The sequence below is a fragment of the Ursus arctos genome, unplaced genomic scaffold (genome assembly GCF_023065955.2).
Source record: "Ursus arctos isolate Adak ecotype North America unplaced genomic scaffold, UrsArc2.0 scaffold_6, whole genome shotgun sequence".
In the NCBI taxonomy this organism is placed as follows: Eukaryota; Metazoa; Chordata; class Mammalia; order Carnivora; family Ursidae; genus Ursus; species Ursus arctos.
Window position 1 is genome coordinate 46,892,219 of NW_026623078.1, and position 144,179 is coordinate 47,036,397.

General features: G+C 39.2%; 2 protein-coding genes, 1 non-coding gene and 1 pseudogene across 18 annotated transcripts; 3 read left to right on the forward strand and 1 right to left on the reverse strand.

Annotated features, from left to right (window-relative positions):
• Positions 1–2,053: 2,053 nt before the first annotated feature.
• On the reverse strand, positions 2,054–2,272 carry LOC113252647 (small nuclear ribonucleoprotein G-like; annotated as a pseudogene).
• Positions 2,273–6,791: 4,519 nt separating this feature from the next.
• ESRP1 (epithelial splicing regulatory protein 1) lies at positions 6,792–63,003 on the forward strand. 6 transcript variants are annotated; one of them, XM_057308029.1, is made up of 16 exons: positions 6,882–7,264; positions 7,777–7,905; positions 9,154–9,267; positions 12,483–12,597; positions 24,175–24,273; positions 24,409–24,463; positions 25,692–25,802; positions 25,917–26,049; positions 26,144–26,186; positions 28,480–28,781; positions 32,052–32,270; positions 34,426–34,624; positions 38,086–38,254; positions 50,305–50,455; positions 53,894–54,003; positions 61,492–63,003. In XM_057308029.1, exons 1-15 carry the CDS (start codon positions 7,133–7,135, stop codon positions 53,966–53,968), a joined length of 2,046 nt encoding a protein of 681 aa, XP_057164012.1. In that variant the 5' UTR covers positions 6,882–7,132; the 3' UTR covers positions 53,969–54,003; positions 61,492–63,003. The 6 variants fall into 6 exon arrangements, with proteins under 6 accessions (XP_057164011.1, XP_057164012.1, XP_026351497.1 ...); XM_026495712.4 differs by having other exon boundaries at positions 7,023–7,264; positions 34,426–34,612; XM_057308026.1 differs by lacking the exon at positions 53,894–54,003 and having other exon boundaries at positions 7,023–7,264.
• A 3,667-nt stretch (positions 63,004–66,670) lies between these two features.
• LOC113253082 (U2 spliceosomal RNA) lies at positions 66,671–66,857 on the forward strand. Its single transcript, XR_003315224.1, has one exon. It is a non-coding gene; the product is annotated as a U2 spliceosomal RNA (small nuclear RNA).
• Positions 66,858–74,170: 7,313 nt separating this feature from the next.
• Positions 74,171–132,807, forward strand: DPY19L4 (dpy-19 like 4). 11 transcript variants are annotated; one of them, XM_057307863.1, is made up of 19 exons: positions 74,191–74,342; positions 80,278–80,388; positions 86,234–86,358; positions 89,248–89,338; positions 89,949–90,070; positions 90,176–90,321; positions 95,957–96,080; positions 98,097–98,231; positions 100,740–100,871; positions 100,967–101,065; positions 101,826–101,899; positions 105,301–105,459; positions 106,609–106,728; positions 112,246–112,366; positions 114,177–114,233; positions 117,873–117,955; positions 120,934–121,087; positions 126,620–126,721; positions 128,417–132,807. In XM_057307863.1, exons 1-19 carry the CDS (start codon positions 74,327–74,329, stop codon positions 128,579–128,581), a joined length of 2,136 nt encoding a protein of 711 aa, XP_057163846.1. In that variant the 5' UTR covers positions 74,191–74,326; the 3' UTR covers positions 128,582–132,807. The 11 variants fall into 11 exon arrangements, with proteins under 11 accessions (XP_057163850.1, XP_057163846.1, XP_048068617.2 ...); XM_057307862.1 differs by having other exon boundaries at positions 74,192–74,342; positions 126,620–126,778; XM_057307864.1 differs by having other exon boundaries at positions 74,192–74,342; positions 89,248–89,275; positions 126,620–126,778.
• Positions 132,808–144,179: the final 11,372 nt, after the last annotated feature.

A 144,179-nucleotide genomic window follows, 5' to 3' on the forward strand; every position in this document is an offset into this window, starting at 1 on the left:
CTGTGAGATGCACTTTCACAAAAGAAAATGATTGAGGTAGGCAGTATTAGTAAATGCATGTTAGTTGCAGATGAGGAGGTTACAAGAACAGAAAATAGCTGAAAGTGGGTAGGTGCCTCTGGGAAGCAGGAGTCAGAATTCAGGGGAGAGACAGGTAACTGCAGATTTTTATTATAAACCATGTAGCATGGTTAGACTTATAAGAGGACATGCTTGTACTACTTTAAGTAAATATATATTTTTATTTTTTTAAAGATTTATTTATTTGAGGGCGCCCGGGTGGCTCAGTTGGTTTAGTGTCTGCCTTCTGCTCAGGTCATGATCCTGGGGTCCTGCGATCGAGTCTCACATCGGGCTCCCTGCTTGGCGGGGAGCCTGCCTCTTCCTCTCCCTCTGCTCCTCCCCTCTGCTCATGCTCTCTCTCTCTCTCAAATAAATAAATAAAATCTTTTTTAAAAAAAAAACATTTGTTTATTTGGGGGAGAGAGAGTGCGCACACGAGCCTGAGCCAGGGGAGCGGCAGAGGGAGAGAATCTCAGGCAGACTCTCTGCTGAGAGCAAGCCCAATCCCATGACCTATGAGATCATGACCTAGCTGAAATCATGAGTCGGTAGCCCAACCAACGGAGCCACCGGGTGCCCCAATATATATTAATTTTAAAAACACAAGTGAGTCTTAGTTAAATCAATTTGTTGATAATTTTTGGAAGGTTTCAAGGCAGTGGCTTCAAAATTCTGACATGCGATTTTTTCCAGTGGGAGACTGAATGAGACAAAAAAGGACAATGCGGAGGGGCACCGGGCTGGCTCAGTCGGTGGAGCGTGTGACTCTTGATCTCAGGGTTTTAAGTTCAAGCCCATGTTGGGTGTAGAGATTACAAAACAATAAAATAAAATAAAATCTAAATACCGACTCCCATCAACTCACCTTGACTTAAAAGATAAGGTTTGCTGCCGTGCTTCCCTCTCCATCTGGATTTTGGGAGAGGCAGAGATGTGCTCCTGGGCAAAGGGCATAAGGCCAGGAATAAGGAGGGAGGAATTCCCTGCGCGGAATCATTTCCCTGTGCATCGAGTGAAGTACATCTGTGGTTCCTAAGGAGAAGGGGCACCTTGTCCCGATTCATGGAGCATTCCCCTATATGTAATTTTTCTGTGTATTTCCCTATGACATGACAGCCAGTAAAGTCTTGTTTAAACGTTTCAGCTTGCCTTGATGGTGTCTTTAGTCTAAGCTAACTAAGGTCAGAAGGTTAAGGCCTTTGTGGTTGTCTGAAGAGACCCCCTCCCCACCTGGAGATTGCTCTGGAATAGTAAACTTCCTAGTTCTCAGGTTTGTTTTCTTGAAGGAAGATACTTCTTTACACATTTCTTCTCCCCTGAAAACCTATGACATATACATTGTCATCATCCCCATATTTACAGGTGAAAAACTGAATCCTTGTGAAGCTAAGGGACACATTCAAGGCCATGAGGCAGCAAATGGCAGGGCCGATTAATAAACCCATACTTTTTCCATACAGACCATCCATAATAATTGCTATAATGAAGGTTCAGACCAGTAATTTGTTTAAATATGTGATGCACAAAGTAATCCACAGAAAATTATAATGTATTTAGTTATCTTGACCATCACTTCCCTTTACCTTCAGAGAGGTCGGATTTGTCCAGGGAGTGAATATAAAATGTGATCTCTTTGACAACTAATAATCTAAATCTAAAACAAATAACGAAGAAATATCATTGGCTTGTGGTAGCCTCAGATCACAGGGTTTTACATTGATTTGCTGTTTAAAAAACCGAGATATAATTCACGTTCACCCTTTTCGGGTGTACAATTCAGTGGCTTTTACTATATTCACCACCAACCATCACCACTCTAATTCAAGAACACTCGATTCACTTTTTTTTATTACTGAAGTTGATTCAACAAAAAAGTTCAAAATGAAAACGCACATGACCTGATTTTTATTTTGTAGTAAAACAGGTGCTATGTAGGGGGGACATGTGGAAGCAGTTGATTTCTTCTGGTGAACACACACATTGTTTATACTTATTCCAAAGCTTCTAATACAACATTATTTCCTTGTATTACCACCATTCCAATATTCTTGTTGCCCATGAGTCGCCATCTGCACACATTCACCAACACCAGGTTTATAAAGGGATCGAACCCCCATAGCGTTCCTTGGACACATCTGCCACCATTTAATCTCAATGATAATTTCTTGTCCATAAATTTTTTCAACTCAGGAGGGTGAGCTTTGCTCATAGTGTCTATTCAGATAGTTCAAAGATCCATACTTTGATTTGCTTTTGAAGGCTCTTTTTTTAAAAAAACATTTTTTAAAGATTTTATTTATTATTTATTTGTCAGAGAGAGCACAAGCAGGGGGAACAGCAGGCAGAGGGGGAAGCAGACTCCCCACTGAGCAGGGAGCCCGAAGTGGGGCTCGATCCCAGGACCCTGAGATCATGACCTGAGCCGGAGGCAGATGTGTAACCAACCGAGCCACCCAGGAGTCCCTTGAAGACACTTTTGTTACAGGTACAAGGGAATAGCTAGGTATGTGCAATTGAGCACTCCAAGAAAGATGTCGAGATCTCTAACAAAACTGGAGCCAGCAAATGTAGTGCTACTACTATAGTCTTTAAAAAGGGAACTTCATCACAAGTTATAAGAAAATGACATAGAGCAGTGCCTGGGTGCTCAGTTGGTTAGGCATCTGAATCTTGGTTTCGGCTGAGGTCATGATCTCACCGTGGTGAGATCAAGTCCTACTTTGGGCTCCACACCTGGAGCAAGGTTGGCTTCAGATCCTCTCTCCCTCTCCCTCTGCTTCTCCCCCTACCTGCACTCTCTCTCTAAAACAAACAAATATCTTAAAAAAAAAAAAAAAAAAAAAGAACATCACATAGGGATACCACTGTGTCAATGGTCAGGCCATGGTAGAGACATTTGAATTCTGTCCAGTTCAAGAGCTGTTCTCTAAAAGTGATAAAAAGAAAAGGGTCCAAGGAGTGTAATGAAGATAATCAAACGTAGAAAAGACTCACAGTGAAAGCTTCAAGAGTTTACAGTAATTTAGTCTAGCAAAGTTATTTAAGAACAATCTTAAAGGATTTAAGAGGTTGTCAAACAAAAAATGTGACGACCTTTATTTCCTTCTTCTTTCACCAAGGAAAAGACAAAGAAAATGGATTCATTCTATAGGAAGAAGGATTAGGTTAGCATAGAAAGTCATTGTTAAACATCAAGTGGTGGTGGCAGCAAAATTTCTCTAAAAAAATTTTTAAAAGCTTTTAAAAGTTGTGAAGAATAGTATAAAAAACTCCTTCACTCAGATTCACCAATGTTAACATTTTGCCACACTTGCTTTATCATGTTCTCTCATATATATATATATATATATACACACATTTGGAATTGTTTGAGAGTAAAATTATATACATTATTCCCTTTACCCCTTAATAGGGGGTATTTCCTAACAGAAAGGATATTCTCCTACCAAACCACAGTAATATAAAAATCAGGAAATTAACACTGATACAATACTATTATTTAATCTACAGACCTTACTCAAAATTTTCCTATTATCTCAATAATGTCCATTATTTTTTAAAAAGATTTTATTTTATTTTATTTATTTATTTGAAAGAGAGAGAGAGAGAGCACGAGCGGGTGAGGGGCAGAGGGAGAAACAGACTCCCCACTGAGCAGGGAGCCCGATTAGGGGCTCCATTAGGGGCTCCATCCCGGGGATTTGGGATCATGACCTGAGTCGAAGGCAGACGCTTAACCCACTGAGCCACCCAGGCGCCCCTAAATAATGTCCATTAAAGGGGGAAAAAAAAAAAATTCCCTGTCCGGATCCATGTTGCATTGTTGTCATGTCTCAAGAAGTCCTTTCATATATAACAGTTCTTCAGTTTTTGTCCTTCATAACCTTAATATTTTCATGAATACAGGCAAGATGTTGTGTAGCCTGTCGCACAACTGGGTCTCTGCTGCTAAATCCACAGACACACACACACACAAACGCACACCACAAAAACAGATTGTCATTTGTTTTGGGAGTTTTAAGTGTGGTCTTGAGTGAAGACCATAGGTAGAGTGAACTTACCCTTCAAGGTCCCTGCCAGCCACCTCCTGATTATTCTTAGTATGTTAGAATTATTCTAGATGGTGGGATAGACAATAAAACACTTTTGTATTCAGAACTGCAGTGCTGCATAGATTTTTTTTTCTCGGCATTCCTGCATTTTACAAGTGTTTATTTAACAAAAGTAGGTTTGTCCGTCGAAAAATTAACACCTACTCTTCTTAAACACTTGAGACTTAAATTACCTGTAGACTCCCATTTTCAGAATTTTCTCTTCTCAGTGATGAACTATGCCCTCGCTAGGAAGCAAGAGCTGCAAAAATGGGTGGGTGTTACTCATTAAAACCTTTCAACAAATATTTGTTGAGTGTCAAATTCAAATTTAAATTAAAAACATCAGAGCCCAGGGATCCGACTTCCTTAAACAGGAAGAGGACAGGTCTCTGAAAAGGAGCAGCTCTGAGATTCGATTCTAATATGGATAGCGCCGCGGAATCCCTGACGAGCGAGCCGATAATAAAGTTCTCGGTTTATTCAAACGCGCCGCACAAATGATTAATCCGAATACCAGAGGCCACAGAGGACCGGCGGGGCAGGACTTCCTGAGCGGCTGAGACCACTTTCTCCGCCTCTGTCGGCCGCCCGGCGTTGGCCCTCCTCGAGGTCGTCGCAGCGCTCGGGTCCGCCGGGCGTAGGCCACCACGCTTCGAGCCCCGCGTCCCCGCCAGGCGGCACCTCCCGAGCCCAGGCAGAGCCAAGCACCTGGGAACCGGGCACCGCGAACGCCCCGCGGGGAGGCGGCTCAGGGGAACCGGCTCCTCCGGGCGGCCTCGCCCACTGCAATGCAATCTGGGTGGTTTTTCCAGGTCCCTCCCTGCCTCGTTCCGCGCCCAGTCCCTGCCCCCGCGGCGGGGGAGCGCTGCACGGGGACCGGGGGTGGGGGGGCGAGGCGGCCGCTGCAAGCCAGCGGAGGACGGCTGGGGACCCCTGTCCCACCCTTCATCCTGAAGTCCAGGCCCGGAAAGCGCGCGCCGCTGGACCTCGAGCTGCGGACGAGGATGGTACCGAGCACCCTCGTGGTACCTTGAAGTTCTGCCTGGCCCCGGCAGAGCCCAGCCTCCGCCCGGTCTCCCGGGACGCGAGCTGCTACCTGCGCCACGGGGAGCAGTGCCTACGCCCGCACTGTCCTGCCAGGAAGCGCCGCGGCGCGGCCCTGGGCTCCTCCAACTCCACCCCCTCCCGCCACTCGAATCCTCCGCGGCTCCCCACTTTGCCCGCGCTTCCTGCAGGTGGGGGAAGCAAGAGCTTCAGCCTCCCCAGACACGCACCCTGACAGGTTCTCAGATTTGTACCCGGAGTGGGTTACGGCAGGGAGTGTATACTTGCCTGATTTCACACCATGAATGTAAAGGGTGTCTACCTGGGGCCCAACTAGTAATACTACAGACGGATTTCGGTTTCCCAGAGTAGATAAGTTTGAAATATAAAACTCGAGGACACGTCACCTCTGGCGCTTTTCTCTCACATGTCAAAAGGCCCCACCACATTACCTTCCGATCTGGTGGCTGGGTGGTAATGGAGGGCGCATAAGTCTCTGTGCAGAGCTAGCTTAGCTAGAAGAGGGAGACTGCTCGCAAGGTTGGCCAAATCGACACAGAAGTACAAAGGCAAAGGTATGAGCAGGGCGCATGGGGTCAGAGCGGGGAACTGAGGAAAAAATTTCTTTGGCCTGATTTAGGAAAACGTTAGTGTATACGTTTTGTTTAGAGCCCAGAGCAAACCAAAGGAAGTGGGCCCAGGCATGGAGAAGGTTCTAGTCTCCAACTAGCAGCCAGGACCGAACAAGACATAGCAATTAAGGGAGTAGTTGAGACAAGGAAGTGGGGTCCATTGTGCCTAAATTTCCTCGCGGGGGCCTCCTGCTGCGCAGCGTGCTGCGTCTGCGTCTTCGGGCGAAACCTGGTGGCGGAGTGTGATCCCCGGGCGTCTGGCTCTGTCTCCAGAAGGTGCGCAGCGTCCCGGGGTTAAGAGCAGCGTGTGCCCGGGCTACGGCCCGCAGAGGGGGAGGGCCCACGGGGTTTCGCCTACAGTTTGCACTTAAAGGTGTGTTGGGCTCGGGAGCGGTTTTTCCGGTGTTTGGCAACTGCCCCCGCCACCTCCCGGCTACCGTTGACCGGTACCTCCCTCCGCGGTTCGCCCTCTCGGGGCGCCGCGCCCTGAGCAGCTCCGCACCCAGGGCTTCACCTCTGGCCTCCTTTCGCTTCCCGGCTCCAGGCCTTTTCCCTTGACCCTTTTAAAAGAACCTCCGGCTTCGCTCCCCACAGTCGGCATTTTTCCATGCCCCCCATCCCTCCCCATTACCTTCAAGGAAGGGGTGACTCCCCCCCCCAAGCGACTCCGGCACTCCCCTCCGCGCCTTTCACCCCTCACCCTTTTCCCGTCTGGCCTGGGCTACCCTTTAGGTGGCAACCGCCTCTTCCCCGCCCCTCATGTCTCCCCCTCCTTCTTTCTCGCCCTCTCCTCTCCATTCATCCAGCCATTGTCTCCCGCCCCCTCCTCCCCTTTCCCCAGGCGGCCTCCTCCCCCACCGCTGCCACGTCGTGGTTTGAAGGAGCCAATGGGCCGGCGCCGCCAGGTGTCTCTTACCTGCACCACGTGGGGGAGGGGGAAGGGGCGGGCAGGTAGAGCCACATCCCAAAACAGAAAAGCTTTCAGCCATTGCGCGCTCCACCCGGGGTGCAGCCCTGCTCCTGGCTTTTTGCATAGACGCACGGGCAATTGAATACAAAAAGGGCAGGCCTCCTGCGCCCTCCTTCCCACCCCCCTTCCTGCCCTGGGTGTGGAGCACCGGCCAGGTGTGGGCTTGGGTGGTTGGTTACCGCCTTTTGCACCAGCGGCTGCGAGGAGGAGGGGGGGTGGGCGCTCTTTCTTTTTCTCTTAGAAGAGGGTTTAGCACAGGTTTTCTCGTTCTCACTTCCACCCCACTTCACCGCCTCCCAACCCCCCTCTCCCCCTCCCCACCTATCGTCATGACGGCGTCTCCGGATTACTTGGTGGTGCTTTTTGGGATCACTGCTGGGGCCACCGGGGCCAAGCTGGGCTCGGATGAGAAAGAGCTGATCCTGCTGTTATGGAAAGTCGTGGATCTGGCCAACAAGAAGGTATTTCTCCAGGTTTCTGTCCAAATGATAGGAATGGGGCAAGAAGTTTGTTGTAGAAGTTTGGGGAGTCGGTAAACAAGTGTTCTTGTTTGGCTACTTCTGAGGCTGGACCCGAGGCCTACGGAATCCAGAGTAAAACCAAACGTGTTGGCCGACGGCTTTGGAACCGTTTCACTAATCCGAAATCTGGCTCAGGTGGGGAGGCCGGGCGCAGCCAAGCCAGGTTCTCTGCCCGTCGGGGGACGTCCCGCGGAGCCGGGGTGGGATCCTGGGGCCCGGGTTCCCACTTCCAGGGCCTTTCCGACCTGATCCGGGTGGGGGTGGGGCCGGAGGCTGGGCCGTGCCGACCTCTCTGCCACTGGAGCCGCTCGCGACAGGTGAGCTTTGATTCTGCGGCCAGACCCCACGAGAGGCGCCGGCCGCCCGGGCAGGGGGGCGAGGAAAGAGGGTGAATATGGAGGCTTCCAAATGAGGAAGGGGAAAACTGACCCCAGCTTCTTTCCCCTCTGGAGGTGGGACAGTTGCATGAAGTACTAGTTAGACCGGATCAGTTGGAGCTGACGGAGGATTGTAAAGAAGAAACTAAGATCGACGCGGAAAGTCTGTCCTCCGCGCCGCAGCTGGATCAAGCCCTCCGACAGGTGACAGCCCTGGGCCGCGCCGCCCACCCTTTTCCAAGCCGCGCAGGCATTTCCCCCCGCCCAAGGCAGCCATACCAGGTCCCACGCCCTCGCCGGCGGGTCCACGCGCATCCCGGGTCAGGGTGGCGAGACGCCCGGCCGCGTGGGTGGAAACCCGGTCTGGAAGCCCGGGTGGACTTTTTGGGAGGAGGTCGCTGCTCCTTCAAGCCTCCCAGCCCCTAGGCTCGTGGTCCTAAAGTCGCGAATTTTCGAGTCGTACCTGGGGCCTCGGAATCAGTCGGGTTTTACCAATTGAATGATGAGCAGGAGTTTGAACCCTAGCGCCCGAATCCCCAGGTCCAGACCCCAGCTGCGCCTGTTCTCGGCGGGGTCTGTGGCTCAGCCCTCGGACAGAGGGCGCTGTTGCTGTGGTGTACAGGAGAGGGTGGTCCCCGCGAGGCCTACTAGAGGTGGCCCCGTACTGAGGGTGCCTGCTTGGTTTCAGGCTTCTGGACTCCGAAAGACTCGGTTCTGGTTGCCTTGTTACTTCTTCAGTGGCCTTGGTTCTAGCGCAGGGGAGGGTTTGCAGGCCGGAACCTGTAGGGCTGCTCATAGGGTCACTGTGAAACTGGTGGAATCCCCTTAATGGAATTGAGGTGACCCAAAACCCGGCTACTTCGTGGTTCTGACGGGTACTGGATCAGGGATAGGGCGGGGCGCTACACACCTGTGCACAGGTGCGGGTCAGATCTCTCACGGCCCCTGCCCTAGCACACAAGTTGCGAATTAATAGTGGTAAGCTATCATTTTTGGGTTCTGTTCCAGGAAACGTGTTGCCAGACTTTCCAGAGGTCCTTATACCCATTAACCACATTTGTTTATCACAAACTGGCATCTTTCTTAATCTCGGAACATCCAAACATAAAACAAAGTAACACCAGGGAATGATGTAATCTGAAGGCAACCTGCTGATGAAACGAGACCTGACTTAAAAGTCTTGACTGTGGATTTATTGCAAAAATAGAAGAGGGCATGGAAGGAAGAATGTGTATGCTAAATTCTCCTGTCTGTGAAACGTGGGTTGATTGGAAAGCTTTCCTATCTAAAGGAATCTAGATAGTTTGTGGGAATGAAGCCTTTCTGATGTTGGCCCCAGCACTGGTGTCCCCTTACATGGCAGTGTGGTTTTCCTTGGTTATCAACACGTGGGGCCACTCTGCCAGAGTTTGGAAATCTTGCCTCAGTTGCATCCTTGTGTCTTGTTTTCAGTTTAACCAGTCAGTAAGCAATGAACTGAATATTGGGGTCGGAACCTCCTTCTGTCTCTGTACTGATGGGCAGCTTCATGTCAGGCAAATCCTGCATCCTGAGGCTTCCAAGAAGGTAAGAGTGCTGGCTTCTCAGAATGATTGGACCTTTGGGGGTGACTGGAGGTATGTGTGTGTGTGTTTTAATGGTTTATCCAAGTTTCTCCATTTTAAAAAGATGCATATTGGGAGTTACTGTTTCATGGCAGAATTTCAGTTTGAGAAGATGACAAAGGAATGGTGGTGATGGTTTCACAACAATGTGGAGGTACTTAATGGCACTGAACTGTACGCTTACATGTTAAAATGGTAAATACTGTGTTCTGTGTGTTTTACCACAAAAAATTCATGACCCTTCAGTAGAGCTATTCGAGATGGCAGTGATTTTATAGATACTGTCTGGTGACTTCATAAAAGTTTCTCTTTTTGTTTCTGTTAAGTTTTTGAGATGTTGTGTCTTTTCCAAAGCATATTAGCTGACTTTTTGACTTTTAAATTAACAGCAAGTAGGCAGGAGAAAACATTTACTTTTAAGTTTTAAGGCATTGTAATAGTCCCATCTGTGTGGAAAGTGCTTTATCTTAGGAAGGAGCAAAGTAAAAGGTTGAATTAAACCTTTTTAATTGTAACTAATTTCATTTAAGAGCTGTGTACTGTGTAAAGACAGCCATATAACTAGTGAAACATTAATTATAGCATACTGCACTTTGACTTAAAGTAAATGTTCAAAACTGATTAAATATTGTGTCAAAACAGTAGGTTCAGCCTCCTCTTTTACTTTGCTGGTCTTTCTGATATGGAAAAGAATATGGAGTGAGAAAAATACAACCTTACTGTAGATACGTGATTTCTATCCCTGGGAAGAATACTGAGGAGCTGAGGGAAAATGGAGAGTGTAGAGGGCAGACCCAGTGTAGCCAATCATTGCTAATATAGTTGATCTTATCAACTTAATTAGTTTGAGCTGTAACTTTTTATTGTAGGCAAATACTGAACTTGAAAAGATGAAATATTTTTAAGGAAACTGGATGAGGCAAGTCTTGAAAGAAAGATTTAGACCGACAGTTGATGTCACAAGTGTAGTGGGCAGTCAGTGCAGGTTTTTCTTTTTACCTCCCTAGGGAAGAAATGGAAAGATACAAGTTAAATATACAATGACAGTTTCAAAAGTCTGAGAGAAATTCAAGTTCCCATATCTTAAGAGTTGAGAAAACCACTTCTTTTATAGCAATCTTAGTAATTACTCAGTTAAAAAAGGGGGGAGTGTTTTTCATTAATTAGATGCTGGACCAATTGCTATACCCTTGATCCAGAAATAGATACGAGGGTATTTTTCTTCCCCTCAAACTCCTATGGAGAGGGATAAAACTTAATCCTATCCCTATTGCACTGAAGGAAAACAGCTGTTTTTATTTTAAATGGACTGCTTTAAATTCTGGAAAACCTCCAGAGAATAATTGAGACATTTTCCTGAGTCATTTCTATCAGGGTTTTGATAAACCTAAAACAGTTAGTTTAGTATCCTAAAACGAGAAACTAGTATCGTAAGGTAATTCTATTCATTAAAAAAGAGAAAATCGTAAAGCAAAATAATCTTGCCATTCAGAAAACTATATTAAATTGTTTTTCTCTAGTAAGAACATATTTGAAAATATTCTTCCAGGTGTTTGTAGAAAAGCCTATTTTTACGAGGAGCATTCATACTACACACTTCTTTTTTTTTTTTTTTTTAAGATTTTTTATTTATTTTATTTATTTGACAGAGAGAGACAGCCAGCGAGAGAGGGAACACAAGCAGGGGGAGTAGGAGAGGAAGAAGCAGGCTCCTAGTGGAGGAGCCTGATGTGGGGCTCGAACCCAGAACGCTGGGATCACGCCCTGAGCCGAAGGCAGTTGCTTAACCACTGAGCTACCCAGGCGCCCCCATACTACACACTTCTTATTCTACTTTATAATTTAGTGTAACATCTTTTAAGAATTAAATGTTCAGTATTTTAAGTGGATACAGCCATTTAAACTAACCTTTTATTGTTGAACATGGAAGTTATTCTCATTAACCAACAGCTTTAAACGAGGATTCTTGTAGGTAATCCTGAAGATTCACCATTTTCTTAGTAACTATTTTGAAAACTGACCATGGCACAATGATATCTATTTTATTTTTTTAAAAGATTTTATTTATTTATTTATTATAGTGATCCCTATACCCAATGTGGGGCTGGAACTCAACAACCTTGAGATCAAGAGTCACATGTTTTACTGACTGAGCCAGCCAGGTGCCCCAATATCTATTTTAAATATAGCAGGAGCAGGTCTACATCTAATAGAATCCAGTTAGGAAATCTGGATAGAAAGAGCTATCATTGGTTAAATGTTACAGGATGCAAACATTAAAAAGTCTTTATTCCTTGACTTTCTAATGTGTAAATGGGTAGAAATTCCCAGTGAGTGAAGAGAAACTATTTTGAGATTGTAAGACAAATCTAAATTCAATTTTTAAAAATTCATCTTTGAAAGTTATTCAACATGGGGTTTTCCCCCCCACTAGGGGAAACAAAAACATAATAGTATAATATTTGCCCAGGCAGTTGAACTAGCTTAAGAACCACAAGAGTCGTGCTAGTGGAACAGCAGGTAACTATTTCTCCTTTGCTCTTGAGATTTGTGGTATCTTTTTCTTCTTTCTTTTTCTTTTCTTTTCTTTTTTTTTTTCTTTTGAAGTCTAATTTGAGTTCTTGGGTATAGCCAGAATCTTGGTCAGGAAAACTAATGTGGGACTACAACTTGGCACAAAAATCATCCTTTTTAGGTAATCAGGAATTTACTATCTTACTCTATTTCAGTACAGAAAATATGTATTACATGAAACCAGTATTTAAAAGTACTATGTTTTGTAACTGAATCCTATGTCTAGGTAGACACTGTAAACATAGGCATCTTTATGAGAACTGAAAGGGCTAATATTGCTGCCTGAAAATACAGATGGTCTCAAATGATTATGGCTGAAAAGAGTGTAGTTTTATCAATCAGAAAATACATGATAGCCCAAATGTATTATAGCTTCAATGCATGATGGAACACAAATGTAATCTATTACCTTAAAATAAGGTATTTTTTCCATGACACTTGTATATAGGATGTAATACTGTACTAGAAAATAAAGTCAGTCTTTGATTAAAAAATTTAATTGTGGTGAAATATACTTCCATTCAATTCTTAGGTTTCTGATTAGTAGAGAAGCACTGAACTAAATTCATCTAGTTAACAGTGTCTACTTTTGTCCTTCCTCAGAATGTATTACTGCCTGAATGCTTCTATTCCTTTTTTGACCTACGAAAAGAATTCAAGAAGTGTTGCCCTGGTTCACCTGATATTGATAAACTGGATGTTGCAGCAATGACAGAGTGTATCCTTTTAAGTGATTTACCCAAGAATCATTTGAAAAGGTAGCTCCAGATAAAATGGCAATTCAAGAAAGTTTAAAATATTTTTTAAAAGATTTGTTTGAGAGAGAGAGCATGTGAGCATGAGAGTGGGGAGAGGGGGAGAGGGAGAGACTCTGCAAGCAGACTCCCTACTGAGCAGTGAGCCTACGCAAGGCTTGATCCCATGACCCAGGAGATCGTGAACTGAACCGAAAACAGGAGTTGGAGACATTTATTTAAACATTTATTTAGAAAGCATGAGTGGGGGTGGGGGCAGAGGAAGAGGGCAAGAGAGGATCTCAGGCAGACCCCTCACCAAATGCAGAGCCAGATGGAGGGCTCAGCTTCACTACCCTGAGATCATGACCTAAGCCAAGATCAAGAGTCAGTCTCAACCTCCTGAGCCACCCAGGCACCCCACCCCTAAAATATTTTTAACTTTGTTAGTATATGAATGAAATTGCCCTGTCCAAAATTTGTCTATTGTACTAGGAAGAACTAATAGTACAATTACAGGTATCTTTGAAAGTAGTTAGGATTTACTGAATTTGAATACTGGTTAGGTTAGATGGATTTAGAGTTGGATTTTTATGAATTGAGCACATCTAAAATAGAACTCAAGGTCACATTATGGGAGTGTCTGGATTTTTTGGTTGATAAAGATTGTGAAGACTACCTTCTTTGATACTGATTCTAAGTCCGCTTGTTCTTCATTATCTTGGTTTTAGGACTTTGACATCTTCTGGATGGATAAGAATTTTTTTTTAAGTAGTGGGTATTTGCTCTTTACAAACATTTCTTTTTAAGATTTTATTTCACAGTGTGTGTATGTGTGAGACAGAGCGAGCGCGTGTGCTCAAGCGCACTTGAACAAGCAGTGGGGAGGGATAGAGGGAGAAGCCAACTCCTGTTGAGCAGGGAGCCTGATGTGGGTAGGACTTGATCCCAGGACCCTGAGATCATGACCTGAGCCAAAGGCAGATAACTGACTGAGCCACCCCGGTGCCCCTTCACAAACATTTCATTGGTACCCCTTTTAACCCTTCTTGGGTTTCTCAAATACATATGAGATTGTGGTGATTATAATAAGTCATCTTTTGAGATGATAAAATGATGTTGGGACTTTACCCCTAAGTTCTTTGATTACCAAGGTAGTATATTTGCTGCACTCTGTATTGTAAAAGTAAATTTTATAACCACAAATCTTGTAGTCATGACCGACCCATCATCTTTCATCCAGTAAGTCTTTAAAGTGCTAACTCATAAGTAGTCATATGCTAACATCAGATGTGAAATTGAGTAATAGAAGAGTTGGGCAACTCACCCAAAGCCGCTGAGAACCAACTTGAAGTCAAATTTAGTTACTTTCAGGAACTTGTGGGTTATAGATGTTTATTCTTAAACTTTCTCATTCTTTTCAAGAGCTAAAGCCTGATTCTTGTTTTATTACAAACTTTCATTTCCTGATTGGAAAATGTTTGCACGTTTTTTTCTAACCCCTTGTAAGCAGGTCAAACCCATTGCATCTGCCTTCTTTCTGGAAGTAGTTGGAAAGTTGCTTTAGCATCACTACTAGTGCTTGGAGGGGGTGCAGTAAGCTCATTTTGAGGGAATTCTTGTAAGAATTAAAAATTCTTACTAATTGTTTTGTTGGTTTGAATGTGGTATTAGTCCTTGAGGTCTACCATCACAAATACTATGAGACTCTGTGGCTTAAGCAACAGAAATATTATGTTTTCACAGATCTGGAGCCTGGGAAGTCTAAGGTAGACAAAATAGAGAACCAAAGAAATCTAGAAAAAAAATAGCTGGAGGGAAAATCTAATAAGTTATTTAATTTAAAAAAAGACTGTTTGAGTAGAAAAAGCAGTATATTAAGAACTATCTTTGACTATTCAGTATCCTCTTTTGGCAAAGACAGTCTTCCCCTAGTGGTTATAGGTCATATGCTAGTAAAAATTTCCGTAGCTACAAGCAAGAGGTTCTTATATTTGGGTTTTCAGTTTTCTCAATGTGTTGATAGTTCAGGGAAAACTTATTAGATGTTCATCTGTTTTCTTTTCTCTCCTTTGTTTCTTCTTGAGACCTTCATGTATATACAATTTGGGGTTATTAGTGAACATTTTTATTTTTAGTGTGGTAATCTGGACTTTTTACTTGCTCTGTGCTTTATTATCTACACACCAGTATGTAGTCCTTTTTAAGTACTTATAGTACAGTATATAGTATTTTTTAAAATAAAAATGGAACTATCTGACATTTAAGTGAAGAGAGAGGATGGTTTGCCAATTATTTTTTGTCATTCATTATAATTCTAGCTCTAAAATGATTTGTTGGTGGTTCTTTTTTCAAGCGCCATGAAGATGAAAATCAGAAATACTTGACTATAGTAAACAAATGAATTTTGAATAAAGCTAACTTGGGCTCCATTTCAGGCACACGACACTTGAAATATGAAGGAGCTCATGCCATTTAGTAATGCATTCATCGGAAAAACTAGGGTATTTTCTATTTCTTAAATATCTTAATTATATCCTGCTTTCTTTGGGCTTACATTGGAAGAGTCTTAGATTCATAGTTTTATTCCCAATTAGAAAATAGAATTTTAATCTTAACTGTTGTTAGTAATGTTTTATCTGCATATTTCTTTCCCATTTAATAGGTAAGAAATCTTAAGCTTTCCTGTCAGTGGTTTTTTTACATTGCAGCCGTGATCAATTGTTTTATGACTCTGTTGAGAGGAGACATTATTTCCTTGACTGGGCCACCAAAGTTCCCAGGTCAAAAGCAATCATACCGAATTTGACTATGCACTTGTCCTTATCTATGCAGAGGATTTCCACAATGTCTGGACTGAGGAGTTGTGTTCTTTCAGATCACTAAGTATTTCCCTTTTGAGTATGGAAATGACACTGAATTTGGAAATCTAAAGATGGTCATTACAGGTCCTTGATGGTTTTGCCAAGTAGATGGGGAGTCATTTGCTCCTGAGGGATTACCTGTCCAACCAGGTAAACCAGGGGAGGGAGAGGCGCTTGCCAACACTTGGAAAGGAACAAGTAAGAGAATATGCAGCTTCCCTTTCCTGAGAAAGTTACTTGTCTTCTCCAAGACTCCCTTTTATCTTAGGTATTCCCAAACGAAAGCTTTGTAAACGACCAAGAGCTGTGTAAATGAAAAAGTAGGATTGCTTTGATAAAATAAAGGGTTTAGGAATTTCTTGAATGTAGTGCTGGTCCTTAATTTAGCACTTATTTTCCTCTTCTTTGTGTTGGTTCTGAGACCACTTCTGGTGTTAGTGGTGGACCTCCCTGAGTTCTTCAAGGTGCAGTTTTGTTACCTGCCTTTTAAAGTATGCAGTCTCGGGAGAAGACCTCATTTAGCAGGTGAACTGTGGGTAACATTTTGTAAGCTTTTTATTTAATCAGATGAGGTGGTAAGGGTGTGAAAATAGGAATTGAGGCCTCTGATTTTGGTGGGGGGGGGGAGTATCTTAGATTTTTTTGAGGAAATTAATACTAGTTTTCTCCTGTGAAAACGGTGTTTTGATTATGGGATTGTTTGACTTTTATCCATTTTAAGAGAAAAGCAACCCTATTTTTCCCCCGATGGTGGATGGAATTACTTCCTGCTGGTTTCTTAACCTATGTTTTCCTACCTTTGTTATTTTCTTAGCTTTGTTATTTAATTTATTCTCATTAATCAAGACCTCTTCCATTGTGTATACTTTGCCAAGCCTTTAATAAGAACTTTTTAATAAAATCTGGCCTTGTAAGGAGAGCAGGTAAAAGAAAACTTGTGAGTTAAGTGCTTACCATATATGCCACCAGCAGTCTCCTCACAACTGGTGGAGGAGTGTCATCCCCTTTTTACAGCTGGGGAAACTGAGACTTAGAGGTTTTAGCTAGAAGTGCCAGCATTTGAGCCAGAGTCATTCTGATGTAAAAATCGTGCTCCTTAACTAGGGGGTAATATTCTAGAATTTATAAAGCTCATTTGAGGGTGATGTTGGCTATTTAAATAGATGATGTCCCTTCTAGGTGTATGTTCTGTGTTTCCTGAACACATAGTGAACTGTTCAGCAAGAAAGAGGAGTTAATTTTGTAAAATTTCTATCCAGTTGCATCCATATGTGCTGTTAATTATCAGCAAATACCATTTCACAAGAGCAGTTTTCCACTGTAAGGATGGAAAAAAAAGATCAGTAAACTACCCTTGTCTGCCCATCCAAGGGTTAGTAGGGGTGTGTGTGTTTGTGTCTGTCTATCTGTCTGTCTCACCACTTCTTGATGGGGTGAAGGATTTGTGTGTGTGCATGCACTAACACAGTGACATTGGCCTATTTTTCCCATTTAGTAAAGATGGAGATGGGCGCCTGGGTGGCTCAGTGGGTTGGTTAAGCGTCTGCCTCCTGGGATGGAGTCCTGCATCCGGCTCCTTTCTCCCTCTGCCTTTCTCTCTCTCTGTCATGAATAAATAAATAAAATCTTAAAAAAAAAAAAAAAAAAAAGATGGAGATAAAAGCCTTAACAGGAGAATGGTTAAGAACATGAGCTTTGGAGTCCGATTTGTTGGGGGCAAATTTCGTGTGCCCCTCAGCTTCAGCTTCCCCATCTTAAAATGGGCATGCCTATTGTAAGGAATAGTAAGATACTATATGCAACCACTTAGCCAGTGCCTGGCCTGCCACACACTTTCCCATGTTGACCATGACCCTTTGAACCTCCCTGGGTTGTTGGGGGTCTCAGATGAAGAAAAACAGCTTCCAAGGACTTAAAGAAAGGACTTGCTTACTGATTTAAGACCTTATTTAAACTGTTTTGCACTTAAAAAAATTGTTTTGACTTTGAGTGAGATTGGATATAGACCTTTTAAAACGTCAAGTACATGTTAGTACAGCTAATCTTCAAGGCTAATTTTGCTTCTGCATTTGTAAAATTGTATGTGTGGTTAATTCCGCACTTCCGAGCTTATTCTGATAAACTGAACTGGGCCTTCACAGTTGCATAAGCCTTCATTGCCCTGAGTAAAAAGGGGAGGGGAGTGCTGAATCCTCCTTGGTACCTTTCTGCGTATAAAAGAGATTTTAAATATCTTCAGGTGTACAGTTAAGCTAGGTTAGTAGTTGACCTTGTTAGCTGGAGGGGGGAAGAAATTATCTTTGGCATGACATCGGCATGGAATGAGCCAAATCCACAAATACTCTGGTTTGCGGTCTATAATAAGGACTAGAAATACTGTATATTCTTGGCCAGCACTCAGTTATGTTAATTTTGTGTGGTTTATTTTAATTATAAAATAATTTACTTTTAAAATGTGAGTTTGGGAGTTTCAAGATAATTTTTTGGTTTGTTTTAGAAGGACTTAGAAGATTTGTTTTCATAGTGTCTCCCTTTCCTAATTTGTTTATCTCACCTAACTGTCTTTTTCTAAAGTAAGAATGTTCATTCTTTTGTTGAATTAGCCCCATGTCTATCTTTCCTATCTCATTTCTTTGGTGGTGTAGTCGAGTTGTCAGTTCTGTGTTCTGTTACAATAATATCTCCCGAAGTACTATTTGCTAGGATGGGTCTTATTGTTTTCCCTCTTGGAAAGAGTAAGCCTTCTTGGAATAGAGTTAAAACTGTGGTTTTAGATTTTCCCCCCCCCAGCATTTTATTACTGGTATGAAAAAGTTTTTGTCGCCTTGACTGCTAGTTATATTTTATAGTGGCATTCTTGATTTGCCTCTTTCAGAGCTCACTTTAAAATACAGAAGATTATTTATAGAACCTTTTTTTTTAATTATGCAATTCATTTAAGGGTAATTTATCAATTCTTTCGCTTCTTTCTTTCTCCCCTAATTGTAGGAAATTCAGTTCTTCCTTGGGGTACTAATACAACTTTTCTCTCCCCATATTCTGTTGGCTGTTCCTTTGTTCATTAGCATAGGCATTTCATTGTAATATGTCTGGCCATTAAGCCATTGTGTTTTAAATAAAAGAGCAGAGTAGAAGGAGAGGACACAGACTTGTCTTCTGAGGGGTCTGTGGCAGGGAAAAATGGCTTGGGGTTAGAATTTTTAATTGGGATGCAGTTATAATGTAACTTAAACATTCCACAGTGTATTTGTTTTATATATGTGATTCTCCTAGTATAAGCTAAAAATTTAGTTTGAAAAAGATGTCACTTACAAGCTAATATTTATAACCAAATGTGTCTATTTTTAGGCAGCCAGAAAAGGTAACTTTTGAATGGATGAGCTAATAGTGGCGAGCTTTGTTTTTTATTTTGTTTTTTTTTTTTTTGAGATGGTGAGCTAATATTGATGAACTGTGTAAAATCTTACTCTCTGAATTTCACCTTCAGCTAATACAAATTTGGGTTGAATCCTGAAATCCGTTTCCCTGAAGGTAGCACTAAGGAAAACGTTCCTCCTATTCAAATAAAGGCAAAGTCTGGGCTTCTGTAAGCTTAGTATAAATGTTGCACTTTGCTCAGTTATAGCCTGAAATGTTAGTGTTGTTCCCACCGTGTCTGGCTTTACCCTTTCTCATTTCCTCATGGCATTTCTCATCGTAAAGCTGGCTAAGCCTGTTCATGCTGTTGTGGCTGCCTGCAGGGCAGAATGAGTAAGTTGCATGATGAGCCATAAATCAGGAGGCACAGACTCATCTTCCCTTCCCTCAAGATCAGACGTGCAGCAAGTCATTCAATATATAATTATAAATTGATAGGGGAAAGAATTGGTACTAAAACTTTTTTTTTTCTTTACCCTCCCTTTATTTGTGACTTATGTTAAATTCTGGTAAGGATTATGAATTGAACGAGCCTTCTGAAGAGAGGGTGTGTGTTGTGTGTGTGTGTGTAAATGTGTGTAAGTTTTGGTTTTGGTTTGGGCATGCAGGAGGTTGGGTGACTTTTAAAAGTTGTCAGGAGCTTAGAGCTGCTGATCCTTGGTGTGTGATGTCTTGAAGGGAAACCTGTTGGGACGTGTCATGTGGAACCAAGTTAGCCAAATGTCTAGAACATATTCCTACTTTAAAAGCAGAATTCAGTAAATAATTCTTCATCTACTAATCTACGTCTACCCAGACAGGATACTTTACATTTTCACTTTTGATCTTTTTCACTTGGCTTTTATATATACATTTAGAAATCATCTCATGACGGATTCACAAAACGAATTAAGCAAAGCTTCTTATCTTGGTGCAGGGAATTATGTACACATAGTCAAATCAGAGCTGTATTGTAATTCCGGCTCTCACCTACCAGCCTACCAGCCAGGAGACTGGGTGACTTACAAAACTTCTCTAAATTCTAGTCTCTTCATCCATTTGGTTTTACCATTACCTACCTGGTAGGGCTGTTGCAAAAATTGGAGGAAACAGATGGTGTTTGGCATGAAAATGGTGTTTAATGCCATCATTTAGGTCAATAGATTCTGAGAAATGATAGGTGCTGTGGTAGATGGATAGAGATCAGAGGAAGGTAGGGACCTGTGCTGAGGAAATCCATAGTACAGTTGAGAGAGTAATATTTTATAGGAATAGTAATATCTAATCAACTCTTAAATTGATGGTTGTAGCATCGAGCAGTTAGAGAAGGTATTGGTGCTGGGTAGGAGTTACCTATGGTCTCATTTGGTTAGAGGATTAGGAAGATAAGAAGGCTTCATAGAGGAATTACCTGAGCAAAGGTGAGAAGGCTTGATACCTCTTATTTATAGAGGAGAGAAAACAGTGGTTTGAATGGAATATACTCTCCTACTACTATTCCTCCAGAGCTCATTCCCCTCCAGTATTCTGTTTGGGGACAGAATATTGTGATGTGGTAAACATTCCTGTGACATGCTGGCTTTGGCTATTTTCCGGCAATCTCTATTCCTTTAGGCCAGACATCAGCAAACTTTTAGTAAAAGGCCAGGTAGTCAGTAGTTTAGATTTTTATAGACTACATATAGTCTCTGCTCATATTTGTCTTTTTTCAATCCTTTAAAAATGTAAAATCCATTCTTTTTCTGGGCTGCACAAAAACAGGCTAAGGATCAAGGGTTGACTTTTGTGGTTTTTTGGGTCATTTCTGAAGGTAGGGGGTACGTGTGTCTGTTGATAGTGGTTTTGAGATGGCACTGTACTGGATTCTTAGGTGGTGTTTCTTTGGCCAGTTTTCTTTTTTTTTTTTTTAAAGATTTTATTTATTTATTCGACAGAGATAGAGACAGCCAGCAAGAGAGGGAACACAAGCAGGGGGAGTGGGAGAGGAAGAAGCAGGCTCATAGTGGAGGAGCCTGACGTGGGGCTCGATCCCGTAACGCTGGGATCACGCCCTGAGCCGAAGGCAGACGCTTAACCGCTGTGCCACCCAGGCGCCCCAAGGCCAGTTTTCTTGAAAATCTGTTCAGTAATGGTCTCATATAAGCTTTTTCTGATGGTTCAGTAGGTGGTAAGGGGTGAAGTTGAAACAATTGGGAACTGTTACTCTATACTAGTGGCTTTTGTTTTTTGTTTTTTTAAAGATTTTATTTATTTGACAGAGAACACAAGCAGGGGGAGTGGGAGAGGGAGAAGCAGACTCCCCACTCGAGCAGGGAGCCTGATGCGGGGCTTGATCCCAGGACCCTGGGGATCATGACCTGAGCCAAAGGCAGACGCCTAACGACTGAGCCACATAGGCGCCCCCAGTATACTAGTGGTTCTCAACCTGGGTTGATTTTTGCTCATTCGGAGACATTGGGCTTTGCCCGGAGATACTTTTAGCCAGAACTGGGGGTGGATAGAGGCCAGCATGCTAGTAAAAATCCTGTAGTACACAGGACCCCTCCACACACCCCAACAAAGAATTATCTGGCCTATGTGCCAATAACGCCAAGGTTGAAAAACTGATTTATACAATGGGATTGGTCTCCATTTCTTGAATGCCTTTCTCTTGACTCTTATAGACCCTGGCAAGGCTAAAGGCAGTATTGGAATTGCAGCGTTCCAGACGACTGTTCAGTGGCAGAGTTTGTGTGATACACTATGGCTAATCATTGCTAATCCTTCTTAGTTCTGTAAGGATTCTTAAAAGCCCTCCCACCCCCACCCCTGCCTCCCCAGAAAAGTTAGGGCAGTTGTCTCCCCAAAGTAGTTTCATCATTTGGCTCTTGTTTTTCTGTCCCGTCGTCATATTCCTTGAAAACGGCACTCGATTAATACTTTACTGTGTACCTTTCGTGGATAATCGTTTGTTTTATTTTTTTTATTTTTAAGACTTTTTTTTAAATCTTATTTTATTTATTATTTATTTATTTTATTTATTTGACAGAGAGAGTGAGAGCTACAAGCGCAGGGGAAACGTCAGGCAGAAGGGAAGGTTGAAGCAGACTTCCCGCTGAGCAGGGAGCCCACCGTGGAGCTCGATCCCAGGACCCCAGGATCATGACCTGAGCCAAAGGCGGACGCTTAACCAGCTGGGCCACTCAGGCACCCCTAAGACTTTATTTTTGAGTAATCTCTACACCCACTGTGGGACTCGAACTACAACCCTGAGACCAAGAGTCACGTGTTCTACGGAATGAGCCAGCAGTGCCCCCAATAATCATTTTAATGACCCAATCCATGGTCCTTCCTCTGCAGCTTGAGCATCTCCTGGGATTGTTTTTCTAATCCTTCAGTGGGTAGCACATTTATTTCATCACTAGATGATGTGAAGGGTTGGATGGAGGGGGGGAGAGTGCAGAAATTATCTACCATTTCAGCTTGGTTATTATCCTATGAGTATACAAATAGGCATCTGGTGAATGACCCTCGAAGTATGATTATCACGGGTTATGAAAGTTGGCCACCCCAGGGCTCTAGGAAGAGGGGGAGGACGTCCCTTTTTATAATGCCTGCTTTGTGCCCTGAACTTGTTTTATCTCCTTTAATCTTCACAGAAAAGCCCAGGGAGGTAAAGATTATCACAGCTTTGGCTTTTCAGATAAGCTGAAGTTTAATGGGGTTAAGTAATTTGCCAAGGAACATATGGCTGCATTTCTACATGTGGTATATTTAATGGCAGAGAAATGTAGCTGGATGAGGGACTACGCAAAGTGAATGAAGTGAATTTCCCAGCATAGTGGGAAAACAGTGTCTCTTCAGTGGAGAAAGAAAGGAGAGGGGAGTGGAGGGTGTGTAGGAATGAAGTGGAAAGGGATTTTGAATTGAATGGAAAAGGATATTGCTCTTTGAATTAACTCTTCAGATGATTGGTTATGATGCTTGGTGGAAGGGAGCTCTCTGAACTGTTCTAACATTGTATCCTCTTTGATTGCAGTGAAGTTGTACTTAGAAGTTAATGTCTTCGTTTTTTACCCTAATAAAATACCAGTTAGAAAACTAGAATAAAGGCAAACATTCTAATAACCGCCACCCAGATAGCTGTTTTCATTTTAAACTCGGGGAAAGACACAGTCCTGTAGTGTTACCTGTTACATGCATTGTGCTACATTATGAAATTTATACAAATTTATACATAATACAAAGTGTGACGGTAGTATTGAAACTTAAAAATAGCAAAATTAAACATTTTTATAACGGTTAGCTTCTTGACAAAGATACAGGCTTATTTTAGAGAAATTGTAAATTTGTTTTTTTTTTTTTTTTTTTTTTTTAAAGATTTTATTTATTTATTTGATAGAGATAGAGACAGCCAGCGAGAGAGGGAACACAAGCAGGGGGAGTGGGAGAGGAAGAAGCAGGCTCATAGCTGAAGAGCCTGATGTGGGGCTCGATCCCATAACGCCGGGATCACGCCCTGAGCCGAAGGCAGACGCTCAACCGCTGTGCCACCCAGGCGCCCCGAGAAATTGTAAATTTGTAAAACTTGATGGAAATCTTTTCTGGTCTCACCCTCTATCACAGCTTAAGCCATGCATTTCTTAAAAGCCCTATTTCCTGGCTTACCCAAAGCATGTATCGACTTGATCAAGAGCCACATTGGCCATTGTTAGCTCTGAGCCTTTGAATAGTTTCTACAAATTCACTCTAAAAGGACAAGTGTTCGCTGCCATCTAAGATGGCCAGAGTACATGGCTCTAAAAATCTTCTAATGGGGAGGTTCTCAGTAAAAGTGGCATCATAGAAATAGTGTCATCTGTAATCTGAAGTGTCTTTTTTCAAACAGCCTAAGAAAGCCAATGATACCTCGTAGTCTTGACTGTATGTCTTTAAGTCCACAAGTTCATTGCCTTGCATATGCTGTAAAGATAATAGGATGTAGGGATTTACTAACTTTGGTGTATACCTCATGGTTTGACACTAAATGAAGGTGCTTAGTAGTCATACATTTGCTAATACTCAATACATTTTATTACTGGTAGTGCCTCAGGACAGGATTGTTTGGGCCATTTTACTCTCTATTTACCCAAGAGGGTAATTGGAGACTCCAGGAAGTATGGGTGGAGTCCAAACTGACAGGAAGCGGCTATTCCTTGATTTCAAATAATTCTCAACCTTAGATGCATTTTACTTGGCTTCTTGGCTCTGTGTGAGTTTAATCTTAAGTTAGAAGCACCTCATTTTACTTCCTCAAAATGATTCCTTAACTTAATATCCCAGGCTTAAACTTTGAGAAGACTAGTTCGGTCTCCCGGTATGGAGCCTCACAAGTGGAAGATATGGGGAATATAATTTTAGCAATGATTTCAGAGCCTTATAGTAAGTATTGCTGTTGTAACAGTTGTGGACCTAGAATTTGGTCCTGCCATGTTTTTCTCATATATACTTTGAATGTCCTCCCACAGCTTTATCTCCCTAATAGCTAAATGATGACTTCTATGTTCTCATTTTTAGATCACAGGTTTTCAGATCCAGAGAGAGTAAATTACAAATTTGAAAGTGGCACTTGGTAAGTAGTAGATGGTTATTCCATTTGAGCCTTTTGATTTGTTTTATTCACATTGTGATATTTAACTCCCTTTGTATTTCAGTAACTTCACTAAACCTTTTGGCATTTCATTTTTTTAATATTAGGTTATTTATAAAAGGTATCTTAAAGTGAGCTTGGATGTTGGGGATTAAACTTAACTGAAATATTTGCATCCTTAGTCACTATGACCCGTAGGTATTGTGTCTCTGCTTCTTCTTTTAGTGTCTCGGAACTCTTTATCCTCTCACAGGAAAACTTGCAGAGGAAAAATCATAGGCTTTAAGAGTTCACAAGATTTTTACTGAGATAATTTAAAGTATGTTCTATCAGCTTCTACTTTAAAGTGAAGGAAATAACTGGCAAGAAGTATGAAATGGTGGTATCTCTGTGATCACAGGTAGACCTGTTTGCTTGTAAATCACTGCACTGGATTCCTGAGATTGCCTGGTGCCTGAAGTGAACAAAAACCTCTGACATCACTGCCCATAGAGAGACTTTGGGGTCTATTTAGTTGGGGAGAAAGTGACTCATTTGGAAAGTGTCCTAGGACTTCTGGAAATATGAATATGGGAGGAACAGAACATCAAAAGGTGTCAAAATATATAATAGGTGATTTGCAAGTGACTCATTAAGGTCTGGGAACTCCCATGCATTTCCATAAACACTCCGTGATGGCTCCCGTTTGATAGGGGAGATATTTTAATGGCAGAGTTCCGACTACATGCACACATTCCTGATATGGGTTAATTGCCAGCTTTATGCAGATCTTAAGTTTTGCTGTCAAAATGGATTCAAACCCCACTGGTATACTGGCCAGATCTGAGAATAAACGTAAACCTATCCGATATTCTTGGTTCTAGGCATTTACTGGCCATCAGGGTATTGGGAGAACTTTGCTACCTATAAGTTGATCCTGGGTCCTTTTGAGTAGATGGCCAGCAAGCAGCAACTCAGCTGATGGATGGTTTGCTGAGTGAGCCAGCTGTGTTGGACCTGCATAGGCCGTTGGCTTTCTATAGTGAACTACCCAAAGAATACTTTGAACTGTGCCCAGATCATCTTTGAGGTTATGAAATAAATCAGGCAGTATTACAAGTCTGTCTGAACACCAAATAATACCTTATGTGTAACTAGGGAAATGGTAGCTTGAAATAGGTCGGACTCTCTAGGACTAATTAGGCAACCTGAAGTTTTGCTTGACCCACAGCAGCAAGATGGAACTTATTGATGACAACACCATAGTCCGGGCACGAGGTTTACCATGGCAGTCTTCAGATCAAGATATTGCAAGATTCTTCAAAGGACTCAATATTGCCAAGTTGGTTTTCTTTAATGTCTGTTTTACTTAGTAACCCCAAAGGGATAATTGGTGTCCTATCATTTTTCCTCACTGTACTTTTTTTCCTCCCACTGCTATTTGTCCTTCTCAAAGGGGAGGTGCAGCACTTTGTCTGAATGCCCAGGGTCGAAGGAATGGAGAAGCTCTGGTTAGGTTTGTAAGCGAGGAACACAGGGATCTAGCATTACAGAGGCACAAACATCACATGGGGACCCGGTACATTGAGGTATGTCCTCACAACCTGAGATCCTTGACATCTTGAATGAGTATTAATGTTGGAAGGCTCAGAAACTGTATTTAATTTCCCTTTCTTTTCTTAGGTTTACAAAGCAACAGGTGAAGATTTTCTTAAAATTGCTGGTGGTGAGTGCTTTTTATATAATGCTGCTATAAGAAGAATCTGAAATTTATTTATGTACCAGAGTAGATGAATAGGGCAATAAATAGTTTTTATTTCCTAAAGAAATATAGGAATTGACCTTTTTTTTTTTTTTTTAAGTTTGGAAGAAATGACGCATAATATGAGTGTTTTCAATGTATGCACTTGCCCTAAGGCTTCAGTCAACCAACTATAGTTAAATAGCCGTTAAAAATAGTATCATACAGGGATGCCAATGGCTCAGTCAGTCTCTAGAGTGTACAACTCCTGATCTCTGGGTCGAGAGTTCAAGCCCCAGGTTGGGTGTAGACATTACTTAAAAAAAAGAAAAAAAAGTACCAAATGGGTGCCTGGCTGTCTCAGTCAGTGGAAAATCTGACTCTTGATCCCAGGGTTGTGAGTTTGAGCCTCACATTGGGTGTAGTGATTACTTAAAAATAAAACCTTTAAAAAAAAAAATACCATGCAAAGGTGAAAGATCCTGTAAAGTCATGTACAGAGGGAGAGAGTAGTTCTTGGGAAATTAAATAGTCTGAAAATTGCTTTCAAACAGCCACACCAGAATACCTGGAATTGTTGGATATGTGTTTGTAGGCTTTCTCGGCTTCTGTAACTCATCAATGGCCAGGAACTCAGTGGTTTCTGGGTCTAGTATGTTTGAGTACATAGTGTTTGCAGTAATAAGGTCAGAAAAAAATGGAAACAGATAACTGTCTTTATCTCATTATCGAGTGGTTCATTACTTTAAAACCTATAAATGACAGGTGCATAAAAAATGTTGATTGTGGTTTGACAGGTTATTTTTCTATACATAAAACTACCTTGTAAGTTTCTGTTGCTCTGTTTATACAGCTTTATAACTTTTTCCTTTTAGTATATTATGAATATTTTCCCATGTAACTAAATTTTCTTCAGTGTTAATTAATATACAGTATTATGTACCATACATTTTTTTTTAAAAAACACCCTTTGGACATTTATAGCTCATTTCCAATTTTTCACCCTAAGTATGTTGCAGTGAATGTTTTTGTATCTCTGTAAGTACCACTCATTAGGATAACACTAAAATTAGGTTAGCTAAATCTAAGAATGTAGGTAGACCTTTTAAGAGGCTTTTGAAAATATACTATTGCCAAATATGTACTAGGGTGACTTTCACCTTAAATACAGAGAACACTGGTATCTCGGTAATACATAGCCCTGGTTAAAATCCTTGAAACTGTTGAACTTGTAGCAAAAACATCTTGTTTGCATAATTTGCTGGTATATTTCCGTTCTGACACTTAATTCTTTAGATATACGAAGGCTTCCAAATTCAGAGCTTCAAGTTTAAGTGTTTCCAAAATCCCAAAGTGTTGTTTGATATTAGTTGGGGATAAAATACACTCAGAGTTGCTCAGGTTCTGAGGTTCCATGATAGATGGCAAAGTTAACTCACATATTAATCCTGGGATTTCATGGTGTGTGGGTAGTATGAGAGTTTGCTCTTAAAGGAAAATGTGATGGACATCTGGCTGGCTCAGGTAGAGCATGCAACTCTTGATCAATGGGTTGTAAACTCAATCTCCGTGTTAGTGATACAGCCTACTTAAAAAAATGATAAAATAAAGGAAAATGTTACAAGTTTATGAGCTCAAAGGATGTGCATCAGAGTATTTGCTGCATGGTAATAGTGTACAAAATGCTTTATGACAGGCAGAATGTTGATAAATCCTGAAACTGGCTGTCATGCATGTTCATTAGACTCCCCTTTACTTATGTTTGACCCTTAATAAAAAAGTAATCAGGAAAATAATAATGATCACCAAAGTGCTTTATGTGTACTGACTTAAGTAATTATCATAAATCTATGAGGTAGGTAATTTTACCCCTATTTTACAAATGAGGACACTAAAATATAGGGTCAAACTTGACTAAAGTCATAGCCTCGTAAATGGCAAAGTCAGGATTGGACCCAGGCATTCTAGTTCCTTGACCTGTGTTCTTACCTAGCACGATGACTTACTGCCTCTCCCTCAGAAGAATACGGTGATTGGTCCATGATTTAATTGTCTGGCCACCTTCCCAAGTTAGGTGTTTTATGAGAAAGGTAGGGGGAAAGTTTCAGATATGTGGGGAGAGAATTCTGATTCCTGGGATGTTGTCAGGAATTCAGCAAAGAGTGTAAGTTTTGATAATAAACTCAAGAAATTGCCAAGGATTTTACCATTTTAAGTTTGGTAACGTTGACGTCTTACCCATTTCTCCCCCTGCCTCCTGGTATTTGTGTTCCCCTAGGTACATCCAATGAGGTAGCCCAGTTTCTCTCCAAGGAAAATCAAGTCATTGTCCGCATGCGGGGGCTCCCTTTCACAGCCACAGCGGATGAAGTGGTGGCCTTCTTTGGACAGCATTGCCCCATCACTGGGGGGAAGGAAGGCATCCTGTTTGTTACCTATCCGGATGGTAGGCCAACAGGAGATGCTTTCGTCCTCTTTGCCTGTGAAGAATATGCACAGAATGCATTGAGGAAGCATAAGGACTTGTTGGGTAAAAGGTACATCGAACTCTTCAGGAGCACAGCAGCTGAAGTCCAGCAGGTGGGTTTTCAAGAGTTGTGTGTGTGTGTTTGTTTGTTTGGTGGCTTTGCATGATTTTCTATTTATTTCCAAGAACAATCCTACATTATTGTGTGAAAACTTGAAATATACAGAAAGTATAGGTGCATTTTTAAAAATTTCATTCCGTAATGAAAAGATAGCCACTGTTATTTTTTCTGTGCACACAGAGAAAATGCATGTGTTTTTATGTAATTAGAATATCTGTAGATAGACTTTATATTCTTTTTAAGAACTACGTATCTTGCAAGTTTACCCGTGTCCAAAAAATTTCATTTTTAATGTTACGTACATAATTTATTTAGAAATTCTATTGTAGGGGCGCCTGGGTGGCTCAGTCGTTAAGCGTCTGCTTTCGGCTCAGGGCGTGATCCCGGAATTCTGGGATCGAGCCCCACGTCGGGCTCTTCCGCTGGGAGCCTGCTTCTTCCTCTCCCACTCCCCCTGCTTGTGTTCCCTCTCTCGCTGGCTGTCTCTCTGTCAAATGAATAAATAAAATCTTTAAAAAAAAAAAAAAAGAAAGAAATTCCATTGTACATTCAGGTTGGCTTTTTTTCATGCATAAGAAATTTCTAGATAAACATGCTTAGGAAACTCTCAATTTCTGATTGAGTCTTTACAACTGGATGGGATGAGCTTTTTAGATTTTTAATATCTTACCAAATTTATTTCCCAAAAAGCTTGATCAGTTCCTTACTGCTGGTGATGGTATAAAGTGTCCTTTTGTCCTATTCTCTTTCAGAATTCAGAAATGTTTTTGAGGCACAGATGGGACAATCAGTTGCCCAAAATGATCCAGACATGAAGCCATCTGTAGGGTTTCAAGCCTTTGGCTATTCTTGACTTACCAGCTGAAGGGTCTTTAAGGGTCTTCGTTTTTCTTCTGTATCTTGAGATCATGCAGACTGCTTCACACGTGGCTCTTCCAACTTAATCTGCTTGGGTCCCCTAGTAGAATAGAGCATCTGTAATGATACATTTCATCTTTTTTGCAAGCAATTAGGACACTGACTCTACTGTCATTCCTATGAGTTCATAAAATGATTTTTGTCTCGCTTTCTGCAGAGCCCATTGTGTATTGTGATTTGAAACAATTGCCCAAAGTTGAAAAGAACCTCTCACCTGTTAGGATACTGACATGATTTTTATACCTGGAATAAACATAGGTGACATTTTAAGCTAGTTCTGCATCCTGATGTTCTAGTGCTCTTGAACCCTAAACTGTGAACAGACGTGTAATTTAAACAATCCTGTACCTTGCTGAGAGTGAGCATCATAAATTCTGAATTTCTAAAATACGCGAAACATGCTTGAGGCTTCAAACATTAAACACATCAGTGCCAAACCAGAGGGGGCGCAAATAAGATTTTAGATCTTTAACTGGAAGAACAGTGTTATGGAAATCTTGGCCTAGAACAGACTGCCCCGGGGCCTCGGCTACGGTATGTTCTTGGTTTAGGTACAGAGGGTGCTGCCTCTATGACTTCACCATGATGAGGTTTGGGCGATAGATGAGCTTCCCCTCCAGCCCCTGTCCTACTGACTGAAGAAATGCTGAAGTAATCATGTGCTCTGCACTGCCGTCTTTTCATTCCTAACAGTCATTTCATCCAATAACTGCTCGCTCACCTCCTGTTTGCAGGTATCGGAAGGTGCCTGAGCATTTCCTGTGCTGAGTTTGTCTATAACCATACTTACTTTCTGTTCATGTTCATCCCATCATGTTTGTGCTGTGTCTGGATTATTGTTGTAATTTTTAAAAATTTCTGCTGTCTCTGAAGTTTCTTTGGCTGTGTTGTATTCTTTGTTTTCTGTCACCTCTTACTTAGCAACTGGACAGGGTGGGAGTGAGGAAATTAGGGCAATTTGGGGGGAGGGTTTTGATTCCTTCTTTTCAGTTCAAGGGATGATTAAGGCTACAGTGGTAAGTTAGAAAACTTAGGGACGTCACATACGCTGTGTGCACAAGGACCTGATATTATAAACTAGTAGGCATGTTCTAAACTAAGGCAAAAGTAGACCAGAACCTTATAATTTTTTTTAAGATTTATTTATTTATTTAAGAGAGAGAAAGAGTGAGTATGAACTGAGGGGGGGGGGGCAGAGGGATAGGGAGAAGCAGGCTCCCTGCTGAGCAGGAAGCCCCATGTGGGGCTCTAGCCCAGAACCCTGGACCGTGACCTGAGCCCAAGGCAGACGCTTAACCAACTGAGCCACCCAGGCGCCCCTTTAAATTCTTAAAATTTTTTTAAAGATAGACCAGAATCTTAGAGTTTTGCCTGGAAGTAATCCTTTCTCCTAAATACACCTAACCTCTCATTCATTTTCAAGACAGCCAAATTCTATGACTTTAAAAGATAGTGGCAAGACAGAGCATCTTGACTATCTCAAATTCACATAAAAACTGATTATTTTGTGGTCACTAAATAATTTTTTTTTTCATTTTTATGTTACCAGCCATTCTGTCTTGGGCTTTATACATTGTTATAAATGTGGTATTACATTATAATATAATCCAGAGTCACTATTTGACCTGTGGTTCCTTACTGTGTCATTCTCTTGCTTGGGTTTGGAGGTAGAATGTGATAACAATACTAAGGGGAACACCGTGCTTCGTGAAATGAAATCTAATAGACTGCTACAAAAGTTCACATTTAGCAGTATGTCCAGATTGTTATACAGGCAGCGTACTTTTCAGGATATTGGTCCTGAGACCGTGAAGTACTTGTCCAGTAGACCAGTCCTTAATCGAAGCACATCGTATTGTGTGTGGCCTGTGCCTTAGCATGCATTTGACAAATGTGTGGGTCTCATGCTTTCCCCACTGAGCAGTGTGAATCCCTTTCTCCATAGGTGCTTCTCAAACTTGAATATGCTTAAGAATTACCTGGGGCTCTTGTTAAAATGCAGGTTCAGGGGGCACCTGGGTGGCTCAGTCGTTAAGCATCTGCCTTCGACTCAGGGCGTGATCCTGGCGTTCTGGGATCCAGCCCCACATCAGGCTCCTCCGCTGGGAGCCTGCTTCTTCCTCTCCCACTCCCCCTGCTTGTGTTCCCTCTCTTGCTGGCTGTCTCTCTGTCGAATGAATAAATAAAATCTTCAAAAAAAAAAAAATGCAGGTTCATGTTTCCCAGGTCTGGGGTAGAACTGAGATGCTGCATTTCTAACACGTCCCACACTGCTGCTGTGCTCGTTGTGGACCACGTTAGAGGAGCAAGGCTCTAAATCACTTCTCTTTTGCTTTGAGTACAGGTGCTGAATCGATTTTCATCGGCCCCTCTTATTCCACTTCCAACCCCTCCCATTATTCCAGTACTACCTCAGCAATTCGTGCCCCCTACAAACGTTAGAGACTGTATACGCCTTCGAGGTCTTCCCTATGCGGCCACAATTGAGGACATCCTGGACTTTCTGGGGGAGTTTTCCACAGATATTCGAACTCATGGGGTTCACATGGTATTGAATCACCAGGTAAGGAGTAACTTATTAGAAAACTGATTTGCTTATTCTTAGGATCAAAGGCTCTCTTCCAGTTTTAAAAAAAAAAAGTACAGGTGTTCAATCAGCAGTATCAGAAGTCTTTAAGGAAAGCTTTAACTGTTGATGCAGGAGGTCTTTGAGATGAACTCCAGAAAGAATTTTGTCATTAGCATGGTAATTTAAATTCAGCTCTGATTCCACCGTTGCTTGTATCCACCAAATTACCAGTAGTCTCAGGAAGGATGCGAACACGTTATCCATCTAACACAACATTTTACTGTTACAGCTCCTGAGCTTTGCTGTTGTAGTGATTGTAGTGATTGTAGACTGTATATAAGCCAAAGAGCATATCTGTGTTCCAGAGTACTTTTTATCTGTAGACTGGTTAGAACTCGCTTATTTTATATATATGACATCAAATGATATTTAGTAGAGTGCAGACTTAGTAAGGATTTGTATCTGTTCCACCTGGACCAGTATGTGATCATAACATGAGCTCAAATGTGTTAGTGAATTATTGAGAAGCCTCTATCAAAGGATAACCAAATTCTCATGGTGTACAAGGATAAATTCTACGCATATTAAAAGTAGTTCCTGTCTTGGTGTCTCTTGATTTTTGGTTAAACAAAATTAGTCCTACTAGTTGACAAATGATTTACCAGCATTGTGTGCTATGATAAGCGGGACAGAATTTTTAAAAACCTGTAAACCAAGTGTTCCTAATTAAAATTTTTGAACTCTTAAAAACAAGGTTGCATTAGTTTTTAAAAATGTTTTCTGAGCATTATGGGTTGAATATAGGTTTGTATTGGAAATAACAACATTTTTCTAAATTGCTAGTCTGAGTATGAGGAATCAGAAAACCTCCTGAGCCCCTGGCTTGGTTTTCCACCCCAGCACATGCTCATTCTAACTCTCATGTCAGTATTAAGCTATGCAACTTGTAATCTATGTACCCTCTCAGCATGCTTCACTGGTGGGAGTCCTTTTGAATAAAACTTCCCTACAATTCAGCATTGCCAGGAAATTGGTCGGTTTCTCTTTGAGCACCATATCTGATAACCTAGGGGCTATTATTGTTCTTTGATTAACCAGGGTGGACATATTTGCCTCTTATTGACCCATGTGACTTATCGTGATTGAATTTGGGAGAAATGCTTCTTTAATGATGGACGAGCTTTTAGCTGTCTTGAAGAGGTTAGGTTTCCATCTTGGACTGGGTTTCCCTGGTATCCCTAATTTCCCTGGTATGGTGACTCTTATGGTAACTTGCATGGTTATAATTTGCACTAAGTAGTCCCTTAGAGACTTTTAAGGAAATCCATAAAAAAAGAAAGGAGTCTTAAAAGCCAATCGTGTCTTTTTCTCCCCCATAAAATGTCCATGTTAAAGAAAACCAATGTGTTCTGGTTCTGTGAAACAGAAGTCTACCAGCTTGGCTTTAAACAGGATTTTTAGCAAGCTATTAGTAATAGAGGAAATGTCTATAAACACCTGTCTCACCAAGGTTTAAAGTGGAGGTACTAGGGAAGAGGTGAGAGAAGGACTCCTAAGCAAGTCTGATAATATAGCTTTCACCCGCCCTCACTGCTTTGCAGTTCCCATTTCCTTATCCCCTTCTCTCTTCCCAAGCCCACATCCCAACCTAGGCTTCAGGGAGAAGGGAAAGGGATGTTGCAGGTCAGTAATGGACAACTGAGCCATCACAGAACGCTGGTTTCTTCAGCCTCATATAGGAGCATACATAAAGCTCTTATACTGGTTCTGTCCCTAGTTCTTCTCAATCAGATAAGATTTAATCAGATTTTTCAGAAAGGCAAAACGCAATATACAATCCTATACTTTAAAACCACAGTTATAAGGAGACCCTTTCAAAACCGTGTAAATCTGATACTGACTAGCAGTAATGAGAAAAGATCATTTTCAACTATGAGCTCTCAAAACTTTCTCCAACATTTTGTGGGCCATTCTGGTGATTAGGTGATAAAATGCAAGTTAGATTTCAGTAGGCAACACTTGTCACCCAGATTTTGTGGCTAAAATGTCTGTACTATGGGTGATTGTCACTTTGCATGTTTTGTAAGCAACCATTTCCTTGTTGAAGGAGACAGTCTCCTTTTGTTTTTATTCTCCCCCACGCGCTCAGGGCCGCCCATCAGGAGATGCCTTTATCCAGATGAAGTCTGCGGACAGAGCATTTATGGCTGCACAGAAGTGTCATAAAAAAACCATGAAGGACAGATATGTTGAAGTCTTTCAGTGTTCAGCTGAGGAGATGAACTTTGTGTTAATGGGGGGCACTTTAAATCGAAATGGCTTATCCCCACCGCCATGTAAGTTACCATGTAAGTTTTTCTTGGGTCTTGGCGCTATTCTACGCTATATGCTGGTAGGTGCTTAAGCTGCTTTCATAACTGTCTATGCCCCTGGTTCTTTCTAAGGCAGGTGAGATGGTTACATAAGGCTTTCCCATCTGAAATCGGTAGTATCTGGTAATCATTTAAGACCTTGGTTGTGGACACCCATAATTAGAGATGCTACGAATACCTCCTTTCAAATTATATTCTTGCTTTTCCAGTGATAAGCACTTGATTTCTGAAGCTTAATGTGCTCAAGATAAGCACTGACTCTGGGAGGCAACCTGGCTATGTAGATATTTTAATACGCATTTAAAGGTGAAATAAGTATGGCTGAATCCTTTTTCTTTTCCTTTTTTTTTTTTTTTTTTTTTTTGGTAACACATTAAACTTTTTTTTTTTTTTTTTGGTAAGGGTGATTTGATGCCCATTTTGCATTTTTAATTTTTTGAGCATTAAGTATTTCTTTGGAAAGGACAATCTGGGGAGCACTTATCTTGCTCTCCAGAATATCTAGAATGAGCAAGTTATTAAAAACTATAAATGCGTAAATAAATTAGCCAAAGTTTCCATTGGATCGCAGGATCAGTGCTTAATTTCAAGCCATGCTCTTGCTCATTGGCACCTGGGTGCAAGCCATCTGGAATCCTGTGTGAGAGGAATAAGCCCTTTAGTCTGGAGACCATGTTGTGGTTAGTGACTAAGGAACATTTGCAGATCTGATGTTAAAACTTGAATCTTTTTGTTTCAGTTTTCACTTTTGAATAAGACATACCTTGTTAGGAGCCATGCTGGGTATGTTTAAAGAATGTAGCACTTGGAATATAGTCCAACGATAATGGAGAAAGCTACCTGGATTACATACCTGATCCCAGTAAAATAGAGTATGTTTAGGACATCACTTTCCGTAAAGAGGGATCTATACCAATGAAACTGTTTGATAGACTATTTTTCATAGATCATTCAGTGGGGCTTAATCCTTTTTTTCCCTTGGACTTCCTAAATGCTAATAATTCCATTCATCTGCTGCTTGCTGTTGGTGACTATCTTAAGAGTTGATGACTAATGAATGCCAAGTTCTGGAAATTTATGACTGGGTTTAAGTGGTGTCTTAAAGTAATCTTAGTCCTATGTATTCTGTCCCTAAACCACTGATAATATCAGTAACTTTTATAATTTCCTTGAGTGATAATCTATCAAGCATTGTGAGATAAGGAAATTTCTTCATGCTGTGTAACCCAAATTATTCTGCTATGGTATCCTTTTACTTCTCTCTCTTCCTGGTGGAAAACTGGTCATTACAGAGTTACCTCATAAGACTTTCGTTTTTTTTCCCCCTTTCCTCTCACAAGCCTTAAGATAATAGAAAAAATTTAAAATGCCTTTTTCCACATAAAAATAGATTTTCATGTATTTTAATACTCCCCAAAAATGTTAACCAAAATTGACTACTTGCTGTTTTAGTGGACGAGTTCACTCATTTAAAAAAAAAAAAAAAAGAATTCCAGTTGATACATGCTAATGTTATGCCTATTTGACTGGACTTATTTTTTCCCCCTACCAACTCATTTGAGGTGATTTCCTATTTATAAAGCAACCAAAAACCTTAGAGAAATTGCATGTTTTCTTTTTATCTACTCTCAACAACTAAAGAAGTTAAAATAGTGATTGCTTAATCCCCCCTGAAGAGTTTCTTATTAAATCTGGGAAAGAAACGCCACTACAGTCTCCGTGTTTTTAAAGTTTTAAACTGTGTTTATTGAAATTTTAACTTTTTCAAAAAGTTGAACATTTGAAGGTAAACTCCACTTTTCTAATCTATGAATATACACATGTGATTCTCTTTTAGTAGTGTAAGAATAGGTGTCATTTCATTTGAGGAATATCCAAACCTGGGCAGTCTAATCTATTAACAAAAATGTTAGCCTTTTTATATATTGTCCTCTCACAAATTACTTGATAGTTTTGAAAGCAAGGTAACGGGCATAGGCTTTATAATTTTCTAGATGACTTAGGTGCCTCAATTTGTTCTATTTGCCATTTTGTGGAATCTTTAAGGTCAGGAATCATAATTTTAAAACTTACCTACATTATGTATTGAACATGCAGCACAGTTTTTGGTGAATTACGAAGGAGAGACCTAAAAGCTGAATGTGAGATCGATACGTCGGTCTTTGGTTTATGGCGCCCTGTGCAGCCGACTCTCTTACTCATCTCCATACATGTGTGGAAACTCAAACACAAAAGACAATAGAGATTTTCCTGTGAAAAGGTGTCCCTTGGGCCTCTGCTATTTGCAAAATATATTAGATGGTTCTGGGTGCAAAAATTAAAGTCAAGAATTCCAAATTCAGGCCACCATTCCGTGATCTCTCTTGTTGAATGCAGATGGCCTAGATTGTTGTGTTCACCCCATATGTTACAGCTACAGAGCAGTAACGGGTGTGACTTAAAAGAGTTATGGGGCCTGGACTGAATAACTAGAAGATGATAGAATTTCATCCTTTCTGTTTTCTATTTAACCTGAGTCAGCTTTTTTATCAGTCAACTCTCAGGAAGACTTAAGCCTGTTTTTCTTGAGTTATTTATCAGGCTGGGTAATGGGGGTTGGTGGTGGTGGTGGTAGTGGTGGTGGTGGTCATTTGTTTTTTTAAAACAGGTCCAAAGATGTAGATGAGTTTCAAAGCCCATCATTTGGTGTTCATTTAGGTGGAAGTAATGCAGAGTTAATCTACTCTTAGGTCAGTTCACTCTGCCACCATCTGTGCTTTGGCACAACGCACAGAGCTCATGAAATCATTTTTATCCTAACCATCTTCATCTTCCACCGTACTACGGAGTGGATAACAAGATGAAAGAGAAGCACAGCTCTCAAAAAAGCAACAACAACCCAGCTTTTAGTGTGAAATAATACTAAATGTCCTGTGTTTCTTTCCTCAAAGGGGTAGTTTATGGTGTAACTGGCACTCAGGGGTAGAAAAAAATACATACACGTGTCATGAAATAGTTGAACAGACTTAAAAATCTACTTGATAATTGGTTTTTGCCAATTTCTAGGTCTTTAGGCTTTGAGATGATTTTTAGGTGTTATCTATATAATCAAAAGGAAGTTGCTTGGACTTTTTAATCAAATTTTCTATGGAAGATGAGGATTCAGTGATTGAGTTGAAGATTAGCCAAAAAATTACCCAACATTAAAAAAAAATTTTCAAACTTTTAGAAGATGACACATTTGAGAAATTTCACATTGTCAACAAAAATTTCAGAAAATACTAATTATATACAATTTAAAAAAGTCACTTGGGAAGATAAAGAACTGGTCTCTTTAAAATGTATGTATGTGTGAAACAAAATGTATGTCTGTGTGGAACGGTGACATTATGACTTTAGAGGTAGCACAAGTGTCCGTTGTGAGAAATGTCTCAAAGTCTCTCTCTCTGCTTATTTAGGCCTGTCCCCTCCCTCCTACACATTTCCAGCTCCTACAGCAGTTATTCCTACTGAAGCTGCCATTTATCAGCCCTCTGTGCTTTTGAACCCACGGGCACTGCAGCCCTCCACCGCGTACTACCCAGCGGGCGCTCAGCTCTTCATGAACTACACTGCGTACTATCCCAGGTAAGGCTCGGGTGGAAGGGGAAATGAGGGACAGAAACAAAGGACTCCTTTGATAGGCAGTGCCTGAGTTCACAAAAGAATATTGTCTGCCACTGACGAACAGGATGACAGGCAACAGCTTCTGTCCTATCTCTCTGGCCAAGAAGGCTGTTTCAAGACCAAAATAAGCTCATTTTTTAACCATATATTGACAGCAGGATCTTTTAGGTTACCTATGTATACAACTTTCCTTTTTTCCTTCTCCTGTCTTAGGGCCGTAAGTAAGTAGCACTGCAAGCATTGCAACAGCATGGCAATATTCTGTGAACAGATTACGAAAGAGGAAAATCCATAAGAGCCATTATATTTTTAAGTAGCATCCATTCACATGTCGACCCATAATAAATAAAAGCTGTTTCAAATTTTATAGGACTTCTATTCTTTCCCCCCTCTAAATCAGCACTAACACGTCCGAGATGAGATTATTCAGCACTTTCTTAGAATCAACATATTTTTAATCTGATTCATTCTTTTTAGTTGTGCTCAGTTTCTGGAAGGCAACAGTATGTATAATGGAGAGAAAGCTGTTGGTCTGAAAGCTGGGAGACCTGAGATTTAGTCTCAGCTCTTAGTGTAACTGGGGCAAGTCACTTAACCTTCCTGGTTCTTAGAAAATGACGGGATTACCAAGTTTTTGAAAGTCCATTCTGAGTCTGATGGCTTGTGATTCTCACTAGGATGTATAATGACCTCATTCTCAAAATTTTCTTTTCAAAAAGATCGGTTTGGCCAGTAACCGGTTCATTATTAAAATAAAATTTTATTTTATTAAAATTAAATTAAAACTTTATTAAGATACATTTTCATTAAAATGCAATTTTACTTTGGCACAAGCAATATTGCTCAGAATTTTAAAAATTACACTAGGCCTCATTTTTCCTTCCCCAGGTATTTTGACTACGTGTTTTGAGTACACCCATCAATATGTAAGTGAGGTTTTTTGATAAGTGATCCGGAAGTAACCTATCCATCCCCATAGTTGCTCTATCGCATGGTAGTTTTTTTCTCTCTCCATCTAGTTTTCTAGAAGGGAGCAGAAACTGTAGAATCTCAGCAGTGAAGCATGTGGCCTCTGTTAATTACATTTGTTATTTTTGTTAGGTATTTTTAAAACATTCATAAATGCTATTGCACATATTCTTTATTCTACTGGGGAAGAATAGGGACGAAGCCATAATAATTGCCAGTTGGCCCTATATTGAAGGTTTGAAAAGGGTCAGACGCATGAGTGATTGTTCATGGTTGAGTGCTGTGTCAGGCGTCTGGCCCAGTCCCAGTCTGTCACCTACTCTGGACCCTGTGACAATCACTTGCTAGTCGTGGGCTCTGGTTATAAGAAAGATCTTTGTCTACCTTTCTTACACTATCAGGATGTCAGGAGTGAAATGCATTGTTCCTCTGGGTGCCTGGTGCTGTTTTTCCACTCTAGAATACATTTGCAGAGTATCCAGTTCCATCATTGACTTGTAATCTGGACCCCATGAAAAGAAGGAATCCCTTAGAAATAGCTGGCTAACATGGTAAGATGGGAATTCGAGTCTTGAATGGAAGGCCCAAAGTCAAGAGAAACTGACATTTATGGCTTAATAGCATCTGTCGTTTTGGGCCCCTGACTATAGGTTAATTTTTTTTCTAGGAGTTACAAAGTTTGTAAGGCCCTCATTGTTACATATAAGAATATGGAGGTATTGTGAGTAAAAGTAGACTCCCATTTTATACACCTCTAAGTCTAGAAGCAGTCACTATTATTGGGTGGTAATAAAGACATATGTGTGTACTTCTAAATAATGTGGCATACTTAACATGTACTCCTCACTTGTCCCCCCCCCCTTTTTTTTTTTAAAACTTGCCACTAGGTCGTTGACATCTTCCCTAAGGAATATGTATATATTTACCTCATTCTTGTAACTTCATATGATGTCACAAGGGTAAAAATACATCAGAATTTAACAGTTCCATATTTTTAGATCTCTAATTTAAAAAAATGTTTCTCTGTTAAACAAAGCTCATATTGATCTTTAAATACTTACATTTCTGTAGGACAATTTCGTAGAAATTGAATTTTTTAAAAAAATCTTTTTAGAGCATGCAAGTCGGGGGAGGGACAGGGAAAGGGGGAAGCAGAGTCCCCTCTGACTATGGTGTCCAGTGTGTGGCTCTCGTTTTCACGACCCTGAGATCATGACCTGAGTCAAAGTCAAGAGTTGGATGCTGGGGTGCCTGGGTGGCTTAGCCGTTAAGCGTCTGCCCTCAGCTCAGGTCATGATCTCAGGGTTCTGGGATCGAGCCCCGCATTGAGCTCCCTGCTCCGCTGGGAGCCTGCTTCTCCCTCTCACACTCCCCTTGCTTGTGCTCCCTCTCTTGCTGTCTCTCTCTGTCAAATAAAATCTTTAAAAAAAAAAAGTTGGATGCTTATCCACCTGAGCCACCCAGGTGCCCCAGGAATGAAATTTTTAATTGAAAGTCATGTTTATTAAATTAAAATTAGGGACTCCTGGGTGGCTCAGTCGTTGGGCATCTGCCTTCGGCTCAGGGCGTGATCCCGGGGTCCTGGGATCGAGCCCCGCATCGGGCTCCCTGCTCCGCTGGCAGGGAGCTTGCTTCTTCCTCTCCCACTCCCCCTGCTTGTGTTCCCTCTCTCACTGGCTGTCTCTCTCTCTCTGTCAAATAAATAAATAAAATCTTTTTAAAAATTAATTAATTAATTAAAATTAATACTTTCAAATCCCCTAACATAGTCCATTAATTGACATTTCCCTAATTATAGTGAAACTACCCGCACAAAGTGTTTAAACATGGAAATGTCCTCTTATTTATACTGCAAAATCTAGAATAATTTAAAGAACAAATTCCAAACTATAAAATAATTTACAGTTTTGGCAGAATACCACTAATTTCTAATCCGACATGACTAAAAGGCATTTGAGGATATTGAAAAATTGCTGTGTAAGTTTTCAAGTATATTTTGACCATATTCCCTCATAAGTGGGGAAGGCTTAAGAGAGTGTCTGTGGAGCTAAGAAAGGATATTAATCAGACACTCTTGGAGTTTTTGTTTCTTTTTAAATTAAAGTTTTATAATTCCCTCCTTTTTATGAAATATGTCAGTTCAACTTGAGATTAATTCAATGTGTTCATTACTTTAAGAGGTTAAGATGCTAATGTATTTTGGAGGTTTTTTAGAAAAGATTTTGAGAGAGCACGAGTGGGGGGAGGGCAGAGGGAAAGGGAGACATAGACTCCCTGCTGAGTGTAGAGCCCTACAATACAGGGCTCCATCCCAGGACCCCAAGATTATGAGCTGAGCTGAAGGCTGCCACTTAACTGACTGAGTTACCCAGGCGAAACTGTTTTGCAGTTTACTTTTTTTTTTTTAAGCGTGTCCCTCGAAAAGAAGTGATTGGCTTTAACTTTTTTTTTTTTAAGATTTTATTTTTTTATTTTTTAAAGTAATCTCTATCCCCAACATGGGGTTCAAACCCACAACCCTTAGATCAGAGTCACATGCTCTGCTGACTGAGCCAGCCAGGTGCCCCAGTTTTAACTGTTTTTAACTTTCCATTTAACTAAGCAAACTATTATTTAGTACCTCTGTGAGATATGTTGGGAACATGAGGATTGATAAAACATAGACTCCTTCTAGTGTAGAGTGGCTGACAGAATGCGACTGTGACCCTGTGCTAAGTCAGTGACGTCAGAGGTCTTCTTCAGGTAGAGGGCATTTGTCCTTATTTTACCTCTAATTTGATCTATTTAAAAATTTGAAGATAAACTCTCCAGTGGCTATGGCTCTGAGACACAGCATCTTTCATCATGAGGATTTGGGTTACTTGAAGAACATTTAAGGAGAAAACATCAACCATTTTTATTTAAGAAGGTTTTAGCAGTCTAAATGTGTGGCTGTGACAATAACATCTTGAAGAGTAAGTGTAAAAAGGATATGTGGTTTATTTTCTGCTTGTGGACATTTCCCTCCCTTTTGGAAGACAGCTTCAGTTACTCAGTATCCTAGAGCTTAGCCAAGGATACAAAGGAATTTGAAGGGCCAATGCGTTTTTGCCCATCCTGCTTATCACTCAAAACTCCATTACATCACACCGTTTCTCTCCAAAAGGAGAGTCCTACCTTTTATTCTCACCTTTCATTTTTCTTAAGAAAGCATATTCTCCTTTGCATCAAAGCTCTAGCGCAGGTGAGAAACATGCTGATTCTTCAATTCTATGCCATCTCATTTAAGGAAAGCCAGATTAACATAAATGTCTTTATATGCATCACCTTACCTTTTGTAGGACACTAAATAAGTAACATCACCTGAACCAAGAAAGAGGGCAAGGGATATTTTATTTTTGAGCGTGCTTCATTTGGGTGCCCCATATGAAAGATTTGTTCTTTCTTGGGATAACTGTTTATTATTCAGTCATCTTATTTCTCCCTAAACAATGAATATGTTTATTAAGTAATACTGAGGCACTCTGCACTGTTCAGTTTGTTGTGTAGCATTACTGTATTCTGTTCCGAAATTCTTTGCATTTGAACCAAAAAAATACCAACCCTCTGAAAGATGCCTATGTTTTGTAGTATTTTCAATGCCTACCTTTCGAGATAAGTGTAATTTCATTCAGATGCAATTGTAACAAATAGTGGGGAGAGATCTACACATTTTACCAAGTTTCTCCCAATAGTAACATTTGGCAGCCAGTTTACTTTCTGATTTATTTGGTGAATGTTTTCTAATAGGACTAGGGAAAAGGATAAAATCTGTCTTTAGTATGGGGTTATATTTTTCTTGGTTATGAAAATAATTTTTTTAAAGATTTTATTTATTTATTTGACAGAGAGAGACAGCCAGCGGGAGAGGGAACACAAGCAGGGGGAGTGGGAGAGGAAGAAGCAGGCTCATAGCGGAGGAGCCTGATGTGGGGCTCAATCCCATAACACCGGGATCACGCCCTGAGCCGAAGGCAGACGCTTAACCACTGTGCCACCCAGGCGCCCCTGAAAATAATTTTTTAAAAAAATTTAAATATTTAGTACTACCCATGCAAACTGGAATTCAGCATACAATGAAGTGATACCAGAATATTGTAATAATACAGTATCAACCAGTGTTGTAATAATGGAGAAGTGCCAGATAATTTTTGTTGGTGGGAATGATTATAACTAAGGTTTTTCAGTTTGGATGATAGTTCTAAATCACATAAACAAGAACTGCTGTGGGCAGTTGACTCTGTCAGTGAGAATTCAGTATAGCTTCCATGGAAGAAGTATTCCCCTGCTAGTCTGAAGACTTTATTCATGTAATGAGCAGTCCAGGGATTTAAAATGCAAATATGCTTAACATTCTTTTTAGCATGGCAGAAAATTATAGTGCAGTGAACATCAAGGAAAAATAACGACTCAAAACACCTGATACAATTTTGTTTTTCTAAGAATTTTTTCTTAAAATATTTGCATCATGTTATTTTCAGGTGTAACTTTAAGAAACTCTAAGAATTTTCAAAGTCAAGAGGTTATCTTCTCCCTACTTGTGACGATAGCAATATTTTGCCAGTCTTGTTTCATCTATTTCAGTTTACCCCACTATACTCTTATCCCCAGAATTTTTAAAAAATATTTTTTCTTTAAGTAGGCTGCACACTCTACCCGCTGAGCCAGCCAAGCACCGCTCCCCGCCCAGAACATTTTAAAGTACAAAACCTAGAGGTCATTTCGTTCACCTGCTACTGTTTGTGTGTCAAGTGTATCTTTAAGCACCTTATTCTCAAAGCACTAATGACTTCAGAGCAGGCGAACTTAGTAAAACACATGTGTCAGTGTTAACAAAATAACCCTCTTTTACCTTTATTGCCTTAAACATTTCCTTGGTATGTATCTTTAAGAGATGACACGAAAGGAGGCCTAAAGGAAGAATTGACATTTGTCTATGAATTTTATTCAACACTTTAGATTAATGACTTCTGATTTTGATTTCCTCGTGAGGTCTTTTACTTATTTATATTAAAGATTTTTATTTTTAACTAATCTCTACACCGACCATGGGGCTCAAACTCACAACCCCGAGATCGAGTCACATGCCTCACCAACTGAGCCAGCCGGGTGCCCCAAGTTAATAGGTCTTTCAAACTACCTTTTTAATAAATAAAATCTTAAAAAAGCAAGGTGGGGGGGGATGCCCAGGTGGTTCAGTCGGTTAAGCGTCTGCCTTCAGCTCAGGTTATGATCCCAGGGTCCGGGGATCGAGTCCCACATCGGGCTCCCTGCTCAGCAAAAAGGCTGCTTCTCCCTTAACCTGCAGCTCCCCATGCTTACGCTCTCTCTGTGTCTGACAAAGAAATAAGTAAAATCTTTTAATAAATAAACTACCTTTTTGTTTTTCCCAGCAAAAGCAAAATGCCTTTAATAGGAAGCATTTTCCATTTAAGTTCAAAATAACTAATGAACTAGAAAGATAGCCAGTAATAACCCAGCTGGAACAAGCTTGCTTCTAGAGAGGAATTCTCATTTGCGGGGGGAAGAGTGTAGTGGAGTTACACTACTAAATTTGTACCTCCCAATAAGTTGTACTCTGTTCCCATTCAACAACTAGACAAAAGTGCATTTAAAAAACAGTAACCCAAAAATACCTTAAAAAATAATAACTTTTGGGGGCACCTGGCTGGCTCAGTCGGTGGAGCATGTGACTCTTGATCTTGGGTTGTAGGTTCGAGCCTCACGTTGGGTGCAGTGATTACTTAAAAATAAAATCTTAATAATAACTTTTGTGAATATGCCTCTTTGGAAATTGTCTTCTGTTTCTTTGCTGAAGAGCACAAGATACCCACAATCAGAGTGCACTTTCCTGCTTTATCTATATTTTTTATTTAAAAAAAAATTTTTTTTTAAGTAAAATCAGTGGCCCATGTGGGGCTCCAACTTATGACCCTAAGATCAAGAGTCACATGCTTTACTGACAGAGCCAGCCAGGCACCCCTCAAATATTACTTTTAAAAAATGTTTTTCTGGGGTGCCTTGGTGGCTCAGTCGTTAGGTGTCTGCCTTCGGCTCAGAGCGTGATCCCGGCGTTCTGGGATTGAGCCCCACATCGGGCTCCTCCGCTGGGAGCCTGCTTCTTCCTCTCCCACTCCATCCGCCTATGTTCCCTCTCTCGCTGGCTGTCTCTCTCTCTGTCAAATAAATAAAATCTTTTAAAAAAAAATGTTTTTTCTTCTAGGGACACCTGGGTGGCTCAGTCAGTTAAGCATCTGTCTTTAGGTCATTATCCTAGCTCCTGGGATGCAGCCCCCGGGTTGGGCTCCCTGGGGAACACGGAGTCTGCGTCTCCTTCTCCCTCTGGCCCCCCCGCCCCCACTGGTGCTTTCTCGTGCCCGTGCTCTCTCTCAAATAAAATCTTAAAAAAAAAAGTTTTTCCTCTAAACATCTAAGAGTCTCAGTTTTACTGTTATTTTGTACTTTGAATTGAGCAAGAAGATGACCTTCAGAATAATTTCTAGGGGCACCTGGGTGGCTCAGTTGGTAACGCATTGACTTTGATCAGGCTCCGTCCCAGGACCCTGGGACCCTGACCCGAGCCCAAGGCAGACACGTAACCGACTGAGCCACCCTGGTGCCCCTGGATTAGTTTTCTTACTTTTCAGTTGTCAGATTTCTTTATATATTTTAGATGAGAGACCTTAGGAGATGATCCCATTCTGTGAGTTATCTTCATTTTCTTGATGGTGTTCTTCAAAGCACGAAAGTTTCAAATTTTGATGATAGTTTCAAAGTTTCTTCATTTTCTTGATGGTGTTCTTCAAAGCACGAAAGTTTCAAATTTTGATGAAGTTTCAAATTTTGATAGTTTGTGTCTCATTTTCTCACTTAGAGTTCTGTTGTAATATAAAACCTAAGGTTGTGGAGATTTACTAGATATTCTTGTAAGAGTTTTGTAATTTTAGCTCATATATTTAGGTATCTTATTCAACTGGATTAATTTTTTTATATAGTGTGAGATAGAAGTCTAAATTCGTTCTTTCGCCTGTTGGTATTACATTATTCCAGCGCTAGTTTTTGGGAAGCCAGCAAGCATGCCTTGTTTTATTGTTCTTTGCTTTACTGCACTTTGTAGATACTGGGTTTTTGTTTGTTTTTGTTTTACAAATTGCAGACTTATGGCCAATCCTGCACCATCTTTTTCACAGCATTTGCTCACTTCATTTCTCTATCACATTTTTGGCAATTTTTGAAATATTTCATAGTTTTTTATTATTTTGTTCCGTGATCAGTAATTTTAACTAGCTCAAAGTTCAAGTGGTACTAAGCATTTTTTAGCAGTAAAGTATTCTTCAGGTATATACGCTGTTTTTCAGCCTAAAGCTGTTGCACACTTAAGAGATTATAGTATAGTCTAGACAAAACGTGTATGTGCGCTGGGAAACCAGAATCCTCACTTGACGGGCTGTATTGTGATACTCACTCTATTGCAGTGGTCTGTAAAAAGACCCGCAATATCTCCAAGGTTTGCTTTTGTATTCTTTCCTCATCGAATTGTCTTAGAACTCTTGCCAAAACTCAAATGAACCATAAATGTAAGGGTTTATTTCTGGCTACTCAATTCTATTCCATTGATCATTGCCTACCCTTATGGAAGTACCACATCATCTTGATTACTGTAGTTTTATAGTAAGTTCTGAATTTAGCAAATGTAGCTCCTGCTTTGTTCTTTCTCAAGAGAGTGTGGCTCTTCTGAGTCCTTTGCATTTCCTTGAATGTTTTAGGTTTAGGTTTTTTTTGTTTTTTTTTTTAGATTTTATTTATTTATTTGACAGAGATAGAGACAGCCAGTGAGAGAGGGAACACAGGCAGATGGAGTGGGAGAGGAAGAAGCAGGCTCCCAGCGGAGGAGCCTGATGTGGGGCTCGATCCCATAACGCCAGGATCACGCCCTGAGCCGAAGGCCGCTGTGCCACCCAGGCGCCCCTAGGTTCAGTTTTTTTGATTCCTGTAAAAAAACAGTTGGAATTTTGATACCTATTGAATTGAATCTTTAGGTGAATTTAGACAGTATTGTCATTTTAACAATATTAAGTCTTCTATTTATGAACATGGCCTGTCTTTTCTTATATTTAGATTATCTTTTATTTTTAAGCAATGTCTTTTAGTTTTCAGTGTGCAAGTCTAGCTGTTTTTATGTTAATATTTTTCCTAAATGTTTTTTTTTTGATGCTATTGTGAATGAAATTGCTTTCTTAATTAATGTCATTTGTGTTTTCACTGTAGTGTATGGAAATGAAATTGATTTACTTTATGTATTGATCTTGTATCTTACACCTTACTCAACTGGTTTTTTGATTTTAGTTTTTTTTTTAAGTAAATTCTTTATTTTCTATAAATAGGGGTTTTCCTTGTCTACATCTTGTCATTTTTATTTTATAAATTATTTTTGTTGATTCTAATTTCAATAATCTGAAAGACTTCATTTAGGTTGTTAGAAAATTCTTGGGGCGCCTGGGTGGCTCAGTCATTAAGCGTCTGCCTTCGGCTCAGTGCGTGATCCCAGTGTTCTAGGATCGAGCCCCACATCAGTCTCCTCCACTGGAAGCCTGCTTCTTCCTCTCCCACTCCCCCTGCTTGTGTTCCCTCTCTCGCTGGCTGTCTCTCTCTCAAATAAATAAATAAAATCTTTAAAAAAAATTCTTATTCTCCTATCCTGTCAAGTAGATAGACAATTGTTTTAATTTTCCGTAAGATGCCTTGTGGATAGCAGGAATCCTAGTGCAAAAAAACAAGGATATGATTCCAAGTTTAGGCTTCATGAGAATAGGTGCTACCTTATAAATGCTGAGCATAATTGTCACTTAAAACCTTACATTTCCAGTTGGATAACTTTTATTTTTCTATTTTGTCTTATTTATATTTTGAATGCACTAGACACCTAGATTTAATTTATAGGAGATCTTTAGCCAAGGGACTAGAATGTGCCAGGACAGAGTCATGGAAGTAAGTTGTATGCTGTGGAAACAATCTGAGTATCATAGAGTGGAAAACTTAATAACTCAATTAAATACACAGAGAAGGCTTGTGGTTCTTGAGAAATAGACTTAGTATCTATCAGACATTTGACATAAGCAAAATATGGTCTTTGAATGAGTGAATGGTGGTTGAAAAATGTGGGTGGTTCTTCTGGTTTGGTGCAAAGCTAACTGGTTGTGTGACCTTTGGGAAGTTATTTAACTCCTAGTTTCTGTTTCTACCTCTGTAAAAATGAGGTGGTGTGTCCGAGTGATGGCTAAATTTCTACTCAGGTGTAAAGTTCAGCATTCCATCTGTCTCTGCTCTCCTAGTTGCACATAGATTGACTATTTCTTATTTCAATAATCTGAAAGACTTCAGCATTTAGGTTGTTAGAAAATTCTCGGGGCGCCTGGGTGGCGCCCTCATACAGAGTTGTAAATATCTCACAAGTGACTCTAATATGCAAACAAGTTGAAGATCACTGCTTCGCAGACTTAAAAGGTTAAGGGCAGCTTGATGTCAAGTAATATTTTCAGGTTCTGATCTTTAAAAAATGATGAAATAGAACGATGGTTATGGAAATAATAGGAATGAGGTAACATAAATTACTTCATTTATGGATTTATGGAATAATTTGGTATATCATTGAATCTGAAGAACAATCTGTGACACTAAGAAGGTGCTGTTATCCCCATTTTGCAAATGATGAAATTGAAGTTCAGAGAAATTAAGTGACTTGCTCAAAGTTACTGTGCTTAAAAAAAAAAAATCAAGAAAAAGGTATCTGCAACTATATGCACATCTGCCACCATTCCTTTTTTTTTTTTTTTTAAGATTTATTTATTTATTTATTCGACAGAGACAGCCAGTGAGAGAGGGAACACAAGCAGGGGGAGTGGGAGAGGAAGAAGCAGGCTCATAGCGGAGGAGCCTGATGTGGGGCTCGATCCCATAACGCTGGGATCACACCCTGAGCCGAAGGCAGACGCTCAACCGCTGTGCCACCCAGGCGCCCCTCTGCCACCATTCCTATTAACCCATCAGTTAGGATTACGTAGGATAAACAATCTCAAAGATTTTTAGCCCCTTCCGTTATGTGTTTCCTGGTCTTTGAAATTGGATAATTACCTAGATTTATAAGATTTAATAATGTATAGCTGTGGGTCTTTATTGTTCTTTAAGCTAATACGGTCCTTAAAAAAAATTTCCCCTATATATTTTCAATTATGGGTATTTGGCCACTAATTGTGATGGAAAAGAGATTGGGTGGGGGACAGAGTGAAACTAATTTCATAACATGGTAATCACTGGAGTTGCCACATGAAGAATGATGATGTATTCACTTGGCTTGTTCTTCTTGGAGGTAATTGCTGCAGATACACAAGAGGACATAAGCATCACAATTTTCCCCTTGTGTTAATGGTAGTGGATTTAATTTGCTACGTGTCCCTTCCAATTTACCCACATCACTACCTTTTTTCCCCAGTCAGGTTGGAAGAACTAACTCATGAGTGCTATAGTACTTTGTGTTTTGTGCTGTACAATTGCTTGTATATATGGGTAGAATAGTCTATTCCTTGGAGCAATAACTTTGGATACTTTTGGTCACTGTGGCTATGGTTCCTAGAAGTCCTTTGAATTCATGCCTTTTCCTCCCTTACTATTCTGGTAACTAGACAGTTAATCATTAATGAGCTGGGCTTTGGAAGTGGTGCTTTGTGGTTGAGTGACTGTGAAGGTTTAATTCTCTCCTTCCTGTCCCTTTAAGGATCTCAGAACTGGATCTCTGGGGAAGCCTTGCACTTAACTCTATATTAACTGTTCTACTTTTCAACTTTTGACGTTTGTGGAGATGTGGGACACATCAGCTATGGTGTTCTTACCCGTCTTGGGAGAGAGAACTGAGAATTCTAAGAAAGATCATCTTGAGAAAGTCTGTTTCCTTAAGTAACTAATGTTTTTAGAGTAAATATTGGACATTGTCTATTCCTATTGGTTCACTGTGCTTTCTCTCCCTTTAGCCCCCCAGGTTCGCCCAATAGTCTTGGCTACTTCCCTACAGCTGCTAATCTTAGCGGTGTCCCTCCACAGCCTGGCACGGTGGTCAGAATGCAGGGCCTGGCCTACAATACTGGAGTTAAGGAAATTCTTAACTTCTTCCAAGGTTACCAGGTCAGTAGCTTGAAGAAGAAAAATACACAGTGCCCTTATTACTTAAGTTGATTTGCCTGAAGAATGCAGCCAGGAAAGACACAGATTCTCTGAACCTCGTGTGTACATGTGCTGATAGATTGGCTTACAGAGGCAAAGTCAGAGGGACTAGTCGTGTGAGTGCTAACTTCAGACTCACCCCTTTGACAAGATGAGGGCTTTTCCGTGCTGTTTGATTGTCTCAACGTAATCTGTTGGTGCTCTTTTTGAAAATTGGGCTACTTTGGGAAAGCTCTTTAGAGCACATAGCAGTGTGGGTCTTTTCATCTGGAATAGGGTTGGCTAAGAAGGAGTTTCCTGCGTATTTAAAAAGTGATTAGAGGCCTCTGCCTAACCTGGGGGGGGGGGGAACAAAAACAAAGGAGTCTCAATGAATTTTTAGATGCTAACTTCTTAAAATGAACTGTAAGATAGCCTCTTATGAAATGATATGCTGTAATTCTTGAAAAACGAATATTCAGTCCTACCAGATTTTTCTACCCTGCTGATGTCCATCAGTTGTTTTCTGACTCAAGCTAAAAAATGAGATGTTTCTTGATAAGAGCTCTTTAACAGGAAGCAAAATCTCCTCAATGCCATCACATCTGAGCAGACAACCTTTTGTTTCACAAATGACATGATTTCCTAGAACCCGAATTCCTTTCCTGCGATGTCTAGAAATCCATATCCTGAAGCTTTTTTATTGCATCAGTAGCAAAAATTATCTTTCTTTCTTGGAGCTGAGCTTTGCTTGAGTCTCTAGAGTTGAAAAGTGTTTATAGACCTAATTGTCAAATCCTAAAATAGGCCTTGAACATTTATAGTACAGCGTCGTACGGGTTGTGCCTGCAGAGGCTGTTCGCTATTAGAGTGGGTTTATAAGCTTGGCATCCATGAATCATGGAGGATTGCGGAGCTCAGCTAAAATGATCTCAGCGAAGTTGCCACAAACCCACCAAGTTACTGTCATGGTCTTACGGGTTTTAAACATAGGGTATTTTCTGGCAAATGAAGAAAATCTAATGAAGGTTGGATGAAAGTTACATTTTGTTACTGCCTGGCTTAACACACTCTTACTAGAGGTAAGATGTTTTTCAGAAATCAGTGGGTCTTTCCCCTGTTATCTATGGGAGAAACATTCTAAGACACCCCCCCCCCCCCCCGAGTAGATGCCTGAGATTGCAGATAGTATCAAGCCCTGTATGTGCTATTTTTTTCCTTATCCCTGCATACCTGTGTTAATTTATAAGTTAGGCACAGTGAGAGATGAACAACAATAATAAAATAGAACTGTAGTGAAAGAGATGTGAATGTGGTCATTCTCTCCCAAAATATCTTAACTGTGCTGTCCTCACCCTTGCTGTGATGAGATGGTATGAGAAGACAAAATGCCTCTTTGGTGAGAGAAAGTGAGATGATTGACTTAGGCATTGTGATGTCATGTTAGGACCCTCTGCTTCCTACAGAGGGTTACTGAAACTGCTGATAAGGGGGACTATTGGAGATCCTTTGCGTCTTCCCTAAACCATTATGCTGCCTGGTGGGAGCTCTTGCAGGGCTAAACAAAGTTACTTCCTAAACCTCATATGAGATTCATGAGATTATGAAAGGAATAGAGAATTTTACTGAAGGCTAATGAAGAGATTGCTTCATGTAACCAAGATAAAGGTTTGAGTTTGTATTTTCTTCCAGTGTTTTCCAATTCCAGGAAGTTAGACAAAGTTTCAGGTTTTAGGAGTCAGCTGAATTAATTTTCTTTTTTGTTTTGACTAATCAACTTTTCACCTTCACACTGAATAGAATTAAGTGGTCATATACATAAATTGGTTGTGACATTAAGCAAAATTTCTCTTATTATGAAGAGTTCTATGGCTGGCTTTTGTGGGTATTTATTCTACTGGAAATAAAAGCAGCTATTTCTAGATTGACGTGCTTTGGAGTTGAGATCAAATAAATCTGCATCAGTTTATCTTCTAGTAGTTTCTTGGGAATTTTTGAAGGTTAGAGTTATCTGGTATAATCAGAAGAAGATTATGCAAAATTATTTCATCTCAAGGCATTTGGCCTTCATTGTTGAAGTGCTTGGAGTTTATGAACTGAAACAATGAATTAGGATTTTGTAGGAACCTGGGGCGCTTGGCTAGCTTAGTTGGTAGATCATGCAACTCTTGATCTCAGAGCGGTGAGTTCAAGCCCCATGGTGGGCCTAAAGCTTACACTTAAAAAAAAAAAAAAGAAAAGAAAAGAAAAATAATTACATAGGAACCTTAGGAACCTCACTTACCCAGTCAATTATATCAAATTATTCCAATGTCTTCAGTAATTTGAGCTCCAAGGCAGTTACAGTGCATGCATCTGAAATCTTTTGTGTCACTTCTACGTAAAGGCTCAAAATTCCTTGTACTTCAGTTTAATTTTTCTATACTTCATACTTGAGGAAGGGTGTGAAGCCAGAAGGGGCAGGGATTGACAAAAAGGGAAGAATTCTGATGGCCAAAACCAAAATGCAGGAAATGGATTCTGCTGTCAAATCTGTAATTTTGTAGGGGTGCCTGGCTGGCTCAGTTGGAAGAGCATATGATTCTTAATCTTGGGGTCGTGAGTTTGAGCCCCACCTTGGGTGTAGAGATTACAAAAATATATATAAGAAAAATTCTGTAATTTTATAAAGTTAAAGTGCCTTGATAACTGAGATTTATAGAATGAGAGTTGACTATATGAAGACAAGCTACCATGAAAAGATTTGGTCAGGAGAGTGTCATTCCAGTGGTATCGATATTGTAGTTGATGGCCCTCTTAATTCTGGACTCTCCAGTGTCCTTCCATAATTCTTTTACCTTTATTTGCTCTTTGCTTTACCCTTTCTTTACTGTTAATGGCTTTGCATTTTCAGTAGTGCTCTTTTTCGTTTTTTCTCAAAATACTGACTTTAATCAGTACCTCTTTGGGCCTCTCATGGCTGGTATTTTTACTTGCTGTCCTCCTGAGAGAATTAGGCTGATAATCCAAGTAACATCTAGTATTTAAAGTTCACAGAGTTGTTTGCAGAGGCTGGGCTTATTGTACAATACCTTGTAAATAGTTGCTACTCAACTCTTTTGTGTCTAGTCGCACCTGCGATATCGTGGAAACTGAAAGATCTGAAAGATTTGGTGTCTATCATGTTACAGTATTCTTTTCCCTGTATTCAATCGAACTCCTTTCCTAAAAGGAAGTTTTGTGGTATTCAGACACGTTCAGCAGGGCGTGGCGACGTGGGATTCGTGGTCATGTATGTGGCTTATACCAGAGTTTTAACTTGTTTCCTACAGTCTAAATAGAGTATAATACTGTTGGTAGATCTGTTCAGTTGAAATACTAATCATCTATAGCGGCAGTTTGTCCATCTTTTGATCCTGTTTGTTCTAACTTGCATTTTAGTATGCAGCCGATGATGGACTTGTACACACAAATGACCAGGCCAGGACTCTACCCAAAGAATGGGTTTGTATTTAAGGGCCCCAGCAGTTAGACCATCCTCAGAAAAGAAGGTAAGGCACTATGATGTGAAAGCCAAATCATAAAGGGCCAAACAAATAGAGATCACGAATCTGAAAGTGTTTTTTATGAGTCGGGTGAGAAGTTTCCCCTTCTCTTCAGTGTGATGTAGGAGGGTCAGAAATCTTGGGAGAAACGGGAGACTGGAATTCAGTGTGTCATCCCAGGAGACAGTATCTAAGCAACATTTATGGATAATAGTTGTATGTTATTTTGGGCTAAGGGAAAACTTTTCCATTTGGAAATCCATTTGCTATATTTCATGTGGAATGCAAGTTGGGTATGCTTCTGTTCTTGTTTTTGTTTTAACTGTAGTAAAAGTCACAGAACAAAATCCATCATGTTTAAGTCTGCAATTCATGGGCATTTAGTGTATTCACAACATGTGCAACCACCATCTCTATCTACTTCCAAAACCTCTTAATCACCCCAAAAGGAAACTCCATGCCCAGGAAGCAGTAGCTCTCCTATTTTCCTTCCCCCCTGACCCTGGCAACCAATATGCTTCCTGTCTGCATGGATTTGCCTCTACTGGACATTTCATATAAATGGACTCCCACAATATGTGACTCTTGTGTCTGTCTGCTTTTCACTTCCCATGTTTTTGCGGTTCATCCTTGTTGTGGCATGTATCAGTGCTTCATTCCCTTTTATGGCTGACTAATACTCCATTGTATGGCTATACCACATTTTTCATTTCTCTACTGATAGACATTTGGGTTGTTTCCACCTTCTTGCTGTTGTAAATAATGCTGATACAAATATTTGGGTAACTGTTTTCAATTCTCTTGGGTATGTGTCTAGGAGTGGAATCACTGAGTCTTATAGTAATTCTGTTGAGTTGGGTGTACTTTTTTCCCCATTTCTTTTTTTTTTTTTAAATGGTGGTAACATACATAACGTAAAACATTTTTAAGTGTACAGTTCAGTGGCATTAAGTACGTTCACATTATTATATAACCATCACCACCATCTAGCTTCATCTCCTCGGACTGGATCTCCCCATTTCCCTCTTCCCTCAGCCCCTGGCAACTACCTTTCTACTTCCTGTTTCCATCTATTTGACTGTTCTTGGTACCTCATAAAATAGCACAGTATTTGTCTTTCCATGATTAGCTTATTTCTGTTAACATAATGTTTTAAGGTTCATTGTCTAAATCTAGAGGGAAGGAACCCCGATAGTTTTTGAAAAGAGTTTTTTAATTGATAACCTTTTCTTAAAGGATATCGACTTTCTGTGTGAGACTGCTTGAGAGAATGTATTGTGGGGACATGGTCAGGAATTGGTATGGCTTAATTTCTTTATTTTTTATTATTAAGTTTGCTGAAATTGGTTTCCTGGCATACCATCTTCAACTTCTGTTACTATTTTTATGGCTGTAGATATGGGCCTTAACCCTATGGATTCTAAATTGGAAAACATGGTTCCCAGTAGTATACTCTTGTCCTTGAAAAATGACAGTTGGGGCCTTAGACTCACCTTCTGAAGTTTTAGAAACCCCAGTTTTGGAATGGAAGTGATTCTCTGCCATTTTCTGTGATATTTCAAGATCTCTTAGTACCAGAGAGCATTATACCCAGATACTTTGCAGTGGGAAGTGGGGTATTTTCTAGTTTAGTTCACAGTGATGGGAGCACCTTCTAATACTCTCTTTGGTCCATTCTGTGTCATTTGAAGTGTTCTTTATTCAACCTCTAAATGCTGCTTATGAATTTGATAAGCATAGTATCTATATAGTAAAATGAATATACTGAATTAGAAATGAACTCTTTGTTGTTATTTAGAAAAACCCTAAATAACCATTACTCACCTTTGATTCTATCCTATGCTTTTGGGGTCATGGCAGAATAGCTAATCAGGTGTTCTGTTAAAACCCAGATTTTTATATTTTATTTTTATATCAGATTAATCTTTTATTTTGAGAGTTTTAAAAGAATTCACTTGGAGTACTGTGTGAAACACTTGGCATAAGTTAAAAGTTATCTCATTTAATCTCAGCAACTCTGCGAGGTAAGGATCACAAAAGTACTGTGTGCTCATCTTAAAGAATTTGGAATATACAGACAGGTACAAGGAAGTCTGTAATAATTACACCCTCCAGAAATAATCACAACGAATATTTCCTTTCAGCTTCTTTTTTGTATGCCCTCATGTAATTTGGACCTAGTTTCTTTTCCCCTTAACCTTATGGTATGACTATATATCTGTTTTCAATCACCTATATTAATAATCAGATTTATTATCACCACTCATCTCTTACACAATAGAGCGCCTTGGGCTCTTCAAGTATTTTATACCTCCAGTGCCACTTGAGCCTCATCATGGTGCTGTGGGGCATCGGGGCGGGTGGCTCCCACCCTATGGCTCCATCTGACACATGAGGAGATGAAACCCAGGAAGCTGGGTAACTTTCAGAGTCATACAGCTTATGACCAAGCTGACCAACAGATCCATCACTTCTAGTTTCAGTCTTGGTACTCTTTTCCAATGAGCAAATAAGAGCATGACAGAGTAAGTACTTGTAGTGGGCTGAATGGCAGTTCCAAATATATGTCCGTGTCCCAATCCCTGGAACCCGTGACTATTACCGTATCTGGCCAGAAATGTAAATTAAGGCTCCTGAGATTATCTGGGTGGGCCCTTAATGCAATTATAAAAAAAGGCAGAAGGAGAACAGGCAGATACAGGAGAAAAGGGGGCAGTACAACCACAGAGGCATAGACTGGAAAGATGCAGACATAAGCCAAGGAGCACCTGCCGCCATCAGAAGCTGGAAGAGGCAAAGAATGTTCCCAAGAGCCTCTGGAGGGTATGCAGCCTGGCTGATTACCTTGATTTCTGACTTCTGGCTGCCAGAATTGTGAGAGAATAAGTTTCTGTTGTTTTAAGCCACCAACTTGTAGTAATTTTTTTAAAAAGATTTTATTATTTGTTTGTCAGAGCACAAGCAGGGGGAGCAGCAGGCAGAGGGAGCATTAGGCCCCATGCTGAGCAGGGAGCCTGATGCGGAACTCGATCCCAGGGACCCTGGGATCATGACTGAGCCGAAGGCAGACGTTTAACTGACTGAACCACCCAGGCGTCCTGTAGTAATTTTTTTTTTTTTTAGATTTATTTATTTATTTGAGAGAGAGGAAGAGAGAGAGAAAAAGTGCTGTTGCAGGGAAGCGGGAGAGGGGGAGAGCATCTCAAGCCGACTCCCTGCTGAGCATGGAGCCTGATTTGAGGCTCAATCTCATGACCTGAGATCATGACCTGAGCCGAGGTCAAGAGGGAGAGGCTCAACTGACTGAGCCACCCAGGCGCCCCTAAATCGTAATTTGTTAAAGCAGCCACAGGAAACTAGTAATAGTACTCTAAAATTTATTGAAAGAATGATGTCATTGCTCATTAGCGTGTCAGGTAAAGGTAGCTAAAGCCCATAATAAGGTCTGTAAAGAAGTTACACTGTTCTGCCTTCTCATGTGGCCTTGTCTGCTAACCCAGCGGATCTTTGTTGACTAACCCAAGAACTACTGTAGGTTGCCTCGTTTGTCATAAAAGACCTTCAAGGACAGCTCACAAGATGCTGAAGTTGCCCTCTAGGGAAAATGCCTCCTCAGAAGGTCAGCGTTCTTGTTTGTACCCCTGACACCCTCGCTGTAATCTCCAAGTCTAAGACTCCTAGCGTGTCAAAGGGGCAGGGCCAGCTCATAAATTTAAATTTGTCAACAAACGCTTGGATATAACCATATTTTGTGTACATAGGAGATGACAGTTCCTTAGAAGTGATGTTTCCCTGCTCTATCAAATGCACGTAACATCACTTCTTCGTATGTGACTTGACTTTTCTGGGGAGTAAGAATCAGGTGGATTAATGAATATAAACAAGTTTTACAAACTACCAAGTTCTATATATAGACAAATAACTGTTTTGTTGCTATGATCACAAGAATCATTACAGGAGCAATGTTTTTGACTATTGTCTGTGTTCCAGGCATTATTCAGATTTCACCAATTTTTTCATGAATGTCCTTTCTCTTCTGTTCCCCTTTGTAGTTAGTTGCTCTGTCTACTTAGTGTCCTCTAGTTCATGTTAGCATCTCAGTCTTTCCTTGTTTTTCATGACCTTGACAATTTTGAGATACTCTGCTTTTGAGGTATTTGCTGAGCACTCCTTCAGTTTGAATTTGTTTAATGCTTTTCTTGTGATTACACCAGAGTAATGGGGTAAGAATAATAGGATATAGAATAATATTTATATAATAAATACATAATTTATATAAGAATAATTAGGAAAGAATAATACCATAGAGATGAAGTGCCCATCCCATTACGTGATGTCTGGGATACCATACCCCCATGATATTACTGGCAGTGTCATCTTGATAATTTGCTGAATGTCTTAGTCCAGTTGGGCTTCCATAATAAAATTCCATGGATTGGGTGACTTACAAACAACAACCTTTAATTTCTCAAAGTTCTGGAGGCTGGGAAGTCCAAGATGAAGTGCTGACAGTTTCCTTTGCTTTATTGTGAAAATTTTTGTCTATACGAGGTATTTCTGGAGCCTCTTACGATGTGTTAAGCCTGGCATTTCCACAATAGTTAGGTTTTATGGAAAGACAAAACAAGACCCAACAAACAAAAACTGTGTAGCTCTTATCTTTTAATATCTGGCCTCTTAAGTGTATGGATTACTTTGTGGATTAAAAATGATCTGTCTTTTGTAATATATAGTTATTTTTTTGGATCAATATAGTGACTAATATTTTAGTTTCTGGCCAAAATGTTCAGTGTATCTTTTGGATAAATAAGCTTTCAAAGTTAAAGGTTTTTCTCTTTCTCTTCCAACTAGTATTGATAATATCGGACAACAGCAGCTAAATAAATGCTGATTATTGATTTAAATGACAGAAAGAGTATTAACAAATTTAATTAAGGAATCTGAGTTACGGGTTTTAGTTTATCTTTTATGTAAGGAAGAAGAAACTGTTCCTTTGTCCTAACAAAGAAATCTCACAAATGACTTATTTTTAGAGAGCCATGGGGGGAGGGGCAAAAGGCGAGGGAGAGAGAATCTCAGGCAGACTCCCATGCTGAGATCATGACCTGAGCAGAAATCAAGTGTAGGACCCTTAACCAGCTAAGCCACCTATGCCCCAAAATCCAGATATCTTAAAAGATTTCTTTGTACATGGTACATGACAGTATGCAAAATAAGACCTTTTTTAACACAGATCTTACTGGAAAGGAAAGACAGATTTGTGAATATTTGTAGTTGTAACTCAGTATTGTCTTTGCATCATAGTTTCCTTTTTACTTTTACTATCTACTTTTCTACGGCTAAAGGAGACGAGGAAACATTAGCTGTTTTTTATTTGTTTGCTATGTTTTGGAGGTTGTTTTTGTTTGTGGGGAGAGTTGGAGGTTTTTTGGGATTTGTCTTTTGCTAGCAGCTTGGAGTCTGCAAGTTCATGGCTAAACAGTAAAATTCCATTTGGATCCTACTGGGATTAAAAAGAGGCTCGAGGGGCGCCTGGGGGGCTCAGGGCGTGATCTCGACGCTCTGGGATCGAGCCCCACATCAGGCTCCTCTGCTGGAAGCCTGCTTCTTCCTCTCCCACTCCCCCTGCTTGTGTTCCCTCTCTCTCGCTGGCTGTCTCTATCTCTGTCAAATAAATAAATAAAATCTTTTTTAAAAAATAAAAATAAAAAGAGGCTTGAGAAGGTTAAACTTTTAATTTCTTGTAGATTTTTCTACATTTTCACAGAATATGAAGGTATAATTTTCAGTATCTAAATTGTTTTCTTACTAGAATAACAATAATATGAGCTGGGAATAGGGAAGTTTTTATTTATTGACTGTTAATAGACCCAGGGTTGACTGATTTGCCTGAATCCAAGGCCTCATTCTTGGGCCAACTCTCTCTGTGAGGTACTCCCAGCAACTCTTGGCTTACACCCGCCCATTTTAAGTCCAGAAGCAAGCCAGGAATTGAGCTTCCCTGGCCTGACTTAAGTCCATTTCAGAAAGCACTGTGGCCAAGGCCATCCAGGTCTCTGGCCATGTCTGTGTCACTTGTTGGGCTCATTATATGAAGCTCCCTCATTATGGGCTTAATATTGGGTGATGGGACAGGCAGTTATTTAAGGAAAATTCAGGTGCTATTTCCAAAAGTAGATACAGTAGAGCTCGGACAATTGTATTGCTGGGTCACTGATAGAGATTTTATTTGTATTTAATATCCGAGGAGACGTTTTCAATGTATAGTTTTTTTATGCTAAGTGCTAAAAATGGTGACTTTGTAAACCACATTTTAAGAATTAATTCTAACACATTTCTCTGTTTTTTAAATACCTGATTCCAAATTTGTATCTGTTTTAGAATCTGTTACTAAAGGAAATCTAACCTTGGCCACAATTTCAAACTGGCCATATGAACAGGTCTGAACTCTAAAGAGCTATTTACATTGTTGTCTGCAGTCCTGTTTCTCATCTATGTGTGAAAGTATGCCCAGTTAAAATTTTCACTTCTAAAGTTTTTGTGTGGGGGTGCCTGGGTGGCTCTTACATTAAGTGTCTGCCTTTCCATCAGATCATGATCCCCCGGGGTCCTGAGATCGAGCCCCGCTTCGGGCTCCCTGCTCTGCTAGGAGCCTTCTTCTCCTTCTCCCACTCCCCCTGCTTGTGTTCCCTTTCTCACTGGCTGTTTCTCTCTCTCTCTCTCTCTCTCTCTCTCTCTCTCTCTGTCAAATAAATAAATAAAATCTTTTTAAAAATAATAAAGTTTTTGTGTGGTGTATAAGTGAAATAGCATAGTGGAACCAATCTGTGTTCAAATTCTGGACCTGCTGATAACTGGTTTAATTGCTCCATGCCTCCCTTTCCCCAGCTGTATAATGGGGATAACATGGTAGTCTTATAGGATGGATATGCGGATAAATGAATCAATCCACATAAAGGTGGTTAATCAGCTACTCACTGACATGTAGAGTTCATGTTTCCTATAATGTCATGCCTTGTTGCTTCTTAATTCAGATATTTTTGTTTCACATTATTTGAAATTTCTTATACTAGAATTTAATTTTTAAAAATTGTCTTAATGGTTTTAATAATGGTATCAAGCCTCTAATCAGAAGAATGCTGTGGTGACTTGGAAATCAGACTGAGTCTGTGTGCATACAGATGTTTAAAATGGTCTCCCAACAAAGGAGCTGGGTGAAGAGGTGAAAACATATGCATTACTGTGCATGGTAATACACAGGGTAAGGAGTTGTGGAAATACCAGTTACCACATAAATTTCACCTGCCAGCACTGTACTCCCTGAAAACTTGCTGTGTAAATGCCAACTATGCCTGTGTAAAATAAAAAGTTTGGACTACCTTAAGCCTTTTTTTTTTTTTAAGACCTTGTGTCACTCAAAATAATTTTTTTATAGTTGCCAGTAATTGAAAAATTTGGAGACTATAATAGTTCCTTGTTTGTTTGTTTTTTCAGTGTTTGAAAGATGTATGGTGATCCCAAAACCGTCAGATATGACAACTTCTAGCAACTTCAGGGGAAGTTTATCTACACTCAGGCTGCAGTATTCTCAGCAAACATGATTGGACAGTGGGCCTTTGCCCTATCTTTTGGTAGAATAAAATATTTGAGCCAGTGAAGCCAAATCCCTGTAGCAAGCAGCATGCCTGGCTCCTTGCTGATTGCAAATAGGCATTTAAAATGTGAATTTGAAATCGGTTGACTCCATTACTTCCAGCTAACGTGACATCATAGGTGTTTCCTAAGTTTTAAGTCTTGGACAAAAAAATATTAGCGTCTACCATCTGCATCAGGAACTGTCATGGAAGCTTCATTTGTGTGTTTCCATTTTTCGTTCTCCATCTCCCTGTCTTCTGCAGGGAGTGCCATCTTACTAAGTGATTCAAGAATAAGGTCTTGGAATCCTTAAGTCACAAATTTAAGAAAAGAAATAAAATTCCTATTTTCCCACTCTCTTGGCCCTCATGATGTCTTGCAGTTAAACCAGTGAAGCTGCCTTCTAAAACACCGTGGGATAAGTCAGAGGACCTCGCACACCCACCACCAAACACTCCTAGCTTCAAAGTTGCATCTTTTTTTTTCTCAGCAGCTACCAGGTGTAAATAAGAACGAACGAGGGGCCAAAACGCGAAACCAAAAGTGAAGCAGCTATGTGTAGTTAGTAATTTCGAGTTTAAACTGTAACTGAACATTGTGGCTTCATATGTATTATTTTATATTGTACTTTTCCCATTACTGATGGTTTGGACTTTAATAAGAGAAATTCCATAGTTTTTAATATCGTAAAATGAGAATATTTGGACAGTGTATTCTGGAAAGCAATATACTAATTGAGGTGAATGCTTGTATATATTAAGATAGAGCCTTAAACCTTTCTCTCTAATGCCTTAACTGTCAAATAATGAGAACTTTTAAAAGCGTAGGATTGTAGTCGGTGTGCTGGACTGAGCGGTAAGCACTGAAGCCGTTGGGGCAGGTACTGATGCTGTCAGTGTTGAGCACTATGTGTTTAGCTGGGTTTGTGCTACAGAAGTGCAATATTAGACACTAGCTAGTACTGCTGCCCCGTGCAACTCCAAAGAGGAAAACAGGATTTGATTAAGTGCACATGTGTCTTTAAGTTACTCCTATTGTCCTTGGTTTAGATGCAATGCCCTGCCAATTTATGTGGCTGCTATTTTTATTTCCTTCGCATTACTTTGATTAACACCTTGAAGGGAAGGCCCAACATTCCCTCTTCACCTGACCAGCAATGGCCCTCTAACTGTAGGAGGAAAACAAAACAAAACCATTTGGCATGAGAATTGATGACAACTGGCACTTAAGATCAGAAAAAGAATTGTTCATACTTGATGCCTTAAGATGCTGTCTGCCCAAAGCTCTGAAAGACTTTAAAATAGAAAGTAATACCACAATACTACTGACTTTTCGTAGAATTGTTACATTTGATAATAAAACCCACCTGTTTAATCTCAAAGTGTGTGTGCTTTTTTTTTTTTTTTTTTTCTGTAAGAGAGTCATGGTGGAAGGGTGTGGCTAGGCCATCTTTTCCGAGGTGGTAAGGTTTTTCCCTGTTTGCCATAAGGATTTCTAAAAGCCTCCAAGGATAAATGCGCTCCAGTTACAGTTCAAACAACCACCCCTTTTTTAAAAGATGTATTTATTTAGCAGGGGGCAGCAGGCAGAGGGAAAGGGAGAAGCAGACTCCCCGCTGAGCAGGGAGCCCGACAGGATCCATCCCAGGACCATGACCTGAGCTGAAGGCAGACGCTTAACCCACTGAGCCACCCAGGCGCCCCCAAACAACCATCCTTTAAAGCATAAATCACTGAAACTTTGATTTTGAAATGTTTAACTGTTACTGGCAGTCAGATCATTTCGTCCTTGCATTTTATTACTGGTGCTCTACTTGACAATTTAAAAACCTATGTAAGCCACAGAAAACTAAGAAGATGTAGCACTTTGTTTCTGAATTCCACAGTCCTTCTTCCAGTTACTCTTCTTTGCCCATATGGAGTTGCGCAATATTCTCAAATCCAAATTCTATCTGTCCTGCAGGACTACAGTCAAGTCTTCCCTGAGTTCTGCTATTTCAGAGCTGTTCTGTATTGTCAGGATCTCTTGACGTACACAATCTTGTTACAGAGCTCAAGTGTATCAACTGAATTTAGATTATAACCTCACGGGCAGGAAGCATACCTGTATTTCCCTCTGTCTAGCATGTTTCCATTCACTCAGCCCTTGTTAAGCATTCATGGGTTATGAAGTTTAGTTCACCTGGGAAAGTTTTTCAGTCCCAGTCCTTCTCAGTGTCCTTTACAAAAATGGAGTCATCACTTTCAGGTTTGTACTTCACCATGGGGTGTCTCTGCAAGGACGTGGCAGAGTTCTCTAGGCAAGCTGAGATGCTGACCCACGTTCTTTGTCTCTGGCAGGCTTTTAACTTTGTTCAGTCTGTTCCCTGCCTTAACCAAAAAGTTGCCTGTGCTAAACTCGCTTTTCTATTTACCTCCCTGAAATAGTACACATGTAGCTGATCTTCCCGTGGCAGAAAAAAAAAAAAAGAGGATGTGGAGTATGGGAAGGAAGAAAAAAATGAGAACAAAGAGGACCAGAATATGTAAAAGAACTTAAAGGTCCATCTCTTAGGTTTATAGCTGATTGCACAATTTCTCTTCCTCTCCCCACTTTCCCCAGCTCTTGGGGACATACAAAAATAGAATGATGAACACTTTGTACCCCTTACCCAGCTTCAACAATGATGAACTCCAGGCCCATCTTGCTTTATATCCCTTTTCATTTTCCCCATTGTATTTTTTTTTAAAGGATTTTATTTATTTATTTGACAGCGAGAGAGGGAACACAAGCAGGGGGAGTGGGAGAGGAAGAAGGAGGGTCCCTGCAGAGCAGGGAGCCTGATGCAGGGCTCGATCCCAGTACCCTGGGATCACACCCTGAGCCAAAGGCAGACTCTTAACGACTGAGCCACCCAGGCATCCTTCCCCGTTGTATTTTGAAGCAAATCCTCTGGGTCAAGTTTAAAATGAATCCTCCAGGGTACTTGGCTGGCTCAGTCAGAACAGCGTGGGACTCTTGATCTTGAGGTTGTGAGTTCGAGCCTCATGTTGGGTGTAGACATTAATAAATAAATAAATCTCCGAGTTTAAAATTAAGCCACTGTAAGAGGTGATGTTCTTGAGAAGAATAGAAGAATAGAACTGGTGGGGGCACCTGGGTGGCACAGTTGGTTAAGTGTCTGACTTAGGCTCAGGTCGAGATCTTAGGGTCCTGGGATCGATTCTCGTGTAGAGCCCAGTCTGGAGCCCCGTGTCAGGCTCTGTGCTCAGCAGGGAGTCTGCTTCCCCCTCTCCTGCCCCTGGGCAAACTCATGCACGCGCTCTCTCTCTCAAATAGATAAAATAAAATCTTATTTAAAAAAAAAAAAACTGAACTGATGGAAATATTCTGCTTATGGCTGTTTTTGGCTCAAGGTTGAATCTGATCTGTTCATGCTAGAGTCTATGTGCTGATGCAAGGAAATGCAGACTAGACCGGAGATGATCCAAACGTTGAAAATCCTGGACTTCTGGGTGGCACAGCGGTTGAGCGTCTGCCTTCAGCTCAGGGCGTGATCCCGGCGTTACGGGATCGAGCCCCACATCAGGCTCCTCCTCTATGAGCCTGCTTCTTCCTCTCCCACTCCCCCTGCTTGTGTTCCCTCTCTCGCTGGCTGTCTCGCTCTCTCTCTCTCTGTCAAATAAGATCTTTAAAAAAAATAAATAAAAGAACTTAAACGTTGAAAATCAGGGACGCATGGGTGGCTCGGTTAAGTGTCTGCTTCAGCTCAGGTCGTGAACCCTGAACCCTGGAATCAAATCCCACATGGGGCTCTCTGCTTGGGGGAGAGCCTGCTTCTCCCTTTGCCTGCTGCTCCCCCTGCTTGTGCGCTCTCATTCTTGCTCTCTCTGACAAATAAATAAACTTGGAAGACCAGAAGGCCACCAGGATGAAATTCGGGAGTAAGAGCACTAAGTGGATGCCTACTTTTTCTACATTTTTACTGCTTCCTTTGTGTTGAGTGAGATAGTAAAAGCTAAGATCCCAAGATCTGGGCCTAGTGAAAAAAGGTTCAGAAGCAAATTACTTGACTTGCCCCTAGCTTAGACCCAAATTTTGTCATTTCACTGTAGTTCAACACAATTCCATTATGTGGAATGTGAAGGGATATTTGGATCAAAAACCAAGCTGGAACTCATTACTTGAGAAGAATATACTGTAAACTACAACCAAACAACCACTGAGAAATTGTATGTCCAACAATAATGAGCATTGTATTGGTTAAATGAATCTTCACAACAGCCTTATGGTAGGTGCTACTACGATGATAGACTAGGAAATGGAAGCATAGGTCAAGTACAACTTCACACCTGCACAGAAAGTAAAGGAAGGGACCTGGAAAATAAGATTTGGAGACTGGCTGATGTGGTTAATTCTCTCATAACTGCTCCTTTATCCGCTTCGGCTCTTTCTCTGAGCACAGCACAAATACCTTTCATTTTTTACAGTGTCACAAAATTGGGCTTCATGGTGTTCCTTTGGTCTGCCTTTTTACTTTATTGCCAGCATGCCACTAATTCAGTACCTGAATTATTCAGTAGCTGAGCATTGTTGCTGTTCTAAAAGTGAATGTAGATAAATGGGTAACAAAGCTTCTGGTTACACTTGAATTTGAGCCAGTGTTTTATAACCGAAACCTGTATGATAGTAGAATTAAACACCAAAAACTTACGTTAAAAAAAATTAATGTAAGGGCTCCTGGCTGGCTCAGTCAGTGGAGTGTGCAACACTTGATCTCAGGGTCATGAGTTCAAGCCTCACATTGGGTGCAGAGATTACTTAAATAAATAAACTTTAAAAAAATCAGTGTGGGGGCGCCTGGGTGGCTCAGTCAGTTAAGTGTCCAACTTTTGATTTTGGCTCAAGTTATGATCTCATGAGTCATGAGATTGAGCCCCGAGATGGGCTCTGCATTCAGTGTGGAGTGTACTTGAAAAATTCTCTCCCTCTCCCTCTGCCCCTTCCCCCACCTCAAACAAATAAAAATAAAAATAAATTTTTTAAAAAGTCAATGTGAATCGCTTCTCAGCCTTTTGGCTAAGATCAAGCGTAGTTATATGTTCCTATCAATTTAATACCTGACGTCTTCTATCCAAGGACAACATGTTAAATGGATTTTTGGAGCAGGGAGATCGAATAGGAGTTTGCACCCACTCCGTGCATCAACCTGGTATCGCAGTACTTCCAGGAACAGTTCATCCCCTCCAGAGCAACAGTAGGAAAAAAAAAAATCAATGTGGGGGCACCTGGGTGGCTCAGTTGGTTGAGCGTCTGCCTTCAGCTCAGGTCATGGTCCCGGGGTCCTGGGATCGAGCCCCGCGTCAGACTCCCCGCTCAGTGGGGAGCCTGCTTCTCCTTCTCCCTCTGCCTGCTGCTCTGCTGGCTTGAGCTCGCTCTCTGTCAAGTTAATAAGTAAAATCTTAAAAAAAAAAATCAATGTGAAATTCTCCGCTTGCTCTGCTGCTAGCCTCCCTGGTGACTCATCCTTCCCTCCCCGATGGTATTTCTCATGGTTCCTTCCTCAGCTACCTCTTCCTTCTAGTCATTCTCTGGACAAACTCATTTTCTTCCACACTCCTCTGGGGAGCTACAGACTTCTGTACCCAACACTATATGGACATTTCCATTTGGGCATCTCCCCTTGCAATTCAAATTCAACATGCTTAAAATAGAACTCATGTCTCTACGAGCTCTATGATCTGCTACTCCTTGTATTCTTTTTACTTCAGGAAGCAGTACTGCGTATCACTGGGTGCCAAAGTTAAGAAAGTCATTCTTTAACTTCCTCTTTCGCATGTTTTTGCCTCAATACTGGTTGCCTTGTATCAAATTCTGCTTTCCTCTATTGCCAAGATGCTTTTTAAAAAAAAACTCTTTTAAATTACCACAGATCTAATTACATGTTCCTTAAAGATTTTATTTAGTTGTTTTAGAGTGACAGTGTGAGTGCGAGCAGCAGGGAGTAGGGGGAGGAATTGAGGGAGAGACAGAGGATTTCAAGCAGACTCCACACTGAGCGTGGAGCCTGACTCGGGGCTCGGTGGCGTGACCCTGAGATCATGACCTGAACCGAATCAAGAGTCACACACCTAACCAACTGAGCCACCCAGGAGCCCCCGATGACATGTTCTTTAAAAAAAAAAAAAGGCAGTTACTGAGGTATGACTGAGATAGAAAAAGCTGCACGTGTTTAACATACAACTTGATGAGTTTGGAGTTAAGTATACACAAGTGACACCATCATCACAAGTGATGCCACAAACATCCATCCCCTCTAAAAGTTACCACCTGGCCTCTCTGTTTTTCCTATGTGTGTGATAATAACACACATAATGATTACATGTTTGATTGAAGGCTCCCATTTGCTGTAGGAACAACCCCACACACGTATGGCTGCGTGGTATTCAGGGGCTGGCTCCTTGTTGAGCTTTCTTCAAGGCACGCCTCTCATGAGCTACATTTTGTTGTACTTTTTCTAATTCTTTGACATTTTTTTTGAAACAACTGTTTTCCCCTCTTAGTCCTCTCTTCATTGGCTAATTGCTACTCAGAAGTAGTTTTCTGAGGAAGGTCTTTCCTGATTCACTGAGATCTCCCTACAATCAGCTCCCCAATATTGTAACTTTCATCAGAGCAGTGTGTATCTTCTTCCCCACTGTATCCTTCGTAACTGTGCTTGGGATATATATGTACAATAATGTTGAATAAACAAGTTTAGGGGCGCCTGGGTGGCACAGCAGTTAAGCGTCTGCCTTCGGCTCAGGGCATGATCCCGGCGTTATGGGATCGAGCCCCACATCAGGCTCCTCTGCTATGAGCCTGCTTCTTCCTCTCCCACTCCTCCTGCTTGTGTTCCCTCTCTCGCTGGCTGTCTCTGTCGAATAAATAAATAAAATCTTAAAAAAAAAAAAAACAAGTTTATGTTTATTCCTGAAGGCGAAAACTAAGTGATTCTAAAAAAAAAAAAAAAGTAATTATATACAGCTTTAAGAATTTTTATAAATTTAAATGTTGCTAAACAGCAAAAATTGTTTTTCTTTAGCACCATTAAAAATGTTAAAATGAGGGGCACCTGGGTGCCTCAGTCGGTTAAGCGTCTGCCTTCCACTCGGGTCATGATCTCAGGGTTCTGGGATCCAGGCCCACATTGGGTTCCCTGCTTGGTGGGGAGTCAGCTTCTCCTTCTGCCCCTCCCCGCCCACCGTCCCCCCCCCACACCCTCACTGGTGCTCTCTCTCAAATAAATAAATAAAAATATTTTAAAAATGTTAAGATGCATTAATCCGGTTATTAATGGTATGTTTTTATATTGAAGTACACATCCAAAGAGACAGTTTGTGTAAAACTTACCAGCACAGGATGACTTTGGCTGCTTCTGCCATCTACTGGACACGTAATGCTACTGGCTCTTCAGGGTCCTGCTTTCAGCCGGAGGGTTTATCTAAGATTCCAAGAGGATTTTTAAAATGTATCTATATTTAAGTCATGTCATAATTGATAGGATTTTTTTTACTGTATTTAAATGCCAATTCCCCTATTATACATAAATTGTTATGTTGCAAAGTCATAATTTTGGTGGAAAATAATCTCCCCCCCAAAATCGTTATGCTTTTTTGGTTTTAAGATACCTATAATTTGGAAGTGTGATTAGTTCTTAACACGGCAGGTCCAGATATTCCTGATAAATCATCTGCGCTGGCTGTTTGAGAAGTAATTCAGTGGTAGCTCCAAGGCTGCACTTGGCCAAGCCAGGTCTGGCCTGGCCCTTTAAAAGCATGGCAAAAGAGCAGAAACAACTTCGTGTGTTAGGGATTTAGAAATGGCAGATTTTGTTTCTGAATTAGTGCAATTGAGGTACTCAGAGTCCACCTGCTATCTAACTGCCTTCCCTCTGTCATAAGAAAGAATTTAATCTTTTAATTACATGTTCCCAGAAGGCCTGAAAGCAATCAATGCTAGGTGGCTTTGAATGGGGCAGTCTCAGTCCATATAAATAGAGCTGCCAGAGTTAGCAAAAACAAACAAAACACCAAGCCGAGCTGAACTAAAAAACCAAGTACTCAATTAAATGGGAATTTCAGACAAACAACAGATAATTTTTTGTATTAAATACAGCCCGGGGCGCCTGGGTGGCACAGCGGTTAAGCATCTGCCTTCGGCTCAGGGTGTGATCCCGGCGTTGTGGGATTGAGCCCCACATCGGGCTCCTCTGCTATGAGCCTGCTTCTTCCTCTCCCACTCCCCCTGCTTGTGTTCCCTCTCTCGCTGGCTGTCTCTATCTCTGTTGAATAAATAAATAAAATCTTTAATAAATAAATAAATAAATAAATAAATAAATAAATAAATAAATATGGCCCAATAGTACATGGGACATAGTTATACTAAAGTGCCCTGTGTTTTATCTGGCAACGCCAATATAATTCAAATCAACTCAATTTCATAAATATTTAGAGGGCTTATTATCCGAAAGAAAAGAGGAAAGAATCTTGGTACAAAGTCAGCAACCTGTGTCTACTAAAATAGAAGCTTTGTTGGGAAAATCTCAGTAATAGACCACAAAGTTCCAATAATGTTATGCTTTTTTTTTTTTAAGATTTTATTTATGTATTTGACAAAGTGAGCGAGAGGGAGAGCCGGAGTGGGAAGAGGTAGAGGGAGAAGAAGAAGAAGACTCCCTGCTGAGCAGGAAGCCCCATGCCGGGCTCCACCCTAGGACCCCCAGATCATGACCTAAGCCGAAGGCAGCCATTCAACTGACTGAGCCACCCAGATATCCGTTTTGCTTTTATTAATGAGTATTGCTTCATAGGACCAATTTGGTCAAAAATCTCTTCCTAGAGGAGTTTTAACTCTAGAAAAAAATTAACTTTAGAAAATCTCCTAAGATGTCTAATATGTCCAATTAAAAAAATATTTAAATTTGAGAGACAGGGAGAAAGAGCACAAGCGGGGTGGGGGGGAGAAGCAGGCTCCCCACTGAGCAGGGAGCCCCAACATGGGGCTTGATCATGGGGCTCAATCCTAGGGCTCGATCCCAGGACACTGGGATCACAATCTGAGCCAAAGGCAGATGCTTAACTGACTGAGCCACCCAGGCGTCCCTAAATAGAACACACGTTGTTTAATGTATCCCACTTGGGAGGAATATACATTTCACAGTTTGACTCTGTTGGTCTGTATGATCGTCACCCTCCCAGTCAGTGGAAAAAGACAGCAAATCCTTATGAGTGACAATAGGGAAAATGTATTCAGGTGGCACCGAAGCACAGCTTCAAACAATGAGGAACAAGTGAGACCTGATTGAGGAGCAACTGCAGGAGCAACTGACAGTATAAACCTTGATCCCTCTTTTAAAGAAAAGGTACAGGGAAGAAAATCCCACATTAATCCAAAATCACAATCAGAATTAGTGAACAAAATAGCTTCAAATCAAGGGATAGTTCTCATGGATGGTGCAGAATACACAACTTACGTTGGTCTTCTAGGTCCCACCTACAGCTAATACTTGCTATTATCATCAATTTTTAAGTCAATTCCCAAAATATTTGTCTATAATGTGTTTTCAAAGACTTGAAAGTATGAGGATCGAACATGACCAAAATACAAGCCAGAATATAATGGCAGTAAGGGTGTTACATGTTTTCAAAAATAAATTGATCGCATTTAGTTCAGATTTCACAAAGGAGATGGTGTTTGAGAATAATATAAACATGTTGTTAAGCAATGGATAGCTAAAGCTTTATTACATAATAAAGACAAAACAAAATTCCACATCTTTAATAGAAGAAAAGCTGAACTGATGCAAAGATTTACTAATTCTGTTCTGTTACTAATATGATGAAGCATTTGGTAGAAGAAAATTTTTTAAAGATTTTATTTATTTATGAGAGAGAGAGCAGGAGGGAGAGGGACAGAGAATCTGAAGCACACTTTGCACTGAGCACAGAGCCCCATGTGGGGCTCGCTCCCACAACCGTGAGATCATGACCTGAGCCAAAACCAAGAGTTGGACACTTAACCTACTGAGCCACCCAGGTGCCCCTAGAAGGATGTTTTTGAAATAGACTTTGCCTGTATTTTTTGTTTGTTTGTTTGTTTGTTTGTTTCAAGTAGGTAAATCCTCAGGGGCTTTTATTTTATATTCTTCTCATATCTTGGCAGCACCCTACAATTGGCATATAAAAAGCACATGATTAATTTCAAGATAGAAACCTCAGGAATCATCTTCAACTCATCATGTATCACATCCAATTGGTCATCAGGTGCGGTAGATTTTATCTCCAGCATCCTCTGAGTCCATTCTCTTTGAACATGTTTATTTCCATGACCTTATTCCAAGTCTTTATTCCTTACCAGTTTACTACAGTACCTCCTAAACCCCATTTCCATGACTTAACTTTTTTTTTTTTAATTTTTTGAAGATTTTATTTATTTATTTGACACAGAGATAGAGCCAGAGAGCACAAGCAGGGGGAATGGCAGGGGGAGAAGGAGAAGCAGGCTCCCCACTGAGCAGGGAGCCCGATGCGGGGCTCGATCCCAGGATCCTGAGATCATGACCTGAGCCAAAGGCAGACACTCAACCAACTGAGCCACCCAGGCGCCCCATGACTTAACTTCTTAACACTTTATATCACTCCCTAAAAATATCCATTGCATACAGAAGGGATCCTCAAACTTTCAGAGGTGGCAGAAAATTATACTGTTTCTTTGAGAGCATATTATAAATAAAAGACCATTTGAGAAAATGAGAGGTCTTTAGGTCAAGGTGAGGCAAAAGGCAATGAAATGACCCTTTGGATTTTGGTTTGGAAACTAGCAGTCCATGACTGTAGTGGTAAAATAATCAAGTTATCATCAGAAGTGATCTTGGGGGCACACATCCGCTGCTCCTGCCCACTGCCACCTGGAAGCAGCTGGGATTAGAGAATTAGGGGTTGACCTAGTGAAAACTCAGGTATAATGCCTGCTGCAAGCACTTAGGGTTCTATCTTTTGGGATTATGTATATATTTTGGAGAAAAAAAAAGGCCTATTTCTCTCAGAGCAAAATGAGAGATTGGGGGGAAATAGACTATTCCACTCTCATTAGGTGGAAGTTTCAGGGCTCAAGGGAAGAGCAATGTTTCTGCTACAGAACATCTGCTACACAATCATAATTCCACTGATTTCTATCTCAAGATTGAATAATGATCTTTCTCCTTTCATAATTCCATTCCAGCTTAAGAGGCTATTTTCCCTCTCTACCCACTACTGTTTAGGGCAGGCACATTTGCAATTAAGCCTATAGGTCACTTTGAGGTGATTACGAAGGAACTATAGGAGGAACAGGCCTCACCTGTAGACTCTTGACTTGGAAAACAGTGGCCCTCAGGAGGGGGAGCTCTTGCAGTAAAGGTCATCTGATATGGAGGATACACTGATATCTGCTGCCCATTACCCTGGGTCCTGCCATATCTTGCGGTGTTCAAGGTGTATACATTCTGTTCTCGCTCTGCGTTGATCCGGGTCTTTTCTGGTCTACTGGCAACCTCCACCGTGTTTCTAATTCCTGGTCCAGTGTTGTTTAAGGGCAAGCCATATTTACAGGCTGCCAAAGGCATAAAAAGAGTTCCTGGACCTGTTTTTGCACAGCACTGAAAAGCGATACTTCTCTCCAAATATCCTAACTTGACAAAAGTGCTATTAGGAGAATCTTGCTGCCTGCTAAGGACGGGACATCCATAATTACCCCATGACTTCAGTGAGTTCTTATGCTTTTTTCTCGCACTCTAAAATGAGCATTTTGTCAGTTCCTGAATCTACTTCTGAATATTGTTGGGGAAAAGTTCCTGGTATTTGTTGGAGAATGCCCGATGTACTACAAGTTAGGGTATAAACAGTGCAACAAGTTAAAACTATGTTCCCCGGCTATGGAATACTTAATGCATCCCGCTCCCCGCATTGACCATAGATAGTACTACTGTTTCTTCAAATAATATCGTGAAATGCAAATGTATGTGTTTAACCGGTTTGGGGAATGACAAACACTAAGCTCCAAGGAGAAGCTTCTTTCTTGTAATCTTGTAATCTAAAGTGGCCTACTAAACCAAAGCGCCAACCCCGAACATTTTGGGTTCCCTGAAATCACCAAGCACGCAGGCACCGAGAGGAGTTCGGAGCCGTGGGCTCCAGCTCTAGCTTGCACCAGCTTAGTGACCGACACCTAGCTGGACCTCAGCTTCCTCTCTGTCAAATGGGGCGCGGCTGGGGTATCCATCTGGAAGATGAGACTGATGCTATTGTCTAAGTCGAAAGACAAAAGCCACGGAGGGCCCGCTGAGCTCCCAGCTTTCGGAAGGGCCGAGCGCAGGGAGAGGCTGCCGGGAGCCCCGGGGCGCAGGCCACGAACGCCCGCCGTGGGCGGTGCCACCGCGTGGTCGGGCCGTCTTCCTGCCCGCGCAGGCCTGGGCGCGCCAGCAAAACGCTCCGGCCGCCCGCCGCTCCCGGCTCCCTGGTTCCTGGGCCGCCGGGCCGGACGCGGTTGGCGGCGACACCGGAGGGGGGCGGGTCAGGAAGTGGGGGCGCGGCGGCCAGGAGCGGTCTTGGGGCTGCCGAGGGGTTCGGCGACGCGGAGGGCGGGAGACTCCGGGCCGCGCGGGACGCGGAGGGGCGCCTGGGCCTCCGCGGAGACGATGGCAGAGGAAGAAGGTGAGGGCCCCGAGGTCCAGCGCGCCAACTGTCGCCCGTGATCTCGGGAAAGAGGGGCGGGGGCGCGAGGGGCCCAGAGGCCTGGGCTGCGGGCGGTCAGTGGCCGCGGCTGCGCGCGGGGTGGCTGCGTGGGGGCCGGGAAGGAGCGGGGCGGCGGCGGCGCGGGGACATTTAGGAGCGGAGTGAATGGCCCGAAGTTTTGTCCGCCTCAGTGGGAAGCAAAGGTGGAGCTTAAAGTTGGGAATGGGGTAGGGAGAGAAAAAGCTGTGTATGTGTGTGTTGCGGGGCGGGGGGTGTTTGAAGGGGAGGGCTACTAGCAGACAGTTAATGGGGTGGGGGGGCATAGTTTGGATTAGAAGATGGAGGCTTAGGCACTGAGTGCATATTATTTGAAAGTGATAGTGTTTAACCAAATGCCCCTCATTCTGAGTGCCGTCTTCCGATGTCTGAGGATACTGACAGGTACAAAGTCACGGGCAGTGGGGAGAGAAGCCTCACGCCGAGGGTATAGAAAGAGGCAGGGGTTTGGGGTAAACAGGGTAAGGTGAATTGGGAGGGAAAACTGAAGAAGGCCAGTTCATTTATAGGTTAGGAGGAGATGGCAAAGGGCTGAGGGATGTAAGTCGTTTGGGAGGATTAGGAAGCCAGGAGTGCTTTGAGCGTGAAAGTGGGTGGGCTAGGGAAAGCTTCCCATGCCCCCACAGGGCCAATGCTAAGAAAATTAATCTCTTCAGTAATATTTATTCATAGGAAATGATAGGTATGAGAGAAAAATGGGGAGTTGGAGGAACTTATCAGCTAGTGATAGATATTACAGGAAACATTCTTGGCATAGTAACTTCATGATACCCGTGCTAGTTTCAGGAACAGATACATATGATGATGTCGCTTGACAGAACAGTTAGATTTTGCATTCTGGTGGGAAACATAACTTTTTACCTTCTTGAGTGCAGTTGTGAATGTGATCTCATTTAGATTTAAACCGTACTGAACCAAGAATGCAAGGAGGGAATTTCAAGAATTCAGCGGAAAGCAATTTTTAAAAAAATTGTTTTCTGCTCTTAGGCTTGCTGCCTTGTCCCTGTGCTCACACTGGCTTCATATTTGCCACCTCTTTTTGAGTTTTCATCCTGTTAAAGCGGATCTAAATTTAAGACACTCTACCTAAAAACAATGTCAAAACCAAAACTATTTGTAGTTGGTAAGGAAGAATTAATTGCATTTGTTACCTTGGTTTTATCTTTGGTTGCAGTAGTTTAAAACATTTCTTGATATTTTTTCCTCTTCTGAAGAGTTGCAAATCTGTGGAATAGGTTGATAAGCTAGATTGTATGTTTCCATGAACACTTTCATGCTTAAGCTAAAGCATGAAAAAAAATTAACACTGCAATATTTATACAATTGCAGTATTATACATCATGCAAAATGAGAAATTGTTTTAGGAGATTATAGTTACACTTAATTAAATCAATGTGATGTGGAACTAATTAAAAAGACGATACCATTTTGTAAAATTTATTTATGGGATATAAAATGAAAAGTGATTTTTGGTTGTAGAATTACTGATAATCCAAAAGCAAATACATCTTATATGGAACAATTAATGTATTGAAGTTTTGTTAAAATAAAGTTTCATTCAGCAATTTTTTAAATTCCATAACCATTTGGGTGCCTACTCTGTTAGGTGCTGGGTTATAATAGTCAACAATGAATGAGTAATGAAAGTCTTATTTATTATAATAATGCTAGTAGTGATAATATTAATAGCAAACGTGCCTGTGTGCTAGGCATTATTCTGAGTGCTTTACATTTATTTGGCACTCTATAAGTTTTTTTCAAAATACATATTATCTTAAAATTAGACTAAATGGTCTATTTTACTTATATCTAGATGTTCCCTGTATCCCTTTTTTTGCTTATCATTCACATTCACTTGGGTCCTCTTCATTGTCACACTGTTACTGCAGGTAAATAATTTTTTGAGAATCTCATCTTACAAAAAATGTCTTCCTTGTTGCAGTAGGGGGTCAGGTTGTTTATACTTACCCTTCCTGAAAGAAATGTTAGAGCAAAGAAAGAAGTGACAACTTTGAGTACAGCAGTATTAACACTTCATTTGGAAATTGCTGTGTGTTGTCTGGATGGACATTTGCAGGCCTGTTTGTAGCTCTGCTAACTATCTCATGTGAAGATCACTGGACCAGAGCCTGAAATAGCAGGTTATTTTTGTGGCTGTGTTATCATTTAGTTTGGCTTTTTCTTTACAATGCTAAAGATACAAGAAAGAAAAGGAAACTTAGATTCTATCGTAGAGCTGTGTCCTATCAGTTAGTTAATCTACATCACTCATGGCTTTGGCCTTTGCTGCTTTTCTACCTCGAGATTCCTGGTTTTGTCTTTCAATTATGAGGTTATGCGATCAGTATAAAGGAAATGAGGTGAAATTTGGATCTAGTCACTGTTGCTTCTTGGTGACAGGTAAAAAATTTAAAAAAAATAATATTTTTTTTTAACTCAGTGTGGGGCTTGAACTCATGACCTTGAGATCAAGACCTGAGCTGAGATCAAGAGTCAGAAACTGAACTGACTGAGCCACCCAGGAGCCTCCCCCACTCCCCCCCCCAAATTTTTTGTGAGGGACAAGATTGAAGAGACTGGCTAAAATGAGTACTGTATTTCCTAGGTTGTACTCTTTTCTCCCACAATTTAATGCCACTGAAACCAACATGTCTTAAAATCAGTTCATACATTTAATATGGTAGTGTTTCCCCCCCCCTCCCCCCACCAGAAAAACTGCTTAGGGGCACCTGGTTGGCTCAGTTGCTTAAGCGTGCGACTCGAGATCTCAGCTCCAGTCTTGATTTCTTGGTAATGAGTTCAGGTCCCGAGTTTGGCTCCATGCTGGGCATGGAGCCTACTTAAAAAACAAACAAACATACAGGGGCACCTGGATGGCTTAGTTGGTTAAGCATCCGCCTTCTGCTCAGGTCATGATCTCAGCATCCTGGGATCAAGCTCTGAGTTGTGCCCTGCTCGGCAGGGAGTCTGTTTCTCCCTCTCCCTCTGCCCCTCCTTCCTGCTTGTTCTCTCTCTCTCTCAAATAAATAAATAAAATCTTCAAAAACAAACAAACCAAAAACCCCAAGATACCTGCTCAGTGTCTTAAAATGTATAGCATCTTAGAACCAAGAAGATATAGTGTTATATAGATCCTTTATGGATAATTTATTTTTATGGCTCTTGATTGTTGCTAATATAGACCGTTGAAAGATGACTTTATGAATTATTTGGGAATCGGTGCAAAATTTTTGTATAAGCTCTACTTCTATAAATAAAATCCATTTATATGTACTAAGAGAACACTTTAATGTCTCTGTAAAGTGATTGATTCATTTTATGAGGAAATTTTTTAAAAAGGAAAATGATAGCTTTTTGTTAAGAACATTTTTTGTATGATATCCCCTTCCCAGTCTATCTTTATCTTAAATGTGTGCTTTTAGCCTCTGTCTAATAAAAAAGACCTACCTAACCCATTTGTAAACTACCTTAATAGATTTGTTAGCTTCCTTTCTGAAATTATCCAGTTAAATTAAAAAAAAAAATCAATACTGTCAATGTGTTTGGTCTTGCAAGTGTAATGACTAAGTAAACTTCTTGGGTTATATCACCCAGTTACCCCATCCCCCTACCTACCTCCCCTCCAGCAATCCTCAGTTTGTTTCCTGTAGGTAAGAGTCCCTTATGGTTTGTCTCCCTCTCTGATTTCATCTTATTTTTTCATTCCCTTCCCCTAAGTCCATCTGTTTTGTTTCTTAAATTCCACATATGAGTGAAATCATATGATATTTGTCTTCCTCTGACTGACTTATATTGATGCTAAATTAATTAATTAATTTAATTTAATTTTTAAAAAACCCTCAAAATCTGAGGTATGGCTTTTCTAATAATAATGTCATTTTCTAATCTGTTCACTGGCTTCAGTACTTAAGAAAATTACAAAATAATCGATAGTATAGAAATGGTTAAAAATTAGACAGAATCCACTAAATATACAGTTGTGTTTTTTTAATCATAATGCCAGTATTTAAAGATACTTTAGCAAACTTGAATTTGCTTTGTTGTTGTTGTTTTTTAAGATTTTATTTGAGAGAGAGAGAGCAAGAAAAGACAGCACAAACAGGGGAGGGGCTGAGGGAGAGGCACACTCCCAGCTGAGCAGGGAGCCGGCTGATGTGGGACTCAATCCAGGACCCTGAGGTCATGACCCAAGCAGAAGGCAGACACTTAACAGACTGAGCCACCCAGGTGCCCCTTGAATTTTCTTTGAAGCTATTTAAAGAATATGTAATTTTTTAGGGGGGGCCTGGTTGGCTCAGTTGGAAGAGCACGTGATTCTTGATCTTAACAGTCTTGAGTTTGAGCCCCACATTGGGTATAGACATTACTAAAAAAATTTAAATTAAAAAAATATATGTGTTTTTTCATTTTCCACAGTAAAGCTAGAATCCTTCATCTGATCAGCAGCAGCAGATTCATTCTCCTTTTTTGACTGCTCTTTTTAGGCTTACATTTCATAGCCTAAGGTCATCCCTAAGAAAAAGAGAAAACTCTCCTTTGCTCCAATAAGGAGGAAATAAATTAAGATTTTATTTATTTATTTGACAGAGAGAGAGACAGCCAGTGAGAGAGGGAGCACAAGCAGGGGGAGTGGGAGAGGAAGGGCTCAATCCCAGGACCCTGGGATCACACCCTGGGCCGAAGGCAGACGCTTAAGGACTGAGACACCCAGGCGCCCCTGGAGGAAATAAATTCTTGAACCACCTAATAAGCTTGGCAGGACAGTTTGTACCTACACGGCAGTCATATTCTACCTTATACGATAATTAATTCTGGGGGCACCCGGGTGGCTTAATTGGTTAAGCATCAGTTGATCTCAGGGTCATGAGTTCAAGTGCTGCATTGGGCTCCATACTGGGTGTGGAGCCTACTTAAAAAAAGAAAATAAAAAGAGGGGGTGCCTAGGTGGCTCAGTTGGTTACCTTTGGCTCAGGTCATGATCCTGGGGTCCTGGGATCAAGCCCCACATCAGGATCCCTGCTCAGTGGGGAGCCTGCTTCTCCCTCTGCTGCTCCCCCTGCTTGTGCTCACTCTCTCTCTCTCTCTCTCAGATAAATAAATAAATAAAATCTTTAAAAATGAGAGAGAGATAATTAACTCTAGGAAGGAAAAGTAGGTTGAATATAGTAAATTTTTGTTTCATTTGGAATTTAGTTTATTGGTTTGGAGGTACTTTCTGCTTTACATTTTTTATCAGGTATAGAAGGGTAGTCTTAATATTGGGAAATTTTCTGACAGTTTTCCACATATAAGGATATGCCTATGTCAAATACCTAAATCTATAAGACTGTACAATGATAATACCACAGCACTGTGAGATTAATAATTAATAATACCACAGAACTTGCAGGATCATTTTAAAAAATGAAGTATAGTTTTATGATCCATGTATTTTATTATATTCAGATTTTTAAAAAATTTTTAATCCTTGAATGATGAGTGTGATACTCTCAGGTAACTAGAGTAATATGCTAATGTATTAAATAACACCTTGTTCCCCAGTCATTCTGGAAAGGGGTTTACTTATTTTGGGATATTTTGAAAATAAAATTATCTCAGGAGAAGAGCTTGTTGATTTATCAGTAGGACCCTGAAAGCACAGGTGGAAGGCAGAACCTAAATTTTTTTTTTTGGTATGAAAAACGGTCTTTCTCTCTAAATGAATAATTTATTTATTTAATTGTGAAAAAAGTTATCTTTGATACTAAAAGAGGTCTCCATGTGACTTTTGCCTTAGTATAATAAAAGTGGATTCGTTTGGGTTATAGATTAGAACAACTTGATACACATGTCGCAATAATGTCTTAAATATTTTAAGGACCAACAGTAGAACTGCGCCAAAGAAAAAAGCTGAAGACTTCAGAAAATAAGGAATCTGTCAAAGAAGAGAAAATCAGTGACACTCCAGTTCCTGAAAGAGCTCCAAAACGTAAGTTAGATAAATTTGAAGTTTTTGTGCTACTACTAAAATGGCTTTTTGTATGCTAGGTATACCTTGTATTAATATTTTAAATGTGTCTACCTATTTTGAGATTAATTACATGGTGTTATCGTCAACTTTGGTTTTGCTGTAGAACAAACCCTGAATCACTCTGGCTTACAAAAAACGCTTATTTCTGACTAATGTTCCATGTTGTGGCTTCAGGTTGGCTGGTGTAGCTTCATGTGTCATGAAGGAACAGCCCCTACTTGCGACATTTATTTTTAAGACAGAGGAAAAGAGCAGGAGAACAGGCAGAGTCATGCAGTGTCTCTTAAATTTTCTGCTGAACTGGCACTCTGTCACTTGTACTCACATTCTCTTGACCCAAGGAAGTCATATAATCATTCCAAACTGTGAGATGGAGAAGTATACCTTGACTGCAGGGAAGAGATGGAGAAGTATACCTTGACTACAGGGAAGCGTTGCAAGTCACATGGTAATGGGCAGAGATGAATAATGTTTTTACAGGGAAGGACAGAATAAGTGGGAATAATAATATAACAGTCCACCACATTCTTTCCTTTTGGTCATAAATATTTACTTTTCTCCTTCAAACAAAATACACAACCTCTCTGACCCCAAGGAAGATACCCATCTTACCCAGTCCTTGCAGCAGTCTTGAGGCCCAAGGTCTTCTTATCTACATCAGGGCCAGATATGATTAATTCTAGTCCAGATATCTATGAATTAAATAAAAAGGTAATTTGTGTGCTCTGTGTCAGGGGTCCCCAAGACCACCCCCATGTTTGGTAATTAGCTAGGACTCACAGGTCTTAGAATATTTACAGCTATGATTTATTACAGTGAACAGTACAAAACAAAATCAGCAAAAGGAAAAGGCCTAGGACTAAAGTCTGTAAGAAACTAGGCACAGGCTTCACTGATTCTTTTCCTAATGGAGTCACACAGGATATGCTTAATTCCTTCAGCATCAAATTGTGACATTTGTGAAGTTTTATCTACCAGGGAAGCTCATTAATGACTGCACAGATGTGTTTGTTGTTGTTGTTTTAAGATTTTATTTATTCATTCGGGACACAGAGAGAGACAGAGAGCATGAGCAGGGGGAGAGGAGGAGGAAGAGGCAGAAGCAGACTCCCAGCTGAGCCAGGAGCCTGTTGCAGGGCTTGATCCCAGGACCCGGAGACCATGACCCAAGCTGAAGGCAGATGCTTAACCATTTGAGCTACCCAGGTGCCCCCCCCTTTTTTTTCCCTTAAGATTTTAGATGCTTAACCAACTGAGCCACCCAGGCGCCCTTCCTTAAGATTTTATTTATTTGAGAGAGAGTGGGAAAGAGTGCGCACGCATGAGCGAGCCGGGGTGAGGGGGAGGGCAGAGGGAGAGGAAGAAGCAGACTCTGCGCTGAGCGGAGTGCCTGACATCATCAGGACCCTGAGATCATGACCCGAGTTAAAGGCAGATATATAACCATCTGAGCCACGCAGGCACCCCTGCACGGAGTTTTTATTGGTGGCTGGTCATGTACCCTCTACCTACCACATACCAAAACTAGATTTCCAGAAGAAAAGCAGCGAGCATAAACCACATTGTTTGTACAAACAGGTCAGGCACAGTAAACTAACTGATGAGAGAATGGTGGGAACCCTTCTGAAATTCAAGTTCCCTGATTGCAGCAAAGAGCCTACCTTGCAAAGCAGGCCTTTCTCCACAAAGCAGTTGCAGGGCTGTTATGTTAATTTCTCCACACATGCCCTCTCTCCCAGTATACATTGTTGGATAGGGACTGGATAAGCACAATAAATGCTTCCGTTCAGAAAGAGGAAGAAAGAGAAAGAGTGAGAGACACACCAGCCACTGGTTCATAGCAATTTTGAAATCCTACCAGGTAAATATGAGGGCTTCTTACTCCACGGTAGGGATGTTTCTTTTTTCTTTTTTCTTTTTTTTTTTTAAGGTTTTATTTATTTATTTGACAGAGAGAGAGGCAGTGAGAGAGGGAACACAAGCAGGGGGAATGGGGGAGGGAGAAGCAGGTTTCCCGCTGAGCAGGGAGCCCCATGCGGGGCTCAATCCCAGAACACTAGAATCATGACCTGAGCAGAAGGGAGACACTGAGCAACTGAGCCATCCAGGCACCCCCAGGGTAGGGATGTTTCTTGATTAAGCCCCAGCTGTTTTCCTTGGGAGTAGCTTCCCAGCTTAGTGTTCTCTGTGGCCCTTGGCTCCACCCTCTGGAGGTCATTTCTTTCCTATTATCCTACTGAAGTATATATGAAGATGGCTTTGGAGAACATGCCACCTTCAGGGGCTCAACAGCCTTCTCATTGCTTCCTGCCGATAGAGAGTTGAAGGCCCATTTATTTAAAAAAATTTTTTAAAGATTTTATTTATTTGTCAGAGAGAGAGAGCACAAGCAGGGGGAGCAGCAGGCAGAGGGAGAAGCAGACTCCCTGTTGAGCAGGGAGCAGGATGTGGGGCTCCATCCCAGGACTCTGGGATCATGACCTAAGCCTAAGGGAGACGCTGAACCAACCGAGCCACCCAGGCGCCCTATTATTAGTTATTGTTAATCTCTCACTTTGTCTAATCTATAAATTAAACTATATCACACGTATGTACGTATCGGAAAAAGCATAGTATACCTAGGGTTCAGTACTATCCACAGTTTCAGGCATCCACTAAGGATCCTGGAACGTATCCCCTGCATACAAGGCAGGGGAGGACTTCTGTGTAGTTGTTAGAACACGGAGCTGACTAGTATCAAGTAGGTAAAAAGCTGACAAAATTGTTCTTTGCAAAACTAAGTGATTTAATTTTTAAAAATTAAGGTACAGGCATACCTCCTTTTATTGTGCTTCACTGTATTTTGCTTTGCAGATATCTCTTTTTTTTTTTTTTAAATGAGCTGAAGCTTAGTGGCAACCCTATGTCAAGCAAGTCTAACGGCAGCACCATTTTTTTAACCTCATTTGCTTATTTCCTGTCTCTGTGTCACATTTTGGTAATTCTCGAAGTAGTTCAGACTTTATCATTACATCTGTTGTGGTGATCTGTGATCAATGATTATGACTCACTGACATCTAGGTGATGGTTAGCATATTTTAGTAATAAACTCTTTGTTAATTAATATATGTATGTTGGGTTTTTTAGACATAATCCTACAGTGTAGTGTAAACTTAACTTTATATAACCAGGAAACCAAAAAATTCACTTAATTCACTTATGGCAATATCTGCCTTATTGCAGTGGTCTGGAACTGAACCTGTAATATCTCTGAAATGTACCTGTATAATTAGCTTACAATAAAATGCACAGGATCTTAGGCATTTAATTAAATGAGTTTTGACACAGGAGTGCAGCTGAAACAAGTTACAGAACATTTCCATTATCCCAGAAGGTTTCTTTGTATCCCCTTCCAGTAGATTTTCCCTGTCCCCTTCAAGACAACCCCTGCTTCTTTTTCTTTTTTCTCAAGATTTTGTTTATTCATTTGACTGACCCAGAAAGAGTGCACAAGAAAGGGGAGTGGCGGGCACAGAGAGAGGGAGAGAAGCAGGCTCCCCGCTGAGCAAGGAGTCCGATAAGGGGCTCCATCCCAGGACCCTGGGATCGTGACCTAAGCTGAAGGCAGATGCTTAACGGACGGAGCCACGCAGGCGTCCTGTTCTCCTGCCCTTATCCTCTGTCATGAGAATAGGTACTAATCCCAGTCTGGAACTCTAAAGAAGATACAAGAAGAGCCACAGCTAATCTGAAGTCTGGAATTGGGTGGAGAGTCACTGCAGACCCAAAACCCACAAGTAGCACAAGTGAAAAATAAACCTATATTTTGTAAGCCACTAATAGTTTGGGATAACTTTTTTTTATCACAGAGAAGCTTACTAATAGAGTGGTCATTTAAAACATTTTGGAAAATACAAGAAAGATAATTAAACAATCTAGAGCTAACTACTATAAAATAGTATTTTCCCCCGAATACAAAAATATATTTTTAGGGTAGAAATTGTGGAAAATAGAGAAAAGAATGATAAAAATAAATGTATAAATAGTTCCAGTAAATAGAACTACTCTAAAAGTTTTGGCGGGTATTGCTTATATTTTATTCAGTGCACTTATACTTTACTTTTTTTTTTTCACTTTTTGTGAAATCGAATCCTACATTTCTTTTCCTAACATGTCCTTAGCTTCTTCCTTTGCTTTAAATATTACTTAACCATGCCCTGTATTATTGATATCTATGTAGTGCTCTTTTTTAATCTTTGACTCTTCACAAAAAACTTTGAAAACACCATATTTAGTATTAAGGTAAGGCATTTATATGTAGGATTTGGTTTACATACTTTTTATCATAGCCCCTAATAATTATAATTAGGATTAACTTGCCATTATCTAGGACTTCATTAAAAAAAAAAACTGGAAAAGATACATGTTCAGAAACTTTGAAGCACTTTTGCCAAACTGCCACCATTGATAAGTTTTTTTACCGTTTTTTTTATAATTCATATTGTGTCAACATTGCTTTAATTAATTATTATACATCTTTGCATGTATGCTTCTGTATTTCAACAATAATAGCTAGTATTTACTGAGCTCTTAACTATGTGCCAGGCCAGATGCTTTACACATGCTAATGAAAACAGTAATTTTAAAACAATTGTATCCTACCGATACTAATATTTGATTTATTGGGTAGTGTTTTTCAAGCATTTTGAATGTAATTCTTAGTAATTACATTATTGACTTAGTAATATCTTAGTAATTATTGACTTAGTAATATCCAACTACTTAGTCTATTTAATGTCTCTGGTGTTCCATGAAAACTAATATTTATTAAATAATATTTTAAAATGGCTAAGATTTTAGTTTAGCTAAGCTCATAAACCAGCAAGTTGAGTTTTACAGACCTGTCAGTCATTCAGTAATGGAACAAAGGGCTTTGGGCCCTTAGGCCTGTGCTTATTATACCTAATAGCTAGAATAGAGCAGGACTAAATTATCCTGTGTGTGGAAAATTCACATGTGTTTTATGTTATTTCATCAAGAAGTAGTTACATATATATAACAGTTGCATATGATGTTTTAGATAATCATCAAAAATCACTGAAGTATATATACTTTAAATGGCTGTAATCTATAGTATGTAAATTATTCCTCAATAAAGAGAAAAATTCCTTGATAAGGAAAAGCTATCGATAGTAATTCTGAATGAACCTGTATTTTTTCTTTAGATATTTGGTAGTACATTCCTTTTATTCTTTCTTTTGATTGATAGACTTCAGTTTTTGAAATCTTTTTTGACTTACAGGAGAATTGGGCAGATAGTGCAGATTTCCCATCTTACACCCTCCCCCGCCCACATACACAGTTTTCCCGATTACTAACATTTTATATTAGTATGGTATTTTTGTTATGGTTAATGAATCAATATTAATACACTATTTTTAAATAAGATCCATACTTTATTCAGATTTGCTTAGTTATTATAACCTAATGTCCTTTTTCTGTTCCAGGATCCCACATGACATTTAGTTGGCATGTCTTTAGACTCCTCTTGGGTGTGGCAGTTTTTTAGGTTTTCCTTGTTTTCGGTGACCTTGACAGTTTGGAGGAATACTGGTCAGGTATATTTAGGATGTCCTTCTATTGGAATTTGCTGCTGTTTTTCTCATTGGGTTATAGGTTTTGGGGAGGAAGAACACAGAGTTAGAATGCCATTTTCCTCACATCATATCAAGGGTACATACTACCTTCTGATTACTTTTTAAAATTAGAAGTGCATTAATATAAATATCATCTACATCTGATTACTTTTAATATGCTTTTTCAGATGTATTATTTCAGCGCTTTGCAAAGATTTTCATTGGCTGTCTTGCAGCAGTTACTAGTGGTATGATGTATGCTCTCTATTTATCAGCATACCATGAACGGAAATTCTGGTTTTCCAACAGGCAGGTAAGAAGAAAGAATTTTGAGCTTATGGAAGTTGTTTTAGTGTTTAATTTTAATCTAAGTAATGTGTTTTTCAGGGAGCCAAAATATATGTGTGATAAGTCTGACAAGTGCTTTCTTATTTACAGGCATTAGAAACAAAATGGTGTAGGAGCTATTTTGAGAACACAGTCATAGCATCAACCTTGAAAAATTTAATACAGTGTATTTCCGGGCCATGGAATAGAAACTATGAGGGTGTTTTCCTTCATGCAACTAATTTATCAGGGCCTTTTGATGACAGTGAAATGTTACGGAGTTTAGTCACACTTTTAGTAGTTTTGGTAGTTTACATTGTTTACATATCAGAAACAATCTGTAGAAGTTTCAGTGATAAAATATTTTAATTTTTAGATTACATGATTAGAATGTTTTGGGGGTGTGGAAATGATTAACATGCTTGACAGTATTTATTAAGATGTCTCTTCATATTAGTATGTTTAATGTCTGGTTTTAAGTCATGTGTATTCCACAAACCCTTTAGTCACTGTAGTTACTTACATAATTCATAGTTTAGCCTTTGAGTAAATTTGTTCTCAGACTTCCCTTCGCAATCAGATACGTCTTGAATGTATTGATAAGGTTCATAGTGTTGCCACTTAACTCTAAATTAGAGTGTTTTCTTTTTTAGTCCACAAACTTTTGTTGTTGTTCTTATTTTTAAGTAGTCAAGCCGACTGAATGTTTTTAAGCCATTGATTGACCTAATCTCACCAAAACATTTAGCTGAATAATTACCTGTGTTGACTTGACAAAAGCTATTACCATAGCATATCCTATGTCCTTGAAGATGTTATGCATATTAACTATTAGTAGTTCTCAATACTGGATGTACAATAGAATCATCTGATGAGCTTTTAAAAAGCTCATAGATTCTTAGGTGGAGTAGCGGGGAGTGTCTAGGATCCATGTTTCAAAATATATCCAAGCAATTCTGTTGTGTAGCAGAATTGAGAACAACCAAAGGTTTGAAAATATAGAAGGCATGCATCAAAAAACTCTGTGTTTTTAAAAACACTGTATGAGTCAGGAACATTGACTTTACCTGGGAGCTTTTTCAGAATTGCAGATTCTCAGGCCCCACTTTAGAATCAGAATCTGGTTTAATCAGAGATCTTTTAATGAGATCTCTAGGAGTTTCATATGAACATTAAATTTGAGAAGCATTGATCAAAAGTTTACATCTTTGAAATCTTAGAAATCTGTTTCCATTCATAAAGAATCATTTTAAGGAAATTTATCAGATTTTTGTTGTTAAGGAAATTTATTTCAGTTAATAAGCCCTGAATGAGGAAAAAAATTCACTGGTCAGATAGATCTAGGAAAAATTTCCTCTTGGAGATTCACAGTTGCATAAGGTGTACTGAAACTCTGAAAAGTCTTACAATAAAGAAACCCATTAATTTTCTTTAATGCTGCCTTTGCACAACTTACTTAACTATAGAACTCTTTAGGCAACACCCATTTATATCTTAGAAAATTCTGTTGATCAAACTTAGGAAAAACTGCTCTGTTATCTTTTGTTTTGTATTAGTTGATAAATATTATGCATGAAAATAAAGGAGTTTCATTTTCAGAGACTGTAGACTTAAAAAAGCTTGATTTGTCATGAAACACATAAGGTTTTTCAATGTTTTTGAATTACCTATATTCTTGGTTCTGTATAGCCCAATTTTTAATAATTTTTTAAAAGATTTATTTATTTTTAGAGAGCACGAGAAAGAGCATGAATGTGGGGGAGGGGCTGAGAGAGAGACTCTCAAACAGACTCCCCGCTGAGCATGGAGCCTGATGTGGGGCTCGGCGGATCTCACGACCCTGAAATCATGACCCGAGCTGAAATCAAGAGTTGGATGCTTAACTGACTAAGCCACATAAGCACCCTGTGTAGCCCAATTTTAGGAACTTAAGATTTACTTATATTTCTGGAAGTTCTTTTGAAAAGCACTGATTAGGTATCTGTTACTCTGGTAAAGAGTTAAGGGCTTACAGTTGTAGCTATATAAGGAAGTGGAAAAGCAATAGAAAATACTGATGTCTTCTTCAACTTTTCTTTTTATTATGGACTTTAACACCTCAACCATCATTTTTTATTACCTGCCTTACTATTTTTGTGTCCTTAGGGCATTTTTTCTGGTTTTCCTTCTAGATTTTCCTTACATATAATAGATAAATGACTTACGAGCTACAGTCCATTTTAAACCTTAGGTCTTTCTTTCTTTTTTCCTTTTTTTTTTTTTTAAGATTTATTTATTTATTTGGGAGAGAGAGCATGCAAGCAGGGGGAGGGGCAGAGAGAGAGGAAGAGAATCTCAAGCAGAATCCACTGAGCACAGAGCCTGCTGCAGGGCTCAGTCTCAGGATCCTGAGATCATGACCCAAGCCAAAATCAAGAGTTGGGGGGCGCCTGGGTGGCAGAGTCGTTAAGCGTCTGCCTTCGGCTCGGGCGTGATCCCGGTGTTATGGCATCGAACCCCACATCGGGCTCCTCTGCTGGGAGCCTGCTTCTTCCTCTCCCACTCCCCCTGCTTGTGTTCCCTCTCTCGTTGGCTGTCTCTATCTCTGTCAAATAAATAAATAAAATCTTTAAAAAAAAAAAATCAAGAGTCGGATACTTAACTGACTGAGCCACCCAGGTGCCCCAAATCTTAGGTGTTTCAGTAAAATAATTGCCAGATTATTGAAAAGTTTAACCTCCTTAATGTGCCACTAGTGATTATAGGAAAATTCAAACATGTCTTTGGATAAAAGGATAAATTAATAGCATTAATTTAGAAGATGAGGAAAGAGAAAGAAGATTGCAGTTGAAATTTAGGATACTGGTATTTAAAGAATCATTTCATTTTCTTTTAGGAGCTCGAACGAGAAATCACATTTCAAGGTGACAGTGCCATTTATTACTCTTATTATAAAGATATGTTAAAAGCGCCCTCATTTGAAAGAGGTATGATAACCACATTTGTTTTTGTTTTTGTTTTTAATTAAACTCTACCCCCAACATGGGGCTCAAACTCAGGACCCTGACATCAAGAGTTGCACGTTCTGACTGAGCCAGCTAGGTGCCCCCCACATTTGTTTTTTTGTTTTGTTTTTTTTAAGATTTTATTTATTTGTGAGAGAATGAGAGAGGGAGGGAGAGAGCACGTGAAGGGGGAGGGTCCGAGGAAGAAGCAGACCTCCCCAATGAGCAGGGAGCCCTTGATGCAGGACTCCATCCTGGGACTCTAGGATCATGACCTGAGCCAGAGGCAGTTGCTTAACCAACTGAGCCACCCACGTAACCCTACACATTTGTATTTTTAATAACAACATTTTTCTGAAATGAAACATTGTTCTGCTATGTGGGAGCCCTTGAATGTGGAGATTTGTCTTAGAATAGAAGTATTATTTTTTCTTATACTTAATAAAAACATTGGAAAAATGCGGCACAGTCAGTGTGTTATATTTTGAGATTTTTCTTAGTAATAATTTAAAATATTTAATGACCTCTGAATGACATGTTTAATTATTGTAAAAGCAGAATAAATAATCTGGAGAAAAATTTTTGTCTTTAGGTGTTTATGAATTGACACACAATAACAAAACTGTATCTCTGAAGACTATAAATGCAGTGCAGCAAATGTCTCTATATCCAGAACTTATCGCCAGTGTTTTATATCAAGCAACTGGTAGCAATGTATGTTTTCTTTTGACTTTAATATTTATTTTCTTACATATTTGCAAATAATTAAAATTATTTAATGTTCTATTATCTCCTCTTTCTTTTTTTTTTTCCAATTAGGAGATTATTGAGCCAGTATATTTCTATATTGGCATTGTTTTTGGATTGCAAGGAATATATGTTACTGCTTTATTTGTTACAAGTTGGCTTATGAGTGGAACATGGCTAGCAGGAATGCTTACTGTTGCATGGTTCATTATTAACAGGTAAGAAATGTTTTTTAAATTAAGTTTTACAGTTTTTTTTTTTTAATGGCTGTGGTATTTGGTTCTAAAAATGCCACCCTCCAAATATTCCACACCCTAATCCCCACCTGCGAATATGATTGTTATGTTAAATGGCACAGTTGACCTTAAGGTAGGAAGATTACCTGGTGGACCTGATCCAAACAACCATATGAACCCTGAAAGGTGGAGATCTTTCTCCACCTGGTACAGAAGTGGAGGTCAGAGATATTTGAAGCGTGAGATTGACTGCTGCACTGTTGCTGATGTGAAGTGAGGAGGAAATGAATTTTGACGACAACCAGTGAGCCTGTGAGAGGACCGCAAGCCCTGGGTGAGAGCAGCAGCCCAGGCTGATGTTTTGAATTTAACTTAGGGAGACCCTGAGCAGAATATTCGGACATACTGGGGTATGTTTGTGAGCTAATAAATTCATGTTGTTTTAAGCTTACACATTTGTGGTCATTTGTCATGCAACAATTGAAGAGTGATACACCTACCTTATATCTCTCTTTTTTCAGACATAGTAACATTGGCATACATGATGTGCCTTTTCTATCCTCTTTTACTTAAAACTGATGACACGATTTCATGAAAAGAAGAAAGAGGCATCAAATCTATCACTATTAAGTTAATCACCACAGATAAGGTTTCTGTATTAATCTATCACAGAGTGCTTTGAATTAATAAACCCATCCCTTTTAGTAATTAAAGTAGCCTCAGTTCATTACTTGTGAGTAAAAAGAGAGTAAGCAATGGGTCTTCTTTGAAATGGAGGGCTGGTTTGAGACAAAGATTTTCTTGGCATTGGTCAGTGTCAAAAGTTTAGTTTTGAGGGGGCACCTTGGTGGCTCAGTCGTTAAGCGTCTGCCTTCGGCTCAGGGCATGATCCTGGAGTCCTGGGATCTAGCCCCACATCAGGCTGCTCTGCTGGGAGCCTGCTGCTTCCTCTCCCACTCTCTTTGCTTGTGTTCCCTCTCTCGCTGGCTATCTCTCTCTGTCAAATAAATAAAATCTTCAAAAAAAAAAAAGAAAAAGTTTAGTTTTGAGGGGCGCCTGGGTGGCTCAGTCTTTAAGCGTCTGCCTTCAGCTCAGGGCGTGATCCCAGGGTCCTGGGATCGAGCCCCACACTGGGCTCCCTGCTCTGCTGGGAGCCTGCTTCTTCCTCTCCCACTCCCCCTGCTTGTGTTCCCTCTCTCGCTGGCTGTCTCTCTCTCTGTCAAATAAATAAAATCTTAAAAAAAAAAAAAAGTTTAGTTTTGAAGGATGGATATTCTTTCTTTCCATAACTCTTTTCTCCCCTAACACTTAATCATGACTAAATTTTAAAAAATGAAGCATTTCTTCTGTTATAACATTTTCTTTAGGCAATTGCCAAATAAAAAATATGCTACTTTCAAATTATTGAGACTCAACATTCAGGGCTATATCTCTTACTGGGCTTTGTTTATATTTAGAGTCACATGCTACCAGTAATTTGATATAAAGGATTTTTAAAAAAATCTTCCTTGGGGCGCCTGGGTGGCACAGCAGTTGAGCGTCTGCCTTTGGCTCAGGGCGTGATCCCGGCGTTATGGGATCGAGCCCCACATCAGGCTCTTCCGCTATGAGCCTGCTTCTTCCTCTCCCACTCCCCCTGCTTGTGTTCCCTCTCTCGCTGGCTGTCTCTATCTCTGTCGAATAAATAAATAAAATCTTTAAAAAAAAAAAAAATCTTCCTTAAGGGCACCTGGGTGGCTCAGACACTTATGTGTCCAACTCTTGATTTCAGCTCAGGTCATGTTTTCAGGGTCATGAGATCGAGCCCTGCTTTAGCTTCCGTGCTTGGTGTGGAGCCTGCTTAAGATTCTCTCTCTTGGGGCACCTGGGTGACTCAGTTAAGCATCTACCTTCGGCTCAGGTTGTGATCCCAGGGGCCTTAGATCGAGCCCCGAGTCGGGCTCTCTGCTCAGCAGGGAGTCTGCTTGTCCCTCTCCCTCTGCCGCTCTGCCTATTTGTGCTCTCTCTCTCTCTCTGTCAAATAAATAAAATCTTTGAAAAAAAATTCTCTCTCTCCCTCTGCCCCTCCCCATCGCAGTTGCACACTCTTGTGTGCTCTCTCTCTCTAAAAAAAAAAAAAGCTTTCTTAGAAGTTTTCAAATACAGTTCAGCTTTATGGATGAAACATATTTATTCTTTTTTTTTCATGATTTTATTTATTTATTTGAGAGAGAGACAGCCAGCGAGAGAGGGAACACAGCAGGGGAGTGGGAGAGGAAGAAGCAGGCTCCCAGCGGAGGAGCCTGGTGTGGGGCTTGATCCCAGAACGCTGGGATCGCGCCCTGAGCCGAAGGCAGACTCTTAACAACTGTGCCACCCAGGTGCCCCTATTCTTTTTCTTTTAAAATAATTTATTTTTATTATTTTTTAAATGTTTTAAAAGATTTTATCCATTTGAGAGAGAGAGCACGAGTGGGGGTGGGGGTGGGCAGCAGGCAGAGGAAGACTACCTGCTGAGCAGGGAGCTTGATGCGGGGCTTAATCCCAGGACTCCGAGATCATGACCTGAGCCAAAGGCAGATGCCCAATCAACTGAGCCACCCAGGCACTTGCTGCCCCCAATTTTTTTAAGTAAGCTCTATGCCCAATGTGAGGCTTGAACTCAAGACTGAGATCAAGAGTCCAGTGCTCTATTGACTGAGCCAGCCAGGTGTCCCTCCTTAATTCTCTTTAAATCCTCCATAATTCCTTTTTTATGTAGAGGAGACCCGAGTTAGTTATCCTACAGAATGTCCCACCTTACGGATTTCTCTTGTTGCTTCCTTGTGGTGTCATCTAGCTTTTCCCTCTATTCTTTATGTTTCTATAACCTGGAAGTTACATCAAAGCCTTGATGAATTCAAGATAACAATTCTAGTTAGAATATATCATAGATGATTTGTTTTTCATGTTCCATGATATTAAAAGTTACATGATATTTATGTGATCTACCCCTAGTGAGTCTGAGATTGACTGCTGGTTTGGGGGATGACAGTCAGATTTCTTCATTGAATAGTATGACTAGAAAACAATTGGTGTGGTTTTTAGGATACCAAAGAAATGTGCTTTCCAACAGTATTAACCACTTAAGGGTTGTAACTCCAGTTGCTAATCTTTGCTGAAATTAGTGATTACATTAGGGTTTATTAAATTATATTTTTATTTTTTTAAAGATTTGTTTATTTATTTTAGAGAGAGAGTGCATATGAGTGGGCAGAAGCTGAGAGAGAGGGGAAGCAGACTCCCTGCTGAGCAGGGAGCCTGACTTAGGGCTTGATTCCAGGACCCCAAGATCATGACCTGAGCCAAAACCAAGAGTTGGACGCTTAACTAACGGAGCCAACCAGGCGCCCCCTAAATTACATTTTTCTATTTTCATTAGCTACATTCTTCATTCTCGAAAGGTAGAATTTTTCTTTATTTTCTTTATTTTTTTTAAGTAGGCTCCATCCCCAGCACAAGGCGTGAGCTCACAACCCTCAGATCAAGAGTTGGATGCTCTACCAACAGAGCCATCTAGGCGTCCTAGAGTATTCATCCCTAGACTATTTCTTTATTAACCAGGGTTCTTTGGTTTAAATTCAGTTACTATTAGAAAGTCAGAACAAATGCTTAATCTCACTTCACCCATTTCTAAGAAATTGTTTAATCGCTGTCTCAGATAGTGATACACTATTTATTTGACAGAGAGACAGCGAGAGAGAGGGAACACAAGCAGGGGGAGTGGGAGAGGGAGAAGCAGGTTTCTGCTGCGCGGGGAGCCTGATGCAGGGCTTGATCCCAGGACCCTGGGATCATGACCTGAGCTGAAAGCAGACGCTTAATGACTGAGCCACCCAGGTGCCCTGCGTTTTTTTGTTTTTGTTTTTTTTCTTTTTAGATTTTATTTGTAAGTAATCTCTACACCCAACTTGGGGCTAAAACTCATGACCCTGAGATCAAGAGTCACAGGCTCTACCAAGGGAGCCCCTAGGCGCCCCACCCATGCTTTGTTTGCATAGAAAAGCCCAGGAAATTGGTTCGATTATGGTAAATCAATGCAATGATGTGTCATGACCATTAAGTATTCTTGAAGTATATTTATTGATACATATGTTATGGAAAGATGCTCATAATGTATTGTTAGGTGTAAAGTAGTTCATTAAGAATTTTAAAAGAGCCAAGATCTAATATCATTCACTAGGTTGTAGACATATGGTAAGTTCTTTACAGCTTTTATTTCATTCGATCTTCATGTATGGTCCTGCTTTTTGTATATATGTATTCAATCACATACACATTCATAGAAGACAAGTTTTCTTATAATACGTTTTGACAGTTTTATTGGGGTGTATCTTACATAAAATGTATATGTATATATTTAAAGTGTACAGTTTGATCAATTCAGGCATTTAGACACACTCATGAAACCATCAGCAAAGTCAATGTAATAAACATATCTATCACCCCCAAAAGTTTCTTTGTTCCACTCCCTAATGCTTCCTTCTTTCCTTTTCTTACCCCATCTCTACTAACTGTCCCATTGTCCCCAGGAAACCAATGATCTATTTTCTGTCATTATAAATTAGTTTGCATTTTCTAGAGTTTTATATAATGGAGTCACACAGCATATACTTTTTTGATCTTTTTTTTTCACTCAGCATAATTATTTTGAGATTCATGTCTGTTGGGCATAACAATAGTTCATTTCTTTTCATTGCTAAGTAGTAGCCTATACCATAATTGAATTGAACTAAATTACATGCAAATATTCCTTTCCATTATTTAAGAGAGTTATACAGCAATTTTCATAAAATTTTTAAAGCAGTAGTACCTTTGTTTCTGTGTGGAAAAGAGCCATTGAGTGTATGAATTCCAATGATTGTTGGAAAGGTAGTCTTGAGGTGTGAGGATATGTACAGGAGACAACCTGCTGTCAGTGCAAATTGAGGAGAAACTTAGGAAGAGCCTGGAAAGACATTCTGTATTTGTGATTGTGGGGATTTTTAAAGGTTTCTGGATATATCACATGAAGGACTGCTGTAATGGTAATTCCAGGTAACGTGCTGATTGAAAAGATTATTATACTAGATATCAGAAGATATGCATTGTAATCCCAGTTGTGCCACCTATTAGCGGTATGACCTTGATTAAGTCATATCACCTCTCTGAGCTTCTTATCCTTTATCTAAAGGATAAGGACTTTGGGTCTGTCAGGCCTGCTAATCATGTAATGCAGATTGTACTCTAGAGAAGGGTAGCCATCGCATTAAAGGAAGAGAGAGTGGGAGCTGAAACCCAGTGTCCTCTGCAGCAAGCTGTGTGCCTTAGCATGAGGCCTGTCTGCTCAGAGCAGGGCTGCCTTTTTCAAATATTCGTAGAGGCCCATCTATTCACCAAACAGTACGCCGCGGCACTGAGTCTTCCTGGAGGGGAGGGGAGGGCGGCTGGATGAGATGCTTAATTTGCACAGAGATGCTATATAGGCACTGGTGGCTCTATGCCTGCTTCACAGGATTGGTACAGAGAACGATGAGATTGTGTGAAAGTGCTTTGAAAAGTATAGTGTTACACAAATATAATGTCTTGCTTTTTGCTGTTCATCTGTGGTTTACTTTAGGGTAGATACAACAAGAATTGAATACTCCATTCCTTTAAGAGAAAACTGGGCACTACCATATTTCGCATGCCAAATTGCTGCACTTACAGGCTATTTAAAAAGCAACTTAAATACTTATGGAGAGGTAAGATACACAGTATTTGTCAAAATTAATTTTGATGTATTGCAAATATGGTATAAAATTTTAAAGTTAATCATATTAACAGTTAAGCTATAATCCAGTGAAGCCTAATTACTACATAGTAAAGAATATATTTAAGTAGTCCTGTTATATAACACTGTCTAGTCTGATAGACAGTAAATTACTTTAAGGAAAAAGGAGATGTTTATTTGTTTCAGTGCAGTTACTTGACAAGTATATGAAGAATATATTATCTTGAAAATTTATTTGTCTCAGTTTATCATTTTCTGTAATATTGATGGCTTTTAGTCATTGCAAGTTAAGGAAATATTAATGAAGATACAAAGAGTGACTACAAACGGCAGCAATGTTAACTTTTATGGTAGCACTGCATATTTTCTGTTTTCTGTTTTTCTGGCAACAACTGCTTGGTCTATCACTATGATTTTGTCATTTTGAAAGTTTATACAAATGGAATTATATAGTATGTTCTCTTTCAAGACTGGCTTTTTTCATTTAGCCTAGAGCCCTCGACATCCATTTAAGTTGTTGTGTTCTATCAATAGTTTGCTTGTTTTCATTGTTGAGTAGTATTACAGCAATATGTATATTTCAGTCACATACTGGATTTGACATATTTCTATCTTATTTCACCGCATGTTCTTTAGAGTAGTCTGAGAATAAACCCTTAGAATTAGCAATTTGTTTCATTATACTGTGGTTTTTTCCTAGTATCCTTGAAGTAATATCCACATGTCTAGTACATTAATTAGGCTGGATCTAGATCTGAGCCTTCATTGATTTCTGGAACTGGTTTCTCCGGGGATGATGGTTTTAGGCCTTGTTATTACAGTGCTGGTTGTTCCACATTAGAAGTTTCCAGAACACTTTCTCTTATAGCTGTGGTGATATGAAGAGCAGAAGCTTATGTGTTCTGTCAGTGCTAAGCTCTTCTGGGCCTGGCAGCTGGTATTTATTCTTTGACCAACTGGTAGAATTGAAAAAATTCTTACATCTCTTACATTTTGTTCTCTGGTCTTAATCTTATTCAGAGTGCTGGAAAATCCTTGTATCTGCTGATGGCCTGAGGTATTTCTGACTCTGAAATTTATCATTGAGTGTAGTCAGCTGAGTCTGAAAGATTGAATTTTAGAGAGCAGGGTTGTTATCTCAGGTTTGACTAGACCTTTATTGCCCTTCTCCTTTGCTATTCTTATCAGAACAAAGTCATTTGACATCATGGCTGGTAGAGAAATTGGGAATAAAAATGTAGATCCCTGGAGGAAGTAGAGGTTGTTAGAAATACGCTAAGGAACAGTGGATTTATCAGACTTGGTTTCTCACTAAGGGATCACTTGAGAGATGACATTTGGAAGGATAGAAATGATTTTAGCTTAGTATTTTTCAGGCAAGGGCAAGAAGTCCTTGTGTTTAGTACCTTAGCAAAGGAAAAGAGAGTTTTATATGGTTGACAGTACAAGCACTGAGGGAAGGTAAGGGCACACTTTTGCTGAGAAGCAGTAAAAAAAGCAATGGGCTTTTTTCCCCATGGACTGTGTAATAGGCTGAGATGTAAAAAGATTATTTAAATGGAAACTCTTGGGGAAATATGAAGCATCACAGAAGTAAAAATATTTTCTAGGGTGAATGGAGTTACTTTCACAGTAACAAAAGCCCATCAGCCAAGTCTAGCAAAAGCCACCATTTTCTTATATTTATTACTTTACCTCTTTTGAGATGACAGTGTACTGAATTTTTTCCCTTTGTCATCCTGAAATTCTCAATATGATGTTGAACTTTGAAGGACAAGTGGTTAATTTCTGTCTATGTGCTTTATTTAAGATCTTACTGTTTATGTAAGGGTTTAGTAATAATTATGTAACTTAAAAACAAAGTTTCTAGAATTATATAGCTTAAAGTAAAACCAGTAATAGCGCTGCAACTTTGAGGTAACAACCTCATAGATTTTTATAGTAATAAAGCTACTGATACTTAGTTTCTTTCTTTTGTTTTCCCTAGAGGTTTTGCTACTTGTTGATGAGTGCTTCAACTTACACATTTATGATGATGTGGGAGTACAGCCACTATCTCTTATTTCTTCAAGCAATATCTCTGTTCTTGCTAGATAGTTTTTCACTGCAGCAAAGTGACAAGGTATTTTGAATTTTGAAATCGTGATTTTAAATCCAGAGAATAAATGTTTTTATAGTGTTGTATCTTAAGATCATTTAGCTTTTAAGCTTTATTTTGAAATGTTTTAATAGGCTCTGACTTATAATTCTACTCAAAAGTTTGCTAAACTCATTCTCCACACCCTTTTAGAAGCACTTTGAAATTCCCTTAAAGGTCTGCTTAACCAGTCAACCATGTGCTTCTCCATTTCTAGCCATTGCGCCTTCCCTTTCTATTTCTTTAAAAAAGAAAAAAGTGAAATATAGAACATGCACAAAAGAGTATATGTATGCTGTGTATATTTACTGTATTGAATAAAATATGAGTATTTGATCATCCAGGCCAAGAAATTGAACATTGGAATACCCAGAAGTCCCTCTGTTAATGTTCCCAGTCATATCCTGCTCCCTCCCCAACAAAGTCTCACTGTCTTGAATTTTGTTAATCCTTTCCCCTGTTTCTTTATGGTTTTTACCACCTAACTAGATAGTCCTTAAATATGCTGTAAACATATTGCTTTTATCTGATTTGCTTTTGAGATTCATCCATGATGATATACAGAGCTAGATTTCATTCATTTTTATTTATTTATACATTTTATTGTTAATGGACATTTCATTTTTTCCAGTTTATTGTCCATATGACCAGTGCTGCTGTAAACACTCTTACCTGGCACATAAGTGCAAGATTTCTCTAGAGTATATACCTCATAGTGGAATTACAAGTCAAAGGATATGTGCATATTCAACCTAACTAAAAGCTAAGCCTTTGTCCAGAATGGTTGTAGTAGTTTATGTAAGTGCCAGCAGTGATTAAAGGTTCCCATCAGCATTTGGTCCCGTTATTTATCTTTTTTTTTCATCCCTCTCTCATCGTTCTTTTATTTATAAATGTTTATTAAGTACTTAGTATGTTGTCCAAGCCAGAAATTTGGGGATCTTCTTGCTCTTTCTTTTAATCCTGTATATTTAGATGACCCAGAATCCTGATGAATGCAAACATTTAGGTTAATCGAATAGAGAGAATATAACGTAAAGAGTCATTATTCAAATATAATGTCATTATCTTGTTAATTGAAAGGGTAGTAAAAACGAGAAAGTATCCTAGAGGTAGCAGTTTGCAGGAAGCAGCTACCACCACTAGAGCTGAGGGAGCAAAGGGGAAAATTTGTAATTATTAAAACTTCAAAACTTAGAGGAGGGACCCCTGTGGAACTGAAACTCAGACTTCTAATAAGGGGCCACTGCCCAGCTTTGCTGGTGTCTCTGAACTGGAGGGCAGGGCCCCATGGAAATGGAACCCAGACCTCTGTGAATGGGGCTCTGGCTAACTGGCCTTGGGGTCTCTGGGGCAAGAGAAGGTGCTAAAGCTGGTTCTTCAAGTGTTGGACAAACTGCACCTGCATTGAGCTGCTTCAGCTAGAAGGAATTGCTCTGTCGTAGTGAAGTACTGCCGATCTGATACACACGGGAACTACAAAGCAGACAGGAAGCCACTAGCTCCTCCTTTCTCCTCCAACCTTGTAATCTCTCTCTAGCATTTCATATTGGCAGAGTTTAATAGGGAGCCAACTGGAAAAGCAGAAACATAGATTGTAGAGTCTCCAGCCCCAGCATTACAAGGCAGGGGGTGGAGGGATAGGTTGGGAGCTAAGAGACAGTCACTCAGTAACTGGCACACATCTGCAGAACCAGCATCCAAAATCAGGAAGTAGAAAATTGTCAGCACCTGGAAGATCCCATTGTGCCCATCCCCAGTCATTGTTTCAGACTTCCAACAGTAAGGTATTTCTTTTCTAAATGGCTCTGGCCTCTTAGGGATATTTTTCATTCTGTTTTTCTTTTCTTTCTTTCTTTTTTATCTTACCTTTAACACTCTGCCTTTGTTTTTCCCCTCTAACTAATGCCTGTATTTTGTTTCCCTTTCCAAAAGAAATTAATCTTTTGATAGATTAAATTACTATATTGAATTTTAGAAAAGAAATCTTCTAAGACGTGACTTTCCTGGGAGATCTTCTATTAGGACATTGAATTTAACTTTATGTTCACTGTTAAATGGACCAAATCTAAAAATACGTGTCTCTGGTGCTACATTTCATGGCAGTATGTTTTCACTAGGTAGGTTTTCGGAACTGCTGCTAAAGATTGTGATTTTTTATTTATGCAGTTTGATGTTGTATAGGTGGATTTTAATCACAGGGCAAGCAAAGTAAAATTAAATCAGGGCAAAAGTAGATTCATTCAGGCTGTTTTAGATGTCCATGGTTTTAAAGCTTTTTACTTTGTTTATGAGAGTTATTTCTAAGAAAGTAATAAATTCATTATATACCATAACATTAAAAATACAGACTGAACATTTATAGGCTACTACCCAAAATTATAGTTGAGCATTTATTTTATAATTGGAGTCAAATCTGTTCTAAAAAAATCTAATGAAAAGATGTACAATAAAATTCATTTTTTTCTCATTTATCTTATTTTGTCCCAACAGGTTCATGAAGTTTATAAAATCTATATATTTTCTCTCTTTCTGGGATATTTACTGCAGTTTGAGAATTCAGCTTTATTGGTGTCTCCTTTATTAAGTTTAGTAGTAGCCTTAATGCTTGCTAAGTGCCTTCAGGTAAAGAGAATTGACTTTTTATCATTCTTGTGGTGAATTTTTTAATTGTTAATTTTTCATACCTCACTTCTTTGTTCATGATTTTTCCCCCACAGTTGAATGTGAAGAAAGGAACTTTTATAGCTAAAATAATGAAAGTGATTAATTTTTACTTGGTGTGTACTCTGACAGTGACACTGAATATTATAATGAAGGTAAATAACTCTGCGTGTGAGATTCATGTAGTAGAGCAAGTTGAATAATGAAATATACTGGGTTAAATTTTAATGAGAATAATGAGATAGCATAATAATAGAGTTTGTACAGTAAAATTTTGAGTTGAACAATGATCATACTTACAGGAAAAATAGGATTCGAATTCTTTTCTAGATAAACTTAAAAGATACACTTTATTTTCCATTTAATTTAAAATGTCATCATTACCTAATTAACTTTAAGTAATTTAGTAAATTGAGATGAGTAAAAGTTTTGAAAGGAGTAGGGAAGTTACGGGTGGCTGGGTGGCTCAGTTGGCTAATCAACTGTCTTCAGCAGGTCATGATCCCAGGGTCGTGGAATCGAGCCCTGAATCAGGCTTCTTGCTCAGGAGGAGCCTGCTTCTCCCTCTCCCTCTGCTTGCCATTCCCCCTGCTTGTTCTGTCTCTCCCTCTCTCTGTCAAATGAATAAATAAAATCTTAAAAAGAAAAAAGAAATGTGGGTAAGTTACTTAAGTCATTCAGGATAGTGGAAATCTTACTACCCGATTGTAGTTTTATGATTAACTATAAAGTAATGTGATTGACTTAAGTCAGTAGATCTCCTTCCTTTGTAATTACACAATGTATTATGTAATTCATTTTTAATTTGTAGTTTTCATTTTATAGTCTTGATGTGTTTTCTATTTCTAGACAAAAACATATTGCTGTGAACATAGCTAATAGTTCTTTGTTGTAACTAGTGCTTTTTTCTCCTAGATGTTTGTCCCACACAAAGAAAATGGGCACATGCTGAAATTCCTTGAAGTAAAATTTGGACTAAATATGACTAAGTAAGTTTTAGATTATATATAAATTTACCTAACTCTATACCACGTAGACGATAAAGAGCAAAAATAATCCAAGGAGTAGTAGACACCTAATTACATACCATTTAGAAAATAAATAATTTAGAATATTATACTATCTAGAAAAAATATAACATTAATATTTTTTCTCATTTAAAAAAATTTGCTTAGGGGTGCCTGGGTGGCTCAGTAGGTTGAGCATCTGCCTTCGGCTCACGTGATGATCTCAGGGTCCTGGGATTGAGCCCCGCATTGGGCTCCCTGCTCAGCAGGGAGTCTGTTTCTCACTCTTCTTCTATACACTCTCACTCTCTGTCAAATAAATAAATAAAATCTTTAAAAATAAATAAATAAATAAAATCTCATTTAGGTGTTTTATAAATTAGGTGTACTTAAGCCTTAATAGCATCACAGTATTTTGAGACTGTTTTCTCCCTTGATGTGGAACAATGGTGTAATCTAAAGTCAGAATAAATTAAAGATTTAAAATGGATAAAAAAAACCAATATAATTTTTTTTAAAGATTTTATTTATTTATTTGAGAGAGAGTGAAAGCGAGAGAGATCACAGAGGGAGAGGGAGAAGCAGACTGGCTGCTGAGTGGAGAGCTCGATGTGGGGCTTATCCCAGGACCCTGAGATCATGACCTGAGCTGAAGGCAGATGCCTAGCTGTCTGAGCCACCCAGGTACCCCAAACCAATGTAATTTTAACCACTACATCAGCAAAATGCTTGCATTAAAAAGGGGTGGGCAGTAAGATATCTGTCTCATAGCGAAGAATCTCATTTTGGGATCATAATAGTGGATTAGATCAGAAGCTGACTTTTTAATCAACTGAGCCACCGAGGCACCCCTAGAAGCTGACTTTTTAAATTCAAGAGTAATGTTGTGCCTTTTGTTTGTTAGGTAAATGCATTTTTTAAATCTAAAGTGAAATAAATGACTTATGTATAATAATGTCCATTTGCATGACAGAAAATATAAATTTAAATACACATTTTTCTAGTTCATATAATATACCTTAGAACCTTATTATCATTTGCTGTGATTATGTGAGATTTTAGATGCTGTGCATGGAATTTCATGTTGTGATATATCACAATTAACTAAGTGTTTAAACACTGGAGAAATCTTCTGACGTGTAAGTCATATGTGGATATCTACTAAGGTAAAAGGATCCTTTAAGGGGCCATGTACTGGGGCACCTGGGTGGCTCAGTCGGTTAAGTGGCTGCCTTTGGCTCAGGTCATGATCTCAGGGTCCTGGAATTGAGTCCCGCATCAGGCTCCCTGCTTAGCAGGGAGCATGCTTCTCCCTCTCCCTCTGCTGCTCCCCCTGCTTGTGCTCTCTCTCTCTCTCTCTCTGTCTGTCAAATAAGTAAATAAAATCTTAAAAAAAAAAAAAAAAAAAGAGGCCGTGTGCTCCATAAGGCCAGGGACCATGTCTTTTTCAGGTGTATATATTGGCCTGACATTTTGCAGGCAATTAGGAAAAATTGATTATAGACCTCCATAATTAACTGGCCTTTCCCCTGACTTTCTCTTTAACCTTGGAAGACTTTAGAATGCATGTAGGATTAAGAGCTGCTTTTGTCTAGTGTTTCTTTTTTTTCTTTTTTAAAGATTTTATTTATTCCTTCGACAGAGAGAGAGACAGGCAGCGAGAGAGGGAACACAAGAAGGGGGAGTGGGAGAGGAAGAAGCAGGCTCCCAGCGGAAGAGCCTGATGTGGGGCTCGATCCCAGAATACCAGGATCACACCCTGAGCTAAAGGCAGATGCTTAACGACTGAGCCACCCAGGCGCCCCTTGTCTAGTGTTTCTTAGTTGATGTTTTATAGTGCCCCTTTGCTCAGCCTGTCAGGTACTAGATTTGCCTCACAGGGTAATACACTAAGTGTTTTAAGAATAAGACATGATATCTGTCCTTTAGAATATTGACATTTCATTTACTAGTTTTTATACAGTTAATGACATGAGTGGTATAAACAGTAAATGCCTTATGCTCAAATGTGCCAACTGGATATTAGGATTTGTAGTTCACCAGAATTTCAGGAAACATTTCTATTGAGACGGACTTTCAAGAACCACTAAGGAAATGTTAATAAGAATTTATTGGATGTGCGGAATACTAGGCCAGGTATTCTGGGAGATACAAAAATGACTATAATCTTAAACTAGCAAGTTGCATTAAGCACTATAATAGAGGAATAAGTAAAGTGCCATGGGGATACGGGGAAGGAGAGATTGAGACTGCTCTTCTGCAGATCACTCCGTCTTTTGTCTCCCTTCCCAGGCTAGGGATTAAGGATAGAATGGATGTTGGAGATGGATCAGGTGTGAGAATGCAGATAAAATCACATATAACTAGGAGTCTTGTTGATCATATTTAGCTTAGGGTCAAAAAAAGTGTATCCTGATTCTTATAGCTCAAAATGTTTGTGTTTCAAATTTTATGATTTCTGTCTTAATGATTAGATTACTCTTAAAATGGGTCCTAGTTGAATTACTTTCATCCATATAAAACAGGACTGTCCAGTAATAAAATAAGTCACATGTGTAATTTTCTAGTAGCCACATTTTAAAATTTTTTTAAAAGATTTTATTTATTTATTTGATAGAGAGAGAGAGAGAGAGACAGCCAGCAAGAGAGGGAACACAAGCAGGGGGAGTGGGAGAGGAAGAAGCAGGCTCATAATGGAGGAGCCTGATGCAGGGCTCGATCCCAGGACTCTGGGATCATGCCCTGAGCCAAAGGCAGACGTTTAACGCTGAGCCACCCAGGTGCCCCATGTAGCCACATTTTAAAAAGTAAAAAGAAACAAAGGGATTTAATTTTAATAATATATTTTATTTAATCCAATATATTAAAATATTATTTTAATGTATAAACAGTGTTAAAATTATTAACGAGCTATTCTGTATTCTTTAGTCCTTTTCATTCTTTTTTATGTTTGAAATCCAGGGTGTATTTTTTATTTAAAGTATATCCATTTGCACTGACCACATTTCAAGTGCTAATAGCGACTTTGTACCTAGTAGCTACTGTATTGGACACTACAGATATGGAGGTTGGACAGCTGAATTTTTTGTTGTCTTCCAGCTAAAAATAGAAAGTGAAACTTCCTTAACCATTTTGGGTTCTAGAGATGGTCATGTTACTTGATAATAAAAAGTAACAGTTTTACATTTATTGGGGCAATTTGTCGAGGAGCATTACTGATACTATTATCTTTATTTATAAAGGGTAGGACCTTGCTCTTACAAATGAGTAGATTTAGAAATGTGTATTTTTTGGTCTTAGTTTTTACTGAGATAAAAAATACTTTCATGTACAGTAGGTTATACCATCTGTGATTGTAATATCATGCTTTTTGTTTTCTGTAGGAATTTTACAATGAATTGGCTCCTATGTCAAGAATCCCTGCAGGCACCATCTCAAGATTTTTTTTTGCGATTGACACAGTCTTCTTTATTACCTTTCTATATTTTAGTGTTAATTATTTGTTTTCTTTCTATGATGCAAGTTATTTTTAGGAGAATTAAGTAAGTACCTATGAGAATCAATCACATTGCTAACTAATACATTATGGAAATAGACTATCTATTTTTAATATCCTTCCAATATTTGTGTATTTGTTTTGGAATTTCTAGATCCATTCGCTTGTTATCAACATGTAAAATATCGTAAGTTAACCGGATAAAATTAAAATTTGTATACGTCTAAATATATAATGCCCAAATTTAAGGTAGGATTAATATTCAGTTAAATTGTCACAGACTTGTTTACTAATTTAGTCATATTTTTACTTAATGTAAGAATAATTTTTTTCTATATAACTTAAATGAAGCTACTAGTATAACTGATTTTAAATTATGAAGACTTCCAAAATATTTTTGTCCTGTTTTAAAGTAGGTTGTGTGTAGTATTTTAATTTTGAGAACTTAGCTATTCAAATTACGATTTAACTATATTGATTTAGTAACCACTAGCTGAGGGATAATTGATCTTGGAAAAGGAATCTAAAAATCTTTTTTGTTGTTGTTGTTAAAGATTTATATATTTATTTGAGAGAGAGAGCGCACGAATGAGCAAGGGCAGGGGCAGAGGGACAGAGAGAGTCCTAAAGCAGACTCCCCGCTGAGCATGAAGCCCCAGGCAGAGCTTGATCCCAAGACCCTGAGATCATGATCTGAGTTGAAATCAAGAATTGGCTGCTTGGGGCACCTGGGTGGCTCAGTTGTTAAGCATCTGCCTTTGGCTCAGGTCATGATCCCGGGGTCCTGGGATTAAGCCCTGCATCAGGCTCCCTGCTCAGTGGGGAGGCTGCTTCTCCTTCTGCCACTCCCCCTGCTTGTGTTCCCTCTTTTGCTGTCTCTCTCCCTATCAAATAAATAAATAAAATCTTTAAAAAAAAAAAAGTTGACTGCTTAATTTAATTGACAGAGCCACCCAGGCGCCTTTTTTGTCTTGCTTCGTCAACTTTCATATTTAGTCTTCACAGAGTCCATTGTCTTCAGGTTCTAAAAACCATTTCAAAGACTTGGAGATGTGTAAATTAGATATTTAACTAACAGAATATACTTTCAGACTTCAAGGGCCACCTATATTTTTTTTATGAAGAAACTTAAGATCTTTGATTTTTCAAATACATATTTTCAAAATAGTAAGAAAAACATATTTCCTTTGTGTAGTGGCAAGTCCTTGAAAGAAACTATTACTCTTGAAGATGGACGAATTGGAGGAAGGCCGGAAATAATTTATCATGTGATTCACACTATTTTATTGGGCTCTCTTGCAATGGTTATAGAAGGGTAAGTGTACTTTATTGGATCTATTTGTTTTTACAAAGAATTATCCTTTCTAATGCTAATAAGTGGATACTTTCAAGAATATATTTATGAAACTATAAAAACTCAAAATCTACAAACTTTCTTAACCTAACTGGAGTTTACCGAGGTTGTTACAGTACAATGAACTGACGTTTACTTATTCACTCATTTGTTTGAAAACTACTGAATATCTTCCAAGGGCCAGGCATTGTACTATGCACTGGAGGTACTGTGGTGAATAAAAGTGGACACACTCTCTATCCTATGTGACTTATGGCCTAGTGGAGATAACAGATATTAATCACACAAAAATAAAATTACAACTTTGATAAGTGAAATAGAGATAAATGATGCTGTGAGGCTAAGCGTTCAATAAATGATACCCTTTTCCTTGCAATTTGGATTCAGATAAAAAATAAGACATAGGACTAAAAATGATTTTGGTTTTTTTTGTTTGTTTGTTTTTAAAGATTTATTTTATTTATTTGACAGAGAGAGAGATAGCCAGCGAGAGAGGGAACACAAGCAGGGGGAGTAGGAGAGGAAGAAGCAGGCTCCCAGCAGAAGAGCCTGACCTGGGGTTCGATCCCAGAACTCCGGGATCACTCTTTGAGCCGAAGGCAGACGCTTAACGACTGAGCCACCGAGGTGCCCCTAAAAAATGATTTTGACCACCTAGTTTCAGTTTGAGGAGGGGCTTCCCCCACACCAACAACAAGCCATTGTTCAGGCACCAGCTGAGTGTCCTACAATTTGACTTAATTCTGGCACTATCCCCCTGGAGATAGCATCAGATTCCACAGTTCAAGGGTTCAGTACTACAAGATTCCACACCCCCCTTCAGGTGCCAGTTGCAAACCCAGGTTATTACCTGTTCTTCTGACCAGCTGGCTATAAATCAGAAGTTCTCAAGACCCTCTCCTTGGGTTCAATTAATTTGCTAGAGCGGCTCATAGAACTTAAATATTTTCCTTACTAGATCACCAGTTTATTATAAAAAGATAGAACTCAGGAACAGCCAGACTGAAGATATGCATAGGGCAAGGTTTGTAGGAAAGGGTAGGGAGCTCCCTTCACCTGTCGAGGCATGCCATTCTCTCCCAGTCACCATGTGGTCACCAACCCAGAAGTTCTCCAAACCCTGTCCTTTTGGGTTTTTATGGAGGCCTCATTAAATAGGGATGATTGATTAAATCATTGACCATTGGTGATTGAATTTAACCTTCAGGCCCTCTTCCCTCCCCAGAGGTTTGGGGCGGGACTGAGAGTTCCAACCCCCTGATGACATCATTGGCTCCACTGGCAACCAGCCCCATCCTTGGATACCTTACAAAAGTTACCATTAACACAAAGCCACCTTTCCAATTTCATTACTTAGAAAATTCCAAGAGTTTGGGGAGCTGTGAGCCAGGAGCCTTACAAAGACCAAATATACATGAGAAATATATTTGATCATCTCCATGATTCTGATTCTGATAAAGGTTGCACTGGAGAGCACTTCATGTGTGACCAAAGGACTCTACTATTTTCCACCCCAAATTGAGCTTAGTCCTCAAACTTCAGGCCATCCCTTTTGAATGGGCAGAGCCTTGGTAAGTTTATGCACCTATCTATACCCACCTTGCAAAAGGAAGATACAAAATGTGGAAGCCTAGAAATGTTTGAGCTGGATATGCTCAATTCTTTCTCTTGCACACAAATCAGATAAATCACTGCTACAAGGAGGAGCCATTAAGGTTCTGAGGTGGAGGGATAGGAGGGGAAGTAGGGAGAGATGAAGAGTATTGATCCTAGTATAAGATTTCTCAAGTTAAATTTCCGTTAATTTTGAATATAGATACTGAATCAGTCATTATAGCAGCACCGATGGTGTTTTCCCCAACAGAAGGCTTAGCTATTTTCTTATTAATTTTTTATTTTGAAATACTATTCATACACATCACAACTTCAAAGTTACAGTTCTTATTAGACCTGCATTTAATGTATTAAGAAGTACAAATAATGCTGTATAGGAATTTATTTTTTTTTTATATCAGTGTTTCAATATAATTGGTTTCCTTTGTAGGCCTCTGTATTTTATGCATTTACAAACATTTTCTTATAAGACATCTATAGACTTTATCAGACTGCCAAAACCATGACTAGTGGGAATCTCTTTATTGAAACATGAAGCAAGAATGGTGGTTCACTCTAATAGTTAGCATTCCATAATGCCTAATAAGTGGGATGAAGAAATGTATTAAGCCATGAATATTCTAAGTGATTCACATTTTGATTCTCATTGCGTTGCCTTGTAGTACTAGAATTTTGGTGCATGGTTTGCCTTTTTTTTTTTCATTTGTACTCTCTCAGTTTTATTTCTCTCTGCAGAAAAACTTTCTGTTACTGCCACCATTCTTCATTGTTAGATTTACTATTTTAAATTCAAAATCCTTTTTCTGAACATGTAATCTATATTATTCTATTATTCATCCTTCTTTAATTTACTCACTAGGCTTATAATACTGTAAATCACCTATTCATGCAAATAAGATGCAAAGTCATCCAGAGGGTGCCAGGCACTCTACTAGGTAGAGAGTAGGGAGTAAAGAAATATAAAATCTACTCTTTCTTTTCAAAGAGTTCCTATCCTAGGTAAGTAAACCAAGTAAAGTACTATGAGAAAGGTATACAAAGGGTTCTTTGGTCACTCAGAGGAGAGGTACTAACTCAGTTGTAGAGAGTGGGTAGAGGAAGTCAGTTTAAGGAAGATTTCCTAAATGGGGCAACAGCCTTTGGAGATAAGTAGAGATTGGCCAGGCTGTCCATTTTCTCATGTGCCTCTGTGTGTGTGTGTGTGTGTGTCTAAGTAATAATCTGGACAGAATAAATATTCTTCGGGAACTAATAGTATGAGATGAATGTGAGGTCAGCATGAGAAGTATGTCTGGGGGCGCCTGGGTGGCTCAGTCAGTCAAATGTGTGCTTTTGGCTCATGTCATGATCTCAGGGTCCTGGGATCGAGCCCCACATCGGGCTCTCTGCTCAGTGGGGAGTCTGCTTCTCCCTCTCCCTCTGCCCCTCCCCCACCCGCATTCATGCTGTCTCTCTCTCAAATAAATAAAGTCTTTTTTTTTTTTTAAGATTTTATTTATTTATTTGACAGAGAGAGAGCCAGCCAGTGAGAGAGGGAACACAAGCAGGGGATGTGGGAGAGGAAGAAGCAGACTCTAGTAGAGAAGCCTGATGGGGCTCTATCCCAGAACGCCTGGATCACGCCCTAAGCCGAAGGCAGACGCTTAACGACTGTGCCACCCGGCGCCCCTCAAATAAATAAAGTCTTAAAAAAATATATGTCTGGAAGAATAAGCAGGGACCAGATGAGGTGTTTATGTAGAAATTTGATATCAGATTTGCTTTTTAATGATATCTCTCTGGCAGCAATGATTGAGAAAGGTTTGAGAAAAACAAGATTAAAGGAAGATAAGCCAGTTAAGAATTGTAATAGAATCTAGAAGTGAGTAGCAATGGAGATGGAGGAAAGGGCCAAAACTAAAATATTTGGGAATTGGAAACTGAATAAGTAGCAGTAGGGACTGTGGTGGAGGGACTCTAGGAAGAGTTGCAACTCAGAAGTCAGAAGAGGAGTTTTTAAAGGGTACCTGATCAGGGAGTAGAAGGCAGAGAGTTAAGTGTGGACTTCAGGGAGTCCACCTATAAAGGGAATCAGAGTCTAAGGCAGCACTAGGCAGGGGCGGGCTTGTGTCAGGAGGGAGAGACTGAGGTGCATTATGGGATGGAAACACAGGTTGTTCTGCAGACTCTGGCTAGAACACTAATCATATTGAGGGAAGTCATAGGAGAAAAACTGAAAAGATGAATCAAGACCATATTTTTTGAGGGCCCTGAAAACCATTTAGATGAATTTGCATTTATTTCAGTAGATTCTGGGGAACCATTAAAGATTTTTTGGACAGAAGGTGTCTTGTGATTGTGTTTAAAGAAGATTCATTTGGCCTTTGGTTGGAGGAGAGTCTAAAGGTAGAGATGTTAGGGTGCCTGGTCGGCTCAGTCAGAAGAATATGTAAATCTTGACCTCAGGGTCACAAGTTCGAGCCCCACGTTGGGTGTAGAGAATACTAAAAAAAAAACCAACAAACTAACTTAAAAGATAGAGATGATAATTAGCAGCTATTGCAATAAAATGATATGAATACAGAGAAATCAGTGGACTGGACATAATGGTCTAATCTCTAGAACAGGAAGTTGATGTTCCAAGAAATGTTATATGTATATAATTCAGTGTAAATGGTGTCTCTTGGAGTTATAAAGCAGACTCTAGTTTTGATTCTGGCTGACTTGAAGAATAGCAGGCATGAAGAAGTTAGGAGGAGATACTAGTTGACCAGAGAAAACTAATGCAGTTCCTTTGTCTTAGCAACATGTATTCTATATACATCCACTACTTCTCTCAAAGTCCAAGTTAGTATTCATTTTTTTAGAGATTTATTGATTTAATTTATTTTTATTTTTTAAAGATGTATTTGAGAGAGAGAGTGTGTGAGCATGAGTGGGAGGGACAGAAGGAGAGAGAATCTCAAGTAGACACCCCACTGAGTGGAGCCTGATACAGGGCTTAGCCTCACCACCCTGAGACCACAGCCCAAGCCGAAACCAAGAGTTGGACGCTTAACCAGATGCTTAAGGAACTGTGCCACCCAGGCACCCCTAAAGATGTATTTTTAAGTAATCTCTACACCCAGTGTGGGGCTCAAACTTAAAAGAGATCAAGAGCCTCACATCCCACTGACTGAGCCAGCCAGGTACCCCTACATTTTTTTTTAAATCACCAAAAAACTAGGGTAACAGTATATAGTTCCTGAAATTTGGCATTTTGCTTTTCTGTTTTATATAATTATTTAATACCTACTGAAGGACAGCCAGGTTTCTAATTCTTTTGCTATTAAAACAACATACTGCAGTTAAAACCTTTGTATTTATATCTTTATACACTTATGCTAGTATGTCTGTAGGCTAGCTTACTAGAAATGGGAGTGTCTTGGGGTATTTAAAATTTTTATAGGTTCTGCCAAATCACCTTCTGAAAAAGTATAGTAGTTTATATTCTCTCCAAGAGTACAATTTTACTACACCCTCATCTATATCAGTGTTCTTATTTCATTCTCATTTTAGTAACCTGTGTGTCTTCTTGATTATTTAAGAAATGAATAACAATTTGTTGCTGAAAATTAGAGGCTAAGATTTTCATTTGCCCTTAACATTGTGGTATTTTCATGGGTAGTAGGCAAGAACTCAGAAAAGAGAAATCAGGGGCACGTGGCTGGCTCAGTTGGTGGAGTGTGTGGCTCTTGATCTTGGGGGAGTGTGAGTTTGAGCCCCTAGTTGGGTGTAGAGATTGCTTAAAAAAATTAAAATCTCTAAAAAAAAAAAAAAAAGAGAAATGAGATAGTAATGATGTTCATAGAATATTTCATATGTGACTCCTCTTGTCTTTTCTAGTTTGAAATACCTCTGGACTCCGTATGTATGCATGTTAGCAGCATTTGGTGTATGTTCTCCTGAACTTTGGATGACACTTTTCAAGTGGCTTCGATTACGAACCGTACACCCGGTATTACTGGTGAGTCATTGTTATTTTGGGTTGAGTACTTGTTTGTCTTAATTATATAAATGGAAACCACATTGAATACAATTGAAATAGCATAAATAAATCATATTATGACTTGCAGGTAAAGAAGAGATCCTGTGAAAAACTTTTTTTTTATATAATTTCTGATTATAAAGGTAATGCATTTAAATGCAGACAGGTAAAATAAGGTAAAAATACAAGTGAATCAATAATGTTAGACGCTATCAAGAATTACTTTTTATAGTATCATTCTTGGTGTGACTTAGAACTATTGTATGTTTTCAGTGTGAATAGAACGTTTTCACTGTGCCTGTTATGTGCAATGTGCTTACAATACAAATTAATTTCATCAGGTAGATTATAGTCTCCCATTCATAAAAACGAATAATAAATACTGATGGGGTGCTATTGGAACACAGAGAAGGGGTACTTAATTCAATTTTGTTAGGGATTCAAAGACTTTTCGATCTGAGATTTGAAAGATGATGACTTATTACTCAAATGAAAGGGAAAGAAAGGGCATTCATGGTAGAAGGAATAAACACAGAGAGTCAAAGAACATGTTGTAATCAAAGGGAGTAAAAGCAGAGGCAGAGAAAAAGCATGATCTATTTCGTTTCCTTGGCACATAAAATGTGAGGTGGGGGTGGTCAAGAAATGAGTCTGGAGAAGTCCAGAAGAGTGAGGTTGTGGAGGTCTTTGAGTATGATGCTCTGATACTTGTGGTCTTATCTTATAGGCAGTAGAAAGGCATTGAAGTGTTTATGCAAGGGCATGAGAGAGTCAGACTTGCATTTTCTCTCAGTTCATGCTTATAGTTCTTTGAAGGATAGGCATAAGGGTTTCAAACTCGGGCCAAGAAGGAGGCTGTTATGCAGGTACTGGCCATGGTGGATGGAAGTGATAAAAGCTTCAATATATTGAATGTTCATCACATGTCAGGTACTGTTTATAAAATATTTCTTGTGCTACTCAGTGCTTACAAGGACCCTAATGGCTAAGTTTTATTATCTGTATTTTGTAGTTGGAGAAACTAAGGCTTAAACTGGTTAAATAACTTGCCTGAGATCACATCGCTTACAAATGTGGAAACCATGATTTACGCCCAGGTTTTTCTGACTCCAGAGCCCATTTATTTAATACTGTGCTATACTGGAGTGAAAAAAATAGTAAGAAAAGAAGGTTAATAAGACTTGGTGCTTCATTAAATATGGAGAATAAAGAAGAAGGAGAAATCATAGATATTTCCTAGGTCTCTAGTTTGTGTGACTATGGATTGTGGGGTCATCAGCAGACATGGGACAGTAAGAAGAACAGGTTTGACAGGGAGGCGATGAATAATTATCTTTAGTAGTAGTCATGTTGTGTTTTGCCAGTCTTTTTCCAGAGGAATTTATATGTTCTTATTTTAGCATACTTGTGTATTGATAGATACTGGCTATTTTTCCTGTGTTAATTCATTGTCTTTTTGTTGTTAGCTTTTAGGTGGCACAGTTCAGTGTCCTTTGTAAACTCTTAAATTCCTGGCAGAATTGTCAAATATTGATTTGTTATTTGAAATATACTACAAATGTTACCTTTTTATATAGTAAAATATATATGTCTCACTTTATCTCCAGCTTAATATGTCTTAAATTCATTAGTGTTCACTATTCTCACTATTTGAACTAGGTTCCACACTGACTTTCTGACAAATTTTTATAACTGTAAGAATCTGTGATCGGTCATAGAGTCAACATCTAAGACCTCAAGTACATTTTAAATGTATTTATCCATAATCATTTTTCTTTCAATGTTTTAGGCTCTTATTCTGAGTATGGCTGTTCCCACTATAATAGGTCTCAGCTTATGGAAAGAGGTAAGAAAATCAGATTTTTATATTATTAAAATGTACTTTATCTTCAAGGTAGTGATAAATTTACATCTGTGTAGCATATTTTTATTGAGACACTATTCTAACAACATAAAGTGTGATATCTTTAGTTTGCTTAAGTTTTTATCAGTAGGAACATAAAAGAAGAACTAAAACATTTTTAGAATGCCATGTGATGCACATAGTCTAATGCTATTAAAATTCAGTTTATAATTGTCAAAGGAAATTACTGAATAAATAGGTGATACTAAAAAGTATTTTGGCATGAAAAACCCACAGCTAACATCATACTCAATGGTGGAAAAACTGAGAGGTTTTCCTCTAAGATCAGAAACAAGACAAGGATGTCCACTCTCTCCACTTTTATTCAACATAGTCCTGGAAGTTGGAAGCCCTAGCCATAGCAGTCAGACCAGAGAAAGGAATAAAAAGCATCCAAATTGGTAAGGAAGAAGTAAAATTTTCACTGTTTGTAGATGACATGATACAATATATAGAAAACCCCAAAAACTCCACCAAAAAACTACTAGAACCAGGGCACCTGGGTGACTCAGTCAGTTAAGCGTCTGCCTTCCACTCAGGTCATAATCCCAGGGTCCTGGGATTGAGCCCCGTGTATGGCTCCATGCTCAGCAGGGAGTCTGCTTTCCTTCCCCCCACCCCTTCACCTCCCACTGCATGCTCGTTGTCTCTCTCTCTCTCTAATAAATAAATAAAATCTTAAACAAAAAACTACTAGAACTGATAAATGAATTCAGTAAGATCACAGAATACCAAATTCCTATACAGAAATCCATTGCATTTCTAAACAATAATGAATGAAGGATCAGAAAGAGAAATTAAGAAAACCATCCCATGTACAATTACATCAAAAATAATAATATACCTAGGAATAAACCCAATCAAAGAGGTGAAAGACCTGTACTCTGAAAACTATAAAACAGTGATGAAAGAAATTAAAGATGACGCAAAGAAATGGAAAGACATTCCATGCTCATGGATTGGAAGAACAAATATTGTTAAAATTTTATACTACCCAAAACAATCTACACCTTTAATGCAATCTCTATCAAAATACCAACAGCGTTTTTCCAAAATACCAACAGAATTAGAACCAACGATCCTAAAGTTTGTATGGAACTGCAAAAGACCCTAAATAGCCAAAACAATCTTGAAAAACAAAACTGGACCTCTTACAATTCCAGACTTCAAGTTGTATTACAAAGCTGTAGTAATCAAAACAGTATGGCACTGGCACAAAAATAGACAGATCAATGGAACAGAATAGAAAGTCCAAAAATAAATCCACAATTATAAGTTATATGGTCAATCTTCAACAGAGGAGGTAAGAATATGCAATGGGAAAAAGTCTCTTCGACAAATGATGTTGGGAAAACTGGACAGCTGAAAGAATGAATGTGGAGCACTTTCTTACACTATACACAAAATAAACACAAAATGGATTAAGGGCCTAAATGTGAGACCTGAAATCATAAAAATCCTAGAAGAGAACACAGGCAGTAATTTCTCTGACATCGGCTATAGCAACATCTTTCTAGATAGGTCTCCTGAGACAAGGGAAACAAAAGCAAAAATAAACTATTGGGACTACATCAAAATAAAAAGCTCTGAACAGCAAAAGAAAGTCAACAAAACAAAAAGCCTACTGAATGGGAGAAGATGTTTGCAAATGATATATCTGATAAGGGGTTAGTATCCAAAATATATAAAGAACTGGGGTCAGTCAGTTAAGCCTCTGACTCTTGATTTCAGCTCAGGTCATGATTTTGGGGTCCTGGGATTGAGTCTGTTTTGGGCTCCAAGCTCAGCAGGGAGTCGGCTTGAGATTCTCTCTCTCCCTCTGCCCCTCCTCTGCTGTGCTCTCTCACTCACTCACTCTCTAAAAAAATAAATCTTTAAAAACTAAAAATAGGCAGAGGACATAATTCTCCAAAGAAGGCGTACAGATGGCCAACAGACACATGAAAAGATGCTCAACATCACTCATCATCAGGGAAATGCAAATCAAAACCATAATGACATATCATCTCACACCTGTCAGAAGAGCTAAACTCAAAAGCACAAGAAACAACATGTGTTGGCAAGGATGTGGAGAAATAGAATCCCTTGTGCACTGTTGGTAGAAATGCAAACTGATGGGGCGCCCAGGTGGCTCAGTTAGTTGAGCATCTGCCTTCGGCTCAGGTCATGATCCCAGGGTCCTGGGATTGAGTCCTGCATTGGGCTCCCTGCTCGGTGGGGAGCCTGCTTCTCCCTCTCCCTCTGCCTGCTGTTCCCCCTGCTTGTGCTCTTTGTCTCTCTCTGTCAAATAAATAAATAAAATCTTAAAAAAAAAAAAAAGAAAGAAATGCAAACTGGTGCAGACACTGTGGAAGACAGTATGGAGGTCTCTCAAAAAATTAAAAATGGAACTACCTTATGATCCAGCAATACCTACTGGGTATTTACCCAAAGAATACAAAAACACTAATTAAAAGGGATACATGCACTCCTATGTTTATTAAAGCATTGTTTACAATAGCCAAATTATGGAAACAGCCCAAGTGTCCATCAGTAGATGAATGGATAAAATACATCCGTATTTCTGTATATACATACACACACAGTGGAATATTATTTAGCCATAAAAAAGAATGGAATCATGCCATTTTCCACAACATGGGTGGATCTAGAGAGTGTAATGCTAAGTGAAATAAGTTTGTCAGAGAAAGACAAATACCATATGATTTCATTCGTATGTGGAATTTAGAAAAAAACAAAGGAAAAAGAAAAGAGAGAGAACCCCCCCCCCCAAAAAAAAACCAACCAAACCAAAAAAACCCAGACTCTTAACTATAGAGAACAAAAAATAGTTACCCGAGAGGAGGTGGGTGGAGGAATGGTTGAAATAGGTGTAGGGGATTAAGAACACACTTATCTCGATGAGCACTGAGTAATATATGGAGTTGTTGAATCACTATATTGTACACCTGAAATGAATACAACACAGTATGTTAACTACACTGGAATTTTTTTTAAAAAGTATTTTGGCAACTCCAAAATGTAAATATTTAAAAAATATTATAAATCCTTTAGTTTATTGTAATGTAACATGAAGCTAATTGCCAATAAACCTGTGAATTGTTTGGAAATTAATTAATTCTGTGTGCATGAAAGATACAACTGATGATTGGTAATGATAAAACTATTTATTGAGTCTAAGCAGTAAATTAAACATAAAATAGATTATTTTTAAGAATTTATTTGAGAGAGAGCAAATGAGCATGAGTGGGGGGCAGGGCAGAGGAGAGGGAGGGAGAGAAGCAGAGTCCTCACTAAGCAGGGAGCCCAATGTGGGGCTTGATCCCAGGACCCTGAGATCATGACCTGAGCCAAGGCAGATACTTAACTGAGCCACCCAGGTGCCCCTAAAATAGATTATTTGTACTGAGGAGGATGAGCAGCACTGAAAGAAAGTAAAAAGATCCATGACATTTTTCCCATGAGAGCAATGTTTCAATATTGTTTGTCTTATGTTAGTCTCTTAGTCTTTTGAAATACTCTGTAACAGTTTTAAACTTTGTGGATACTTACACATTTTGGAAATTTTGTTTTGCATTTTAGTTTTTTCCAAGATTAATGACAGAATTAATGGAACTACAGGAATTTTATGACCCAGATACAGTGGAACTTATGACCTGGATAAAGTAAGAATTGAACTGCTTTTAAGACTGTTGTTAAACTGTTAATTAATTGTTGCATGCTATCTAATTGATTCAGGGGAAATAATAAATTAATGCTTTTCCAAATTCTCATAAAACTCAGAATTTTACGTCCGTGCTTTTAGGGATATTTAGTTTTTGATTGATGTACAATGCGAATTTTCTAATTGAACTCTCCATTGAAAATATAGCATTGAGGGGCACCTGGCTGACTCAGAAGAGCATGCAAATCTTGATCTCTAGGTCGTGAGTACAAGCCCCATGTTGGGCATAGAGATTACTTAAATAAATAAAAAACTTTAAAAAGGAAGAAAATATAGCATTGAGAAGTTTGAAATTTGAGACTCTTGCTATCAAACACCTAGAAATGTGAAATATAAATGAACAAATACTCCTTTAAATAGTCAAGATGACTTTTCCCCTGGGTTGGAGGTGGATGAATGATAGATTGCTAGTCTTGGTAACCAAGTTTACCAGAATTTAAAATTTTAATTTTAATACCCATGCATATTTTAATGCCCACACAGGACAAAAGATGTGGTCTTGGGCCAATGGATACAAGGAATTATAATTGAGACTCCTTTTTCCCTGTCCCAATACATGCCTATAACTAAGGGACCCTCAGAGGGCTACAGTATCAGTGAAAGGATAGACTAACAAATTACCCATAGGAGTGCTAAAAGAAGATGGTAAGAAAACATGTCTTCCTTGGCTTCAGCTTTTGGTCAAAAAACGTCTCTCCTCTGAATTTGTGGCAGTGGGTCTGAATTCACATGGGTTTGCAGTTTGAAATTACACTTGTTTAATCCAGGAAACCCCCAGTCAAGAAATTATCATAAAAAGTGGTCCTGGGGTGGTTTGGAGTAACTGATGCGTTCTCAACCCAGGCTACACAGGTTTTACTCTAAAATTACAAAACACATGAGGGAACAGTCCAACACAGTAAGAATCAGCTGTCGTTTGAGATAAACAGCAGAATCAGACCTCTAGCACTTTTTTTTTTTTTTTTAAGATTTTATTTATTTATTTACTTGATAGAGAGCAAGAGAGGGAACACAAGCAGGGGAAGTGGGAGGGGAAGAAGCAGGCTCCCAGCAGAGCAGGGAGCCCGATGCGGGGCTCGATCCCAGGACCCTGGGATCACGCCCTGAGCCAAAGGCAGCTGCTTAACGATTGAGCCACCCAGGCGCCCCTCTAGCAGTTTTTTTTAGTTTATTTGTTTACTTGAGTAATCTCTACACCCACTGAGACCCTGAGATCAACAGTTGCGTGCTCTTCTGACTGCACCAGCAAGATGCCCTAGACCTCTAGCAATTTCTGGTAATAAAATTTGTTTATGTCAGTTTTTGATGCATAATGGACTACCACAAAGTTTAGTGGCTACAGATGATAAACATTTGTTATTGTGTACTACTTTGACAGTCAGGTGAGTCCGGGCAGTGGGGAGGATTCTTCTGGTCTGGACCAGCTGATCTGGGACTGGGTAGTCTGCATGGCCTCTCACATGTCTAAAGGTATCAGCTGAGGGGATGGAATTGACTTGGCCATGGGCCTCTCATCATACAGCCAGGTAGCCTGGGCTCATTCACGAGGTAGTGGTTGTAGAGTTCCCAAGAGCAGCAAGAGAGCACAGATGTCAATGTCAAGCATTTTTAAAGTCTCTGCTCACTTGATGTTGTTCTTTTGGGCAAAGGAGGTCACATGACCAAGACCAACTTTTGCTCCAAGAGCATAGGTATAGGAGAAGAATCATTGTAGCTGGTTTGCAGCTAGTCTACCCTGTGGATAGACACTATGAAATAACTACATTGAAAATTATTTAAGACATAGAAGAAGAAACTAAAACATGAAAAAGGAATGAAACACTATCAAAAATAGGAAAATATGGGGGGGAGACAAAAACGTTTCTAGAATGAGGAATAGGTTTATAAAAACGAGAATTGGTCTTATTATAAGGTCTTGTTACTGTAAATACACCCTTAGTATATCTAAAAATTGTTTTCTTTTGATCATCCTTAACTATTGCCCATTAATATTTTTTGTGAATTGTATTTACCATTGTGGAACACTTACTATATAGCTTTGCGTTATTATTAACAAAAGAGGAAATTCAGTCTGGGTGTGTGACTTATCACAATATTTTCAAAATCAGCACAGGGGCCTGATCATTCATCATTGTGCATCAGGCAATCGGACATATATATTACTGTGGTGTAATTATCCTGTTTCATGTTTGTTTCCCCATTACTGGATGTACCCTGAGGACAGTGGCTGTGTGCCACCTTTTATTTCTGGAGCTGGGCATTGCCCCTAGCTTGTTGTAGGTGAATGTTGAATCCAAGAAGTGATTAAATAAGTAAAGACATTGGAGCAATCCTTCAGGATCTGCTTTTAGGTTTCCTAGTTTTATAAGTGGCATCTGTCTGGGACTTTGGATCATGGTTCATAGTGGAGAAGAAATACATGTGTTATCTGAAGACAGGTACATGGTAGAGGTAGGGAAGAAGCAGGAGGATGGATGGAATGGGAAGAAGTTGGGTTGTGGTGGTTAATATTTGCAGAAGGATACATTTGAGAATTCACATTACCACCATTGAATTGACCACACTATATAAGGTAGTAAATTCCTGTCATTACACATACCCTGCATCATTTTTTAATAGTATTATTACCACCTGGCCTATATGTTTATTGTCCCCCCTCCAGTCTCTCTCAAAAGCAGGGACCTTGTCTCCACCCCTGCTTTCAAAAAATTTCTGTATTTTCAGCATTTAGAATAGTTCCTGGCACATAGTAAGTGCTCAGTTTTTTTGAATGAATTTGTAAATGAGGTGAAAGCTGACACTGAAACCCAAGTACACAATACTTTGTTGAGTTGCCTGCTATTTCAGAGTTAGTATAAATCAGTGATCTAAATAATATACGTACCTTCTCAGTGTGTAAATCTGTGTGCCTCTTTACAGAAGGCAAGCTCCAGTCGCAGCTGTGTTTGCGGGGAGTCCACAGTTAATGGGCGCGATTAAATTATGCACTGGATGGATGGTGACCAGCTTGCCTCTTTACAATGATGATGATCTTCTCAAGAGAAATGAAAACGTAAGGCATTTTAGATTACAGGTTTGGATCTTTTTAACACTGCTCTTTATTTTAGGGTAGCTCTATAATGTTGTATATGTTCCTCGTTAGCTAGGAAATCCAAACAGTTTTAGAAAGAGTTAATTAACTTTAGTTTTTAAAAAGCTGTGTAGTATGTTTAAGCGAGAGGAGAGCCAAAATTAAAATACTGAATTCTTTCTTTTTTGAATAGTATTGATGTTTTTAGGAGAAACGTTTAATTTTCCACAAAGTTTCAAGGGAACTGATGTGTCCTATTTGGAAAATGTCATTGTTCTCAATCAGATTATTGAAGGAAGGAAGGCTGTCAGTTACTATCTTGATACATTTTGTATTTCCAAGCTCAAATTCTATCTCACTGTGGTTTATTTTTCAGTATGGCTGTTACTAATAACTTAGTATAACATTAGAATGATCTAATTACTTACTGTTTAGAGAATATATTATTGTGAACGTTTAGTCTGGATATAAATGGTAACTTCATATCTGAAAGCAGTGACTAACTGAACCTGAATTCCAAATACTCTGTTTTTCAGTTGGAGAGAATTTCATATGGTTTTTAATCATGCTCTAAGCTAAGGAGTAGTAAAGCAATATAAAATTTAGACTCTAAGAATGCAGACTCTGGAATTAGAATACCTGGACTCAGATGCTACTTCTGCCATGTACTAGCTCTGTGACTTTGAACAAGTTTCTTTCTTTCTTTTTTTTTTTTAAGATTTAAAAAAACTTTTTTATTTAAATTCCAGTTAATTAACATACGGTGTAACATTAGTTTCAGGTGTACAGTATAGTGATCCGACACTTCTAATCTGTACACCAACATGGGGCTCTGATTTACAGCCCAAGATGAAGAGTCACATGCTGTACTGACTGAGCCAGCCAGGCCCCTCTTATTTTATTTATTTAGTTTTTGCATTTCCACAATGGCTTTTTTTTTAAATGGAGGTATAATTGACATGTAACATTATTTTAGCTTTATGTGTACAATGTAATGATTTGGTATTTATATATACTACAGAATGGTTACCACAATAAGTCTAGTTAACATCCATCACCATACGTAGCTATAAAATTTTTTTTCTTGTAATGAGAACTTTTAAGATATACTCTTGGCAACTTTTAAATGTGCAGTGCAGTGTTATTAACTGTAGTCGCTATGTTCTACATTTATTTTGTAACTGGACATTTGTACCCTTTGACTCCCTTTACCCATTTTACCCACCTCCCACCCCTTACCTCTGCAGCCACCAATCTGTTCTCTGTATCTGTAGGCTTGGGGTTTTTTGGTTTTGTTTTTTAGATTCCACATATAAATGAGATCATACAGTATTTGTCTTTCTCTGTCTGAATTATTTCACTTAGCATAATATCCTCAAGGTCCATCCACACTGTTGTAAATGGCAAGATTTTATTCTTTTTTGTGGCTGCATAATTTCCTATTTATAAATACACACACACATATATACCACATTTTCTTTATCTGTTCACTCATTCATGATCTCAGAGTCCTGGGATCAAGCCCTGCATTGGGCTCTGTGCTCAGTGGGGGATCTCCTTGAGGATTCTCTCTCTCCCTCTACTTCTGCCCCTCCCTATGCTCTCTCTTTCTCTCTCAAATAAATAAATCTTAAAAAAAAAAAAAAAAAGAGCTTACCACTGTTTGCTTGTTATGGTTTCAGGTCTTACATTCAAGTCTTTAATCCATTTGAGTTAATAATTTTTGTGTATTGTGTATGATAGTGTATCAGTTTCATTCTTTTTGCATGTGGCTTTGCAGTTTTCCCTGCATTGTTTATTGAAGAGATTGTCCTTTTCCAATTGTATTTTTTTGACTCCTTTGTTGTAAATTAATTGGCCATATATCTGTGGGTTTTATTTCTGGGCTATTTTGTTCCATTGATCTGTGTGTCTGTGTATCCCAATACCATACTGTTTGGGTTACTGTAGCTTTGTAATATGGTTTGCAATTAGAGAGCATAATTCCCCCAGCTTTGTTCTTTCTCAAGATTGCTCTGATTATTCAGGGTCTTCTGTGCATAGGATTGTTAGCTCTATTTCTGTGAAAAATGCCATTGGAATTTTGATAGGGATTGCATTGAATCTGTAGATTGCTTTAGGTAGTATGGACATTTTAACAATATTAATTCTTCTAATCCATGAGAATAGAATATCTTTCCTTTTATCTGTGTCGTCTACGATTTCTTTAATTTTGCGAAGTTTCTGAATCTGAATCTCAGAAGTTCTTACCTCCTAGTTGTGAGAATTAGAGATAATGCACAATGCTTGAAACATAGTAAACCTTAAATATAAGTTATTATTATGTTCTTAATTACTAATTAAATTGTATGTGTGCGTACACACACACACACACACACACACACACATACATAGAAACATGGAAAGTACAAAGAGGAGCTCACAAGCAGAAACAATCAGGTCTGCATACAAAAATCCCAAATCTTCATAAAGGGCATTCCATTGATCTGGGCTTTGAAGGACTAGTAGAAACTTGTTTGGAAAAAGAATGCATATGATTCCAGGCTGAAAAAGTAACATGAGCTATGAAATTTGTATAGCCATGAAACTAGAAAATAAAATGACACCAAATTCTAAAGGACATGGACTGTCATGCTGAGGAATTTAGACTAACCCTTGGAGGCATTTGGGAGTTATCAAAGACCTTTAATAAGCCTGGGAATGGAATGCTTAGATCTGTTTTAGAGAGTTAATTATGGTCAGAGCAGAAAACAGATTGAAGCAGGGAGAGGTCAGAGATGAAGAGATGCCTGCCTGGCAGTGATTTACCTGAGAGACAACAGCTGCCTTTGACTACTATTTGCTGTACTTTGAAAGGGTAGAGTCGCCAAGACAGAATGTATATAGCATATCCCTGAACTTTATGTTTTGTGGATTTCTTTGTTGTCTTATGATTAGTCTTTTCCTAATATAGAATTTCAGAATCATTTATAATTAGGTTAAACTTTTAATTAGGTTCTAATTAAATTTAAACATTTTAGAGTTTTATGTTTTATGTGACTGGACTATGAGAATAGGAACCATGTTTTTTTTTTCAAAACGTTATCTTTTTCTGTGGTGTCTAGTACATAGCAAGTGCTGAATAAATTTGTTGTTACACTAAAATTCAGATTGAACTCTATAAATGAGACCATATAATTTGAATTAGATACTATCTATAATTCATGATATGTGACTAATCTTTGTATAATCTCCTAGGCCAGTGATTCTCAAACCTGGGACTATTATGCAATGTCTGGAGACATTTTGATTGTCACAACTATAGGAGAAATTCCCCAGGCGGTTAGTGGGTAGGGACCAGGAATACTGCTGGACATCCCAACAATATACTGAACAGTCTTTCTCTGTCCCAGCAAAGAATTATGTAGCCCAAAATGTCAGTAGTGCTAAGATTAAGAAACCCTATCTATTAGTAATGTTATTGCCATTGCAAAGAGGTGGTTTTTTTAATGCCCCGTGAGTATGTTAAAGTTTCTCAAAATTTAAAAATAAATAAAAATATATGTGAAAAACAATAAATAGATATAGGCTGGACAAAACTATTTCCATTGAAATGTATTTAAAAATAAAATGAACTAACATAATATAATAAAAAATCATTATTAATAAAAAATAAATAAATAAATAAAATGAGGGAGACACTTCCTCTTGGTTTATTAGCATTCTGTGTAGCACAGAATATTCAGGTGAGTATCTCTCTCATATTAGTGAACATTGGACCTCAAGGTGCTGGATAGATAGCAACCATAACATGCAGTGGGAGGCTGCTGAGTATCAAAGAGGTGGGGATGTTGTCCAATCTAGATTTCAAATCTCAGTATTCTTAGGACATATGGTATGTGGTACTTTGGGCTTAACATTTGTGATTTTATTATTTTCTGAAGGGTAGCAAGAGCTTGTCCAATGTTAGCATTTCAGAAAAACTGAAAAACCTTATTATTTAATAAGATCCAGAACTTACTATCTAATAAGGTCAGCAGAATTGTAATGAAAAACACCATGGAATCAAGACATGAGTTTTATTTTATTTTATTTTATTTTATTTTATTTTATTTTATTTTATTTTATTTTATCTTATCTTATCTATTTAAAGATTTTATTTATTTATTTGACAGAGAAAAAGAGAGAGCACAAGCAGGGGGAGCAGCAGAGGGAGAGGGAGAAGCAGGCTCTCTGCTGAGCAGGGAGCATGTTGCAGGGCTCAATCCCAGGACCCTGGTATCTTGACCTAAGCCGAAGGCAGATGCTTAAACGACTGAGCCACCCACACACCCCAAGACATGAGTTTTAAGTATTCTTGCTCATTCAGTATTTTGTGACAGTGGTCAAATTATGTTTAACCTTGCTGATTTTCTCTCATATATAAATGAATATAAAATACTCTGTACATGTTAATAAAAATTGTAGGAACTATTATAACTCAATAATAAAAAGAAAAGCCAATTAGGGAGTGAGCAAACCCATTTGCAGCAATGCGGATGAATCTCGAAGGCATTATGCTTAGTGAAAGAAGTCAGATAAAGACAAATAACTGTATGATATCCCTTATATATGGAATCTGAAAAAGCCAAACTCATAGAAACAGCCAAAAACATAGAAACATAGAAATAGTAGAGTCATGGTTACCAGGGGCTGGAGGGTAGGGGAATGGGGAGATATTGGTCTAAGTGTACAAACTTCCAGTTATCAGATAAATAAGTTCTGGGGATCTAATGTACAATATGGTGATGATAGTTAACAATACTGTATTACGTACCTGAAAGTTGCTAAGAGAGTAAATCTTAAATGTTCTCAGGGGCGCCTGGGTGGCACAGCGGTTAAGCATCTGCCTTCGGCTCAGGGCGTGATCCCGGCGTTATGGGATCGAGCCCCACATCAGGCTCTTCTGCTGTGAGCCTGCTTCTTCCTCTCCCACTCCCCCTGCTTGTGTTCCCTCTCTCGCTGGCTGTCTCTATCTCTGTCGAATAAATAAATAAAATCTTTAAAAAAAAAAAAAATCTCATCAAAAAAAAAAAAAAAGAAATGATAATTATGTGACACAATGGAGGTACCAGCTAATATTATGGTGGTAATCATTTTGCAACATTTAGGTGTGTCAAATCAATACATTGTACACCTTAAACTTGCAAAATGTTGTTTGTCAATTATACCTTAATATATCTGGGGGGAAGATGGCCAGAGGACTTGAATGGATGTTTCTCCAAAGAAGATATACAGTGGACAATGAATGAATTATGAATGTAAGCTTCTTCCATCCAAGTACTAACCAGGCCTGACCCTGCTTAGCTTCCGAGATCAGACGAGATCGGGCGCGTTCAGGGTGGTATGGCCGTAGACTGGATATAAGCTTCTTGAGGGCAGGAATCCAGTCTTAGTGAATATCTTTATTTTCCATAGATAGTGCTTAATACTAAATCATAGTAAATGCTCAGTGTATAGTTTCAAATAACAAGTTTTAAATGTTTTTAAATTACTGTTTTAATTATATTCTTTCAGATCTATCAAATCTATTCAAAGCGATCTGCTGAGGATATTTATAAAATACTGACATCCTACAAAGCTAATTACCTAATTGTAGAGGATGCTATCTGCAATGAGGTGGGAACCATGAGAGGCTGTAGGGTTAAAGATTTATTAGACATTGCAAATGGCCACGTAAGTAACCAGTTGAGAAGTTAAATCTTTTTGAGAAAAATGAGTTTTTAAAACTTTTACTCATCAAACTTTATTTCTAGAACTTAACTAAGAATATAATTAAAAGTTATAACCAGTGGGGGAGTGCATTAAAAGTAGTTTGAGGTATTTTTTCAATGTACAAAAGAAAATTTGGGCATTTTTGCAGAAAAAAAATAATTTTACCAATACCTGGGTTCCTTTTTCATTGCCTGTACTTGTTCGTGTTCCACATTTATGTACAAAAGATGGCATAATTTGATTTGAATGATGATTTTATTGTACCTTATTATAATAATTTAAAGAGCAACTGGTTACAATGTTACATTATTATGTTGAGAATTTTCTGATAATTTGATTCATAGCTAGAAAAATTGCTTACTAAATTATCACAGTCCCTGACAACCACAAAAATTAGTGTATTCAGAGCTACTCTGGTTTTTAGGATGTGGCTGTATTTTAATTTTTCATTGATTTTGGCTGTTTTACCAAGCTTTTTTACTTCTCAGCCTACAATGTGTACATTATATATCTGACAACTAAAAGAAAGGGAAGTTTGTGTATCTGGTAATTAGTGTTGTCTGGAATGGGTGCCTTTACTCCTGGGAGAGTTGGAGTTGGAGGACCTTAGAAGAATTTCAGTTCAGCCATTCTGAGTTGACACGCATGTTCTGTTCAGGTTGCAGCCAAGATTTTTTCTGTCTCTTCCTAAATAATAAGCTCTTTCTCTTATTGTCACAGACCAGCTTGCAGGTGAGAAATTAGTTTTTATGATTTCCACCTTTGTCTTTCTTCATGACCCCTTAATCCTGTAATATAAACATATTCTGTGTTCTGCTGTGTGTATTTTGAATTTTCTCTCTTGGTACTTGATATCTGTGATCTTTGGCTTAATTGGTGACAGAATGGAATTTTATTAACATCAGGTATTCTGTAATTACTGCTGTGTTTCTACCTGCTCTCTGGAGCCTTTTAATTCTGATCTTGGCTATCTTTCTGCTCCATTTTAAAGATCAAATTATTTCTTCTTTCATGTAATAACCAGGTGTGGACTTAAAGCTACTCCATCCTTTTACTCTAAAAGTTGGTTCTCTGACATCTTTCCTAAGTTTTAGAAGAATGTTTAATGTTTTAGTATAGAAAACCCTTCAAGCTAGTTAAGCTATCTTAGTGAACATCATTAAGGTGAGAATGTAAATGTTTGCACCGGATAAGTCTCAAAGACTTGCTTACTAGATAATTGTGAGTCATTTCTACATAAGGAGAAGACTTGGAATATATATTAAGAATACGTCCATTTCTCATTCTTAGTAAGCTCCATAATAAGTCAGAGGAATGATACTGAACTAGGGAGACAGTCTTCTGTATTTGAGGATTTGAAAATCTTTTTTGAATATCAGAAACACTTTATACTGGTCTCAATCTCAAGGGGAAGCTGAAGAGTTTAATGGAGATGGTGACTCTCTTATAAGGAAGGCTCTAGATTTGCTAAACAATGTGAGATAGTCCATGTGTAGCAGTGATGTATTTTTTATATAAATACAGTCATTTGTACATTGATTGTATTTCTCCTATAAACTTAATAGCCTTTTTAATACTGTGTTTCATATCTTTTGATAGGTGGTTTGTGAAGAAGGTGACAAGTTAACCTACTCAAAATACGGGCGGTTTTGTCATGAGGTCAAAATTAACTATTCTCCATATGTGAATTATTTCACTAGAGTATACTGGAACAGATCGTACTTTGTATATAAAATCAACACTGTGATATCCTTTCAGTCTTGAAAGACAGCAGGGCGTTCATTTCAAAGACTTATGTCACTTGAAGTAAAATGTGATTTTCTTCTTACCTACATGGTGTCTTCTAGAAATCGGAGTATGGACATTTGAAATGTTGCTGCTGCTTTTCCCTCTTGCTGTTAACTGGATTCAGAGATCTGCAGGGAATAGAACATCAAGCATTACTGTCCTTTGGTAAAATGTCAAATCTGCCGCTCTGTAATATTCTGGTCAGGTGTTTTCCTATCATTACATGGTCTTTAAAGACTGTCTTCTCATTATCTTCTCAACTGTTATAAAATTGTCCTCATAAATCTTCATTCTGTCATAACATAGGTCTTGAATTTGAATATGTTCAACGTCAAAGTATATTTCTCAAACATAATATTTAATAAATATGTCATTTAATGTCATATAATTATAGCCTAGAAAGAAGGAACTCTTCTTACCCTCAAGGCAGTTTCTGAAAGTATTTCTTGGTTTATAATAGAATTGAAATATTACAATAAAAACTAATTTAAATGTTAGCTGAAAATATGTGACATTTAAATTAAAATTTGTAAATTGTATAAAGGAATGTGATTTTGAAGGATATACATAAAGATATATCCAGATTTTCCATGATACTGCTCTCATCATCTGCTGCTTATATAACTGTGCACTTTCTTAGTAAAATATGGTTTATGATATTGCATTTTATTATTTTACAACTATTAAGTGGTTAACTTTTTTCACTTACACCCATAAATGTAATACCAATTTAATCATGATAAAACAGTAACCCTTGTTACCTAAATATTTTTAAAAACAGATATTTAAAAGAATGTTCAGGTTTTTAAAAGATATGGAATGGGGTATACAGTCTATTCACATATTTTCTACTGAAGTAGTAAGTGAAAAATTAAATCTTTATCAGAATAAGAATATTCTGATATTAATGACTAAAATGACATAACACTAAGATGAACAATTTCTGGGGATGGGGCAGATGCTATTAAAAATACTTCTGCATAGAGGTATGTTTATTATAAAACACAAATGCTATGATTTATGAAACTATGGTACAGTTTTCAACATTAAGAACAAAATGACAATTATAATAAAATTCACAACATAGTTTCACAACCAAATGCTACGTTCCTTTAGGTTAAGTGTTTTCATATTTTTAATCATTTTGTAAAAGAAATTCTTAAATGATTAGTCGGGCTGTATAAAGAGATTTGGGATGGATGTATCATTTTAATAAGACAGGATGCATGTTTAGTTTTACCTTATACATATGTTTAGTGAACAGATTTTTTGAATTTTTACTTGTTAGAGTGCTGTAAAAATTTCAACTTCAGTGCTCTAAATTACTACACTAGAAGGGAGCATCTTTTCATTATCTTTATCTTCTACTATATATATATACATATATACCATATATGTATATATATATATGGTTTGCTTGTTTGTTTGTAAGTATAAAAGCACTTGCATTCTTAGACTAGCTCTAAGAAATTTTGCTTTTTTGGAGCTTCAGAATAATTGATGGCAATGTCATATATCTGGTATACTAGTTTTATTGGTTCTCATTTCATGCTTTTTATATAATTTTTAATAATTATATTAACATAGTTGAAGGCAGGGCATTTCAGGTTCTGTATACATCTTAATAGTGAGTCACTAGTATTTAGCTGCAAGCCTTATGAAAATATTACTGTGGAGGCACCTGGGTGGCTCAGTCAGTTAAGTGTCTGCCTTCAGCTCAGGTCGTGATCCCAGGGTCCTGGGATCGAGCCCTGCGTTGGGCTCCCTGCTCAACAGGGAGTCTGCTTTTCCCTCTCCCTCTGCTGCTCCCCCTGCTTGTGCTCTCTCTCTCTCTTTCTCAAATAAATACATAAAATTGTTAAAAAAAAAAAAATTACTGTGGTTACCTAAGTATACAGCGAATAGTCTCCTGGTAGTCCTTGTGATAAGAGCATGTAAAACAATGCAATTTCAAAGTCAGCTTGCATATTTTGAAAGGAAGGTAGAATAACCTATGTAGCATGAGATATTTAATTGAATTTTTATTGATTTATATTATGATCATATATGCTGAATTAGTTTTGATGTGTGTTTTTTGTTTTTGGCTTTCAACATATACATATTAGTAAATTGCTTTTGCTTCTGTCAACTTATTAAATAGATTTGGAGAAACTTAATTTTTTAAATGAGAAATTTTTCAGTCAGCATCAGTTGAAAAGGAAAATATAAATAGCTTTATTATAGAAGTAATAATATTGGATATGAGAGATTGGCTTACTTGCTTCTGTTTTAACTGTAGTTAAAACAGTAGCAGTAGAAAACTTTGAGGAGCATTTAATTAATTTTCTTGCTTATTTGTAGAATAACAAATTATTAAAAATTCTTTAAGTAATTACATTTGGGTAACTTACAGTTGTTGGATTTGACAATGAAAATCTATGGAAGGAGCAAAGTTTATGGTTTTAGGATGGAAGGAATTTCTCAAAGAAATACAAAACATACTTTGCCCTTGATGTTGCAGAACCATTGAAATAAGTGCCTTAACTTCTGTTTACTTTTTATTTTTCAAAAAATATTATGGACTTTTTTCTTTTCTGTAATAAGATTTTGGTATCTTTTTCCTCATCATTAAGCACAGAGAAAAACTCCTCACTATGCTATTTTCAGTATTAACTTTAATTCATTAATAAGCAAATCTTTGGTAATGGTACCAGGGGGATTTCTAGCCTGCTAAATTAATTTATTTAGCTTCCCAAATGCCAAACAGTCCAACAAATAAAACTTAATTGATAAGGTATATGATATTGACTCTGTGCTGGTTTATATTTTTTTCCAACTTTGGCACCTGTAACTTGGTGCTTTTTGTTAGACTAGTAGGGTTTTACAGCCTACGGAGTATGCATTGTACTTCATAACTAACTTTTTTCTTCATTACTTTTTGTGTACATAGACCACACGTTTTTTCAGGGCATTAACCCAAACCGCCAGTAGCCTCACTGTTGTGGCACTCTTCCATGTACTCCAGATCGATTCAAGGAGAAGCAGAAATGGAGGTCAAAGTGTGTTACAGGTTGGGGCTGGAAAATATGCTTTAAAAAAGTAGGTTATTAATTTCTCGAAGGACACAGTGAATAGCCATCTTACTAAACTGTTTTGTTTTTGAAAAATCGCTTGTTTTTTGGCCCTTTCTATTTTTGAACTGTTAAAACATTTTATTGCCTTTAGTAGATAGATAAAAGTAGTGCCTCTCTTTATAAAATTGTTGGGGTTTCTAAAAGGTGTATGTAAGTCAATTTTTTTGGTAAATTTATTTTAAATGCATGAATATTTAAAGATCACGTGTTATGAATTATTCTGTGTATTTAAGAATCTTTTGTAAAGCAAATAACTACTTCCTAATTTACATCCCAATATATTCTGTCTTCATTTGTCCACTTTTTAAAATATATAGTCTCTATTGTTGCTATTTGCTAATAGTTTTAGATCCATTCAATATGTATTAAAATTATAATTTTGAAGAGTTGCAAGTAAAATTGAACAATTTCTTATTAAAATAATAGCTCATTAACTTTTTGAATGTTTAGAGTTAATAAAATTAGATGTGAGAATTGCAAAGAATATATTTGACTCAACTATTTTCCATCCACTAAGGTTTCTAAACATTATACTTACTTGTTTTCTGTAATAAAAAGGGTCATTTAAGCACCAGATTTGCCAAATTTACATAAAGTCATCTTTGAATCGTTTGCTTATATCCCTTAGAATTTGCAGCATTTTACCTGACTTCTACGTGCAGTTCTATGAGAGATATACTGAACATCTGGCCACAATATTTAGTGGATTAATGGTATCAGATAGAAACATGGCATTCCAAACTTCTAGTTTGAAATATCTCATGAACAACTTTTTTATATTTTGAGTGAATAGCTTTGTACAGCTATTTAGCAAAAATGAATATAGATGCTTTTATGTACATTGACTTCTGAATCATATCTGTAACAGTGTATAACAGATTAAATGTGTTCCTCCTGAACTAAAGTTATGTCTTTGCAAAAGAATAAAAGTTAATTTCAATAAATACAAATCCTTTAAAAGAGTTGGGTTATACACTAGTTTACTTCAGATTTTGTAACATTAAGTGTACTTTTATTAAGAATGAAATTATTTCATGCTTAATTACACTCCTTGTTTTGTTTCTATAATAAAACTTTTTAGAATTTTAAGTTGTCTTGTATTTATATATATGTATCTTTTTTGTTGTAGCTTTAATGAGACATAATTTAAAAACCAATCAATTCACCCATTTAAAGTACAATTTGACGGTTTTTAGTATACTGAGTTGTGCGTTTATCACCATGATTAATTTTGGAACATTTTTATCACCCCAGAAAGAAACCCCATACTTTTTGGCTGTCGTCCCTAACCACTCTATCCTTAGGCAACTCTTACTAATATATTTTTCTGTGTCTGTATTTGCCTGTTTGGACATTTCACATAGATGGAATCATGATATATGGTCTTTTGTGACTGGCTTCTTTCATTTAGCATAACGTTTTCAAAGTTCATTCATGTTGTTGTATGTATCTTTTTTATTGCCAAGTAATATTCCATTGTATGGACGTACCACATTTTGCTTATCCGTTCATCATTTGGTGGATGTTTAGGTAGCTTAAAGGTTTTTCTTTGTTCTTTGAATTGCATAATCTCTATCTATCTTCAAGTTTGCTAATTCTGTCAGTTCAAATCTACTTTTGAACCTTTCTGAATTTCCATTTGTGTGTGTGTATGCTTTCGCGCACGTGCCTGTACCATTTTTATCTCTCTTGATGTTCTCTGTTTATAGTGACTGGATATTGGTCTCCCTCCCGTCCCCTGGAGCCTATTACTAGAGTTGGCTGTTTATTTCCTTAGTTTTGGCTGGACTGTTTTAGTGGTGTCTGTTTCCTCCACATTATGGCACCTCTGATGTGGGTCCTCAGACATCCCTGCCTTGAGCCTGTACGTAATCACCCTGGGGTGACAGTGGCTTTAGCAGGGCTCCTTACTGTCTCTTTCCTTGATCTTATTCAGCCGTGAAACTCCACTAGCGTCCACTGATTGTTGTTTTCAACAATCCCCTGGGGCATAAATTGCTGCACAACCTGATCCAATTAAATCCTGTCTACTTCGAAGGGATAGTTTGGGGGGGGGGGGCAATGATTGTGGTTTGTTCTAATGCCAAGAGGGCTCTTCTTTGCTGTCTCCCTGCTTGCCTCTGGTAAACTATGTGGGCTATGATTTAGCTTGTATCTTTTACGAAGCTACCAGCTTCTTCTTAATTGCTTTCCACCACAATTTTTGTTGTGCCCTTAAGTTTGAACTTCCCTATACTCTGTTTCAGATAAAGGCAGTTCTTTTGGAGATAGCTGTGCAGCTCTCTGTTTTACATCCTGGTTTTCTCTGTAGGCAAAAATTACCGAGCCCCAGCTCTGGAGCTGGGAGTGGAGGCAGAGTTACGTGTCTACATGGCGCTCCTACAGTAGGAGCAGGCTTCGGCGTGGAGATGATGCCCTCCCTGGTCTTGCCGGGGCTCTCCCGATGCGGAACCTTCACCCTACAAATTAGCTGGGATAAGAATGACCAGCGTACCATGCCTGAGATAGTGTCTCCTCTTAAGAGCGTGGCTGGTTGTGATGAGAGAAAAACTCTTTAAAGGCCTAGTACACAAGGGAAACCTTCTTAGATTTCTTTCTAAGTCAACATGACTGTACATAAACTTTGGTCTGTGGCCCAGCACATATGTATTGTACATCTGCTTTGTGAGTGAGTAGCGTAAAGGAAAACCATCTTGTCCTTGACATACCTATGGTCAGTGTTACCAGTCCCTGCATTCCTTTATAGTAAAACTTGTGATTCCTGCTTGTATGGTAATCTGTCATCTTTTGAGCTTTTATAAGATGTGAAAAAGTGTATAACCCTGTGAAAACTGTTCATTTTCAAGAACACTTTTTTTTTTTTTTTTTTTAAGAATTTAAGTAATTTCTGCACCCAGCGTGGGGCTCCGATCCACAACCCGGGTGATCAAGAGTTGCACACGCCACTGACTGAGCCAGCCAGGGGCCCCCAGAACACTTTTTTCTCTGTGAGGAGTGTTTCCTGGGCAGCTGTCCTGACTTGGGCTCTGATAAAACTCTCTTTTTTCCTTTTAGAGATTCTAAAAGGTTTGTTCAGATTGTGTTGACAGGTGAAAGAAGGTAACTCCTCACCTCTTGGCCTCACTTGCTTGGAATTTAGCCTTTGCAACACATGGCTGGGAGAAGTGGGAAATTCTGGTGGCTGCCTCTCCCAGGAAGATCCTGTAGCCCTCAATGGGGCACGGAGTGGGAGAGGTAGCCCTGTATTCCTGGCTGTACTGGAGTGGATTTGCCATCATGCTGAGCTGGGGGGGAGGGGTGGATAGCGGTTCAAATGCCACGTGGGTTCAAATGCTATAGACTGGCTGTTCTTACTCAGCTTTAGTAGATTTTTTTGAATAAATATTTCTTCACTTGCCATATGCCCTTAGGTGAATTTCCAGAGATTTTTAAGTGGTTGTTTTTAAAAAAAATAATTGTCACCATTTAGGCTTGTTTCATGAGAGCTCTTCACACTGCCGTTCCAGATGTGAGACTGTGTCCATGAACTTTAAGGCTATTGATGACTGGGAAAAAATTTAGCTGATCATTTACAATACTTATTAATTGGGTTTCTTTTTGGTAGTATCATTGGTAAGGAAATAGAATTAATTAACAGTTACTACTTACCTGAAAAATTATGACTAGGGCTGTTGAAATGAAGGACTGGCTATTTGTCAATCTGATAAACTACATGTCAAAACAATGAACAAGGCTCAAGTAACCACTGCAAATATTCAGTTATAATCCTATTTAGTGGTTTTTATAACCACAGTGACAAAATACAGTGAAATTAGGAAAATGTTTACCCCATAGGGTAATTGGTGAGAAATAAAAATTTGATACCAAGTAAAACATTTTCAATTCCTGCCAGGAAGGAGGTGTTTGTAAATTTCAGCTTTTATGAGGTGAATATCAAGTCTGGCCCAGTGCCTGGTACATAGCAATGTTAGCACTTTCACAGCGCTTATTCAGTATTGTCTTTTTCCTTTTCTTTTTTTTTAAATTTAATTTATTTGACAGAGAGTGACGCAGCAAGAGAGGGAACACAAGCAGGGGGAGTGGGAGAGGGAGAAGCAGGCTTTCTCCTGAGCAGGGAGACCAATGCCGGGGCTCGATCCCAGGACCCTGGAATCATGACCTGAGCCGAAGGCAGATGCTTAATGACTGAGCCACCCAGGTGCCCTCAGTATTATCTTTTAAAATCATTGAATCGGGGTACCTGGGTAGCTCAGTTGATTAAGCATCTGTCTTTGGGTCAGTCATGATCTGCGGTCCTGGGATCGAGCACCACATCGGGCTCCCTGCTCAGGGGGGTGTCTGCCTCTCCCTCTGCCCCTCCCCCTGCTTGTCCTCTCTCTCTCTCTCTCAAATAAATAAAATCTTTTTAAAAATAAAATCATTGAATATTACATTAGAAATTAATTCTTCAAAAGTTAACCCCAAAGGTTGGCTTATTAAATTAAATGAAATCTAAGTATACTGGACAAAGTAACTAGCAATAATAAGTCCATCAAAGACTTTCTCCATTTTTGTTACAGTATTTTTGATCTCTAGTATTTCTTGTTTTTTTCTTAAGGTTTCCATCTCTCTGCTTACATTGCTCATCTGTTCTTGCATGCTGTCCATCCATTAGAGCCCTTAGCATATTAATCATAGTTGTTTTAAATTCTTTTATATTATAGATAATTCCAAGATCCCTGCTATGTCTGATTCTGATGCTTGCTATGTCTCATCAAATAGTGTTGTTTGCCTTTTGGTATGTCTTGTAATTTTTTCTTGATAGGCAGGCATAGTCTGGGAAAAAGGAATTGCTATAAATAAGCTTTTAGTAATGTAGTGGTAACGTGTGGGGGAAGGGGAAGCATGCTACAGTCCTATGATCAGGTCCTGGACTCTTAGTGAGCCCGTGCCACTAGACTGTGAACTTCACAAGTGCTCCTCATTCTTCTCCCTGTGGGTGGCACAGGATGGCTAGCATGGGCTAGGGTTGGTTATTTACCTTCTCCCAAGTCAGTTAGGCTCTGAGAAAGCCCTAGCTGTTAAGCTCTGGTTTAATAGTTTCTCTTTAGGGCAGAATTCTTCGTATAATTTTGGATAGCAGTGCTTCATCCATCTTTTGCAAATATTTTCTCCCAGTCTGTGGCTTGTCTTCTCATTTTCTTGACATTGCCTTTCACAGAACAAAAGTTTTTAATTTCAGTGAAATTCAGCCTATCAGCTATGACTTTCATGGATCGTGCCTTTGGTATTTTATCTAAAAAGTCATCACCACATCCAAGGTCATCTAGATATTCTCCTGTGTTATCTCCTACGTGTTTTATAATTTTGTGTTTTACACTCAGGCCTATGGTCCATTTCAAGTTAATTTTTGTGACGTATGTAAGGTCTGTGTCTAGGTTTGGTGTTTTTGTTTGTTGCATGTGGATGTCCAGCACCATTTGTTGAAACAGCTATCTTTGCTCTATTGAATTGTCTTGGCTCTGTTGTCAAAGATCGGTTGCCTGTATCTACGTGGGTCTCTATTGTGTCCCATTGATCTATTTGTCTATTCTTTCACCAATGCCACCCTGTCTTAATTACTATAACGTTATAGCTTTAAGGGGCTTTAGGAAGACAGAAAAAGCCAGGAAAAACAAGAATCACACCATGAAACTATTTAGAACAAATCTTACTGCCTCTGCTTGGACCTGAGGTCACATGCAGAGTTCTAGATGGGAACTGGAGAATGTAGACTTTAGCTTTCCTACAGAAAAGAAGCCAATAGTGGGTCTTTGGGGTGAGTGATGATAGCCGGTTTATTATATGTGCCACAAGGATGACCCAATTTTTAATAATTATGCATACAGTTGAATAGAAGAAGACGGGAAGGATATGCAGGCTTTCCTTGCTTTGACATACACTGATGTCAGCAACCATGGTTTAGTTAACACCAGTCCTCCAGCAACACAATTCAAATTTTAGTTACCGTGGTACAGTAACTGTAATCACATAAAGTACAACCTTCACTGCCAGTTCTTCGGTCCACAAGGTACTATATGAATAACAGATACATGTCATGATCACTTCTTTCAAAATCTGTGATTGGTAACTGCACATCTGTTTTCCAGTTCACAGACAGCAAAGCCCATGATGATGTCGCCTTCGTGTCTCCCTTTTGAGTGATAAACCCAAGTGACATCTTACAAAAACGGGTAATTGAAAGAGGGAATTAGCCAAAGAAAGATAAAAGTACAGCAAAGAGAAAGCGATAATGTTTGAATGAAATTTGAACCAAGTGTAAATAAAGTTATAGAATAAATACCTGCCTTTGGATATATCAGCCCTGCCACTATTCAGAGATTCCAGACATGCCACCAAAGGGGCTTTGTGAATATACTGATATGAGAAAAAATGAATACGTCCCAGAGGAAGTCACACTAACAACAAAACTTAAGACTAAAGGAATTCTCAGAGATCTTTCATGACATTGAAAACACTAAAGATAAAATTATGAAAGCTGATCCGAGCTTAGAAAGGATTATGAGAATTTGCCAAGACAGAGAACATGTGCTTGCTCCGTATCACGAGTTATATGAGAAGAAGGCAAGTACTGCTGAAACTACTTTTGGTAAGTTTTTTATGGAGAAATAAAATACTTTAATACCCAAAGTTTTTAGTGTTTAAATTATAATGTGCTAAATATTACTTCTACCATTCTCTTACTTCCGTGTTTACTTAACTGGTACACCACCAGTTAGAGAGTTTTTTAATGTTTTGACATTAAATTTTTCAAAGTTTTAGAATCAGAGGTGCCTGGGGGGCAAAGGCAGTTAAGCTTCCGACTCTTGGTTTCAGCTCAGGTCATGAACTCACGGGTTGAGATTGAGCCCGGTGTTGGGGCTCTACACTCAGCGGGGAGTCTGCTTGAAGAGTCTCTCCCTCTGCCCCTCCCCCCACTCTCGCACACACACACACCCTCTCTCTCTCTCTCTCATCTCTCTCTCTCTCTCTCTCTCAAATAAATACATCTTTTTGAAAAAGTTTTAAAATTTAAAGATCATGGAACAGTAGCAAGTTTCCATCGATTATCGAGATCAGTTTTGCATCATTTCAGCTTGCCTGGTCATTTCTGTGGTTCCGCACTGCTGTACAAAGACTGCTTGTATACCAAAGTGTTGATAATGGTAAGGTGGTAAAATTATTGGCAATTTGTAATTTATTCTTTTTGTTTGTATTTTCTAAGTTTAATTCCATAAATATGGACTGATTTTGCAATTTAAAAAGCAACAAAACATAAAAATTTTAGAAGAATAGAACTGTACAATATTGCTGCAGATGTAAGTATTCGCAAATGCCCGTTAAGTCTTTTTTGGGAGGGGGTGTGGAGAGGAGGCTCTGAAGAACTAACACTGATCTTTGGTGCTTCAATACTATTAATATAATGGAAACATACCATGATTGATTAAACCTCATTGTCTAAAAAAAGTCGAATCAACAGCCCAATATTTTAATGGAAAGATCAGTGTGAACTGATTATGCTACTCAGTTCCCACCAAGTGGCAGCAGCAACATTTGATTCACCACTGCTTTTTTTTTTTTTAAGATTTTTATTTATTCATTTGACAGACAGAGAAACAGCCAGCGAGAGAGGGAACACAAACAGGGGGAGTGGGAGAGGAAGAAGCAGGCTCCCAGTGGAAGAGCCCAACATGGGGCTTGATCCCAGAACTCCAGGATCACACCCTGAGCCGAAGGCAGACGCTTAACGACTGAGCCACCCAGGCGCCCCTCACCACCACTTCTTAAGTGTACCCATTTCATCCAGATTTTTTTTTTTAAGATTTTATTTTTAAGTAATCTCTATGCCCAATGTGGGGCTTGAACTTTTACAACCCCAGGATCAAGAGTGTCTCGTTCCACCAACTGAGCCAGCTAGGCACCCCTCAACCACATTTGGGTTTTTAAAATGTTTTCTGCAACAAAGGAATAAAGACTTGTGATGGTTAGTTCCACATCTCGAGGCAAGGAAAAAAATCAAGGTGGAGCCAGATCAGTATCACCTAGTAGGAATATAATTCAGCCCAAATTATGGCCATTTGAACATCAGTAAGAAAATAGTAAATATAGTAAGTTGAAATACATTGAGTCTTTGATAGATCCTCAAATGAGAAGGTTAATACAAAGTGTACAATTTGGTGGTTGTGATATGAAAGAAGGATGGATATAACAGGATGTGACGGTAGTAGGGTGTACTTTGTTATTGTTTAAGTAAGGGACTGTTAATACACAGGTAGTTCATTTCTTTTATTAAGTTTATGACTATCATGTATAGCTATATACCCGTTCTCTCTGTTAAGAAGGATGAGTCTGCCCTATGGCCCAGCAATTGCACCACTAGGTATTTACCCCAAAGATACAAATGTAGTGATCCAAAGGGGCACCTGCACCCCAATATTTATAACAGCAATGTCCACAATAGCCAAACTATGGAAAGAGCCCAGGTGTCCATCGACAGATGAATGGATAAAGAAGAGGGGATATATATATATATATATATATATATATATATATATATATATACATAATATATATGTAGTGGAATACTACTCAGCCATAAAAAATGAAATCTTGCCATTTGCAACGATGTGGGTGGAACTAGAGGGTATCATGCTAAGCGAAATAAGTCAATCAGAGAAAGACAATTATATGACCTCACTCGTGTGGAATTTAAGAAACAAAACAGAGAATGATAGGGGAAGTGAGGAAAAAGTAAAACAAGACAAAATCGGAGAGGAAGACAAACCATAGGAGACTCTTAATCATAGGAAACAAACTGAGGGTTGCTGGAGGGGAGGGGATGGAGCCATGGGGTAACTGGGTGATGGACATTAAGGAGGGCACACAATATAATGAGCACTGGGTGTTATATAAGACTGATGAATCCCTGACCTCTACCTCTGAAACCAATAATACATTGTGTGTGAATTAATTGAATTTAAATTAAAAAAATAAAAATTTTTAAAAAGAAGGATGAGGGACGCCTGGGTGGCTCAGTAGTTAAGCACCTGCCTTCTGCTCAGGTCATGATCTCAGGGTCCTGGGATTGTGCTCCATGTTCTGCTCTCTGCTCAACAGGGAGCCTGCTTCTCTCTCTCCCTCTGCTGCTGCCCCGCTTGTGCTCTGTCAAATGAATGGATAAAATCTTTAAAAAAAAGAAAAAAAAAAAGGATGAGTATGAGGAACTAGAGAAACTCAAGATCATAATTCAATGATTCTAAAGTGCATATTGTTCCACATTTTCACATCTCTGAAAGTGGCGTGTATCTTACAATAAATGCTGTCATAGATTTGATATGTAGATTAATCCCAGAAAATAGCGGAACCCACAGCAAGAGAAGGAAGCACTGGGGTGCCTGGGTGGCTCAGTCACTTAAGCCTCTGCTTTCAGCTGAGGTCATGATCTCAGGGGCCTGGGATCGAGTCCCACATCGGGCTCCCACTCGGTGGGAAGCCTGCTCCTCCCTCTGCCTGCCGCTGCCCCTGCTTGTGCGCTCTCTCTTCCTCTCTCTGTCAGATAAATGAATAAAAAATTTAAAAAGAAAAAACAGAGAAGAAAGCACTGATCAGTACTGACGGTCACAAAAAGAAGGCATTGTTCCAAGATGATGGCTCAGCCAATGTCCTCAAGAGGGCGCTGTGACAAACTGAGTCCATCACCCAGGAAGGGAAATCTCTAGATAACCCTACAGACCATGAGATATTATTGAGGCATAAATAACTTTACAGTAACGAAAACAATGTACCCCAGAATGGTGGATAGGGAAAAGTTTATTGGAAACATCTCATTTCAAGGAAGATCTCAGTTTGTGTCAATAGATAAAAGATCATATATATATATATATATATATATATATATATATATGTAGCTACGTATATCCTATGAGAAAGGTATTAAGCTTAGAAGTCTTACGAGCAAACAAAGGCAAAATATAAAAATGGACCCAGCCAGTTGATTGTAGCTTGCATTTGAATCATCTAAAGAAAGGTAACTACGTCTGAGTCCCATCCCCAAACCTGTGAGCTCCCTTTTCCAAATTCTCTGTGTTCAGACATCTGTAACCTTCAGAGGGTATGGAAACAAGTGTTACTATACCTCAGAAAGGTAGCAACACAACTATTGTAACCCTAGAAGTCATTTGAACAAATGAAGTTAATTAGAAGAATGTTAATATTTTAGATTAAAGTATAAGGAGGAATACATTTTGTAATTCTTGTATGTTTTGACTGCTTTTTTTAACGTATTTGAATCAGCCACACTAAATTTGCTAATTGTAGTTCACATTCTTTACAAGACTATCTAAGTATTTAAGAAAAATTGATCTTCAAACATGTGTTTATTAGATATACAGGTTTAACTATGTGAGCAACGAACAAAGTACAAATAGTAGTGAACACTCCTCTGAAGCACAGGAAAGCCTTGGCTGATACAGAATTGTATCTACAAGTACCTGGAAGGGATTAGTACTCTCAGTAGCCCCTTAAATCAAAGGATACTTGTGAGCAGACCATATGGGACATGCAATGGAGAATGAGGCCACATTAAATCTTTTTAGGACAAGGTAGATGAATGAATGAGTGAACTTTGTAAATTGTATGCACTGGTAATTAAAGAAGGTGATTGAGCTTTTATAGAATTGTACAATTCTGGTCAGAATAATTTTTCCAAAAATCCCAAATGCCCAAAGGAACATAGCCTATAATAGTAAATTAGCTCATTTTATAGCTGAGACTGATTAATTCCTGTCCTCGCTACGACACTCATGATGGTATTCAAACATTCTTCTTTCCTTTAGTTATAAAATATTTGTCTCGGAAGATGCTGGTCCTTAGTAGCTACCGTCCATACTATGGATCCTACCAGCAATGGCATGTCAGAAAGGTCAAGAAAAGGGCTTCAGAATGAGGGCAGGGCCACCTGGGTGGCTGAGTTGGTTGAGTGTCCAACTCTTGATTTTGGCTCAGGTCATGATCTCGGGGTTGTGCAATCGAGCCCTGCATTGGGCTCCATACTTAGCATGGAGTTTGCTTGTCCCCCTCTCTCTGCTCCTCCCCCTGCTCTTTCTCTCTCTCTCGCTCTCTCTCACATAAATTAAAAAAACTCTATTAAAAAAAAAAAAAGAGGGGCACCTGGGTGGTTCAGTCTGTTGAGCATCTGACTTCTGCTCAGGTCATGATCCCAGGGTCCTGGGATCGAGCCCCATGTCGGGCTCCCCGTTCAGCAGGGAGTCTTCTCATCCCTCAACCTCTGCCCCTCCCCCTGTCCGTGCTCGCTCGTGCCCTCTCACTTTTTCTCTCTCAAATAAATAAAATATTTTTTTAAAAGGAATGAGGGCAGGACACAGTCATATCCATAATTTTATTTGAGCCTGATGACAACTCTATGGTCATTGTTGTCTTTATTTTAGAAATGACAAAACAGAGGTTCAGAGAGATTGGTTTGCTCAAGTTTCCACAGCTGTGCCAGAGCTGAATCTAGAACTGAATTTCTGACTTCTACCTTGTTTAATGTTCTCTTCTCTGTACCATTCCATGTAGAACACTCGGGATTTAGCTTGATTCTAAACAAATGTTTCTCAACTTCTTGTTCTTACGGTCCCCTAGGAAGCCTTTTTAGAGATCTTTTTTGGAATGATCTCCCCCATAAACTCTATGTCTGTTTATGTACTAAATGTATATTGTGCTTTTTACATAAAAAAAGAACTTGGCACCCCTCCAAGGACCAGTTTTCACCCCTTTGGGTCTGATATCACCCCTTTGAGAATGCTTGGTCTAGAGAGCCAGTGTCACTGTTGATTTAGGGGAGACGGGAACGCGGCTGGTCTAGTAGTGACATTCAGGCACTCCCTGGGCAATCCGGCTGGGTCATACTTCACGCCCTAGAAAACACAGCTTAAAACTGCTTCCTCCTCCTCCTCCTTCTTCTCCTCCTCCTTTTTCTTCTTGAGAGAGAGAGACATAGACAGAGGGAGGTTAAGTGAACACATGGAATGGGGGGTGGGGGGGTGGGGGGGCGGAGGGCGGGCAAAGGGAGAGAGAGAATCGCAAGCAGGCTCCATGCCTAGTGCAGAGCCCAATGCAAGGCTTACTCCACGACCCTGAGACCATGACGTGAGATCACCATCCCAGCTGAAATCAAGAGTCAGATGCTCAACCCAACTAAGCTGCCAGGTGCATCACCCCCTACTTCTTTTAAGAGGCAGATTTTTTTTTTAAAGATTTTTATTTGCGAGAGAGTGAATGGGAGAGAGAGAGAGAGCTCAGAGATAGAGTGGGAAGGAGAAGCAGGCTCCCTGCTGAGTGGAGAGCCCGATGTGGGACTGGATCCCAGGACCCCACGATCATGACCTGAGCCGAAGTCAGACGCTTAACTGACTGAGCCACCCAGGTGCCCCAAGAGGCAG

What these genes read in the sequence shown, in the direction of transcription:
- ESRP1 (XM_057308029.1), top strand. Translation starts at nt 7,133, where the DNA reads ATGACGGCGTCTCCGGATTACTTGGTGGTGCTTTTTGGGATCACTGCT. An exon ending in ATCCTGAGGCTTCCAAGAAG is followed by an intron (nt 9,268 to 12,482) that starts GTAAGAGTGCTG and finishes GTCCTTCCTCAG; the next exon opens with AATGTATTACTGCCTGAATG. An exon ending in AATGATTTCAGAGCCTTATA is followed by an intron (nt 24,274 to 24,408) that starts GTAAGTATTGCT and finishes TCTCATTTTTAG; the next exon opens with ATCACAGGTTTTCAGATCCA.
- DPY19L4 (XM_057307862.1), top strand. An exon ending in AGCGCCCTCATTTGAAAGAG is followed by an intron (nt 89,339 to 89,948) that starts GTATGATAACCA and finishes TTTTGTCTTTAG; the next exon opens with GTGTTTATGAATTGACACAC. An exon ending in CCGTACACCCGGTATTACTG is followed by an intron (nt 112,367 to 114,176) that starts GTGAGTCATTGT and finishes TCAATGTTTTAG; the next exon opens with GCTCTTATTCTGAGTATGGC.